Genomic DNA, 143,778 nt, shown 5'->3' with positions numbered 1-143,778 from the left:
AAGCCAGTCTGGTCTAAAGAGTGAGTTCCTGGACAGACTCCAAAACAAAAACAAAACAAATAACAACAAAAAAAAATGGGAAAAAAAAAGAGAGGAAGGAAGAAAAGAAAAGAAATCTGCCCTTCTGAGCTATTCCCTTGGCAATGTTATCTTCCCTTGACTGCTCTCTCCTGGGTCAGAATCCTCAGTGGTCTGGGTAGGAAGGGGGACGTTTAGAAAAGAGGGAGGGGAAATGCAGGAAATACTAGAGGCTGTGCTGCATCTGGGGTGAAGAGTGTGATGAGGGACTGGGCCCCTGAGAAAGTGAAAACTTGGGCCCAAGAAGCTGGGTTGAATGTCACCCAGCCCTGGGGTTTTGAAGTTCTCTTATGTAATAATGGCTCTCTCTCAGCCCCTGGTAAACCAAGTAGGTTCCTTGTCTGGCCCAAGTTTCCTGATGATGCTCTCTAGACAGACCTCTGAGGAGATCTGCCTTACTTCCATGTGGAAATCACATGTAGGGCTCTTGGGGATGACTTCACTCTAAACTCAGCCAAGATGGAACACCTCCTGAAGATAGCTCAGCATCCAAAGCCTATGGCCACTCAGGCATCCTGGTGCAATTGTGATTGTGGATCTTATGTCTGGGTACCTGTGCCCTAATTCCAGTTTCCTGTCTGACCTTGGTTAGGTCTCCAACATCTGAGGCCCCAACTCTAAAGTGAGGAATGCTGTGGACACCCAGGACTGGGGAGAGCGTGAAGTCCCCTTGGAGCAGGCACTGGGACCCATGTGGATGTTGCTCTGCCAATGTGAAGACAAGGCTGTGAGATTCCAGAGTGTGCACGTGTTCTTTGAATGGAGAGGACTCTTCCCGAACGTTAGCTTACGATATTGTCATCTGGGAGGATGATGCAGGAGGATCACAATTTCAGGGTTAGGCTGAGCTACACATTGAGTGAGATCCTGACTTGCAAAGGGAAATATTTACTTCATGGAAAAGATCGTCCTAAGTTGGCCCTACAACTGGAGTGCAGCTATACTCAAACCCTGGGATGTTCCTTAGGGTATCCAGTTGGTGCTCTAGAATACTTAATCTAGTCCCAGACCAAGGGACAAGGGACACACAAGGCTAGAAAGGGAGCAAGTGTGAGATCTCTGGTCCGAACACACTAACTGTATCATGCATAAGATTTCTCACCAGGTCTCCAACCCTTTTCCAATACCCTGTGTTGTGGTGGCCTCTTTCTCTTGCTTTATTACAAAGCCCCTTGAAGTCATTGTCTCTGCATTGACTCCTTTGGCTCATGCATTGAGAAGTTCCTCTCTTTGTTCCTTAAATCTGCCCTACTTGGTCCTCGGGCACAGCTTTCCCTCTTGCCAGAGCCACCAATGGTGCATGTGGCCGATTCTAGACCCACTCCCCACTTACTAGCAACCCAGGGCCCAGTCAGTCTCCCAAGAAAGTTCCTCTGAGTTCTGACCTCACCCCCAGTTTCTCCTACAGTTTCACTGGCTACTCTCTCAAGCCTCCTGTGCAGCTTCTACTTCGTATTCTCAGTCTCTGACTATAAGAGGATGCTAGGGCTTGGGCTTTCTCTTCTCCACCCACACCCACGCTTGAATTGACCTTATCCAGTCCCATGTTTTGCTATGTAGAAACTGATGATCCCAAATGTATGTATAAGTTTAGGCCTTTCTCCTGAATGCCACTCAGAATTCAACTCTTGCTTGAAATGTACCTTTGGATAGCATTTCCAACTAAATTTATCCAAAAAGGGAAAAAAATTATCTCTGTTTGTTTCCTAGTTCTTCCTCTCCTGTAGTTTCCCATTTTATAACCTTTCCAATTACTCGAGCAAAGCCTGTAGTCGTTCTTAATTTCTCCTGTAGTCATCCTTAATGCTTTTACTTCATCCCCCGCCTCGGTAATCCATCAGCAACTCTTGCCAACTCACACAGTCCACTCCCAAATCTCCCAGATTACACTTAGAGTCCAACAGCAGCCTCTCCATGTACTGTTCCATCCAGATCCTCATCCCCCATCCCACCAGCAGCCCTGGTCTTCCCGAAACAAAGTGGATCGTGTTGCCCATTAGTCAAAGCCTACGGACTATTCAGCTCAAAGTGAAAACCCTACTATGAACTATAGACTTCAGTGGATGTCACGGCATGAGAGAGCAATGTCTCCCATAGGCTCCCTTCCTTGGTCCCAGGTGGCAACACTGCTTGAGGAGGTAATTGGACTCATAGGATGTGGAAATGCACTGGAGGAAGTGTGTAGCTGGGGTAGGCTTTGAGAGCTTGTAGCGTGGCCCCACTTCGTTGCTCTCTCTGTTTCCTTTGCGCTATGTGATCTACAAACGTTGTGTGGGGGAAGAGAGTCAAAGGACACACTAAGCTCAAACGAAACTCTTTATCAGACCTATCACCGTGCACAATCTTATATTAGTAACAGCGTCTGTTACACAATAACAGCAAAAGTGTTATCATCACCCCTCTGTTCTAAACTCAGGTGACACTGGTCTCACTTGGGTCCTCATATCCCAGCTCTGTATGTTCCAGCTACATGTCTTTGCTCTTCCTCAACACCACCTAGAACTTTCTATTTCTTCTTCCTGTTGCTTGGAAAGCTCCTTCCTAGTGTGTCCTTGGTTTGCTCCCTGGCCACCCCAGTTCTCACCTGAAGTTCAGTTTGTCCATTGTGCACAATAAAACACGGTGCCACCTGTCACCATGTATCCTAGTTAGGGTCTTTATTGATGTGAAGGACCCCATGACAGTGGCAACTCTTAGAAAGGAAAACATTTCATTGGGACTAGCTTACAGTTTCAGGTTAGTCCATTATCAACATGGCGGGGAGCATGGTGGCATCCGGGCAGATGTGGTGCTGAAGAAGGAGCTGAGAGTCCTACATCTTGCAGGCAGCAGGAAGTAGACTTAGTGTCACACTGGGGGGAGCCTGAGCAAAAGAAAGACCTCAAAGCCTGTCCCCACAGTGACACACTTTCTCCAACGAGGCCACACCTACTCCCACAAAACCACCTCTTAATAGTACTCCCTTTGGGGGCCATTTTCTTTCAAACCACCACAGCCTCTCTCCTTCTCTGATGCTATACTCCTCTCTGGGAAGTTTGAATTGCGCTGTATTTCTTTTCCAATGGGTCATTTTTTTATAGCTGTATTTCTCCTCAAACTTCAGAACAATAACAGCCTGAAGTCTGGAACTGGAGCCCACAGCCTCTGTCTCTCTGTCCCCTCTAGCCCAGAGCGCTTCCATCTTCTCTAGCAGAGTCCTTCTTTTGACATCAACAGGTGGACTCAATAAACTTACAACTCAGCACAGTCTTGGTGATTTGGGCATCTCCTAGAGAACCAGCTTTACCTGGTCCCCATGGCCACGTTGGCCACTGCAGCTCTTTCCTTGGACATGTACAGAGTCCTTGCCTTTCCTATACAGAGTCACCTGCTTGTCTGACTCCCTACAGAAAGCTCCAGTTTTAGGCTCATTGGCCACGTTTGCAGTGTGGACTTCTATGCAGTAAAACTGGGAGGCTTGAATCTGCCCTATTGCCTCTCTGTTCACACCGACCCTCTGACCTATGTGGGGCTTTTGTTGTTGATGGTGTCTTCCTCTGTTAGAGTAGAAACACCCTAATTGCATAATGCGGTGATTCTCAACTTTCCTAATGCTGCAAATTACTTCATTGCTACTTCATAACCATAATTTTGCTACTGTTATGAATCCTAATTTAAATATCTGATATGTATATCTGATATGTGACCCCTGTGAAAGGGTTATCATCTCTAAAACAGTCATGATCCACAGGTCGAGAACCACTGGCCTTGGCCTAATATGTTGTCTTTGGGGCCTAAACAATACCTGGCTAATATTTGTCAATTCAATGAATTAAAAAATCTTAGAACAAATGACCAAAGGTTCAAAAAGCCATAGGAGTAGGTGCAACATGGCGGGAGAAGGGTGGCCCAGACACCCTAATAGCTGAGCTGGTGTCTGTGGCTAACGGAATGAGTAAATACCATGTCACAACAGCTATGCTGTGCCTAAACATAGTGTTTCCTGTTGGTGGCTCAGCCTCCCTGAGATGTGCCCTTCAGTGCATCTGAGGTTGTTTCCTGTTCTTCATGCTTCCATAACCCCCCCCCAAAAAAACTCATTCTGGAGTTAACCCAAACAACTCCTCTTTGGTTTGCAGGCAGAAGGCATCAAACACACAGAGACTTTCATCCTCAGGCCCAAGACTAAAAATTGACCATGTTGCTTGTAATTTTTTGCCTGCTTGTTTTCCTGACCAATCTCAACTTGTTCCAGGTGTCAGAAAATCAAAAGTAATACATAATAATGTTGTCTCCAAATGTTTGAAGTTAGGTATACTATCTGGCCAGGCGGTGTTGGCACACACCTTTAATCCCAGTGCTCAGGAGGCAGAGGCAGGCAGATCTCTGTGAGTTCGAGGCCAGCCTGTCCTACAGAGGGAGTTCCAAGACAGCCACAGCTTTACAGAGAAACCCTGTCTTGAAAAACCAACCAAACAAACAAACAAAGAAACAAATATCATCTCTGCTGGATTCTTCAGTCTGGTTCCTGACCATGGCCCCTGTTTATGCACACGTATAAGACATTTCTATTAAATACTAAATTAGTTGTCAGAATAAAAAAGACTACTTACTGCTAATTGCATCTGGATGTTTTTATTAGTAGCACTCTTTAAATTACACTTAACAAGGGCAAGTAAAGATGGCTCAGTGGATAAAAGGCACCTACTGCCAAGCTTAAGGACTCGAGTTCAATCCCCAGTATGCAGGGAACTGACTTCTTCAAGTTATCCTCTGATTTGTACACACAACATGCATAAGCACTCCCCCTCATACACACACATCAGATTTTTGTTTATTTTGTTTGTTTGTTTTTCCAGACAAGGTCTAGCTCTCTAGCTCCTGGCTGTTCTGAAACCCACTCTAAAGACCAGGCTGGGCTTGAACTCATAGAGATCTGCCTGCCTCTGCCTCCAGAGTGCTGAGATTAAAGGTGTGTGCCACCACTCCTGACTAGCTTAATTACCCTTAACCCCAGAGAGATGATGGGAAGGCAAAATCAGTTCCTCTCAATCCTGGCAGGAATCTTGGGAGTGACATACTAAGAAAATATCTGGTTGAGGGTCAAGCATGCAGATAATTTGGCAGAGTTCTCCTTGCCTAGTGTGTAGGAAGCCCTGAGTTCAAGCCTAGTATGAAACACACTGGGTAGGGTGGTGAACCCTCTATTGTCAGCACTTGAGGAATAGAGGCAGAGGCTCTGATGTTTAAGATCCTCTGTTGCATGGGCAGTCTTGGACTAGCCTGGACTACATAGGAGGCCATTGATATCCAAAACTCTATGGGTGGTGCCGGGCATCCGTCTATTCTGTTGACGCTGCCCAGCTGATTCCAGTGTTCAGCTGGTGTGGTGAGGGTCCCTGCCCGAAAAGATCCCTGAAATGGTCTCTGCTAACCGTGTATACTATTAAAAGTCATTTCCCTTCGAGTCAACATTCAAGAATCTAAAGGAATGATTCTGTCATTCTTGGGAATGTAGTGGCCTCTGTTCTTATCAATCCATTGTCTGCAAAGGGACAGACTTGGCCACACTGAAGTGTAAATGACTGATAACCCTTCCAATGAGACACTCTAGTCCTGAGCAGGAGGGGCCAAGGCCCCCCTCCCTCGCCCCACATCCCATGGTGGCCAGCTGTTTCCTTTAATGTCTGTCAGATTCTTGGGCTTCCAGTCATAAAGACAGAGAGAGCCAGGACCACAGTGAGATTCGGCTTCTGAACAAGGCAGTGTCTCTTTAATTTGGTGCTGGTATTGGGCAGCATCAGAGAGCAGGACCTTTGAAATATTTATCTGCTTGTTATTTATCAGGGCAGGGTGGGGAGGGGGAGGAGGGAGGAGAAGAGGTCCTGGGAACTATGCCCAGAGCCAGAGAGAGTGCAGGGAAAACGAGGCTAAATTTGTTTGAATAACTTTTACTGTACTCTGTTTTTATGATGAAACTAGGAAATGTTTGTTAGAGAAAGCCTGAGCTACACAAAAACAGGGTAAAGAAGAAAATAAATTGTCTGTGCTTCCACCACCTAGGTTTACAGGCTGCCGTGTCAATCTCCTAATTGTGCACACGGGCACCTATGGGATCATATGCTGCTTCCTCTGCCTCTTCCATGAGTGGCGTAGAATAAGCACACCCCCACACCACTCAAAGTTGGTTATTTAGTGTGTTCGCTTTGTTTTTATTTTGAGAGACGGAGACTCACTATGAAGCCCTGGAAGACTGGGAACTCACTGGTCTATCAAGCTGACCTTGAACACACAGAGGTTTGCTTGTGTCTGCTTCGAATGATAATCCTCTGATTTCTGTGACAAATACAGTCCTCACTTCCAGTGATCACAGATGAGGGCTCCTGGATGCAGAGACCAGCAGCAGGTACAGGCACCCAAAGTTCCGGCGTACCTGGTACAGGCGCCCCGAGTTCCGGCGTACCTGGTACAGGCGCCCCGAGTTCCGGCGTACCTGGTACAGGCGCCCCGAGTTCCGGCGTTCCTGGCCTTAAGAACTTAGACAACTGCTTATTTTACTATCATTGCCATTTTTGAATTCCCAGACCACCTACAACGACGCCAAACAAACCAGAAGTGACAGTCTCAAACCATCACTCCAAAGGTTATTTCCTAGGTACAAAGGGAAACGGGGCCACCTGACAGTGGAGCTTGCCCGTGGAAACCACCTTGGCGTGGCCTCGCCCGTCATCGAGTGAACTGGCACACTCGTCTCCGGCAGCACTTCTGTGCAGCTTGTGCTAAAACCATCTTCAGAGAAATGCAGACCCCATCTTCAAAGAGTCAGGACTCTTGTCAACTGTGAGTGCGGTGAGGGACGAAGAAGCTGACCTTGGCTGTGGAGGGACGCTCGAGAGCTTGACAGCTGATTGCACTCCGGGATTGCAGATTCGTTTGTGGGTTAAGGAAAGGAAGTGCACAGACGTGGAGAGGTCGCTCTTTGGCTAAGGGCACCTGCTACTCCGGCAGAGGGCTCAGGTGGTCCCAGTACCCACATGGCTGCTCACAACCCCCTGTGACTCCAGGTCTAGGCAACCCCACGGCCTCCTCTGGCCTCCACGGGCCACCTCATACACTCGAACATGAGCAGGCTCACACGCATACACTTAAATTACATAGGTAAGTTTTGAAAAAAATTTTAGAGAAAAAGTATAATCGAGGAAGGGTGAGTATCGCCTACATATTAAATACCATCCTACCGCGTTCATGATTTTTGTGGTCTTGCACAAGTGCATTCTGATTCTGGGATGATAGGCTGCAAAACTGAGGAACAGAAGAGCGTGGTGTTGGCATTTTCAATCCATTTAACCAAAAAAAAAAAGATGTGTGTGTGTGTGTGTGTGTGTGTGTGTGTGTGTGTGTGTGTGTGTGTAGGGGCAGTTTGTGTAAAACGCCAGTCAAAGGTGGGTGCAGTGAAGGAGGTGGGGACAGTCACCCTAGCTTTTCAGCTTTCCGAGGTTTGAAAATGTTCACACAGTTGGGAAATGAAAGGTAAGTTGCACATAGACTATATAAATGCAGCACACACATTCTACAGTGTTTAAAGTGTTTCTGGGTCAGTATTGAAATGTTGGAAACTTTACACTTAGAAATGTAATTCTTGTTTTTGTTTGTTTGTTTTTGTTTTGTTTTTGTTGTTGTTTTTTGTTTTTAGAGACAGAGTTTTTCTGTAGCTTTGGTGCCTGTCCTGGAACTAGCTCTTGTAGACCAGGCTGGCCTCGAACTCCCAGAGATCTGCTTGCCTCTGCCTCCCGAGTGCTGGGATTAAAGGCGTGCGCCACCACCACCCGGCAGAGTAATTTCTTGACTTTTTGAAGAAAACTACCAGGCCTGACCACGTGACACCCACGCTTTTGGGCACAGTGGCAGCAGGTGCTGCTGTGTGAACTCTACCGACCTTAAAGGAGCCCTGTGCTTCCCCATGCATGCCTAGGTCCTTCCAGGCGTGGATGTGGGAGCAACTAACTAGAAATGCTTAATGCAGGAGGACTTTGTCTACTTCAAACTCCATATTGGGAATAGAAGGTTCTGGATGAAAATCCCTCAGAGACTTACAAAGTAAGCTGGGCTGTCTGCACAGCCAGCAGAGACTTACAGAGTAGGCAGGGCCATCTGCACAGCCAGCAGAGACTTACAGAGTAGGCGGGGCCATCTGCACAGCTGCAGAGACTTAGAGTAGGCGGGGCTATCTGCACAGTCAGCCTGCCATCATGTCCAGGACACATTAGTCCTTCACACAATGAATCAGAATTAGGCTCTGCTGGGCAATGGTGGTGTGTACCTTCAATCCCAGCACTCTGAAGGCAGAGGCAGGTGGATCTCTGTGAGTTCGAGGCCAGCCTGGTCTATAGAACAACAGCCAGGGCTACACAGAGAAACCCTAAGGAAAAAAAAAAAAAAGAACTGGACTTGAGATGCACCTCATCTTAGTCCTGCCTTCACCAGATGGGGGGCTTCCACAGACTACACATACACCTTGTGATCTTGCAGAGAAAGGTGTTTGCCAGAATACACGTCATTGACCAATTGACAATAGGCATTCAAATAGTGTTCTCGTAATCTTAACCACATCAATGTATGACCAACCATAATAACTATGCCTGAAAAGCATTGCCTCAGAAGTCTCCTGTGGCCAGTGGGACACTCTCGTCTTGCCAACCCACTACGCATATTTCTTCATACAAGGTCAAGGGAAACGCTTCATGTCCTTACAGAAAGTCATAACACTTAATTGACCAAAACGAGTCTAATGAGGAGACACATACACGCCTCACATGACTTCGTTGTAAACAGGATAATGTCTTTGTTACTGGTGTAGAAACAAAACCCCAATTCTAGTCTTGTCTTTAACAGTGACTCAATCTCCAAGGCTGGGTGAGGCCCTTATTCCGTCTGAGCCTTCAGTTGTCTCACTGATCAATGGTAGACACTTGTCTGCAGCCACGCCTACTCTATCAGGTTGTGTGGCAGGAGAGTATGGCACACGTAGGGAGGTTGAAAAGATGTTAAGACATACTGGAAGACTGCTGTCTTCTGTCCATTACCACTGTTGATCACCATCACCTTGCCTTCCTTCAGGCTTCTCCTTTTCCCACATTCAATTCCTAGAGCTCTCCAAATGGCTTCCCTAAGAGATTTCTGGCCCACAGCATACACAGCTGAGCCCTTGAACTGTAGACTCCCACAGAAGCAAGGATGTGTGTCTGAGTTTGGCTTCTATCGCTGTGATAAACACCATGAACAAAAGCAACTCTGAACGGGTTTATTTCAGCTCACAGTTTATAGTCCATCATAACAGGAACTCAAGGCAGGGACCTGGAGGCAGGAACTGAAGCGCAGACCATAGAGGAGTGTTGTTTACTGGCTTGCTTCCCATGACTTGCTCTGTCTGCTTCTTTTACCACCCAGAATCGCCTGCCTGGGGGTGGCACTATCCCTAGTGATGTGGACTCTCCCACACCAATTATTAACCAAGAAAATGCCTTACAGACTTGTGTAAGAATTATCAGTTGGAATTCCTCTTCCCAGAGAGCTCTAGCTTCAGTCACACTGACAAGGAACCACCCAGGACAGTGGGTTCCCTCAGTAGCCCTGGAAAGATACTAGGAGTCTCTTCCCCAGATCTGGTGTTGGTGCAGTAAGTGGTGAGTGACTGACTGTGGATGGGTCCCTGCTGAGGAGGCCAAGCGGGAGGGAAGATGGCAGGGCCCCTATGAGCCATGTTACTCTGCAGAGAAAGATGGCACCGGGAGTGGGCAGGAAGGGCCTGGGTCAGGGACCGAAGGGAAGGAGCGCTGACTTGGGCTGCTCTCCCCTCTCTAAGAAAGACTGCAGCAGGAACCCCACACTTCACTTGCCCCCTCATGAGAAGGGCCTCTACAACCACTTCTCTTGGCTTCACCAAGTGAAATGAAAAAAATACACTTCAGCACTTCCTGCTTTCTCTCTTCCGGCCTCTTTGGTGTGGGGATGATATGGGCAGGAGGAGTTCAGTGTTCTGCTTTGGAACAGAATTCCGGCTAACTGGATTCAGCTTGACCAGCGCAGATGGATGGCAATGAAGTGGCCCACCTCTGTGAATGCACCAATCTCTACCCTGAACAGCCAGATATTCTAGACATGGAGAAAAGGCTAGACAACTGAGATAGAAATTAAAAAGGGGGGTGCACAAGACTCCCATACCCCCCAAAACACTTCTAGTAACAAAGAAGCAAGAAAATGATCAGGCAACTGGGAAGCATTGTGGGGGCTGAGGCAGCCCTGCGTGTGGAGGAATGGGGACACCCCTAACTGAAAGGACACTCACAGCAGAGGGAAGGGCACCTGAAAACCAGTCATTTTTGTTAAAAAAAATTTTCACGTGAGTGGCTGTGTGTGCTAAGAGCAGCTAACGTTTCAGAAATTGCCACTGTGATCCTAATCTAAATGCTAAACACGAAAGAGTCTGAAAGAGACAGCGGAAAACAGTACAAGGTGTAGAGGTAACACCCCGAGTGACGAAAAGTGGCTTTCTCACATTGTTGCCGTTCCCTTCAATGCAACCCTGTCTCCCAAGCACCCATTTTGACCTCCAGTTTGTGTCGTGGATTGTGTTCATCTCCTATTACCAAGTTCCTTCACTCAAGAGTGACTTGTCTGTTGTATCCAATGAGTGTTTTCGGTTCTGTTCTAGGGATTACGGACATACAGAGAGCAAAGCAGATCAGCCAATGCCCTACAGGGCTTTTAGCACATAAAGAAATAAAGTACTGTATCTCGAACAAGCATCAGATGTTACAATACACAAACTCCGGAGAAAGCACAGGAGAAGAAACTAGGCAACATGAGCTGAGGAGCGATTGCCTGGGAAGACTGAGTAGGTCAGGCACGTGAAGTTCTGGAGCGAGCGGAAGGGACTGTGGATGCAGAGCCTGACAGCAAGAGATCCCAGCAGAGCTCAGGGGCCATGTGGCCAGGCAGAGGGAGAGGCGGTCAGAATGACATGCTTCAGGACTTCAGGGGCCGTTGAAACTTTCCTGGCTTCTGTTTTAAATGAGAGAGACATAGTTTTCAACAGGGAGAACAATATGATTTGACCTTATTTTCATCAGATTGCTTTCCTTGAGGAGACACTGAATGGGGCAGAGGGAGAAATGGCAGCAGTTGGGCCAGAGTGGCTGAGGTGTACATAGGTGAGACACAAGGGTGACTTCTGCTGTCTCTCAACCCAAAGTCCACAGGTCACGCTAATGAACGGGATGTGGATATAAAAGAAAGAAATTCAGGATGAGCCCAAGGCTTTGGGATAAGTCATCACTGCCGGGGGGGGGGGGGGGGGGGAAACGGGCTAATGGCATTTGGGAAAGAACAGAAAATTGACTTTAGGTGTTTTGAGTTTGGAAATCTCTCAGCCATCCATGTAGAGGTGCGGGGTGGGCAGTTGTGTCTGAGCAAGGAATTTGGGGAAATCACCCAAGCCGTCAATTTGAGAATCATCCAATCTAAACTATTTGCATATAAGTCGCTTCATGTCAACATCATGTCTTACTCATCTTTGAAGTCCCATACAGCTCAGGAGTGGCTTGCTTACACTGGTGGAGACTCATTAACTTTTATAGGGCATGTAGACATAGCTATAAAAAATAAGCTCAGGATTAAGGCTGTTGTGATGACAATAGTGTGCCTTCATCTTCCCCTAGCGCGCGCGCACACACACGCGCACACACACACACACACACACACACGCACACACACACACACAGCAAGGATGATAGCAGAAAGCACAGCTCCAGAAGAAGCGCCCTGGCTCAGAGTCCTCACCCTGCTGCTTACAGTAGCCGGCTTCTCCTGGGTCATCTTGGGTAGATTACTCAACCTCTCCTAGCTGCTTCCCCTATCTGTAAAATGGGAGTGATCGTGACAACCAGTTCAAAGTGCATTCTTGAAGCAGAGTGGTGCTTGTGTGTAAAATGTACAAAACTCCTTTTAAAGGTAACCTTTAGAGGGAATCATTGGGGACAGGAATGACAAGCATCAGCTCCTGAGTTTATCTCTTCGTCCATCGGAAGGACTTCCAGTCCACCATAGATCCCAGCAACTGGGATTCGGTATGCCCCGCCTGGGCCAGTCTCAGCCTGCCTGGATCCTCCCCACTGCTAAACAGTTCTGGTCACCACACCATCCCCACCCTGTGCACATGGCTCAGGCAATCTGCTCAGCTCCAGCCCTGACCAAGTTCCTCCCTGGTCAACCCCTACAGTAATGGCCTCCAATAGTTGGATGGTAATGCAATTAGGCTAGAAATACTTAAGGATCTACTCATATTTATTATTAATTTGAAATATAGAGACAAGATTTTACATCATTAGTCACTGGTAAAATATCAGAACCACAAGGAGATACTACTCGTTAGAACAGCTTAAAGCAATACAAAGCTTGGAGCGGCAAACAACCCTGTGACCATATTACCAGCGAGCTGACATGGGATCAAATGATACTGCAACTTTTGAGTTCTAGTTTTGAAGTTTCATATAAACATGCACTCGGCATATGATGGATGTAGTGATCTCATTCGAGGGTATTTATCTTAGAGAGATGAAGACTTGTATGCACATTAAAGCTTATGTCCGAGGGCTGGAGAGAAGTGTGCTTGCTTTGCTAGACTCCTGAGTTTGGTTCCCAGCACCCATATTTGGTGGTTCACGACCGTCTGTAATTCCAGAGGGTTCATTCCCTTTCCAGGACTCTGGAGGCATGGGAACTCATGTGCACGTACCCATACTACGGGGACACACACAAAACTATATAATTAAAAATAAGGGCCAGGCGGTGGTGGTGCATGCCTTTAATCCTAGCACTCGGGAGGCAGAGGCAGGAGGATCTCTGGGAGTTTGAGGCCAGCCTGGTCTACAAGAGCTAGTTCCAGGACAGGCACCAAAGCTACAGAGAAACCCTGTCTCGAAAAACCAAAAAAAAAAAAAAAAAAAAAAAAAAGGCAAATCTTAAAAGAAAAGAAATAAACTATGTAAAAAGCCTTCTGGTAGCTCTACTCATAATTGCCAAAACTAGAAGAAATTCATGTCTGAGCAGACAAAGATCAGAATCTGTATGACTGATAGAATACATCCAAGCCCTAAGAAAGGACAAAGTATGGAGGGTGACGAAATAGGAGCGTGGGTGAATCCTAAATGTGTTTTATAAATGGGGTAATCTGAAGCCAAGAGGCTCCATATTGCATGGCTCCATTTATTTGACATTCTGCAAGAGGAAAATCTATAGGAGCAGGGAAGAGATCAGTGGGTGTCAGGTGTTGGGAGGAGTTGACGACCAAATGGCGGCATAAGGGCATCTAAAGGTGAACAGACAGCTGCCTATGTCTAGTGACTGACAGATGCCATGTGTTGGCTAAAACCCAAGAACTATATACAAACAGTAAACATGAAAAAGTTGTAAATTAAAAAAATTAGAATGCGGACTGAAACTCAAAACAGGACAAAAACTATAACAAATGAACCTAACTACATTGTAAATAAGCAATGTCATAATACGGAAGAAGGAGCCCCAGTACCCAAGCATGCTCTGATAGTGTGTGATTAAAGGAAATTAAGCTGTGAACAAGTAATGGCATTAATACGTTTGTGTCTTGCAGACCCACGTGTTGGCGATTCTGAAAATGGTTTCTCAGATTGAACAGAAGTTAATGTGGACAAGGAGAGCCAGTCTCTTGTTCTCAGAGGAAGAAGTTCCAGGTGAGGAGACGGGTAGCCAGAACAGGCTCAACTGTGTTGGATCCAGAGTCATCAGCATGAAGTCCTGTTTGTGGTAAAATACAGAGCGTCAGACTGATCATCTTAATCTTTTAAACTGTGCAGTGCAGTAACATCCAGCACATTCAGATGTTATGCAACCATTTCCAGAATCTTTCCTCATCCCTAATACACACTGTAACAAAGGAACAGTAGGCTCCCCATTCCTTGACCCCACTCACCTCTTGTCTACCTTCTGTGTCTGTGCAAGTGTCTTTTTGTAATATTGTAAACTTTTCTGAAATTACAATATAATTACATTATTTCCCTACTTCGTTTTCCTCCCTCCAACCCCACCTACGTGCCCTACCCCTTATTCTCTGAAATTCGTGTCCTCTTTTCTTTAGTTGTTATACAAATGTTGTAGTGATGAGGCGAGCAGGCCTGCTTTTCATCCCGCCTGGCTCCCACACAGCTGGCTTTACACCAGAAATAACAACACACAAGTTGCATTCATTTAAACACTGCCTGGCCCATTATTTCCAATCCCTTATTGGCTAACTATCACATATTCATCTAACCCATTTCTAATATCTGTATTGGCACTTGACTGTGGCTTACCAGCATGAGTCTAACCAGCGTCTGTCATGGAGAGGAGAGTCATGGCGTCTGCCCGACTCTGCTTTCTTTCTCCCAGCATTCTGTTAGGTCTACTCCACCTATCTAAGCTGCTGTCCTATCAAAAGGCCAAGGCAGTTTCTTTATTAACCAATGAAAGTAACACATAGACAGAAGACCGTCCCACATCAAAATGTGTGTATGTGTGTGGTTTTATTCCTAAAAACATAAATACAACTGGTATTGCTGTATAATGTTGTCTGGCTATCTGTATGTATAATCTCAGTGCCAATTACTTGGTATTGGATAATCGCTGTCTTTTATGGGAAAGCTCATTTCTCTCACTCTCGGCATTTTCCAGTTGCCTGCAGTTCTTGTCTAGGGTTAAGGCCTGTGAGCCTCCCCTTCTGTCAGCATTGGTGGTGTCATTGTTTAGGTCTTGTTTAGGCAGTCATGTGGATGAGATTTCAGTGTAACTTCTCTGATGTTTTTAGAGACACAATCATCTAGCAAACTTCCTGTTCCTCTGGCTCTCCAGAATCTCCCCTCCTGGTCTTTTAAAATGACCCCTGAGCCTTGGGTGTAGGATTATATTGTAGATGTAGCAGTTGGGACTGGGCACCATGAAAACTATTGTTCTCTGCATTGCGATCTCTTGTGGGTTTTTGTAGGTCTCCATCTGACTAGACCCCTGGCAATGGGTGTGTACCATCTGACCTGGATGTGGCACGGCGAATGTGTCTTTTCAAAGTATCTCATGTAAAGGGAATTGCAAGATTGTTTCTCTTCTGTGCCTTGCTTACTTCACTCTCTGGGTTCATCCACGTCATCACATGATCAGAATTTGTTCCTTTTTGAGGTTGACTAATATTAAGCTGTGTGTTTATCTTTTTGCTTCTGATGGACACATACAGACAAATAACTGAACAGATAAATGCGGAAGGGCTGGTTCAGTGGGTGAGAGCACTTACTGGACAAACCTAAGGATGCAATTCCCAGAACCCACATAAAAAAAAAAAGCCAGAGTGATCCTGAGCACTTGTAATGTCAGTGCTGTAGGGTGTGGGAGGAGACAGGACTTGCTGATTGCTGTGAACAGACGATGGGAGAGCCCCCCAGCAGCACAAATGTTGTTAACAATGCGAAATTGAGCACTCAAAAATGATTAAGATTGTATATTTCATGTTACAGGCATCTCCCCCCCCCTTTTTTTTTAAGGATTGCAGAATTTGTCACATGGGTCTATCCTCCTTTACTTGGACAAAGTTTCTTGCAGATTAAATTTTTTCCAAGCAAGTGGTCAGGTCTGGGTTGTACCTCATTCTCTACAGCAGCACCAGGCTATGTATCGGGTCAAACGCAATTCATAGATGGAGATCAACACAAGAATAGGAAGGTCAAGGTACCAAACAGGAAAACCTGTATGTGTTCATTAGGAGAAGCTGGCAGTCAGGTTTCACTGAAGATTATCTTAATCTCAAAGAGACCAGACAAGACTTCCTTCAGATCTTTGGAGCTTGGCGACTCAGGATGAGGGGTAACCAGGGAGATGTATGGCCCTTTCCCTTCGCCATCTCTGCCTGCCTAAGGAACCAGCCTGAACATGTGTGTTCCTCGTGACTGTGAGCTCTTCCTGTAGGGTTTAAGGTTAACCTAGCTGCATAGTTAGGGTTACGTGCGCCAGTCTGCATTTTGAAGGCTTAAAACCTCTGAGGCCAAGCTATGTCACATGCCCTAGCACCACTTAAAATACGGAAGAAGTGCACTGGGTTTGCATTCCTGGGTCCTTTTCCAGAATTTCAACCAAATACAGAATGGGAGTACTGCAATGGGCAGGGAGGGGGGGGGCTGCATCTACTCTAAGCTTATGCAGACTTCTTGTCACATGACAAACGGCACAGAGCAACAACTATTGTCATAGTGTTACATTTTAAGAAATCTAGAGATGAGTCAAAGTATAGGGGAAGCAAGGTGACTATATATTATATGTAAATATTGGGATGTTCTATATAAAAGGCTGATTATTCTTGGATTTTTGTATACAAGGTTATCCTGTAGCCAATCCCCCTTGAAAGACAAGAGATGATTGTATGGTTCTCCTGCAGGCAGAGCGCTGTCTGTTACTAACCAATGCTGATAATCTACTTCCTGTCTCTCCCAACCCTCCTCAGCACCCCCACCCCAGCCACACACATGCACTCAGTCCCCAGAAGGCAGGTAAAACTGGAGGCTGGATAAACTAGTCCTAGACACTTCCTCCAACACACACACACACACACACACACACACACACACACACACACACGTGACTCACTGGCTTCCCAGAAGCTAACCAACATCTGGTGGTGAATGATCCCTGACCCATTTCCCCTCTGCCAGTACTCGGAATCAGAATCAGCAGTTACAATCCTGAAAGATGAGAAACACATTATCAATACCAGGCATTTTTAAAATATTGTTGTTTTGTTCGTGGTTGATTGGCTGTTTAGTTTTTTGTTTGTTTGTTTGTTTGAGACAGGGGCTCCTGTAGTCTGGGCTGGCTTTAGTATGTAACTGTGACTGGCCTTGAACCCCTGATCTTTCGGCCACTTCTGAAGCACTGAGTTACAGCTACTTGCTGCTTCCCTTGGCTTTGTTTATTGTATTGGTTTGGTTTGGTTTGCTTTGATTTTGTGATACAGGCTCCCACTGTGTGGTCCAGTGATGTGGAAAATCATTGTATAACCCAAGCTGACCTCGAACTGGCAGCAGTCTTCCTGCCTCAGGCCCAGAGTGAACCACCCTGCCTGAATGGTTTGCATGTTTATAAAAGCAGCAGAGGCTGGGGAGCTGGCCCAGTTGGTGCACCCGCGCTTGTGGTGCCGCTCTGAGGACCTGCCATCGGGTCCTTAGCACCCGCGCCTGTGGTGCCGCTTTGAGGACCCACCATCGGGTCCCCAGCACCTATGTGAACACGCTGGGCACAGTGGTGTGTGACTGCAACCCAAGTGCTCCGGGGTCCAAGCAGGATGAGTTTTTGCTTTTGCCAGTCTAGCCAAATCGATGAGTTCCAGGTTCAGTGAGAGACATTAGGAGAAGACACCCAACATCAGCCTTTGCCTTCCACATATGCATTACATATACAGACTTACTATGTGCACACACGATACACACAGTTGTTTGTTTGTTTGCTTAACAACAGCTGGAGCTGATGAAGCAGGCCTGTAATCCCAGCTAATCAAAGGGTGGAGGCAGGATGATCGAAAGTTCAAGGTTTGCCTGGGTAAATTAGGGAGACCTTGTCCCAAAAAGTAAACTAGGGCTTGGGGATATATGCATTCATGAAGCCCTAGGGTCAATCCTCCATGCTGGGGAGAAGGGGAGAAGCAACAACAGGAGTGAGATTTACTGACTTACTTTTTTTTTTGTTTGTTTGTTTGTTTTATTAAAGATTTCTGTCTCTTCCCCACCACCGCCTCCCCTTTCCCTCCCCCTCCCCCAACCTAGTCCCCCCTCCCTTGTCAGCCCAAAGAGCAATCCAGGGTTCTCTGCCCTGTGGGAAGTCCAAGGACCACCCACCTCCAGCCAGGTCTAGTAAGGTGAGCATCCAAACTGCCTAGGCTCCCACAAAGCCAATAGGTGCAGTAGGACCAAAAACCCATTGCCATTGTTCTTGAGTTCTCAGTAGTCCTCATTGTCTGCTATGTTCAGTGAAGGCGATGAAAGGAGACAGAGACCCACATTGGAGCACTGGACTGAAATCTCAAGGTCCAAATCAGGAGCAGGAGAGAGAGCACGAGCAAGGAACTCAGGACTGTGAGGGGTGCACCCACACACTGAGACAATGGGGATGTTCTATCGGGAACTCACCAAGGCCAGCTGGCCTGGGTCTGAAAAAGCCTGGGTTAAAACCGGTCTCACTGACTTACTTTTTAAATGACATAGTGCAACCTTTATTTAAAGGTGGTTCTTAGCCACAGCTGCAGATTGGTGTGGGAGAAGGCAGTGAGCCTGCTTCCACAAGTGTGTGCAGTCCGGAGATTTGTCTGCATTTGCTTTATGCTAGTTTACCAAACTATTCTCTTTCCACACAAATTCACAGCATTCTTAAAATAGTCCGTTCTCATTGTGCATTTACACTGCTAAATTGTTTGTATAAAAGTCTGACTTACACCCAGATTCTCGGAAGCATTGTTCCTGCATAAAGCCAAGTCTTGCTGTGTGAAGGTTTCTCAGCAAACTCCTAGAACTATAGACAATGTGGAAATGGAGGGTCTTGGATATAACAATCGGAATACTTGTGACTCACCCAAGACTTGCTTCCCTTTGGGGATGGGGAGTTTCTGGCTAGGAGGAAATAGATGAATTCATTCATTTGTTCGACAAATATTTATTTGGCTAAGTAGCTTGTAAGCCCTGGGCACCCTTCTAAATACTGTAGAAGACAAGAGGGAAGTGAAACAGTCATTACACCCTGCCCAGCGCATCCTCCCTGCAGAGACGCCTTCCTACCCCTAGACCTGGTGGGGAACCAGATTCAGAGAAGAGAGATCTCAGGCCCCAGCTTTCACTTTCTTAGGTTCACTGTAGGTTTGCCTACTGCACAAATCCCTGGGCAAAGAGAACTGCCCAGGTTGTCCTAGCCCTGTGAACAACTGCTCTTCTTTTCTCTCACACACACCCTTGAAGTCCCCCTCCATGGGCAAGAGTGACTTCCAACCATAACTTCCCAAGACCCAGCCTTGCCAAAGAATGGCTGTGGCCCCAAATGAGGCAAGTCAGTTCAGCGCACAGAGCGTCCCAGCTCAGATTTCTCTGTTTGTAGAAGTTAATCCCTTGTTATCATTCAACATTACCATATTATTAAATCAGGGCGGACCTTAACTGGCATGTGAGTGCGGGTGGAGAGGATGGATTTTCGGCGTTGGCCATAGTTGTGTTCTGGGGACAGAAGCCAACACCTTGGTTTGCTTGGGTGTGGTGGTAGCAGCAGTAGCCTGGAGCCATTTGTCAGGGCCTGGGAAGTCTGGCCAGTCCCACAGTCAGGCAAATAACCTAGGACACCTGCTGGGAAAAGCTGGCGCCTTCTCTAGAGTTCAAGCACATGTTGGTCCGAAGAGAAAATGATTCTCATATTAATGGGAGAATGCCAATCCAAAACACTACTCTAAACCTGGCGTGCTTGGTTTCAAGGCCTTTTCAGAAGAGCAGTATCACAAACATGTTGTAAAGACCCTGGTTCCTCTGTAAGCTGATCTGAATCCCCCATAGCCACAGCAAGAAAACTTGTGCTGTAGCCACCTGGGGTCCCAGTGAGGAAGCACACACAAGTAGGGTACCAGCATGGCCCAAAGTCTTCAGAGTCCCGGGGCACAGCATAGCAGCTAATAGGGGGACCTGTGTAGACCTGCTGTTCCCTTGGGGAACTACGGCCATAAGCACACACTCACTGACAGCTTGGGATTTGGAAAAGTGATCTACCAAGCGCAGTGGCCTTGGTAGCTCTAATTCTGGTTCACGCACACGACGTCTCTTGTCGGGGCCATAGTATGACGCTCTCCCTTCAGCCGTCTCCCCATAGAAATGTTGCTTCCTCCCCTATGTGTGCTTTATTCATCCCTCAGCTCCGGGCAGCACAGCGTGAGCTTCGGCTTCGGCAGCTGAGAAGGTCAAAGGCAGGGCTCTTGCAGTTCCTGTATTTTCCAGATTAACTTGGCACCAGCACCAAACTGATCCTGAAAAAGTATCATGGAACCGAACTGAAAACTTCCTCCCTGCCTGCCAGAGACCCTTGACAGCTGCCGGAGTCAGGGCTTTGCAGCTCCCTGCAGCCAGTGCCTAACCCAGACTCTCTAGCCCACATTTCAACCAATGTCATTTCCCAAATGTAGGGAGGGGGTGGCCTCTTCACACCCTTTGTCTTTGATGAAGAGACAGACTTCTGTGTCTGCCTGGCTGACCAGCTAGTCCTACCTCACTCCTCTCTCCCAGGTGAATTGTGGGGATCAGCGGACCCCTCAGTTCTGAGTGCAGAACAGGGCCAAATGGATCCGACAAGCTTCATGCATGCTTACTGCTCTGCCAAGCTCAGAAAAGGACCTACCCCGGCTGATGGCGTATTGTTGGCTGTTTGTTGAGGTCACTCTCAGGAGGAGGACCTCAGCAAGATGCCTTTGTTGTCAGGGGCTCTGTCCATAGTAGAGCAGACTTTCACCCCCTTGGCTGATTCTGTATTTCAAAATTCAGATGGGGAAAACATGAACTATATATTGATTTTTGATAAACAGGGGAAAGGTAGAGGGGAAGAAAACAATTGTATGAACTATCTCATGGCCAGAGGCACATGGTAGGATGGGTCCCAGAACCCGCAGCTATGATTCACAGAGCAGCCATGGTAGGTTGGGTCCCAGGACCAGCGGCCATGTTTTACAGAGCAGCCATCCAGGTCTCCCAGTGCCCTTTGCTCTTTCTCCCCAAGGCCTCCTGGTCGTGGAAGGATCTGGAGCTGGGCCCTGGGAGTTGCACAGCCTGGAACCTGCTATGTGAAAGGCCAGAGTAATCCCCCAGGGCCACAATGAGTCAGCAAGGAATCCAGGAGAAAACCTGTTAGTGGCAAAGCTGCTCTTCCTGTGCCCACAGCCTCTAAATGATGATTCCGGCTGAGTGGGAGGTGTGCAAGACCCCCCAGGACATGGGTTTGCTCTGGGTGAGTTACGAAGCACAAACTATCTTAGAAGGAAGCTCGGGACATCCTTCACACTCATTATCTTGCTATTAAAGAACCCCAGCATATCCACAGACAGATGCTGTTTGAGGCCACCCCCTAAAGTGCTTCATAATGGAGGGGCGACTGAATGTAAAGAATATGTATATGAAGGATTTGGGGTCAAATCAAACTTTTAATGTGTATATTTCTTATTTTGTTTTCAGACAGGGTCTCATTTGGTAGCCCAGGATGACCTGGAACTAATTCTATAGCTCAAGCTTGCCTCAAACTCACAGCAATTCTCCTACCTCAGCTTCCTGAGAACTGGGATTATAGGCTTACATGACCATGCCTGGCTTCTTGAGCCAAAGGACTTTTTAGCACTTTGGTGATGGAAATATGAAGATCAAACTTGGGATCTTGCACATGGTAGACAAACTAGGCAAGAATTCTATCACTTAACCATATTCTAGGCTCTTAGCGTTCTAATTCCCTGAAGGGACAACCATGGACAACTTTCAAGAATAGCTATTCCTGTAAAAAAAAATCCTAAGTTTTTTGAACCCAGGGTGAACCTATAACTAAATCGTTCTGGAAGGCCACTCTATTGTCAGCAAACTCTATGGTCCAGTTGACCAGGAAGTACTGAGTTCAGGATAATTTTATGGCTTAGCTGGCCATAAGCTGTCACTGCCCTAGAGAGTAGTTTGATCATTTACCAATCTTTATAGAACAGTCTTTTCAACAAAACAATCCCAACCAATTCTCAGTTCTTTGAGGTAGTAGTAGGATTTACATCAGGCTCTCATATATATATATGGCTTTTACTCTCCTCTCTCATATAGATTTCATCTCTCTCTTTCCTTCTCCTAAATATAACCAAAGTAGCTTCAAACTCACCATGTAGTTAAAACTTGAACTCCTGCTCTCCCCACCAGCTCTCTTAAGTTCTAGGACTAAAGGCATGGACCACCATGTCCGTATTACACCACACTGAGCATCATACCCAGGGCCGTGTGCTTGCTGCCAAACATTCCACCTCTGAGCTACATCCTCATTGTCAATTTCAGATCTCTTTAAGATACAAAAATATACTTAAGGTTTCCATTCTCATTAGATAGACCTGTCCAGTAAGAGACAAGGGGACTTATGGGAAGAGCCTGAGCATTTAGTCTGGAGAAAGGACCTATCAGTATGAGAATGGGCAGAGAAGCTGAATACATCCCAGGGCTCCTGCGAGAACTGTGCAGTGATTTCGAGTGAATGAGGGGAGGTATGGTGAGCAAGTAAACAATCAAAGAAAGACAGCATGTATATAGTCAGGGGACCCAGAGGAGCTGTCTGTGCCACTCTGGAGGGTTGGTTCCCAAGATGAAGCCAACCTATTATAGACTGAAAGTGTGTGTTCCCTCCAAACTTACATACCATAATTTCAGGGTACTAGGGCGCAGGGCTTTGGGGGAGTATAGTATAGTATAGTACAGTGTAGTTTAGTATATCATAGCAAAATATAGTAAAATGAGGTCATGAGGGAACAATACCCATGGTGAGATTCCTGTCCCTCCCTAAAAGAAGAGAAGATTAAATTCTTATGATGATATTTTCAGTCTGTGGCACTTTGTCACAGTAACTTGAGTTGACAAAGACACCATCCAAGTCATCAGTTTCTTAGAGATTAAAGAGATGCCACTCAGTCTACACTGGCCTGACGTCTCGCAGGAGCCCTTGCAGGAGATACTCTGAGTGCTATAGAAAGGAGAGCGAAGGCTGGGTGTGATGGGGCATGCCTGTAATCCGGGTACTTGAGAGGCATAGACTGAAGGACCAGGGTTTAAAGCCAGTATTGTCTACACAGGAAGTTTGGGACCAGCCCTGGCTAAATGAAACACTAGCAAGAAAGACATGAAGTAAGGGAGGGAAGGAGGGGTGCAGGGAGAGAGGGAGGGAAAGGAAAGGAAGGAGAGAGAGAAAACAGACAGGAAAGAGAAGGAAGACAGCAGTGGGGAGTGAGGGGAGTGGAGTGGAGAGGAGAGTGAAAAGGAAGGAAGGGAGGGAGAAGAGGGCAGAGGATGAGAGAAGGCCAGAGAGAGAGAGAGGAAGGCTGCTCTCCTAACTTCTTGAAAGCAGGGGAAAATGGGTGTAGTTTTTATTGGCTATAGAAAAGGAGACATCTAACCAATCTGTGTTTCCCTGAGGCCTGGAAGAAACCAGACAAGCAGGGTGGAGGAGATCCTGGTTTCACTGGATCTTATGAGATTGTTCTTCAAGCCCCCTCCCCCACTGACTGGAGATTGCTGAGGAGAGACTTGGAAATTTTGAGAGGGTGTTGGCTGAGTCCCTATGGTCAGACAGTGCCTCTAGAGTTTGCTCTTTTTCGTTGCTTTGTTTTGGGTTTTTTGTTGGTTTGTTTTTCAAGATAGGCTTTCTCTGAATAACAGCCTTAGCTGTCCTGGAACTAGCTCTGTAGACCAGGCTGGCCTTGAACTCACAGAGATTTGCCTGCCTCTGCCTTCCAAGTGCTGGGATTAAAGGCGTGCGCCACCACCTCCCGGTTTAGGGTTTGTTCTTCACTATCTCCTTCCTGTGCCAACATGAAGATTTGAGACATCAAATAAACTTCGCAGGAAGCCAAGTAGCCGATGCATGGAAAAGCATGCAGTACAATCTGTTGGTGAGGCTCCAGAGACTTTAGAATGCTCCTTCTCAAGGCCAGCGAGACACCTTAGGGGCTTATTGGTTTAGAGCATAGATTGTTCCAATAGAGGAGCCACATTCAGTCCCCAGGACCCAAGTCTGTCACTCTAGGTCCCGGGGATGAAAGGCCTCTGGCCTCTGTGGGTACCTGCACTCGCGTGTGCGTACATACCTCCATACAGACATGCTCTTATGCACTCACGTGTGCGTTCCACACAGACATACTTACATACACTCACGTGTGTGTGTGCATACCTCCACACAGACATGCACACATACATGCACATGTGTGTACATACCCCCACACAGACATGCTCACATACACAGAGTTTAAAATAACACAGATTAATCTTGCTTTTTGTGGTAGTGCATGCCTTTAGTCCAGGTTAAAATAAAACGGGTGGAGGTGGGAGAAAACCCTTTTGCCCTCTCCCCCTCCCAGCAGATACCATGGCACCTTGCTCTCCCAGATGGTTAAAGAACATCGCCAAAGCTCAAATCCAGGACATGAAGTCAGCAAACCTCCAAGTTGCCGTCATGGAAAAAAAAAAAAAAAACTCGAATCTGGCCGCTCTCCTTGTTTACTTCGCTTTTTAAAAGACTGATTCTTTTTAATTATGATTATGTTCCTGTGGGTCTTGTGTGTGAGTGCTGCTATCTGCAGAGGCCAGACACATCTGATTCCTGGAGCTAAAAGGAGGCTGGGAATGGCCCAGTGAATGCTGGGAACTGGACTCAGGTCTGCTACAAGAGCAATATCTGTTCTTAATGGCACAGCCATTCCTCTGGGCTTTTATTTCACTTTTAATCTTTAAGTACTTTTAAAGTCACAGAAAAGTGGAAAAATAATATGAAGAAACACCCAAAATCTCAGCCAAGGTTTCACATTGCCTCTGGTCGTTTTATTTTACCCAAGACCTGAAGGATTAGTGGCTATTGTGCCCCATAACTGTCCCCAACAGAACGGGGTGGCTTTCTTTTTCATCTAGGTATAAATTATATCTAAAACTGTGAATGAATACAGAAACACTGGGATATTTTCAGTGTCAAGAGCCCTATTCAAAGGGTCTTCCGTGTCTGGGGAGACGGGTTGGCAGGGAGTATAAGTAACTGGCAAAAAGCAGCAAAGGCCCCCGATGACCCCAAGCTGGGTCTCCTCAGGCTGGGATAAGAGGAGGCCTGCAAAGGCCGCTTCCTAGAAGGGCCCGCCCATGCTTCCTCCTCAGCTTGGCCCTTCCTGCAAGCCATTGTCACATAGGGAGGACCAAGCCAGCAGGCCTTGCAGGGAGGCATTTCCGGGAGGCACAGGAGCAGGCAGCCTGGCAGGGCGGGGCCCATTGAGGGAGGAAGTGCTTGCCGAGGAGTGGCACGTCGCCCTGGGCTATGCCAAGTGCCCTGCTGGGCAAGGGGAGGGGACTGTGCCACCACTGGGACCCCAAACAGACCATTAAGGCTTAGAGCAGAGCTGCCTTGATTCCCACAGTGAGGACAGTATTTCTTATCTCTTAGCATCTTCCTAGGGCTCTGTGTTGAGGGGGGAAAAAATCACTGTGTTCCCTGCACCCATCCATCCACTCATTCACTCCATCCGCAAATGGTTGCTGAGCTTCATCTGCCTGCTAGGAACAGAACAAGGATCAGGGAGCAGGGAATGAGGATTGCAAATGTCCCTGCTCTGCTGAAGTTGCCACTGTAGCAGATAGACTGACAAAGGCTAGCAGACACAGTAGTAAGAAGCATGCTCACAGTAGGTGGTGGGTGGTGCCAGGGGTAAGAAGGAGAGACATCACCTAGCTTGGGGAGCCTGCCTGGCAGACTGTGAGTCCAGCCTGCCCAGTCATGGGGAATAACTGTAACTATGTTCCAGTGGCTCCCAGGATAAACTGTATCCACTTGGAACCAATTTATCTCTCCAGTCGTGTTCCCCTCTAGGGCCTGCAGCTTACCAGGGCTGGGGAGGAAGGGGGTAGGTAATCTTCCTCTGAGATTCTACACCCCATTACATTCCCTCCCTCCTCTAGCTCTGTCTTCTGTTTACATGACACTTGGTGCAGAAACCCACTGGCCCGTGTCTGGCCATACTACAGTTATAGGTGATGCATTAGAAGGCTCCATTGGCTATGCCTGGCTATGCCTCCCCCTCCTGTACCCAGCACCTGCCTGGTATACAGAGTAGGTCTCAGTAATGGAATGCAGAATGATAGGGCAAGCCCAAAGTGGGCTTTGGAAATCTTCAGTGAGCAGACTCGACGGTGCTTCTAGCTATTTCACAAACTGTATTCCCAGCTGTGGGCTCCTAGGATACAGATTTCCTGTGGCCAAGGGGCTGGTGTTGGGGAAAGAGTCTCGTTTCGTTATAGAAAATGACTGGCTCAAGAGGCATTGTGTCCAAGAGAATAGGAGCAGCCACCCCTCTCCCTGACTCCACCCCTGCCCTGGGTGCCAGTCTGGGCTGGCTACACAACTCCTGGAAACCCTGGTCATCAATGTGCTTCCTCTCCCTCCCCTAGGGACCTGAGCACTCCTGGGGCTGTGGCGCCTCTGCCACAGAGGCTAAGTTCTTATAAGCATAAGCCAGACTGGCTGGTTGGCTACTACTTGGCCCCCAAGATCAGCTGGCCTTCCCTTGAAAGGGTCCTACCACTGTCTTGTCTTCTGGTTCCTGTCCACACAGCCCCGACCCATACCCTTGTCTTGTCACCTGGATGGAATGGAATGTCTGTGACTCACCGCTTAGAGCAACTTTCTGAAGCTCCCTTTCCAGGTCGCCTCTTTACTCAGAGACCTGTAAGGGCTCGCCCAAAGGACAAGAGCACAACACTAAAGCCTGGAATTCTAGGTTTTCTGCGGACTGACCCTAACTCTCTTCCCTGCTCCCCTTTGCCAGTTTCTTTCGAGCAACGGGCCAGTTCTAAGTTTTACCTATCTTGAAGGTTTTCCCACTTTCCTGTAGCTGTCTGGCCCTGACAGTTCTTAGCTCAGACAGTCCTGGCTCAACCATCTCCCACATAAGTGGTCTTTTAAGCTTGTTCCCTGTAGCAGTGATTTAATAACCAGTCACCCCCAGAGTGTTAAAGGTCCCTGCAGTCCTAGAACGCGTTTTGCTTTCCTTTTTGCATCTGTCTCAGCTTTTCATCTATAAAGTTAGAGCCCGAGGTGCAGACTCACCCCGTCTCAGACTGTGCTGTGACACAGTAGCTGGAAATTGGGAGACCGAGAACGGGGTTTACCAGTGGGAAGTCCAGCCCCTCACTGCTGGGTTCCATGTCTTCTCACTTGTTACACGTTTGGCTCCCGTATCCTCGTGTTCCAAACACGCCTATAGAAGGGGAGATGACACAGTGTACAGTGCACAGCGGGAGCTCAGAGCCTCCATCTGCTTGTTCTCCAGAGGGAGGACGTTGTAAAGGCATCCGGAAGGATCACCACCATTGGGCCCTGACAGTCGGATGTCAGTTATCAGCATAGAAAGAATGGCTGGTACAGGAACCATCTCCTTACCTTCCTCTGGGTATGTTCTTGTCAGCTCTAGATTAGGGGACAGACAGAGGAGCCAGAAACCATTTACAAAAATGAAAACAAAAACTTACCGATTCCTCTTCCTAGGCCACGCAAACTTCACGTCCTTCCTATTATCTGGAGAAGAGAACCTGTGTAGGAGTTACCAGGGGGAGGGAAGAAGGCTCCCCAGGGCTGCTGCAGACACTGCACTCTGGTGCAAGGCTGATGGAAGGAGCTTGGGGCGATCAGTCTCCTGGGGCGAGGTGCCTGCTGGGAGGTGAATGTTGCCCCACTGAGAATGAGGGGGAGAAAACTGTCAACGGGATGGGGGTTTCAAGTAAAGAAAGCAGGTGTGGGGGCAGATGGAAATGGGAGGGATAAACCTGCCCTTACTGAGCAGCTGTCATGTGCCAGGCACCAGGCTAGGCACATCTCCATCTATTACATCATCTGACCGTCCCCGCAATCCTGGGAGACAATGTTATTGGCAACATTCCCAAACACGGAAGTTTGTTTCACTTCTTCTTTCCTTTGCAGTTCTAGCCATAAAGTTATTCGTGTTCATTACAGGCATGCTACATGAAAATAATAAAAGTATATGTAAGGAAATAAAGAGCATCTATAGTCCCCATGGTCACGACACAACACCGTAGCCTTCAAGTATGTTGTAAATTTCAGGTTTTGACATTCATTTTAAACATATGTAATGCCACATTGTGTGTGTAATGTACTTCCTTGGTGACCTTTACAACAAAAATATTTTCATGTCATTAAAAATTCTACAAAAAAAAAGCATCTTGTGTGCTTTCCTAGTGTCCCATGCAAATACAACTAGTTTCCCAGCCGTTCCCCAGCTTCTGGGCATCCAAAAGGTGAATAGCATCATTGCCCCGACATCCTTTGCCATATTTCTTTTCTTTTTTTTCTTTTTTAGGAATCGGTTATTTTGATATAACCTTAGAACAAACAATTTGGAAGAAAGAGGAATTATCTTCTTTTTGAAGGCCCCCCAGATCCCATGATTTGGCCAGGGCACAGGTGCAGTCCCCCGCAAGGTGCAGGCCGTCATATCTCTCATGCATTCACCTGCCAGATGGGGCCAGAGAGGAAAATTTATCTTACTTATTCAGATTAAATAGAAAAATCTAGAAGAAACAGTTCTGGACGCCTGAACGAGAAAGACAGGACAAATGTTTGTGGGGCTGTGCGTCCCTGGTTCTGAGCGTTATACAACCTACATAGACTTAAAGTAACACAGGCAAAGCTGTGATGTGGGTAGTTGTGCTAAGTTCTTGCCTCTGGAGTTAGTCTGTCCAGTTCTGATTTTAAATAATTTGGTTTCTAGTTTTAGAAGTAATGTTTACTTTTTGTGGAATATACTAGAAAATATGAATAAGGAAAAAACCCATAGCCTTTCTCAAATGCTTATTATTAATGCTTAGGATTGGAAGTACTTTTCAGTACTGTGTGTGTGTGTGTGTGTCTAAGTATGGTGTATGCACATTTGTGTGTACCCATGCATGCATGAGCAGAAGCCAGAATCGAGTGTTGGATGTCTTGTTTTATCCCTTTCCAGATTATTTCCTTGAGAAAGGGGCTCTCACAGAATCCAGCTGAGCTAGGCTGGCCCTAGCGATGCTCCTGGCTTGGTCCCTCACAGCTTTTGCCATGAGTGCTGGGATTCAAACTGGCGTCTTTCTGCACAGCAAACAGTCTAACCCACGGATCTACCTCCCCAGCCCTGTCTATCTCTTTTCTAATATATCTGGATACCAGTATTAAAAAAATAGCTGCGTAAAATTGGAATTTGTATTATATATACTATCATACCTCATTTGCCTGCAAGCATTGTATTCTAATCATTATACCTTTAATTTTCATTGAAAATATCTTACTAGCTATGTGATTTCAAGTTGAGTATTATTAACATGCTAAGCATGTTTTTACTCATGACCAATTAGATTTCATTTCTAAACATTTCCTATTAATAACTCCATGATGAACGTCTGAACATCTGCGAATATTAATCTTTGACCTCATCTCCGATTACATCCTTCAAACAGATCCTTAAGAGTGAAATTACTAGGTCAAAGTTTATGTGCATTGTTAAAGCTCTTGGTACGTATTGCCAAACTTTGTTCTCAAAAACATTCCTAGGACAGTGGAAGATAAAACCAGACCCTGTCTGATACTGATTATTAAACACTGAAAACTATTCTAACAGTAGGGCAGTGGTGGTACACGCCTTTAATCCCAGCACTCGGGAGACAGAGGCAGGGGGACCTCTGTGTTCCAGGCCAGCCTGGTCTATAGAGTGTTCCAGGACAGCCAGACTACACAGAGAAACCTTGTCTCAAAAAACAATAAACAAAAACAAAAGCAAAAAATCAGCTCTAACATTTCATAGTCAAAGTGTGCTTGTTTTCCTTAGTTTCTGATGCCACCAACTGAACCAGGGCCTCATGTCTGCCAAGCACACATTCCGTCACTAAGCTTCACTTCACCCCTGGTCCCTGAGTTATACTTCCAGATATATATGATATATAATTGTTGCTAAGCACATTTGAAATGTTGCTGTTTCTTTTTAAAGATAACTTATTTATTTATTTATTTATGTGTATGGATGTTTGTGCATATGTGTGTCTGTGCACCATGTACATGCTTGGTGCCCGTGGAGGCAAGAAGTGGGCATTAGATTCCCTGAGACTGGCGTTAAATATGGTCATGACCCACTGTGTGGGTGCTGGGAATTGATCCCAGGTCCTCTGGAAGAAAATCGAGTATTCTTAACTGCTGAGCCATTTCTCCAGCCCCATAGTTATTTGTTTTATTATCTTTGGGGGTTATCTGTTATAGACCCCTAACTGCTTGTTTTTATCTTAGAATATTCTCATTGTTTTAGATGACCTCTTTGTGTATACTTTAAGTGTCTCAGTGCTATCCCAATTATAGTTATTCTTGAAAATTTTTCCAAATGAAGAAGAGCTCTCAAAAGAGGAGGAGGAGGAGGAAGAGGAAGAGGAAGAGGAGGAGGGGGAGGAAGAAGAAATCTCCATTTTTATAGACAAAGAAAGTTGCGAGTCAATGTAAGACATGAGTTACTTAAAGACAGTTAACTGATAAGTGTCTAGCTGCGATTTAAACTTCAGTATGACTTGTTCTAGAGCTCTTAATTAGAAAATGAAGAAGATTGCCAGACAGTGATGGTGCACACATTTAATCCCAGCACTTGGAAGGCAGAGGTAGGCAAATCTCTGTGAGTTCGAGGCCAACCTGATCTACAAGAGCTAGTTCCAGGACAGTTAGGGATGTTACACAGAGAAATCCTGTCTCGAAAAATGAAAGAAAGAAAGAAAGAAAGAAAGAAAGAAAGAAAGAAAGAAAGAAAGAAAGGAAGAAAGAAAGGAAGGAAGAAGACAAAGAAGAAGATGATATGGAGGAGGGAGGTTTAGTAACAGTAGCTGTAGATCATGTTTGGTGGGACCACTAAAGGTCACCGGTCAGAGGGACTGACACTTAGGGAGGAGGAGAAGTTACAGAGGGCTGGAGACTTAGGAGCCAGGAAAGAGTCTGATCTGTGGCCAGCTGTGTATCTTTCTAATCGTTGCCTCTGGGCTCAGGAATGAGTTCCTTGTGCCCTCTCCCTTCAGTGACCTTTCAGAGAGTTGCCTCCAGCCATGTGCCAGAAAGCTCTCCAACTCTGTGGTGCACACAGCAGGACAAGCTTTGGTTTGCCCTCTTCTGTATATTCCCAAAGCCAAGGGGCTCCGTGTTAGTTCTTGTGGGTAGTAATGGGAGGACCTCAGAGGCAAGCAGATTCAGCCAAGTGCAGATTTCTTTTTTGAATCCATTTTCCATGAATTTCTTGTTTGTTTTTGCTTTCTCAAGACAGGGTTTCTCTGTGTAGCCTTGGCTGTCCCAGAACTTGCTACGTAGACCAGGCTGGCCTTGAACTCAGAGATGCGCCTGCCTTTGCCTCCCAAGTGCTGGGATTAAAGATGTGTGCCACCACCACACTGTGGATTTCCTTCATCATCTTGTCTTACCCAATCACACTTATTTCTACCTGAAGTTCTACTGCCCTTTGCTGACTGGTTGTAAAGGAGTCATTCTAGGAGTGAGACACTAGGAAAGAGAGACTGGGCTGCTGACCTTGGGAAGGGTACACAGGGCTTCCTGATGAGTCCCCAAACTCTTTGACCTCTCTGAAGTCCCTCAAACCCCACTTTCTAGAGTCAAAGAGGATGGAAGAGACAGGATCAGGAAGAAGAGGGACCACTTGCCCTCTGCCTTCTCTCTCACTAATGGCTCTACCTGGATTTCGCTGTAGGATGTTTAAACTGGGTGAAGGTACAGACCTGTGGAAGCCAGGATATAGCCCCAGGAGGCTGTAGAGGTTGCAGGAATGAAGAGAAAAGTGAGGTTCTGCAACACAGGAGACCAAAGAGCAAATGGAAATGACTTACCGAAAAGAAGGAAGGAGGCTAGCAAGATGACTCAGCGTTCAAAAGTCCTAGGTCCCACGCTGGGGGAAAAAAAAAAAGAAAGAAAAAAAACACTGATCCTAAAAGTTGTCCTTTGACCTCTGCACATGTACCATGACATACACACTCCTGCACATATACACATCACACACACCCATAATAATAAAAAATAAAAATTTAGAAAGACAGAAAAGAGAAAGAGGCAACAGAAATTTTAAATACATAGGATTTTTTAAAAAAAGTGTCTGCTATTTGTGTATGTTACGTGTGAATACTTTTTATTTGATTGGGTGTTTTGTTCTTGTTGTTGTTGTTGTTTGAAACACGGTTTCTCTGTGTAGCCTTGGCTGTCCAGGAACTAGGTCTTGTAGACCAGGCTGGCCTCAAACTCACAGAGATCTGCCTGCCAAAATGAGGTAATTTATAAAGTCTGGGTCTGTGATTGATCCCCTGAGTAGAGGAGACACTACTTAGGGGTTCAGGTTGGTCATTCAGAGTAGAGTATCAAGTTAAGGGAATGATTGTGCATAGGATTCAAGCCAAAAAAAAAAAAAAAAAGATGTTGGTTCTGGCAGCCCAACCAATGGTGATGTTGAGTTGGAGACAGAATCAGCTTCAGGAGAGATGAGATGACGAGGTTTGACTTGCTAGTCAGGTCTCCAGGGAGGTTAGGAGACTTAGATAGGAAATCGATGGGCTGACCCAGTAACACCACAATCTTCAGCAGAGCCCATCCAGCCCCTAACTTAGGCACAGCACTTCCCTCTGCTAACAGTCTTTTTGCCCCGGATCTCTGGCCGAGGTCAGGCTAATTCCAGGACTTTGTCTCTCCTACTCTGAAGAACGCAGTGCAATCTCCATTTATTCAAAAAGCCCTGACCGCCTACCTTGTCTCTGCAGTTCCTATGCTAGATCCTGTGGCTTAAGCATGAACAAAATAATCTCCGTGCCCGTGAGGAGCTGATGGTCTGCTGGTTAAAGACAGGCAACTGGCAATCAACAAATGAATGGTTCCAGAAAGCAAAAGACAGGCAGTGAGAAGGACTGGCCTGGATGTCTGAGCAATGCAGGCCTGAGAATTGGGCTCGGTATGGAAGGGAATAGGACAGGAGCCAGGTGGTTGAGTCAGGTAAACTCGTGGGATTTGTCTGTCTCAGATGGGAAACCATTGGAGGCCACGAGCAGGGAAGTGACATACACCCGTTGGAGGTCATGAGACTCTGACAACTCTGACAGCACTGTGGAGAATAGCCTGTAGTGCTGACAAGAGGGAGAAGCAAATAGAAGAAAACAATGTCTCAGAGATAAGAGCCTTGGATTCCTCAATATGCTTTGTGAGCCGAGATGTTTAGGTGTGTCAGTCACTTAGTCCAATCTATCTGTATGGTTATCTGGTTGTAAATGGCCATTGGAAATATCTATACCATTTATGTCATAGGGGCACGGCGGGAATCACTGATAGAATGTTTAAAAAGTTACTTTTGCAGAACAAAGGGCCACACAAGAGCAAAGGCTGTGCTTATCTGCCCTCCTCCTCCCCACACTGGATACTTGCTAATCCAATTGGCTAACTGGGGCCCATAAGATAATGTGAGTTCATTTCCACTGCGAATATTGTGGCTTCTAAGGCCTCACTCACTGTGGTTGGATAACTGATTTGGCTAATGAGGCCAAACTCAACGATGGGACCCCAGGGCCAGCCAGATTCTTCCCCTCAGTTCCCAAACCAGTGGTGGCTTTGAACGGGGTGTTGTTGATCATCGGTGACCTCACTGAAAGAATGGAGGTAATTCCACTTAGTCCCTCACCATGGAGGCCACCCACCTCTAGGACAAGAAACAAGGGCTATGTGTGACAGCAGAGATTTGCTTCAGGTAGCCCACTGCCTCTCTTCTCGGAAGCAATTAGTGGGGGGCAGGGGGTGGGGTGGGTTATGGAGTCACCAGAAACCCCTCAGGAAGTGTCCAAGTATTACTTGTGCCATTGTTTTTGCCCAAGGACAACTATTCCTGTTGTCAGAGGATTGAGAAATAAAGCCTGCAGCATGTCAAGAAAGACCACAGTAATTAGTGGTGTTCCTCTAGAAGATGTCACCTGTGCCCAACCTCAGCCCCGAAGGCAGATCTCAGTAAAGAGATTTTGTTTAAATACATATACATGTATCTACACTTACAAAACAACCAAGCATAAAGAATTAAAAAAAAGAAGAAGACAGACAGACACTGGTGTGAGGACATGGGTCAATGGTAGAAGACTCGTCTTGTGTGCAACAAAGGAAAAATTGAAAAGCCAGATCCCACCTTTCAGTGTGCTTCAGCTAGGGGTGTAGCTTACTTTGAACCACGTCACTGCAGAGCCTTACAGTAGACTGCGGAACTGGGCAGTTTTATCTCAGTTACAGCCAAGGAAATTGGTACCAAGAGAAGCTGATGGAGTCAACCACAGTCAGTGTCATTCTAAGATGGCTCCCAGTCTTCAGATTACCATTCTGAAGCATCTGCTAGTCTTTTCTCTTGTTTCATAAAGGCTGGTGCTCCCCACATCCTGGGACCCTCTCAGGCCAGAAATAATTGAAGAAAAACTCAGCTCTCGGGACTAATTTTCCACTCTATCCTTAGAAGACAAAAGAGCAACCAGCCAATAAATATTGAAGGCCTATGTGTGAGAGAGCTGGCGGAGCAAGGAAGACATGCTTGTCTATGGGTAATTCAAGAGTAAGATCCAGTAATGTCTACCCAAATGAAAGACAGTGATAGTCACAGAGGAAGAAGAAGACGAGACTGGGTGAGTAAGAGTCAAGAGCTGTAGGGTACGGTGGGGAGAGGGATGGTACCATTGATTCCGTCTCCATTTCCTGGAAGCCAGGTGGCCTGATTTCCTTGTTTCCTGGTTCTTGATCCCCCTGGACCATGGTAGATGGAGGCCAGGGCCACTGGATGTGCCCAACAGAGCCTGCATGGAGGCCAGATCTGTTCAAGCCAGATCTGTTCAGGCCAGATCTGTTCAGGTGATTCAGGTCCAAGCCCAAAGCCCCCAGATCATTTCTTCTCCAGAACTGATGTTTGCTGCTAGGGCCTGGGTGGGAACAGCCCAGGCAGCAGAAGAGGTTTCTTCCAAGCTGAGGGGAGGTCCTTCCAGCAGAGAGAAGACCAGAGGAGGTAGCTAGTGGACATCTTGCACAGCACACTCTAACTGGGCCCACAGTTCCACTGGAGTGACAAAATGACGCAGGGTGGGACAGGCAGGGAGGGAGAGACAGCAGAAAAACCTGCTGTTCCTGTCAGGTTGGCCATCCTCCCTGCATCTCCGTCAACTCTGCTTTAAAAATATAACCAGAGGCTTACCATGGAAGAGCAGGGAGAGAGGCCCTTCCCAACACTTAGAAAATCCTTTTAAATGCTCATAAAAACTGATTTTTTAAAATAAAAAAACAAAACCTAAGTTTGGGGTTAATTTTTCTGAGACATGGTTTCTTGCATCCCAGGTAGGCCTTGAACTTGCTAAATAATTGACGGCCTTGTTCTTCTGATCCCACCACCTTCACCTCCCTCATGCAGGGTTTGGAGGTATGCACCACCACTCCAGACTTTACGCTGGAGATCGCACCGAAGGCCTCATGCAGTATAGGTCAGAACTCTACCACCCAACCTATGTGCTGTTTACTTCTCTCGGGTGTTTTTGATTGTTTGTTTTCAGATAGGGTCTCATTATGTAGCCTTTGCTGCCCAGGAAATCACCGTGTAGATCAGGCTGGCCTGGAACTCACCGACATTTATCTGCCTTGACCTCCCAAGTGCTGGGATTAAAGGCATGCCCAACCATGCCTGCCTGCAGACTAAGTCTTTAAATGTATTGAATATGCATTACTTCGGTATATAAGGCTCACTAATTTTTCAGTTCCTTTATCTTCTTCATACTCTGTCTTTGAAAACTCATTATGGGAGCTTAAGATGCAATCTCCCCTGGAGAAGAGAGGGAGACTTGAACCAGGAGGATTGCCATGAAAGCAGCCTACGCTGCAGCAAATTATGACGTAAGAAACACCAGAATGTGGGATCATCATAACCACATCTGAGTTATGCTTTAAACTGCCTTTGGGCTATTACCCATGACCTTGTCTCTAAGTCCACGAGGAGGATGCTTTCCTTCAGGTGAGGGAGCTGGGCTTAGAAATGTTTGTGAAAACTTGAACTTGAGCTACCCGAAGAAGTGGAGGCCACAAGAGCAAGCTTCCACCTGAACTTCTTGGCCAAAGGAAGGTGATGGGTGTCGAAGCTGCCTTTGGCTGCGTGGCCAGCCCAGCACAGGGGGCCGTGGCCTTCACGGACTTGAATCCGTCCAGTTGAAGCACTTAGACTTGTACTCTTCACTTTTTCCAGGCCCTGTCATTTCCTCCTCCACCGTGCAAGGAAGAGTGACTTCCTTCTCTTTAGCAGAAAAAACTGATTTCTGAACAATAGGAAAAGGGGGCTCTGTCTCCTAGCTCCTTCTCTGTCACATTTTTCCAGCAGCCTCTGACATCACACCTACCCTAGTGCCCACCCTAAGGTCCAACACAGAGCCGAGTGATGGGTAAGTAGCCTAGTGACTTAAGACCACAGAAGCTGGCTTAGACCATCACACCTGGCTGCCTTTCCCTCCTGTTCTTCATACACAAGAGCCTCGTGAACTCTGCTGGCCCCCAACAGGGAAATAACGCTGGACAATGGCTGCTTATCTAAATGATCAGCAGGGCTGTAACCAGTGCGCTCACTGACACCTTTAAACTCAGCAGAAACTTCTGGAGATAAAGAGATCTTCACTAGGGAGGAGGAACAGGGAAAGGAATAAAAAGGGGAGGGGAGGAAAGGGGAGAAGTACACAGAGAAGTCAGGGTGTGTCTACGCCAGGGGGTGTTCAATCAGAACTTAAAAGGTCCCAGGATTCCCCTGATAGCTCCTCTCCCAGTCCTTGGCTTCCTCTGCCATGCATACCTACAAATAATCTCTTGGAGACACTTTGATTTGCCTTTTACCTATTTAACAGCCCTAAGATGGTATAGCCAAGTGCCTAGACCTCAGCACCACATGATCTCTGGGTAGCAAGAAGTGGTGCTTTGCTGATAGTACTTGGCTCTCATAGGGTCTAGAAGTTCCCTCTGGCATGAATACCTGCTATGCAAAATGTCAGTGGAAAAAGACTAGAAGGGGCTTTGTAAAATAGAGCTGAGAAGCAACACAAAAAGGAAGCTTTGCTCTGGAAGGACATGGAGTAGGTTCCTGGCTCACTGAGTAAGTAGCTGCGTGGGCCAAGGACACCTGCAGAAAAGCAAATTATCAGGAACAAAACCGGAAGTGGGAAAGTTGGGATGCTCGAGGTTCATGCCCAACTCACACTGAGCACAAGAACAACCACAGCCCACTTTACACATCCGGTAGCCACTGGCCTCGATGGCCCAAGGACTGTGGAAACGAGCAAAAGCTGGAGATCGAAGATGGACGAGAGCCAGAACTCTGCCAAAGGTTTGAGTAGCTTCTGTAGGGCTGGTTCTTGGCTTTGAGTGTGGAAGAAACGACACAGTTGCCTTTTTCTACCCAGAATGCTCTGCTTCAGCTTCTCTTATTAGGAAACTCCTGGTCATCCTTCAAGATCTAGCCAAAATGTCACCTTTTCTAAAGGCCTTTCCTAACTTCTCTCTCCTCTTCTATTTCTTTTCTTCTTCTTTTTTCTCTCTCCCCCTCTTTTTTGTTTTGTTTTGTTTTGTTTTTTCAAGACAGGGTTTCTCTGTATATCCCTGGATGTCGTGGAACTTATTCTGTAGACCAGGCTGGCCTCGCTGAGTGCCAGGATTAAAGGCATGTGCCACCACCACTTGTCTCCCTTCTCCTATTTCTAACTAGTCATTTCCCATCCTGAGCTCTTAAAAAAGCAGGCCTTGGTATTTTACCTATATGGACGTCCATCTCCAATAGCAAACTGTGAGGTTTAATAGGAGGGCCACATGTGGCTCACATCTCAAGGGTGAGTATGAGCATGTAATGAGCATGGGTTCAATGCTTAGGTGCTAAGCTACAGAATGGATGGATGAGATGAATGACGGAAGCCAAGAGTCCCAGAACTGCAGTCAAATGGGATATTGCCTCAACAGAATTTGAAGAGGGCTGTTGGGAATATTATGTTATGTCAGCGCTACCATTTTATTAGTTTTTAAATGAAGTGTTGGCTCTTAGTAGGTATAATTAGCATGAATCATTCATGGGTTATTTTCCCAGGACTTTTGTAATTATGGATCTAATTAGTCTTTAAACCTTGCCATATAAGTTTCACTCTGTAAGATAGAGATTACCATGAACTCTGAACTGTCTATCCTGGAACTGTCTGCTTTGAGCGTTACCTCTACCGTGTTTTTAGGCCAAAAAGCAGCTTGCGTCCATAAATGACTATCTGAGTAGGACCCACATTAATTTGGCCAAAATAGAAGTAACTAGAGGAACCTAACCTATTATGCAAAATCAGCATTGAACACAGAACATGCCCTGTTATCTAAAGGCTTTGGAATACCCTCATCTCTCCGCTTTCCCATTTAGATAGGACGGTGAGCACTTCGGGCACAGCTGGCCTTGGATCCCCAGAATTCATAATCCAGAACCTTCAACCCTCTGAGGAGACAAAGAGAGCATTCTCGGGGGTTAAAATCTTAAGTATTTACAAGACACACTCTCCGCATTGTGTTCCTGTTTTTCTTCAAAGGGCAAAGACAGAGGTATGCACTCAATTCGTGCGGGCGCTTATTTCTTGGTGTGACAGCTGCAGAGGTACACGAGCATGAGTGAGCATGCGCACAGGTGCTTTCAGGAGTGTGCTGGGTGCGCTTCAGTAGTTGCCCCTTTTCTTCTTCCTCAGACACCTACACCTCAGAAAGGCCCGCTTTCTGCACCCATTGTGATGCAGACGCCATGGCTCTTATGCAAACCAGAACAGCCATAAAGGGGCAAACATTTTCCACTCTGTATGTCATTTATCACGTGTGCTGATATTTACCGTTTTGTGCTGAATACCCTGCTGCCCGTTGAGGATGCCAACATACATTGCCACCTAGTGTCTTTGTCCCTTTTCAGCCAGGGGGAGGCAGTGCAAGGAGGTTAGATCTCCCTCCCTCTTTCCCTCCCTCCCTCCCTCCCTCCCTCCCTCCTTTACAATCTCTCTTTGGTTTTTCTGGCCACAGCAGACATGTCTCTCTTTAATACCCTTGTGCTATCCTTGCAATCACCGACTTCTCCCTTCCAGCTTGAAGTCTTGTGGTTCTAGAAAGGCTTCTCCCTCAGCTGCCCCTTGTGACCATCCTTCAGCTTCTGCCTCCAGTGACATGGTTGCCCTTTTTCTGAGGACTTCTTGAGGACAGGCATGCAGACCGTCTCTCATGAAATATTCCAGGCAAAGTTCATCCTGTGGATTTTATATCTGGTCCTGAATATCATGATTCACATTAGACTTTCCCATCGCTCCGCTGACCTTATCTTCCAGAACAAAAGGCACACTTACCCACCTACCTGGATGTTATCGCCAAAGACCACGCACTTCAAATCCATCACTAAAGACTGTTCGATGCAAGGGTAACAATACCTACTCGCCCTGCCGTGGGACAACTCAGTTAGACTAGTCCAGTTTCAGATCTTTCTGGAGCATTGGATGAGGCCTTTACTGACACTGCCTAAGGACTCCCCTTCTCCATCTGTCTGGTCTTATTTCCTCACCAAAGTGTCCCCCAAGAGCATGTCCTAAATGGGGCTCCCATGAACTCTCATCTTGCCCCTTGGTCAGATTCCAGGAACTCCAACCTTTTCCCTTGCTGTGATGAAATCAACCTTTTCTGAACCCCGTGCATCCCCCAAGCTCCAGGAATATCCACGAGCTCCCTGTGTCATCTCCCAGAGCCTCAGGCTCTGGCCTTGGAGAGAGCAGTGCCTGTTCTCCCTTAGGTGGACCATGATGCTGACAAATGCACCCTGGCAATCTAGTTGTGAGTCTTCCTTACGGAAAATCATGTGCTCCCTTGAGGTGGACAGTGGCTCGGGAAAACACTCGAAACCATTCTCCAAAGATTTCTTGTGTTCTGCATTTTGGAAAAGGGGGCAGAGGGCATCCGCCGTTTGGGACCTTGGTTTCACTTTGACACCCTGTTATATAGGTCATGGCCACTTTAACTAGCTGAGGGTCATTCTAACCCTTACTCTGCCATTTTTGGTCATCCAGGCTCCAGGGCAGGGATGGCTGGCTGGGCCCAGCGTCATCATTTTTAGTGACAAGAGAAGTTGCATTTCTGTGCATGCTTTTGCCAAGGCGGGGCTAGCGTTTCTTTCCTACTGGCCATTCTTCTCACATGAGTGCTACTCTGTCACCTCAGATGTCACACCCACCATCTGCTGCCTGGCCAATCCCAGCTGAGCTTCTCTGGGTCCCAGGAGTGGACAGTTAGGATTCCAGATTTCTTTACCTTTCATTCTCTTTCACCCCAACCCCCAACCAAATTGTCACTTATCTATTGTTCAGAGAGTTAGCGTATGGTTTTGTGCTCACTTTTCATATTTAAGAGACTCTTGGGAGTATATCCATTATTGGTCTAATTTGCTGTCTTTTGCCATGATAAACGCCATAACCAAAAGCAGCTTTAGAGGCAAGGGTTTATTTGGGTTATACAAGCCGGATTACAAAGCATCACTGAAGGAGGTCAAAGCAAGCATTCAATCAGGGCAGGAACCTGGAGGGAGAAAATGAAGCAGAGACCACGGAGGAATGCTGATTACTAGCTCACTGTCCACAGACTGCTTGTCTCACTTTCTTATACAACGCAGGACCACCTGCCCAGGGATGGTGCCGCCCACAGTGGGCGAGGCCCTCTCACCATCATTAACTAAGAAAATCCCCAAGGACTTGCCTAAAGAGCACTTTGATGGAAGTATTTTCTCAATAGAGCTTCCCCCTTTGACTCTAGCTTGTGTCAAGTTGACAACAAACCAACTAACCAGCACAATTATATTCATTTACCAATTTAAAAGCTATTTGGAGAAAATGGAAAGTATCAGTATAACTTAAAAGTTGTTGCTGGTTTCAATTTTTTTTATTTTTTTATTTTTTTTATTTTTTATTTATTTATTTTTTTGAGACAGGGTTTATTTGTAGCTTTGGAGCCTGTCCTGGAACTAGCTCTTGTAGACCAGGCTGGCCTCAAACTCACAAAGATCCGCCTGCATCTGCACCCGAGTGCTGAAATTAAAGGTGTGCACCACCACCACCTACGACTCAAAAATCTTGAAAGGGGAGCAAATGTATACTTATAATGTAAGGCAGGTAGTGTCGTGCAAATGGGGGCCCTCCAGGAGGGAGGGAACTAGACTGATGCGTTGTTTTCCATCGAGTAGCACAGCAGAATGGCTGTGGCTAAATGACCCAGGGAGAAACACATACAACTTTCCTGCTACAACCTGATTCCTAGACCGGCCAACAGAAGCCACTGGTCTCTAAATCACTAGCAGTCCAGGTGTGAAGGAGCGGGGGCCAACAGAAGCCACTGGTCTCTAAATCACTAGCAGTCCAGGTGTGAAGGAGCGGCAGTGGGATAGGGTGTAGCCAGATAACTCTATCGGGAGTCACTTAAACAGCCAAGAAGAAAAATAACCTGTTTGACCCCGTTCCTCCAAATAAAATGACAGAACCTCTTTAAAAAGACAACAGATCCTGAGTGTATGGCCCCCAAATCATAATGTTTAATAGCATATATAGCATGTGTCTATGTAATGACCTTAGGATGTTGGCCAGGAGCCAGGCACAGGATGACTTTCTGGTACCAGAATTCAGGGTTAGATGTGAATATAGAAAATAGGTTTCATAAAGTTATAGAATGGGCTGAATGAAGGTGTGTGTGTGTGTGTGTGTGTGTGTGTGCGCGCGCGCGCGCGCAGTGGTGCCTCTATGAATAAGAGTAAACACTTCTTATTGTGACAAGACAACTGACCAAAGCAGTTTAAGAAAGGGTGGGTTTTCTTTGACCCAGGCTTCAAGGGGACCAGGCATCATGTGGGGATGGTGTAGTGGTGAGAATGCCTGTAGGTGCAACACCATATTGTGTCTGTTTGCAGTGAGGAGGAAGAGGAGGAGGAGGAGAAGGAGGAGGAGGAGGAGGAGGAGGAGGAGGAGGAGGAGGAGGAGGAGGAGGAGGAGGAGAGAGGAGAAGCCGGTATTCAGCACTCCTCCCTTCATTCAGTCTGGAATCCCGTGGCTCAGAGTTGTGTTTCCAAAGGAATTCTAAACCTGGTGAGTTGATGAATGCAGATTAACTCTTGGGGGGTGAGTCAGAAAGGTTTCTCAAGGAGGAGGAGCAACAGCTTCTCCCAGATAGGCCATCCTCTCCTCTCTGTGTTCTTGACAATTCCAAACCAACTAAATGGCCAGTCTGAGATCAGAGGGCTGTCACATGAGACAGTATACACATAGAACAGTGGCAAACGTGGGCTTTTGTGACTTTGAGTGTCTCCTCCAGTTTCTGATTCCTAGGGGCCACTCTTGTTTCTTCTTGATCCCATTGTACAAGGAACTGAAAGTCTGTCAAACGCTAAAGCAACAGCTCAGCCTTCCAAGGTCTCTTCTGCTAAGTCCCACCCACTCCAACCTGATCACAAACCGTATCCTGGGTCATGGCTGTCACTTTGACAGGATTACTGAGTCATCCTCACACCTTCCTGCTACATCCCCAGTGGCTGCTCTCTGAAGGTTTGTAGGTTAGCCCTTATCAACAGCTCATTCTTCTAATGGATTACTCTCCAAAGACTGGAGGGAACCAAAGACCTAAGCTCATCCGTGGATGCTGAAACAGCAAAAACCGCCATGTCTGGCTTATACTCTCAGTTCCTTACAAAGGTTGTTGACTGAATTCTGGCAGACCTATAAAGAGGCTTTAGGTAGGTCAGATGGTTTTGCCTTATGCAAGGTTGGGTCCTTCTGGGAATCTTATAGACACATTTCACTTATTGGTTAAAATCCCAGTTAGGAAGGGGATGCTAGTATGGGGAAGGAGCTATGCTGATATGGTTGCTGTGTTCTTGAGTGACTTTTGCAGTGTCCGCCTTCTAGGGGTTGAATCCAGGGCCCCACACAAACTTGCACCTCCAGGCCCTACCTTTCCTCTTAAAAACAAAAATCTCCCAGACAAATTTCATAACCTCAGCCCTACTGAAATGTCCCCTGCGGGTTAGAGGTATTGCTTAGTCACTTGTCAAGAGCAGCTTAGGATTCAGGAGCTCTGGTGGAAAACAACGTTAGGGCCCTGATGTTGCCAAAGTGCTTGAGGTTTTTGTTATCTGACTCTTTTCCCCCTCCCTCCATCCCAGTTTTAAGTGAAGTAGATATGCTTATAGTTTATTATAACCATACCTACTAATTTGGATTTCTCATTAAGAAAGACAAACAAATGGGTCCAATAGGGTTGTCTGGCTGGAGAAGTGTCGTGAGAAGTCATCCGCTGGCTTCTTTGAACTCACAGTCATGTGTGTAAATTCATTTCCAAGTTCTCAAGGAAAGGGTCTCTCGTTTCTGATTTTTCCACCTTTTCCCCACTCTCCCCATTCTTTCAAGAAACCTTCCCAAGTCTCCTGAAAAGCGCCCATCTTCCTGTGTGCCTACACAAACCTAAGATACACCCTCGGCCCCAATACACACCCCGCTTCTGCTTATACTTTTACTAGGAAATGTTGGTGCGAGAATAATCCAGTAAGTACGGGTCCTAGGATGGCTCAGTTTGCAGGAGCTTGCTCTCTTGGCAGTTCACACACTTGGAGCCCACGGCCTTTCTCCCAGTCTTCAAAAATCAGAGACTTCCCTGGTTTCTTTTGGAGATTTCCCTCTGATCACCACGTAGGAAATGGAAAACTGGCAGGGCAGGAACATCTCACAGGCAGAAAAGACCAAAGAGTTCTCTGCTTGCCTGTGTGGGACTTTAGAACCACCACTTCCCGCAGCTGTTGTTATCGTCCTATAACTCTGGAGCCTTAGAAGGCTGGCAAATCCAGTGACTTGGGGTCTGCTTGTCAACTCTCACTCCTAAGATCACACCAGGGAACCCACAGTGATGTTGGGTTATTTATAGAGAGCTGGCAGAGCAGGCCAGAGGACTCCAAGGCCCTACTCTCTAGCATGCGCGGCACCTCAACCGTAAACCCGGTTGAGGAAAAGACACCGGCAGAACAACCCAAGATCATTTTTGTCACGTTTTCTCCCACAATTTTCTCCCCCTGTCTTTCAGGACTCAGAAGTCAAGTTCAGCCACGCTTCGCCAAAATGAGCACACTGCCAAGGCAGGCAAACAGCACTGCGGTCGGAGTCCTGGGAATTATTCTCACCGACCGGAGGGAGCCACGCACCTGGGGCAGGGACTCATAGCAATACCCGGGAGCTGCGCCGCACGTCCCGGATCCCCGCTATGCGCTGGACCCCGGACCCCGCGCTTTGCCCTGGCTCTCAGGGAAAAGTGCAGATGAGAGGTCGCTCGCGCGAAGGCACACTCTGGGCTCAATTAGCTGACCCCGGCCACTATTCAATTCCGCGCTAACTGAGCCTTTCCGCCCGGAGTCCCACTTAGCTACTCGCCACCAGGCATACACAAAAACAAGTCTCTGACCTGCGGAAAGAGGAGGCAGGGCTGGGCGAGCGCTGGAGGAGCGCAGCCCGGGAGAAAGGGGCGGGCCGGGGTCAAGGCAGAGGCTGTGGTTGCGCCTCCCCATTGGCTAGGATGCGGTGGGCCGGCAGCCCGAGGGCGGGGGCGGAGCTTGCGTGGCGCCCCGCCCAGGATCCGCCCCGGCCCCACCCCCGGCCCACTGTGGGACTCCCGCGCCCCTCGCTCCCTCCCGCGGGCGGGCCGTCCGAGTTTTTAAAGTGGGCTGGCAGCTGAGGAAGCCGGACATTCGAGAGCGGCCGGTGCACAGCTTCGGAGTCCCCAGCGTTCCGCTCCAGGTCTCCTGAGGCGGCCGTACAATCCTCGGCAGTGTCCTGAGACTGTATGGTCATCTCAGCGGCCGCACTCGCTTGGCCCCGGATTTCTTCTAACTCGCTCTTTTCGAACCACTATTTTTTTGTTTGTTGGTTGGTTGGTTTTGTTTTGTGAAATCCCAGAAAACTGACTCCTGTTCGCGGATAAACGGAACTTCAGGTCCCTTGTCGCTACTCCCTTTTGGCGTCTTACAACCTCCTCCCACTCCTTTCCCTGGCCCCGCCTCCTCCTGCAGGTTCCTCCCTGTCACCCCTCTCCTCCCTCCTCCTCCTCCGCACCTAGCCAGCCGTCCGCAAACTTCCACCTGATTGTGCGGGACACTCGGACCTGTGAGCACTAAAGACCTTTCACACCTGCTGGGGCGACAGAGAGCCGCCGAGGGCCACCGCAAAGGCAGCGGCTGCAGCCCCTACGGGCCTAAGGAACCCAGGTGCTCCGGGTCTCGGAGGAACAAGGCGACAATGACAGCTGACAAGGAGAAGAAAAGGTAAGCGGGCGTCGGAGCCGGCGACCAACTCGGTCCCGGACAGTGGTGGAACTGCGCGAGGCGGGCGCGACCCGGGGCACTTTTGCAAGAGGGACGCGAGAGGTCTGGGAAGAAGGAGGACCGCTCTTGGGGTGCGGGGGGCGGGTGAGAGAGTGAGCAGGTGCGGGCTTTAGGTACGCGGAGCTGTGGCTTGGCAAAATTGAGTCGCGAATCCAATAGTTCAAGACCTTGAGACACAGAGAGATGACCCTGGAGGTCAGGGGTGCTTCCGTGGCGCCTTCCAAAGTCTGTAGTCCCCAGGGCACCAAGTTTCCCCCAGCCAGTGGTTTGAAATGTTTCTGGACTGATACCCTCGTCTTTCTGTTGGATTTATCTGTTGGAGCAGCAGACACGCTTTTCTTTTCTAACTAAGACCCTCCAGGTCTTTCGAGAGCGCTTCTATGCGGGCTGTATGCCCCCAAACCAGCAAGGGACAGAGTGCAAAGCGCAACTCGGGGGCGCGCCCTGGCCCGAGGAGCCGGAACATGGCCAACTGTCCTGCTCCAGAAGGCACTCAAGTTTTAGGATACACCCCCCCTTTCGCTCTCCCTATATCTAAACTCCAGCAGAGAGTGGGTAGTGACCTGGATTGCCCTGCGGGGGCAGGTGTTTTAATGTGCAGAGAGGACTGCGACACCGGGCCTCTCCGAGTGTCTGAAGAAGACAGAGAAGGGCAGCCACGAAGGCTTGCCCTTGCGAACCCTTCCGCACTGGGTGAGAGGCAACTCTGGCCAACTCGCGCTGCCCTGAGTCTCCTTCAATCCGCCCCGGATCTGTCGACACCGGGCCCTCTCAGAGCCTGGGTGGGAGCGCACTATGCGGCCACGCAGACCTGAGTACACGCTCGCCTCCTGCAAAAGTTTGTGGCAGATCACCTGTCCCTTTGCTCCTGTTTCGACCGGTGCGAGCCTTGTGCTAGAGCGTCCAGCTCTGTGCTCCGAAACTTGGCTAGGGTGACCGGAATCGAACGCGTGACGGCGGAGTGGCGCGAGCCATGAGACACCCACAGCCAGGCTGGTAAAGGACTGCGCTGAGGGCTCAGACCCCGAGCAGATTGGCTTTTGTTTGGACTTGCACGTAGGGACCCAAGCCAGGAACAGTGTATCCTCTGGCCGAAAGTGACGGCTCCCACCTCAGTGCACCGATAAGGATTTGATAAACGCGAGCGAATCGCACCCGTCCTGGCGGGGCGCCCGCACCCTTCACTGGTGGATCTCTGGGTGACGGGAGTGGGGGTGGTGCAGAGTCCGGTTCTATATTTCCCATTGTCACCCACCATACAACTCTGGGGTGCTGTGTCCTTTGAAGGTAGAGAAGTAAGGGAAAAGATTCAAGCTGTAAAGCCAATCAGAATGCAATCATAAACTATCAAAACCGCGAAGTTAGACAGCCCAGAGCCACCGGGGGAATTTGCTAAACATTTTATTACTCCCGTGCCAATGGGTGATTGTCGAATTTGCAGAGAAGAGACCTGGTGGTGATCAGTGCGAAGTGTCATCTTGCTCTTGGCTCTACCAATCACTGGGAGAAACGGGGTTTAGTGGGCAAAGCTATTTCCATACCCGCTTTCACAGCCTCCTTTACAGAGAGTTGTGGAAGAGCATGAGTCTCAGTAGGAGCAAAGTTGCATAATGACACAAAAATTATCCATGAGTGTGGCCACTTTAAGAACCAGTGAACTGCAGCCTGTGAACCCCCTAGGAGGTCGCCATAGTTAGTGCAGTGCCCTAGTGGTAGCTGGCAGGGTGTGTGTGTGTGTGTGTGTGTGTGTGTGTGTGTGTGTGTGTGTGTGTGAAGGAAAGGCAGGGCAAGCCTGTGGAAGTCCCTCGAGGCCCAATTCCTGTTAGGATAATAGTTTGAAGACTCCGGTCGTGTTGGCTAGCTTCTTGGAGCACTGAGATTAAAAACTGTGAAGCAGGACCATGAAAGCTGGTATGCCTTAAGTGGCTGCCCGAAACTTCCCAAGCACCTCATGAAAACGTGAGCTGCAGGGTTTCCTGAACTGGTAATTCCATCCACTGGTGCTTCTGAACGATTTGTATTTTTATTGGTTTAAGAGCTGTTTCTTCTCTAGAACATACTCGAACACTTGCATGTTTTTCGTTCTAGAAACAGCCCCTCAAGAATCCAGAAGGATTGTTTTATTCCCAGACATCCCTGTGTGGGTGGATATGTTTATCCATAATAATTAAGAGCCAAGTTTTTAATTGTTGACTGATCAGGTTTTGGGGGAAGCATGATCAGCTCTCTTGAGTTTAGATGAAGCAGAGGCGCATCAACCCCCCCAAGGTTCCTGACTCTAGGAAGGGCTAAGTGTGGATGTTCTCAAGTGGAGGTTTGTAGAGCACAACGATTAAGATAAATGGAAGTGAGGTCCTCGGATGTTTAGGACTCCAAGTCCAGGCCTAAGCCAGACTCTGGTCCAGGGACTTTTCATGAGTGCTCTTTTGCTAGGGGCAAGGGTACACAAGGAATTGGAGACACTTGGACCTTCACATTTTCCAACTGTGGCTCACTTCTCAGGCCTGCTGGAAAATGAAACCAAAGTCCGCCATTTGTCCAAGTCGAGGAAACATAAATCTGGATGGGTTTCTCAGGCTGAAACTTATTTTCTAATAAGAATTCCTTCAACACCTGTCAGCATTTTTCACTGATTTACAGGAACTAGAGAATGCTCCAGAACTGGTCTACAACACTGTCAGTCCAGGCACTTAAACTGTGCTTCATACAGCTTTCATGGAAATTTAGAAGGTGTCATGACAGCAGGCTTTTTTGCTTGTTTGTTTGTTTATTTGGTTTTACAAATTAAAGATTAATTTGTAAACAAGCGTGGAAGCCATAAAAAATATTTTCTCTTTCTGGGTAAGGCCCAGGAATGGTAAAACATCTCCCTCCTCCCAAGGAAAATTGGTGCTGATAAGAAGCAGAATGTCAGTGCTTTACAGCCGGTAGTTAGTATGTGGCCAGCAGAGCCCCCAGCCCTGATGCGCTTCTAGCCACTGAGGATTTCCAAGGAGCTAGTGGAGATCCCCCATCACCACAGCCAGACCCTGGACCTTCAAAACAGGGGATTTACTTTTCTAGATAATTGCAAGAGCAATTGCCTACCCATCAGTCAGCGCTGCTTTCTGTGTCTACTAACTCTAGGAAATGTAACTCCAAGGCTTGATAGTTTTCCTTTATTTCAGGGAGAAACAAAACAAAACAACAACAACAACAAAAACTATTACTCTGGTAGACGTCACTGAGCAAAACCATGGCAGGGCCCTCCTTAGTTCCTGCATGTAGCAAGTTGCTTTGTGAAGTAGAGAACATTCCACAGCTACCAGACTGTTGTGTGGCCCCGTTAGGCATTTTCACAGGGTGAAAGCCGTGAGATGAAAACAGCCTGCTTTATTTACCCCGTAAATCAGTTTCTATGTCACTGCTTCTGTGTGTGCGTGCACGCGGGCATGGTGATTTCCAGTATTCTAGGAATCTATGGTGTAAAGTGTTTAGAGATGGAAGGAACAAGCAAGCAATTCTTTTTTTTCTCTATGACTATAAAACTTTATTTTTTATTTTATTTTATTATTTTTTTAAATTCTTAATGCCCCCAGACGTGGACCTAATAATACCTTTGAAAGTCCTTGTGATTCTTTCAACGTTTAGGCTTTTCCTCTTTGAGGCAGTCTTTCCTGTTCAGCACTTCTCACTTATTTGCTTTGTAATTTTTTAGGATCTCCCCCAGTTCTGTCCTATATCAATATGATAGCTCCCTTTCCATTTTACCCCGAGGGAGCTTTCTTCATTTTATGTCCTGACCAAACTAAGGAAACTTTGGTAGTGCACAAACTACTGAACCTTTGCCCTGTTGCTGAGTCAGCAGCGCTGCCTCCCAGGACCTCCGTATTCTTTACCTGTAGTTCCCAATGCAGCCCCGTGCTGTCGACCCTTGTGATGACATTCATGCACGATATGGATCAGCAAGGGGCAGAGCGAGCACTCCCAGTCTGAAACGAGATGCTGAAAGCTAAGGAACGGGGAATAGGTTCCACACTGCCAATTGCTTGGTCTGTACTGGGAAGCAGAGAGAACCACACAAGAAGCCGTAGGTATCATCACCCATAATGGCTTTTCTCTTGTAGGGTTCAAATGTTTGAAACTAAAGAAAAGAAACTCCTGAGTGACATTTCACTTGCTAACAACACACGTCGTTATCTAGACGCATTGGCGTTAAGTGGGGGAATCTGGCTCACAGTGTCCCTGAAAGACATATAAAAAGATATAGATACTGATACTGGACACCAGCCTATACTGGATCCCGGAGACAGCCCAGCAGTGGTAGAAGTTTAGCACTTGGGGGTAGAATAAGGAAACACACGGTGACGACGATGGAGGGAGGACTTGCAGGCCTCCACAGTGACAGCTAGAGGTTTCTGCTTTCAGTGAGGACAGCTGTAGAGTTGACTGTGAAAAGTCCACGAAGGCTGAAAAGGGACTGGGCTCTTCCCCTGAGCTCTGTTAAACTGGCCTCCTGTGGTATTCAGTGTCCAAAATTCTACCAAGTGCATGTTTGCTTCTTTTGACTTTTTTTATGTTCTTTTTAAGTTATTGTCGCTCTCCCTTGAGGACTGAACCCAGAACTTTGTACATGCTGGGCAAGCATCCTCTGCCCCCATCCCTTGCTCAGCTCCTAGCAGCTTTTCAGAGGTGCTGTCATCTGGAAGAGGCAAGCTTCCTGGTTGGCTTGTTTAGCAGCCTAGAGCTGCCCTGAGTTTCAGGATCTTTCTGTGGAGGCTGCAGGCTGCCTGGGCCTACGTTTCAGAGCTAGTGTCTTTCTTATCTTGGGGAAAGCATGAAAAGAAATTGACACTCACATTTCCCATTATTACCCACCATTTGGAGATTCTTTTGTGTTCCAGAAATGGATGAGTTCTAGGGGAAGTGAACCTGCTGTGTGAGGAAGGACAAGACCAAAAGCTGTGCACTCAGTCTCCGGTGCCAGTCAGCCCTGTCCTCAGAACTTTACATGGATTAACTTTCTTAATCCCTGTACCAGCCCAGTGAGATAAGCCCTGTCATTATCCCCGCTCCGCTGATGGGAACTCAAGTACAGCAAGGTTGCTGCCCCGCGTCCCAGGCAGTACAGCAGAGAGCTGAGCCTCCACTTGGGCAAAGTATCTCCAGAGTCCACAGTCTTACCAACTGTTCCGTGCCTCCTGGCCTTCCCTAAGAGGCCCATAAAGCACTTAATACCATGTGTGAATGTGGTAAGCACTCTATAAATGATAACTTCTTTTGTTGTTGTGTTTATAATTATTATAATGACTTTCTCTCCTATGACTCATCCCTTGTATCAAACCCCACACAGGCAGGAACTAAAGAGCCAAAGGGTATTTCTAAAACTCCCGGAATCTCTTCTTATTTTTTTATAGATCTTTTCCCCCTCACCTTGAACAGGAGACAGTTCTCTATTGCCCCTAAAAGTTCAAAGCTTTCCACCCACCCTTTGCTGGTGGCAAGACTTCAATAACTGCTCAGTCTTCAGACTCCATTGTACAGGGACCTGTTAGGTGCTCTTCCTCTGTGGCTTCTGAAGAATCATCTACAAATCAAGATGCACAGGACTTCCTCTGACTCTTTGATCTTTTGAAATTGCCAGCACAGGAAGGAAAGAATGAATGGGGGGGATAAAAATGGTTATGATTGTTGTGATCATATTTTGTATTTTTATAGAGCCCTATCTGGTGAGCAGCACCAGTCCCTGTACTAAGAACCTTGAGGTCTTTTGGAGTTTCCTTGCCACAAACCATGATTACCCTGAAACATATCATAGCAGAGGGAGAAGCCAGCATAGCAACAGTTGTGTGTCACAGTGTGTGTGTGTGTGTGTGCAGTGGTTGTGGTGGGGCACCTGTGGATATATACAGCTAGCAAGACTTGTAGTTTCCAAGTAGAGTTTGCATTTGTCTGGTCTTGTTAGTTAAAAGGCACAGAAACTGATCTGAAAGTATACAATTGAGAAAAATGTCGAAGTCCTTTGAGATCCCCGAAACCAAAGAGATACGTGTGACAATGACCCAAGTGTTAGGAACTTCTGAGTGGCTTTTTTTTCCCTAATTGCTCAAGTAATTCTGGTTTGCTTATGACCTCCAATACATCCTTAAGGCTCCTTTAATATAGTGTCGCCTACCAGAAAGCACAAAATTCTTTAAGGTTATGAGTAATCTGTATGCCAGATCCTGGGAAGTAGGTGCATTCTCAAACAGAATGGGGTTTCAGAAAGAATGGCTTGCCAGTGAGTAAAACAACCACATTAAGATGTGTGTATGTGTGTACGTGCACACGTGCGTGCACACTAGAGAACTAATTCAACACTAGGAACACTTACTGATCTTTCAAAGATGTGGGTTTGACTCCCAGCACCTACATGCCCATAACTGCCTCTAAATCCAGCTCCTAGGGGATCTGACACCCTGCCTTCACAGGCACTGCAGCCACCCACACATGCCCCCTATAGTTAGTCCCACAGAGTCATGGAGATGGACCTTTGAAACTTCCCTACATTCCCCTAGTGACTCACTGCCCTCTTCACCCACTGTCACTCTTCTAGTGACAACTTCCAATTGAAAAAAAATGTAAATGTCATAGGTAAATGCTAGGAATCCGAAGATCCTTGGCTTCCACCTGGTTAGACTGCGTGGCCAACCATGTAGATGCAAACATGGATCTCCTGTGCTGCCCTGTTGACCAGGAGAGTCATGGAGTAGTCGTTCTCAACCTGTGGATCTCAGCACCTCTGGGGATCAAATGGCCTTTTCACAGGGATCACCTAAGACCATCAGAAGACAAATTTGCATTATGATTCTTAACAGTAGCACAATTACAGTTATGAAGCAGCAGCGAAGTAGTTTTCTGGTTGGGGTCCCCACAACGTGAGGAACTGTACTAAAGGTCTGCAGCATCAGGAAGGTGAGCACCACTGGTTTGGAGGCTGAGTCCCGCTGCCATCGTGACTACTCCCAAATGCCAGGGGCGGCCACTGTTGCTCTTACATGTAAGTCAGGATTTTCGTGGCCTCCTTTGGTCTCTTGTTGGTTTGAAGTGCATAGTTAGTTGGCCTCTATCTAACTGTGGGAAGTCGGTAGTTTGCTAAGAATAAAAGGATACATAGGATCCATCTAAGAAAGTTCATTAGTCCTTTAAAATATGTCAACTATAGTATATGATTTGGGACTGGTAATAATTTAAACCACGATACTGCGTGTCTAGCTATGTAGTGTTCTGTCTTCTGAAGGTATTGCGAATGAATACACATTCACTCCTGGTTAGAAACTCTGGCTGTCCTCACTGTGTGAGATTCGTCCTGACTGCCTCTTGTAGGAGATGGGGAAACAAGAACAGTATGTTATCGTCTTTTTGCATTTGGGAACTAGAGCTGCTGAAAGAACCAAACCGCGTCATCTGAAGCCAAACCTAGAGGTGGATCTAGGTGTGGCAGGGCTGGGCCCCAGGACACCGCCTCAGGCTCCTGGTTTGGTTTGGTTTGGTTTTGTGGGGGGGGGGGGGCGTGAGCATGGTCAGGGAAGCAACTCAAACTGCAGCTCTAGCTCCTCTCATTACTAATGAGTAATTACAGTAAATATTTACTGGCCTCCTTCCTACCTTTACGACTTCCTGTTGCTGAAGCACTTTGGAGTGTTGAGAAAGATTGTTCTGGAAAATACGTCATACACGGTTGCAGGAAAAGAGTGCCTTTAAGCATACACACACACACACACACAGAGTCACTTGGCTTTGCTTATAAATTCTGTGTGGGAATAACAGAAAATTATACCTTCAAGGGCCTGAAAAGCTTACCTTTTCAGAACAAAGTTTTAAAAATAATTCTCAGCTCCTAGGTGAATGGGAGAAGCAGACATGATGTTTGTAACAAAACTATAACCTTCTAGTGCTTTCTGAATGAAAACAGTAGTGCTTGATAGAGTAAATCAAGATATATAAAATATGCCATGTGGGCAGTTCCCCAAGTTCCAGAACTTGTAATATTGCTTTTTTCCTATATATTTAGTGGTTTTTTTTTTTTGTTAAATCAGCCCAGTGCAATAGCATTTTCAGTAAGTTTCTGTGAGCCATTGTACCCTTGTGTTTCTCTCTGATGTGTCCAAGAGTTCTCAGATGCTATTTTAGAATGACAGCCTTCACTCCAGGCCTGGCTGAGGTCGATGGAGCTAATTTTGGTGCCTAGGGTAAAGGGAGAGAGAGAGCATGTGCAGAGCCAAAAGGCTTTCTTGTCCCAGGCTTAGAGCAGTGTGGTGTTACCAAACACACCACATTTCACCTTTAAAGCCTTTATTTGTATGCTTGCACAACAAATGTTTACCTAGGTATTCAGATAAGGAAAATATGAAGGTCACATTTCACTGGTGACAAGGGAGTGTCTATAATTGTAGCCGTATCACCGTGTAGCAGAAGTCTCTTCTATTCTATACCCAGGACTTAAGGGAATTAATGGTGGGTGGGGCATAGAAGTCAAGGCCCGTCTCAGCTTCTCTTTCTGGCTTTATTACTGACACTAGGCTGTTTTGGCTCAGCCAATGTGCCCCACCCATTTGGTGAAGCCAGAGGGAATTCTAGTGGCCTCTGTGGGCATCTGTGGCCCCACTCTAGTCGTCTGGCATTAGATGGAAATGGATTACCCATACATTTGCTTAGGAAAAGCCCTGGCACTGGCATGGTTTTCCTAGGCTAATAAAGACGTTTACATGGTACCAATACTTCCCTGTTGTCCTGGGAGCACAGCCAATCTCCCTTGTGGCAAGGGGGTTCTGTGCAGACTAGGCTGTTTCTCTGAAGATATTCAAGGATTAGCTAGATGCCCAGCGCCTAAATGAAAAGGTAGCAGCTTGACCCAAAGTCCTTTCCAAGGGGAGTTTATGTGATAGTTGACTTTGCTGGCAAGGAGGAGCCCACCCAGATCTCCCGCTTGCTCCGCTCACTATTACCCATGATGCCTCCTGAGTTCCAGTCACAAGTTTCTCTCCTCTGCCACAAAGGCATTGCCGTCGTACTCATTCCTACCTGTTTCTTTACCTTAGCCCATGCCTGGTTGGCTTTCCTCTAGACCCAAATGGCTCACACTTTTCCTCCCATAGGCCTAAGCGCTCTTCCTTTAATAGAATCCCATGGTCATTTCCACTCTGTCACCTCCCCCTCCATTTGTTATAGCTTTTGCTTATGTTTGCCAAAGAGACGGTTATATTTCCTTGTTATCTAGTGACATTTTATTTGTTCTTGCCTTTCCAAGAAGATTGCACATTGCCCAAGAGCAGGAATGTCTGATTTTCGATGTGGCCTATAAAACCTTGATCCTTTCTGTTCCTCTCTGAAATCATGTTTCATTAAAAAAAAAAAAAAGTTCCTGACTTGCTTTGTTGATGCGCCCTGGGTTAGTTAGAAAGCCCATTTCTTGGACTCAGCTCTCTCCATCCACACAACTTCCCTTCATGGGTTTCTGCTTAGTAAGAACAAAAAAGAAAATAACGGGGGAGGTCATGGACCAGATGAACATTACCTGCTATCAAATGCAGGATCAGGCAGGTTAGGATGTCAGTGCCTCACATCCAAGAAGTACAATATTCTCAGGCAAACGCCAGCTAAACGACAAAGTCCCCCGGCTTAACTCAGAAGTTAACCCATTGCCTGGTGGGAAGTTGTGCAGCTAGACACCAGCTCTCAGAGGGCTTCTTCCCTGGAAAGCCTTCTCTGGTCAGCAGCACACTGCAGCCCTGTATCAAGCTGGTCTTCAGTCTGAATTTTTTTTAATTGAATAATTATTTTAAAACCTGCTTTCTTATCTCCATTTTAGGTGCTCTGTAGTCGTTTCTAGAAGGAATTCGGGAATATGGGCACCGTAGTGCAGAGAGATGGAAAACACAGGCTCAGATCAGTTTAACGCATCTGTATGTGATAATCATCACGCAAGTGATGAGGTTTGTGGTAACGGCGGCCTTGCACTGAGCATGTGTGTTTGCAGGGCTGTCTACTGATCTGGGGACTTTGCTGCACAGAAGCATCACAGTGAGGCATTTGACCTGCTCTGGCCTCTTCAAATGACTCGTGTGTGGTGGTTGACATTGATGGATATCCTAGCTGCATCTTTAGGATGCTGCCATCTTCTTATGGAGAAAAACAAAAACAGAAGATGGTAGGAACTGAGGGCTCTTGTTATGCAGAGTTAAAAAAGACATGATGATTTGAGAGAAGAGCATTACTTAAGACTCAGTCTTGAATATTAGAATCTGGTTTGCACAGGCAGCAGCCATAGGCTGCTCCAATGGGGACGGACTAGGAATGAGCAGATGGCAAGGCATAAGTGTACAGGCCAGGGCTGGCAAGTGCCTCTTCCACAGCGCCGAATCAGTAGCTCTTATAATAGAAGAGATGGGGCCCGGGCCTGAGCCTGTCCTAGGAAATTTGGGGACAGGTTTTCTCAAGTGCGGTGATGACATCTTTAGCGTTCCTCTTTGGGGACAATAGAAGTTGTTCAGGGCACTGTTGTTATCCTTCTCCCATGAGCCAAGCTGGAGTGTGAACACCTAGGACTGACCGAAGGAAGCCCTGGTGGTCCTCCGTAACAGCAACCTCAAGCACAGCGCCCACAGGTCTTACGAAACTGGCTCTCATTTAGGTACACGTTCCTGTTTTGCTTGCACAATGACTTGGGAGTAATAGGTGCTAGAGTTCAGAATGAGACCAGAAAGGGAATGAGCTGCTAGTACCCTAAAACAGTGATGCCCCGCATCCTCATCTTCTTGCTCTGATGGCAAAGCCTTTGTCTCCTGAGGGATTTGGTGAGGTCATGCATTCTATCCCTTCTTGCCATTTCTCATTAAAGATAAGGCACCCACCATGTGAGGGAGTTCCACAGCCAAGGCCGCGTCAGACCATTGCTTGTCAGTCTCTCCTGGTAGCTCTTCATCACACATCCTGCCCAGATGCTCTGGCCAAGTGGCTCTGTGACCTTCTCCTTTTCTGCTATGTAGCCACACCACTCCTTAAAACCCAGCTCTGATGTTCTGAGTCTGGCGGTGCCAGTAGAGTGAGGAGAAAAAAGGAGTCATCTTTCGGAGTCACCTGGGTGGACAGTCGGAGCCCTTTTCTCTCCGCCAGCAGGTGTGACCTTCTCCCTGGAGGAATTCAGAAGCACTTAAGGTCACAGCTGAACATTTGTGGACCAGGAGTCAGTCAAAGATCCCAAATCCCTGGACAAGATCCCACTCCAGGGACAGCAGAGGCCAGCAATCTCATCATAGTTACGCTAGCTTACCCTGCCTGTGGCTCTTCAAGGGAGGATATTGCTCTCGACTGCTTTGTGCTTAAAATTTAACCTCCCGACGACAATTGTACGTCTTGGTTCTTTTCTGTCCCCTTTTCTGTGGTTGGTAACTGGTTGCAGAATGGAGAAGCTGCTGCTCAGTCCTGGCAGGTTGGTTAGGCCAATGGTTTGCTTTGATGTGCTTGCTGTGTGAGCATCATGCCTGAGCCCAGAGATGAGTTTTCTGGATCAGGGGGCTTTAATCACCTTGCCAGAACCAGAAAGGGACAGAAGGCAGCAGAACCTTGCAGCACAACGCAAACCGGTCCTTATCCATGGGCCAACTAAGACCTTGGGCGTTCCTCTGGAAGCCTCGAGAAAACTCTAAGAAACCCTAAGACCACAGGTTGCCATGTTCTAGATCTTGCCACACTATGCGAGTCTAGCATCTACATTCCCATCGCTCCTTACAGGCATCAGAAAAGAAAAAGGAAGTCACCTTAACCAGGTTCACCTGTGACTAGACATCTGCCAACCTGTGAGTCATTTCATGTCTATACAATTGTGTTTATTTCCTGAATATAAGGTTTTCTTAATGTTCCAAAAAAAAGAATGTGTAAGCACATGTGTTTTTATGCATGCAAAGGTATCTGCAGAGACCAGAAGAGGGAGTTGGATTCCCTGGAGCTGGAATTACAAGTGGTTGCAAGCCACCAGGCATGGGTGCTTGGAACTGGGCCTGGCTCCTCAGCTAGAGGCTACATGCTCTTAACTGATGAGTAGTCTCACTAGCTTCCATGTTCACTTTCTTTTCCAAAGTAAAAGGTCCTTTTTAAAAAATCCACTTTGCTTCTCTGAAACTCACAGCAGGTTCTGTCTGGTCTTGGTCAGTGAGATGCTAGGGTCTAGGTCTATCTCAAGCTAGTGTGGTCCCCATGTGCTCTAGCTAGGTCAAGGCTGTGGGGAGAGTCAGAGGACTAGAAGCAGGCAGCTGTCTGAGTGGCTGAGCCTGCTCTTAAGCACATTAGAAACTGGTTTTCGTCTAAATCAACAGGTGCCTTGTGGCTCTAGCCACCTATACGTAGTTCCTTGTATGGGGACAAACATCACTACAAGGGTGGCGACTTCACCTTAATTCTCCTTGAGTTAGGTCTCTAGAGCCCTTGTTTATTTTGGGGAGTGACAAGCTTTCACCCACTTGAATTCCTTGGCCTCCAAATAGCGTCAGAATGACCACAAGCATTTTGTGTTTCTTTGCTTTTGTTTTTGCCAAGCAGATTCTAAACGCTCTTGGTGCCGCCTTCTCTTGTTTTGTGTCCTTGGCGTAGCCTGTCTCCCCATGAAGCTCAAAGACACTTTCGGCAGTCCTTAGGAGCCGGAAAGACTGTCCTGTGTTTCTCTCTGGGTTGTGTGGCCCAGGATGGAGATTCCACCCTGTGTGTGTTTCCCATGAGTGCTAGATGCATGCGCGGCTCTCTCCAAATATCATTATGGGATTAAAACCAGGTAATGTTTTAATAAGACCACGTATTTGAAAAGTCTACTTAAAAGCTCACTTTGTCAGCATTATCTCAATGGAAAGAACTTTGAAACGTATAAAGTACAAACCTTCAAGGCATTGTAATTAAAATGCCCTGCAATATAATCATTAGGCGTATTATTACCTCTTACAGGGAACCGACTGCAGTTGGAAGCCTTGGCAGAGTCTAAAGGAGACTCTGGTTCCAGGCCCCTCGGTGGCCCTCTCCTCTGTCTGGGCTTTTTGGGCCTGTGGGCTCTTGCCAATCGTGACATTGAGTTGAGTGATATTTTTGTCCATACCCTGAGAGTGAGGAAATCTGATTAGCACCAAGGGACTGAAGAAAGTCCTAGTAAGTATCAGATCATACGCCCTCCATGCTTGCTTTGTTTCCCCTCAGCTGCAGAGGAGGAGAGGTCACAGGTCAGTGTTCATGTCAAGGATGAGATCCCTTGACGCAGCATACCTAATCTGTAGACTCCAGGACTGCTGGGGCCGCAGCTGCGCGGGTTCTTCTTGTCGCTCTATGCCCAAGAAAATGAACCACAGTGTAGAAACAGTTGAGTATGGACAGCTGAAAGTGACCTTGGTCTCCTGAGTTGCTGGAAGTGAGAAAGAAGCTGCGGATGGAGAGGCCTGCTGGGCTACACACTGACCATGGGACTTGGTAGGTCACTCGGCTCTGGCCTCAGAGCATCAGTAACATGTCTGAACCACATACCTCCGTGCCTGCTTTTCCTTCAGCCACGCCCGGGAGACTGACCAGCTGACCTCAGGTCTCCTCAGGGGAGTCTTTCGTGACTCCTTCACCTGACCTCTAGCCCTGTCCCATGTCTCTGCTGTGGTTTACATATTTGCTTCTGGCCGTCGTGACCCCCCTGCTGGGGTGAAACTGTGGAGGTGCAGGCTCCACACAGGCCTTGCTTGCCCTCTCGTGCTTGGCGGTTAGAACAGAGCCTGCGCATATTGGTGTTTCTTAAATATTCATTCTGTGAAATAACTGCGCTGTTATTGTGGGGTGTCGCCCTCAGCATTACCACTACTTAAATAATTGCCTAGTGTTTAATGTTTTCCTAAAGCTGATTTTGTTTTTATTTTCTGAGGGAGGGTCTTGCTATGTAGCCCATGCTGGTTTCCCATGTGCTAGGATTACATGGATGCCAACATACTTGACCCTTTCCAAAGCTCTTGACGGAAACGTAAGGAATTGTCTTTTTTAGCTTATAGATGATGTAATTCAGACAAAAGAGGGTAATGACCATGGCATGGATCGGCTGCGCCTGTATTAATAGATTCCTAGCCCCAGACTATTCATAAAGACCCGTGCTGCCTCTCTTGGCACCTTAGTTTTCTGTTGTGGCGATGTTATTATTGTTTGTCATATTTGGCAATGTTTACACCGGACAAGTAGGGACCATTGTGTGCCGGTAGCGTCTGGGAATGCACAACCAAGTCTCAGGGGAATGGCCATTGCTGTTCTTACCACAATTAGAAATGGTCAGGCCAGGAGCAACATTGGGGTAGGTGCTGCCCCTGCACAGCGGGTTCTGTGTCTCCATGGGGTGGGGATCCTAGCACTACAACCCCACGAATGCCCACCCTGACCCTCCCACTTACATTCAAGTATGGACTTTTTGCAGGGGACGATGTTCTATGTTTAGTGAGTTTTCTCAGAAGAGGTGGGTACTGGCCAGCTAGATGACCATCCCTGGCCTCAGTTTCCCTTCCTTTAAAATGAACCATCTCTTAGAGCTCTTCCTCTCCAAAAATATATTCCATCCATCAGGAGTTCCTGCTGGCCTGACTCAGCTCACCTCTGTGCGTGCAGAAGGACTAACAGCCTACTCCCAAAATTAAAACAAAACAAAACTGAGTGAGGCGTGATACGTGGTGTGATAGAGGGTCCCCAAAAGGAGACAACTGAATGTCCAGGAGGAGCCACGTCTCCATCTCCTGGGGATCCAGGCTTCTGGGACGAGAGAGAGCACCTAGATCGGAACATGGATGTTCCGACGCCGTCACTCTACAGTGGTGGGGCGCGGCCTCTGTGTCTCTGTTTTCATATCCCTACTGTACATAAACTACTGCAGAGGAAGGGCCACCGCTACTGTGACTCCTATATGTGAATATATGTGTTGTGCTCAGGCCTAGTGCTGACACGAATTGATTGGCAAAAGCAGCCTGAAAATGCCGTGTCCTTCAGCCTGAAACATGGAGGCAGAAGTGAGCTAGAAAGTCTGTAAGGCCTTGAGAGAAAGGCTTAAGTTATTGAATGAAGTCATGCTGCCCCGGGGGAGGGGCCAATCATGCTGTAGGACCGAGGTGAGTCACAGTGCAAGAGTGTTGGGGAGTCACCTTGAACTTGGGCCAAAAAAGTAGAAATATTGGGACTCGCGTTTATCAGCCTCCTATCAGGTACATCAAGTTCTGGACGGCCACCCACTGGCCAGAGACATGATGTGGCCGGCTCTGCTCTGCCGCCCGCCCTCCCAACTGCCCTGGGAAGGCTTTCTGCTGGCTTCAGCCCCGCTGAGCAAAGTCCGCTTGTTCGCTGGAGTTCACACAGAATCCTTGCCAGGCCTGCCCAGAATCCTGTCTCCTCTGACTTCCTGTGTTCTTGCATAATATTTCCTTGCCTCTTGAATGGCTGGCCCCAGTGCGGGGGCAGTTCCCCGGCCCTGCTGGATAGCGAGTAGGATGTGGAGGGAGGATGGGTGGCATTTGCATCTGACCCATGGGTGCCCTGGGTCTTCATGGTTGAGGGCCATGGAGGCAGAGCCTCTCGAACTGCTTGATGTAAGATTTTAGCAAGAAGGGATTTAGGGGACACTGCAGACCTATGCACACACTCGCTTGCACATGGCAGTACCCCTGTCTTGTATTCATAAGTCATCGCTCCTGTAAAATTGTTAAAGTGGCTAAATTGTTTTCTTCTGATCATAAAAAATATGAATTATTCCCATAAAGTCACCATATAAGAAAATCACCAAAATTCTGTCACCTCACGATAACAAGTTGCATTAACTTCCTCTGTGTCAGAATCCCTGATAGGTGGCTGTGGGACGTCAGTATTATCAGCTGCATTCAGGTCTGCTCAGAGGCACGGCTTCATGAAACTCCTGTTCGGTGCATTCGAGGCTCAACAAGCAGTGGTAACCAGCGCACCAATTGTTCTCAAGCCTGGAAAGCAATGTCCCTCTTGAAGTTCTGACTGATATGCTGGTATCCCTGAAATAACTGCAAAATAAAAGGTTATGTGCCCGTGTAGGCCTTTCTGTAGGCTTAGAATGATTCACATGGTTACATGGGAGGAGGCGGTGCCAGCGACAGCTCCAAGGGCTGGGCTAGGTCTCGCTTTGGGGAAAATGATCTCTCAGGAGGACTGTGTGTGCCTTAAGCTAGGAACCCACTAGCAGGTAGAGCAAGTGTTGCTTTAGTGGCTTTCCCATCCCAAGATTTCAAAGAAATTCCAATTAATTTTACTTGGCGACAATCCTCCTGAAAATGTGTGACACAATCCATATCTTTAAAGAAGGGACCTCTCCTTGTCCTGTGTTGTTATTATATGAGAACTTGGAATCATCAGTAGTGTTGTTCAGATTTGCTTCTAATGTGATTATTGAAAACAGAAGCATACTATAGATTCAGGGTGTCCACCTTGCCTCTGAAAGCAGTACTTTCTTGAGGGCAGTGATGAGCATTTGCACCCCGCGTGCTGAAAGGGTGGCAAATCCACGGTCTGCATCAACACAATGGATGCTCCTGTACTGGATTTGGGTGTCTGTCTATAGCATTTGTCTGTTTCAACTACCCCTTAACCTGGATTAACTGTCTCCAAAATTGATTCTGCCAGGGCCTCACAAATTGCTAGGAGAGTGTTCTACCACGGAACTACATCCTTGGCCATATGTATATCTCCAAAAGTTGCAGTTTGAGACTGGGCTTAATTACTTTGCCATTTGGAATTGTTTGTAAGGTTTGCTTTTGAGTCAAGACACGTTGTTTCCTAGACTCCCTGGCTTCAACCTTTTACCTAAATCAAAAAGCAGGAGAACACTCTCAGCTTAAGCACGTTTACTTTAAACTTCTCAGGCATCTTGTAAAACAAAAACTTGCTACAAAATTTGGCACCAGTAGACTATAAGGATTTACCTCATTTTGTTGATAGTTGCCCGCAAATGATCTATTGTAACAATTTGCATAATTACAGTCTCTCTTTCAACTTATTCACCCTGCATGCCCTATTTAAGATTTACTGGCCAGTCTGTTATTACATCAAATTCCTTGAAACTGTATTCCTGAGGAATGATGGAGCTAAGAGTTAGAGAGAAGAATTAATGATCTTTTCTTCTGCTTTTCAAAATCTTCTCTATGGACTAATTTAGCGAGTGATTTTTGAGACTGCTCTCTTTACTCGGTCAGTACCTGATTTTGCTGGGTTCCGGGACACTCATGCGCATTTGGGAAGCAGGAAGGGACAAGAAGCCTGAATCGGCAGTCAGAATTATGAAACAGGACTTTGTTAAAATTGATAGGTCTGTACAATGAACGTGCGGCAGCTGTTGGCATGGCAACTCCTACGTGGCAAAGTGCACAGAGCTCACAGATGACTTTAGCAGTACTCCGTGTTAATTTGATAAATGGCTTTTTTAATAGTAGTTTGTGGGCTAATGGAAAGGTTGAAGCAAAGCCTCATTAATGGAAGGGAGGATGGGGACTTTGAAGCTACTGGGTGAAGCTGGAGAGCCACAGCCAAGTCTCCATTTCCAGCTAAGTGTCTCTTTTTACAGGAGAGGACCTTGAAGTGTGGCAAAGTGAAGTACAGGAGGAAGCTGCCTTAAAAGTAGGCATCGGCCCTAATTTTTAGTTTTAGGCATGGAGTTCAGGGTCCTTCTTATTCAGTACGTTTACTTTGTGTGGAGTTTATCCTAGGACACCGTAAGAGCTTTGCGCTGTGTTTTCATTTCCTTATTGGTGGTAGAGCAGGGGGTGTTATGGTGGCTGACGCGTCTGGTATAGTTTAGCTATGGTTTTGGGTTGTTTGTTTGTGTTCTGATAGGAGTTATTTGTTTACTTTTGTTTTTTGTTTGTTTATTGATCCAGGGTCTCAAGTAACTCAGGCTAGCCTCAAACACCCAATACAGCTGAGTATGACCTTGAACTTCTGATCCTTCTGCCTCTAACTCCAGAGTTCTGGGATGGTAGTCATGAACCTCTGTACCTAGCTTATGTGGTGCAGGGGACCGAACCCAGAGTTTCCTGCATACTAGGTTCTCTACCAGTTAGCTTCGTCCTTTCCTGCATGCTAGGTACTCTATCAGTTAGCTTCGTCCTTTCCTGGTTCAGCGTTTTTAATCGTACAATTCGGTGGTATTAACCACACACACTTTGCTGTGCTGACATCACCACTGTCCATCTCGAGGACTCTTTCCTCATCCCACTGAAACTCTGCATCTGCTAAACAGTAGTTCTCTACTCCTGCCCAGACCCCTGGAAACCACCATTCTACTTTCTCTATGAATACGACAATTCAAAGGTACCTCACATAAGTGAAAACATAAAGTATTCTTTTGTGTCTGATTTTTTTGCAACTTAGCATCTTTTCATTTCATCCATGTTATAGCAATGATCAAAACTTCATTTCTTTTTAAAATTGAAGAATCTATTTTACGTACATACTACATGATATTTATCTACTGATCATCAATGGACATTTTGATTGTCTCCTTCTTCGGTAGTTGGGAGCATTGCTTTATGTGTGTGGGTTTATAAACATCTCCTTGAGTCCCTGTTTTTGATTTTTTTTTTAGGGTATAGTACCTAGAAGTGAAACTCCTGGGACATACAGCAACTTTATATTTAGTCTTTGAGGAGCTGCCATGGTGTTCCATAGCAACTGTATGGCCTTGCATTCTGAGCAGTGCTCAAGGGTACCAGCTTCTTTGTATCCTTGCCAGCGAGGAGCATCAGTTTTCCTAATGATTACTGATTCTATTGTGGTTATAGACATGTTGCCCTGGCACCTCGTACATATGTGGCATGGGTGCGACTGGACATCACCGACCCATTGTTTATACCTATGAGGCAGATGAGGCTTTCCATGGTAAAGGTGGGGGCATGAAAAGAATCAGGAGGGAAGGAGAGACCATGTGGTCAGCATCTCTGGGGGAGGGAAATGTATCAGGAGGGAAGGAGAGACCATGTGGTCAGTATCTCTGGTCCAGGCACCTCAGAGGACCTACAGGGGAGCAGATGAAACTTTAAATAGAGGCCTTTGAGACTTTTGACAGAAACTTAGAATGAGTTTTAACTACAGCAAGCATGCTGAAGGCTGGCTTTACCTTGGTAATCCTTCCTGGTTAGCACTGCAGGTAGGTGTTAGCATCCCTCTTCCAGAGAACAAGCGTTGTTGCCCTCTGCTCTAGGAGCCTGGGCCCATTTTCCTTCCTCTTCTTGGGGAAACAAATCATACAGACGTCTTGCCAAGTGCTTGATTAGGGCTTTGGACCATTCTGCTGTCTAGTTTTTCTACTTGAAGCAGTATGTAAATCTCTCCTCTTCCCAATGTTAAATTGGCAGCCTAGATTTAGAACTTACAGGACACCTTCTAGCCATTTGCAGTGGATGGAAAGCTAGCTTTTGTCCTTACAAGGAAGTAGTACAGGTCTTACAGCTAACTGTCTCTTCCTTATAACAGGCTTCGAAACTGGTGCACATATTCAAGCTGTACAGGGGTCATCTAAACTCAAGAGTGCAGGCTGGGGACATGGCTTAGTGGTTAAGAACACTTCTGAAAGCAAGACGACCCGAGTTTGAGTCACCAGCACCGATGCGAAAGCATGGCCCTGCATGTCTGTGACCCCCAGGCACTGGAAGGCAGACTAGCAGATTCTGGGAGTTCATTGGCTAGTTGGCCTAGCCAAAAATGGCCAGCTTCAGATTCACTGAGAGATACTATCTCAAAACAAAAAGTGAAGAGTGATAAAGATCAGAGTCCATGTGCATGCGCACGCGCGTGTGCACACACACACAAAGACACACGCACACTCACACACACACCCCCAAACTCCTCTGGGTGCTGAATGTTCTCAGAGTATCTTATTGAGTTTTTTCCCTTCCTGTCAAGTTCCCAGGAGACACTGACAGTGCTGGCACTCAGTCCAGACTTTGAGAACTGATGCTTTACATTGAGACTGAGAAATGGGCAACAAGACATAGAAAGACCAAATGACTTCCATCTTAAATACTACGGGTGACAGAATTTGAGCTTGAATATGGGTGGACGCTCTAAAGCCCCTGCTGCTTCTGTCATATCAAAAGGGGCAGAAGCACAGTCCCGGAGCATTCTGCTTCTGCTATTCCAAGGAGACACAGCATTAACCTGTCGTAGCCCAAAGGTGGTCTCAGAGGCCTGCTGCTCCCGGCTGTCCCTTCTCATCATTGGAGCTGACATTGGTTAAAATCAACTAATGATGGCTAAAACAAAAACCTTCATCCAGGCTCATCTCTGGGTTGCCTAGGAGGGGAGCAGTTGGTAGCTCAGAAATGGGAGAGACATGGCATCCCCAAATTGGGCTAGGCCTGGACAGAACACAGCCAGAGTCTGGGACTCAGGCAACACAGGGCTTAAAAAGTTCAAAACGCCGATAAAGTTACTAAAGAGGGTTTTGTTGTTGTTTGTTTTGCTTTGTTTTTTACATTTCCATTTTTTTCTTAATGCACATCTCCTATGTTCCAAACATTCCACTATTTGGCACGAAGTATGGTGACAGATATTAAAATCGTGCTCAATAAACACTTGCCAAGAAAGGCAAACACAGTAGGTGCCAGAGGCAACTGTGTGCAAACATGATGAAAGCTTCCACCCGAGCAGGAGGGATAAACAAGATGGAACAAGAGGATAAAACCTTGAATTGACGACACATTTGATCCCAAAGTCATCTTCAGATCTGTGTCTTTTCTATGGTCATAACAAATTAAATGAATGTGCTTACATAGATGTGCAGATGTGTATGCATAGACCTGAGAGAAAGCTTCAAAATACTTCTTAAAAATGTGTGCGTTGTAGTGGCTGTTGCCAGTGTTCTGTCCCTAGGATGCTTGTTCCATGTTTTTCACAAGGAGAAAAATGAAGCCAAAGTGGGGCTTTGGGTACCTCAGGAGACTGCTAACCAATAGCTGTGATTCTTCTTTGGAAATAACCTACCACCATCTTTCAGATGCTTGTGGCAAGCCACACGCTGCCTATTCCTCATTACCACCAATAACAAATATTTAGTCTGTGACCATTGTGTATACAGGGCGATCTCTTGTCTCAGGAGCTGTTTATAAGCGGATTAACAGCAAGGGTAGGGCAGGGGGCGTAGCTCAGTGGTAGAGTGTTTGCTTAGCATGCACAAGGCCCTGAGTTTGATTTTTGCATCGGCTCAGGGTGAAAGGAGCCAGGCAGAGCAAGATAAACTATGCTTTTGATGGTGGGGGTTCTGTGTATGTGTGTGTGTTTCTCTCCCTGCATCACTTACTTAGTAAGCCATGTATATAATAAATATTATATGTAAATATTCACTATCGTAAATATTATCTCTAAGTGCAAATTTAATTCATGAGAAGATAAAGTATCCATGTGTATTGAGGAGCAGAGGTGACTGTAACTTGGTTGTTGAAGGCGACCAGAATGCATTCAGGAGCACAGATACCCTACTTTGGCTGTGATACTCCCTGTGGTGGAGAATGAGGTAGACTAGTTAGAATGAAAACTGGACTTCCTTGGGCAACACCCAGATGCCATGGGTTTTCTACATCACATTTTATTTTGTATTTAAAAAATTGTTTTCAGTGCTGGGGATCCAACATAGGGCCTCACATATATTATAAACAAGTCTTCTTCCACTGACGTCCACCTATAATGATATTTTTTTAGTCACATACTAAAAACAGTTGCATAAGTGGGAATCTGACTGCAGCTTGTAAAAAACTTCACAAGAGTGGCAGAGTCCGTCATTTCGAGCTATTTTGTTAAATGTCAAGGCTACAGAAACTGCTTAATATTTCTGCTTTATGCTGCAAATGGGTTGGGTTGGAACCAGGCTCACAACTTTCCCTGGCCTTACTTTGCTTTCTCTAGGGTACCTTTGGGTAGAGGCCCTTGCTATAGTCTTGGATTAAACCGAGAGGGTCCTTAGTAGGAAAGCATGTTCCGGGGTTCACTTAAAGAGGAGGGAACAGAGTATAGTTTGGGATGGGCAGAACTTTCCTGATAAAACATAGAGATTTCCTAAGGCCAGGTTTTTGTCAGAGCCCCCCTATTACTTAAAAGCCCACCAAGGAGACTTCCTAAGAGCCACTGGCCCCAGTGCTCTCTGCGGGGCCGTGGTTCTGTATGCACAGGTTGGAAACTTAGAAACAGAGTTGTGGAAACCATGACGGAGTTACATCAGAATATTAATGTCTTGTGGAAGTTTTTAGGTCATTACCTTTGGAGGGAAAGCTATTTTGTTGTCCACTGGAAATGGGAGGAGAGCAAAATTCTGCTGACGTGGGTGTTTGCTTGGGGCCAAGGTACTGGGAGGGGTAGCAAGGGTGTGCTTCCTTTATGGTAAAAGCTCCACTGGCCTCCGTTTAAGAATATCCTGTAGGCAGGTGAAGGGTGGCATGATTCACTTTGTGCTGATTTCCTCTTGGTTCAGCTGAGCCTAGCAAGTCAGATCGGTAGAGGTAGGACTCTCTGGGACTGCTCAGCCTTTCTATTGGTCAGCAGCAAGACTCTGATCTGGTGCCAGGCGTGTGTTGGAGGATGAGTTCCATAAGCCGTTTTCTCGATACTTTTCAAGTTGTATAAAACTCCATTGTGTTGTGGAATATTTATGTGCACTGTAAAAATGTGTCTCTTCCTAGGGTGCCTTCTGATTGGCTTAATAAAGAGCTTAATGATCAATAGTTAGGCAGAAGAGGGTAGGCAGGATTTCTGGGAAGAGAGAGGAAGAGGAGGAGAAACCTCAGCATGTGTATTTTGCCAGCAGACTTGGAGCAAGTCGCAGGTGCTGCCCTGAGCAGGTAACCAAGCCACATGACAGAACGTAGATTTAAAAATGTGGGTTAGTTAAGTTATAGAGCTGGTTATATTCCATAAGTCTCCGGGTCACTATTTGCAGGCTGATGGTCAAAGATAGTTCGACAAGAAAGCTTGCTGCACCGTTGGGCCATGCACTCTCATTTGAAATGGACTTTATGTCCACCATTGGTTGGTGCATTCATGAAAATTTCAGTGAAAAAAAAATTGAAATTCTATCACCATGATTTTTTTTTCAGAATTCACACCAGATCTTTTTGTTTTTAAAGCTAAGACCAAAAACAGTAGAAGCAGAAACTCACAAAGCTATCCCCTGCACAACATTTAAATCCTAAAGAGATACCCCCCCCCCCACACACACACACTATGATTAGTCCCTACAGAGAAAATTGTAACTATTCTTCCCTAGGGAGAGTCTGGCTTAACATAGGTGCTGTTTTGCATATCTGACAACAGAGAGACATGATCGAGATGAAAAGAAAATGATCCCGTGCAGGGCTAGTTCCTCCAGGCATCCCCAGCCCACCCCTGGGAGAGCAGTCTCCTTTCCTTGGTGGATTTGGGAACCACTTGAATCTTGTCATTGTGGTCCACCAATGGGGAATCGACTCTTACTCCAGGGAGTATCTGGGGAAGTACGTTGTTGCCTTCCAGTCCCAGGTATGTATTATCAAGAGTCACTGCTTCCTGGAGCGGCTCCTCTTGTGTGTGAGGGCTGAGATGAGTCTGCAGAAAGAAAGGCCGTGAACGGGTGCAGAAAGGAGTGGCTGCATCACCTGCCTGGGGGATGAGCCACCCGTGTGACTTCATGGTTGTGCAAGAATTGGGCAACATTTGGCCAGGGTGGAGAGGTCTTGGCAAAGGCGTTTTCACTCCTAATAGATCCCTATCTCCTCCTTGAGGGAAAAACAAGTGTTAGGAGATCAGTACGGCATCTTGGAGGACATTGATTGCCTCCTCAGAAATCAGTGGAGTTAAACTGAAGACCTCAGAAGATTAAAGATGCCATCCCCTTTCCTTCCTGCAGCAGTTGTGGGGAAGCAGAGGGTGGGTAGAATGGGACAATGTGGGAGGCAGTCAATGCTAACGTGTGGGCATGGGATAGAACTTTTTTTCAGAACTTCTGGAGAGAAGTCACAGGGCAGAGTGGCATCAGACCTGCATATTTTAGAGACATTGTACCTGGGCTCAGGTCTTGGGTCTACCTCTTAACTGAGGTATCTTGGGAAAGTGAGCACTCTGTGCCTATGTGTTTAAACTGCAACATGGAGGCCATCATTGTACTAGAACCAGAGGGTAGTGGTGTAGCCTTCATAGAGGCTGGTCCTAGCTCCAGAGGAGGACACTAGAGGAAGGGCTGCAGTCACCTTGAGTTTTTGACTCAACAAGTCTTCAGGTCTGTTTCCTCATCTGTACAGTAGAAGGATGAGGTCAGATAAATGCTAGCGTTTCCCTTATTCTGAGATGATTCCATGGCTGAATAAATATTAAGTGTCTGTTGTATGTTCCAGTGCTGTACTGGGCATGCTTGGATAGTAAACTGTAGAGAATAGGGCTCCCTGTGCTTAAGATCTTGTTGGCGTGAGGAAAGGACACTAACATATGGGAGAACATTAATAACTAAAGTTTGGAGACATAGCTGGATAGATGACCCATCTGTCAAGAGCGCAGGCTGTTCTTTCAGAGGACCCACATGGTCGGTCCCAGTTGTCTGTGTCTCCAGTTTCGAGGATCTGAAGCCATCTTCTGGCCTCCACGAGTACCTGGCATGCGTGTGATACACATACAGACATGCAAGCAAAAGATAAAACAAAAGTAAATATGAATCTGAAGAATATTAGGATAAGAAAGCTCAGAGTGGACCAGAGAGAGGAGACTCGACGGCAGCTCTCCAACTTGTTTGTCCTACCATATAATTCTGGCTCCTGAAACATTGGCATTAATATTGGAACTGTAGAAAAACAGCCACCTATTTGGGACCTAGAAAGACCAAATTTTGTAATAGCAGTATAAACAGAATGTATGAAGTGGTCCAAACTGGTTTCATAAATATTCTTGGATTCCCTTTCTATCAGAATAATGTATCTGGCACAAAATAGGCACTTTCCAATGGCTGGGAAAATCTAGGGCTCTACATCTTTAAGATTTAATAGCAGGTAGTGTTCTCAGCCCCGCCTCTAGAGGGCAGTGCACAGATAATACCTGTCTCACCATAGCTTGGAGAAGAGCTTCCTAAGGCCCCATGCTTCCTGGGCCAGGTTTTTCTAAGACAATTCTTCCAGTGCCTAAGCTTTTCCTATCTTGGGGCAGAGGAATATAGACATTCCCACCCCTGCAGTATCTATATCTACATTTTGAGGAAACCTACAGGAATTTGTTTCATAATGAACCAAACCATAACTCCTCAGTTTTCATATGCAAATTGGCTGACCCAGGCCACCTGGGAATAGTCCACAGATCCCTAATGGCCAGAATAGTGAACAGGCAGTAGTTAGGGTCATTTCAGTTAGAGAATTGGGACGGGTGAGCAAGAAACTTCAGCTGGTCTTAAAGAATGAGAAGAAGCCATGTCAGAGATAGATGGGCCTCCGGAAGTCTCAGCTACCTCCCAGTTTCCATGCCACCCCCCAACTACTCCCCACCAGCCAAACATAGCAGGTAGTCTATGCGTTTGAATCTGGTGTTTTATTCTCAGAGAGGAAATGAGACAGAACCGGCAGATGGGGTGGGTGAACTCCCTGGCCTTGCCCGAGAGGTCGGACAGAGATGGTCTGACTTGACACATCAGATCAGCAGACCACAGCTCTCTGCTGAGCCTCCTTCCTGCTACAGACCCCAGAGATCCTGGTGAGATGTGGCACGTCACACCATCTGTAAAAACACAAGCATATGCCACGCTTGCTGTGAGAACATGCCGTCACACGGGCACCCAAAGCAGTAGGCAGAACGGATGGAGGCCTGGCGGTCAGAGGGAAACAGTGTTTTGCTGCTGAAGCCCTGTGTTCAGGACAGAAATCTGTCTTCCAGAAGGCCTCCTTAAGTTCTCCTCTCCCAAATGTCACCCCCGTCGTCTAATTCCTGTTCCCTCCCCTTTTTGTTCATAAAAAGTTATTTTCTTCCAAATAAGCAACCTCCAAATATATGAAATAAACATTATTTCTAATGAGCCTCTGGGAAAGTGCTCACCTTTGAACTTAGCTGAGGATTATGGAAGAAAGAAAAAGTCGGAGGAACTTGATAGAGCATTAGAACTTCCTGGGGTTTAAGCTGGGTTGTGTGTGACATTTCTTTTCCTTAATAAGGGCCGTTCCAGAGCGCTCCGTCCGGGATAATTAGGCCATGTCCGAAAGCAGAGACCTAGGATTGGTTACTGACCCTAGTTTTGGGATTATTATCTGGGTGCTAGGCAACAATAGGGTAGGAGGCCCTGTTTCTAGAACGTTCTTTCTTTCCAAGGACTCAGAATCTTTTCTGAGGGTCCCTGTGGAGAGTCTGAGATGGGGAGACCTCGGAAGGAGCTCGGTGATACTTATGGAAGGCTGGCGGCTAAAGGGAAGTGAGACTGCGGAACTGTCCCTCCGAGACAAGCTTATTCTCCCAGAGACCTTGCCCCTTCACATAACAGCAGTCACTTTCTGAAAGACAGTGACTCTCGGCCTGGGCTGCCTTTGCTTGTTTGTCTGGAGTACCGCACACCTGAGTTTCCCCCAACATCCCCCTTGCAGACAAGAAGTTCCCTTGCAGCCATTGGCATAAATCCTTCCTCGAATGACTTGAAGCTGCCTAAGGATGTGTAACTACAGCTCTGCAAATCCCCATTCAGGTCTCTGAATGTTTGTGCCCTGTGGTGGGAACTGTCCTTTCTCTTCACTCTCTTCCTTATGCGTTCCTCAGAATGCTTTTCTCATGCCCAGACCATAAGCTGTTCACATCCCTGCTGTCCTCTCGGACTGGAGCATACTGGTGCTCACATCTGCTGATGAGAGCAGAGACCAGAGATCAAGGCTTTCCAAAATCTAGGAACGTGGATGACCTTTGCTGAGCTGAAGTTGCCACTTCATGGCATGAGCTGTCTTCTTTAAGTTTTTCCTTCCTGTGATGCTTGCACACAAAGTAAGGCCTGCACAGATTTCTTCCCTGGATAGGAGTGATCCCGTGCACGCCTATCTTCTTCCTGCCAAGCACCTGTTCAGGAGAGCATAGCCTTTATAGCGATGAGCGGTTTCTCTGACGGCTCTGAGGTCTGCCGGGGCTTCTCAAGAATTGGCAACTTAGCTGTGACCTCAGAAATCTTGGCTCTGGTAAGGCTAGGTCTTTGCAGTAAAATGGGCTCAGTGCCCATGGAGATAATCTCCTCTTGTAATATCCACACAATCATCTCATTGTCGAAGCGCAAGGAATGCAAAAACAGAAGAAATTCCACAATAGGGCTTCCCGTGGCTCAGTGAGCCAGTCTGTTCCCCACTGAGGGCACCTTGGGACACCTCAGAGCTTCAGTCCCATCACCCGAACTTCTTCTGACTCATAAGGTGTGGGCTTATGTAGGAGCCCACACCTACAACCTGAGCCTCAGGTCTGACAGTGCCCTATGTCCTGGCCCGCTCCTATTCGTCACTCGGAACTCAGAAGAGAAAGCCCCTTCAGCAGCTTCCCCTGGTTATGTGCCCCCTCTTGTCCCCAGAACACTTACCCTGACTTCTGCAATAGCTGCAAGTGAGCTCCAGCCCCTTGGAGTGCTCCGTAGGCATTAGACACTGTTCTGAGAGGGTACAGTGGGTGCCGTTCCTTCCTCTCAAGTGCTCAGTGGGACAGAGGCCTGCATTGAAAGCTGAAGTCACCAGTTCAGAGCTAGCACCCAGGCCTGCAGGCCCAGGCTGCCCAACTGTCTGCCTTTCTGGCTCCTCACTAGGCTTTTGTCCTCTTAAATGCAGAGACCTAAGTTACCCCCCGGTGGGTAGGCACCTGTAGGTGTTCAGTATGCCAAAGCTTACCACTGACAAATACCTGGTGGGGTTTAAATTACAAAGGGCCATGCAGCTTACAAAGCTGCATAAACACAAAGGAGCACTTATTTTTCATTGTGGCAAAGTGAGGGTGATGTTTATCTGTCATTGTTGTTGCTTTTTTTTAAATTACATTGAGAAAGAGAGAACACACCACTACACATCTGTGCAACCTCTGGGAGTCAGTTTTCTCCTTTCACCCTGTGGGTCCGTTGAATCAAACTCCTAAAGTCTTCACATTGGTAGCAAGTGACTTGACCTGCAGAGCGGGAGCCGTCTCACTGGTCCAGGGACGGTGCTTTAGGACTCACTCTGGTTTAGGACTTGCTCTAGGCAGTGTACACAGAGCTGTAGGATTTGGCAGACTGCCATGGTGGAAAGGACAGTGTTTTTGTCAGCATTTTGGTGGCCATTAGAAGTTATTTCAGTGAAGCCAAAGCTCCATCAGGTATCTAAGAATAATTGGGGGAGCAGGAAAGAGCATTTCATTAGCAGTTCCAGAGAGGCGGGCCTTGCCTTCCGCCAATGAGCATGTCTCGGGGTGTCCAAGTGACACTTAGACAAACCTCTGGGGTCCCACAGCCCCACTCCACTTAGGACGCCCCACACACAAAGTCATGGAGGCTGCAGGTTCTTAGTGACTTTCATAGCTTCTCTCTGCTGCTTTCCACAGAGTTAGCAGAGCAAGTGAGGCAGGTCACTGTGTCATTACAGTCTCTTCCTGATGCAGGGACTATTACAGGCCTAGACACTGGCCCCTGCTTCGGTAGCTCTGGGAGGTGGTCAACGGCGTGCTGTTGGGACAGACAGAGTATTGCCTCCTTTTCACCAGCATCTCATGGGAAGCCAGTTCCCATCACCTGTCAGCATTAATAGGCGCAAACAGTGTTGCACAGAAAAATACCAACTTGTTTTCTTTCTGACTGCTGGGCTAGATAATGATGTCCAAATGACATTATCCCTAATAAACGTGATTTGCAGAGATCGCTGCCCACCCCAGTAGCAGGGAGTTTCATTAGCAGGTAGACAGATAAGGGAAACAGCTGGCTCCGCCAACTCCTCTCGGTGGCACGAGTGTCTGGTATGAGTTGAAGGCTGGGGGTGGAGTGTAAACTTTTTAAAGAGAAAATCAGGTTAACGGAGGGAATTTATTTTAAGTGTTGGCTATTCCTTAAAACTACTTAATGATTGTGGGGTTGTCACTAAGTTTTATACGTGCTTGTTTTGGTGTTGTAAGTTTAGGCACTTGTGGGGTGTTGGTTTGTCCTATTTTCTCATCTCCATGTTACATCACCAAAAAAGGTGGGAACCCTGGCCAAGCTCTAGCATCCTCCCCGCCAGAAAGAACTCTGCAGAGGGTACCTACACATGTAGCAAAAGCTCTGGGCGATGGACAGGGCCGAGGGATAGACTGTTCCATTTTTCAAGGAGTTGGCTTCTTGGGGAGAGGGTGGCCCCTGTCTGGGCTTGTTTCCTGTACCAGTGGGCTCTGACTGGCAGCTGGCTCACCGAAACACCTCTATGTGAAGATATCCTCGGGATATGTGGACCAGTTACTTTCCTGCGGACAGTAGAGTCCTTGGGTGCTAAATAACCTGGCTATGAATACAGCCACAATTATTTCTTTTTACCCTTTGTTTTTGGCCAGAGAGAACCAAAGCGTTAGATCTCTGCCTTACTGTTCCCGTGGCTGGAGGCGTGTGGCTTGCCTAAACCCTCACACTAGCTGACCATATCTGAAAGATCTGCCTGATGCTAATTGTTGTCAGGGGAAGGCATATGATTCATAAGCTTGCTGTCCCTCGGAGGGAACCCCAAGATAAGGAGTAACAAAGGGGCCAGTACCTCACAGTTAACTGACACAATCGAGCCTCAGTGCTCAGGCCAGCGCTAGGGAGGAAGCATCCCCCTGGACAGGTGGAGGGTCAAGAGAGCTTCTGCAGGGCAGCAGGCTATGTCGGACCTTAAAGCAGAGAACTTGGGAGGGTAGAAGGAAGGAGACCCTTTCAGCTAAAGCCAAACAACAGGGACTTAACTGGGTGGCAGAAGGGTGTGGCATTTGGGAAGGCACCGCAGTCTGGCTGGAACAGGCACTGGGGTTCAGAGCAGGGGATATAAGTCTAGAGAACAAGGCTGGGGCTAGGAGGCCTCAAAGGGCATGCTGAGTATATTCCCCACGAGGGAGGTGTGACCCACTTCCTGTCCTATGAGGGAAACGGTACTTGAGGAGTGACTTGGGAGAAAGAGTACTCAGCTCCTGAGCTGTTCTCTCTGAGGTCTAATGGCAATTATATTCTTCTTGATTCATAATAAACAGGTGAGGGGCAAAGGGCCGTGGCTGGAAGACAGGGGCAAACGTCTGTGGAAGTAAAGAAAACACCCATGCAGCCCTAGAAGGGGTATAGCCTGGGGAAGGTCTTGTGCTCGATCCCACGGGTAATGTATGTATGTGATGTGTTCTTCAGCAAGAATGCCTGGCCAGGGTCTCTGTCTACCCATCCAGAAGCCAGCCTGTGGCAGCCCAGCCATTATTGCTTCGAAAAAAGACTTTTAAAAGCTTCTAACAAAGATTCATTTCTCCTGGCTTTGGTGTCGAAAGAAACTCTCCTGTGTACTGTCCTGTGTGGCAAAAGCATGGCCAACGGAATGAACAAGGACCCAGGCTGGCTGTTGCACAGCCCACCACGGCATTCTCTTATTGCTCGCTTGGTAGTGTACATACAACTCACTCTAACTTGCCGCCTTCCCACTGCCGGTTTGCTGTCCCCTGGCTCCGGGCAGCTAGTCTTTCCTCGGCAGCATCTGCGTCCTTTCTTCTGTCTGCCTTCCCTCCATCAGCTCCACTGTCCAGTTATGGCTCCGGCCTTTTGGACGTTCTCCTCCCACACCCCTCTGGTGTTGACTGAGGAGTAAACCTGCCCTCTGCAAGCTCCCCGATGTCACAGGCGTCATCTCCACATGTCACTCTGTTGCTCAGAGACCCCGCTTGTGACGAGGGAACCGTGTTTGTGGAATGAGTGGAGGGACAAACTATGGCTGGGGAAGACAGCCTGGTTTCCCAGGTTGCTCAGGGTTACCACTTTTGAGGGAAAGTCTTTTGGCATTTCCCGTGGCTTCGGATGACTTCTTTGCAAAGGAATGGAGTAAAGCTTCCTAAATATGCACAGATAGCCAATTCTCATAGGAACAAGAAGGGACAAATTTGGGAGAAAACAAGTGCCTGCCCTGTGGCCATGAATCAGACCCAGAATGCCAGACATGTGACCACGTAAATAGGCCACAAACCAGAACTCTCTACAACAGAACCAGATCCTAGACCCACTCTTTTTAGACTTTCTTTTCTTTTCCTTTTTAAGCAGGCTCTCATGTAGCCCAGGTTAGCCTTGAATTTGCGGTATAATTGAGGATGGTCTTGAACTCCTGCTCCTCCTGTCTCCACCTGCTGAGTGCTGAGTTACAGACTTGCATTGCCATGCCCAGTTTACGCGGTGCTGGAGCTCCAGTTCAGGGTTCCTTGGATATTAGGCAAGCATCCTACCGAGCGAGCTACATCCTCAGCCCTTTAAATATTTTCAACAGGGAACAGAGAAGTGGCGGTTTAGATGGGAGAACAGACACCCTGCAGGGGTTGTCCCTTTATCTTGTTTCCAAACACATAAAGTCCCTCAAGCTCTGGCCTTGAACTGGATGAGCATGTGGCCATGCATTGGTCCTGATGGAAAGGCCAAACACTTATTTTCTTCTTTTTAAAATTAAAGTGTCTGAAGTAAAGAGAGGATTGACCCTTATAATCCATATTTGAGAGGCGTTGCGGTCAGCAGCTGTCCATCCTACTTGTGGCCCCTCCCCCTCCTCGTCTCCATTTTCTACATTCTAATGTCTAGCCCTTCCAGGGGTCTTTCTGCCCCCTCCTTCCTGCATATACCAACTGCTGGCCCCAGAGGCAGCCCTGCTCTGTTTTCTCATGACACAGTGATTATTTTTGGCTTTGCACATATTTTTCTCTAATGTTATTATTACCTCCTCCACCCTTCTGGTTGCCTTTTGAGGAGCACTCCAGTTTTTTGGCAATTCTATGTAAAAATCAGAGGGTTAATTTTAGTTCAGTGGTGAAGACGGGGCAGGGAGAGAGGGGTATGCCTCCTTTTGTGCCTTTCCAGCACCCTGCCCCCACCCTAGAAAGAGATGAGGTTCTCCATGCTTGCTCATGAAAGAGCTCTCTGCTTTCTCTGGCTCGGTGCTCTCCATTCATCCTCTGCTGGGTCTGGGCTCGAGGATACCGCTCTCCAGAGGTGACGCTGGGGGCTGCTCCTCGGGGCTGGCATCTGAACAACTTGACTTGGCGGCCTTAGAACAGCCTCATTCAGAGTGAGTTCACTCCCTGAGCAGTTGGCCTGCTCAGCCTCTGTCCATAGAGTTCTCTTGTTCCAGCTACAGAAGGAAATGGAGATCTCCAAGTAAGAAGCGGCCTTCCCAAGGCTTTAACTCTTCCCTGCAGGAAAGAAGAGCTACAGAGAGCGGAATAAAACCCTAGCTGGCCCAGCTGCAATTCCCTGGGAGAGAGGAAAGAGTGTGGCTGGGGGCTGAGGCTGGAGGCCAGCACAGCTGGGATCACTTTCTCTTTCCGTGGGGAGGGGGAGAGGGAGAGGGTAAAGGGCACATCTGAGCTGTCCTTACATCAATTAGCGACATTTACCCAGTTTGCCCAGAGCGCAAGTTCTATGGAGAACATTGGAAAGGGGAAGGTGGTATGTCTCTGCCTCCACAGTCCTTAATAGCAGCAGGGCCTTCGCACAGACAGGGCATCCTCTAATGTGGGCAAGTGCCCAGGGGAGCTGGCACCTAGGATGCTGCCAGGGGAGACGGGTGTGGGATTTTAAGGGGAGATGAAGTGATAATCAGAGGAGAGTGGCATCCACCAAGCTTAGAGAGGTTTCCTAAAGAAGTGTGCGGAGTGAGTGGAGTTCTCTCTGGCAGAGGAGACGATCCAGTCCCTTAGACCTAAGTACCCTTGGCCAAGGGTGGCATCAGGGTAGCAGACACACTCCACTGTGTCTTTGGCCTCGAGATCTTGAGGGCCCTGGAATTCTGTCTGTTAGAAGTGTGTGAGGTCAGACTAGCAACATCCACATCAGCTAGGATAGTACTAGAAATGTAGGCCTTCACACACTGGGCCCAGATTGGCTGACAATAATAGTGTGCTAGACCCGGGTCCTAGTGCTCTGTGTGTGCAGTGACATCACAGACCCATGTCAGCGTGTCCAGTTCACACCCCAATGTTTATTCAAAGAGGATAGATCACATGCATGTGTGTGCATGTGTGCACACACACTCAGACACACATGCACACAAACACACACATGCATGCACAACAAACACATGCACACATACATACACACACATGAACACACAAATGCACACGTGTGTGTTCCCACAAATGCTCACACAAAGAGACACACGTACACACACAGTGCACACAAATACACACACACACACACACACTTTTACCTTTGACATCTTCGCACTAATAACTATTCCCTGGGTGGAAACATCTTGCTCTCATCACGTGCTAGATTAGAGTTCTACAGAAGGATTTAGAACAGTGAGCAACTTTGAGGAATTTATACAGCAGAAATCACTGAGGTGGTTTTTATGTCTTTGTTTAGTACTGCTTGTGCTTTGGAGGAACCCAGAGTGCGGGCCCTTCCCAGAAGAACATGTCTACATGGGGTAAAATAAAAAGGAGAACAGCCCAGGGCTGACTGTGCAGTGTGGAATCTCTAGAGCAAGATGGGTGGAGAGGTCAGACTAGGCGGGGCCTTCCTGGACAAAATGGACTCCTTGTGGAGGCGACCAGAGGACCAGCACAGGAGGGATAGGCTGAGACGGTGGAAAGGACACATTGCAGAAGGCTGTGGGGAGCATCAGTGGCTAGGGCTCAATCTTCGGGCCCATAGGGAGTGGATCAGCTGCCCTCCACACTGCAGAGTCTTGCTTCCTGCTAGGGAGTCCATCTTACATCGGGGCCATCTCTATTGCTGTTTAGATTTTGTCAGCCCTTTAGTTCTCAGTTGAAAGCCGCACTGTAGGAATAGGCTGTCAGTGTGGAGCCAAACCACAGATTGTGATGTTGGGTGTTTGTGGGATTCTAAAGAAAAGGCTGTGAGAACACAGAAGGCCAGAGGACACAGAGGGACACAGAGGACACAGAGGGACACAGAGGACACAGAAGGACACAGAAGACACAGAAGGTACAGAGGACCCAGAAGACCAGAAGGAAAGCCTCAGGGCTCATCTGGCAACAACTTTGGCGTGGGGCTTGGCCAAGCCTAGGGAAGAGGCCTGAAAGTCGTCCAGAGAGAAAGCAATGCTCTCTATGATGTCCAGAGCACCTGCCAAGCACAGCCAGCTCTGTCCCTGCAGCTCAGTCTCCACTCAGTCTTCACTCGTGCCCTCTCCTCCTGCCCTCCTTCCATCCACTTTTTCTTTTATCTCTTTGTCTTTTGACAGAGATCTCCAAACAAAGGAGAACTTTCCCTCCAGGGCATGTTTGCCCTTGCAGTGACAACCTAGAGCCGGAGGTGATCCTGCCCTCCTTTTTTGCTCCTTCCTACATTAAGAGGGTGTGTTTACAATGGCTCATCAAATTCAGTATTCTTAGCAGCTATACTGTACCCACCTCAGTGAAGCCTTCTGGGCTACAAGAAAGGCCTGGCTATTGGCATTTGGGGAAGACAGCTCAATTACAAACCAGTGTGGTATGTGGGCTCCACTGACACAGGGTGAGTGCTGATCATGCTAGTCTCCATCTCTGGGGGCTGCCTCTCCATGCCATGTGATCTGAGGCCACACTCACATTGTGTGACCTGAGGATTAAATCAGAGGCGGTGGGCTGAGTGATCTTCATTAAGTGGGAAGTATTGCCTGTGGATACTTGCTGGTGTGGCTACAACAGCATCTCAGCTTTGTGGATACCAGTTAACCCCGTAGCTGAAGTCTGCACAGTGGTGGTGCCAGACAGCAATGGGTATTGGCGGCCAATAAAGAACAGCGCCTAGACAGACAAGTGTCCCACAAGGTGGCCATCGTCTCAGGACCTGGTTAAAGGCAGCCTCCCATTTCTGTGTCAGTGGTCGTATCTCTTCAGACCTAGATCTAAGGAAAAGAGGAAGCCAAGAGATCACGGACCCAGACAGAGAAAGCAAGCACGGTTGGTTGTCTTTCCTTTTGCTGTCTCTCTCTGCAACCATTTAGGAATGATGGCTATAGTCCTTGTAGAGTCAACACGAAGTGCTTAGAAGCTGTCACGTGCCTCAGATGTAAAGTGACATTATTCACGAACATGTTAGTGGACACCTAGTGTCATAGGCTGTTCAGACAGCTAAAACAAAAGCCGTAGACTGGGAGCTTTCAAACAGCAGAGGTTACAGCTTGGGAGCTGGACAGCCAAGATCAAGGGGTGAGCTCGAGCACCTGCCTTCTGCTTCGCACCCTGGCACCTTCTTTGTGGCCACACGATGGGAAGGTTGAGGCTGCCATTTGGGCCTGCTTTATAAGGGTATTAATCTCACCCTGAGGCTCCACCCCCACATTGGAGGCAAGGATTTAAACATGAATGTCGGAGACATGAAATTCACATCAGGGCACTTGGTGCAGCGAGACTAGCCCACCAACAGCCTGTCACGGTCACTCCAGTCCATGGCCAGCTTTCCCAGCAGGGCTGGGGACTCCACATGTCCTAGGTGATGGGAGAAGTTGGGTATCTGGTTCCCCAGATGGGCTGCTCGGTAATTGAATCTGCTACTGTCTTCTGCAAGGCTGCCTGAGGCAGGGAAGGCCAGGGTGATAATCATCTCCAGTCAGCCCTGTGTAGAATTGACCATTAGAGGGCCAAGTGGGGTGAGCCCCAGACATTACTGTCAGCCCTGAATGCAGTCCAGGCCTGCTGCTCCAGGGACACTGACCCTCAGAGAGGGTCAGGCAGCTGGGAGCTAAACTCCTCACGAGAGAGGAGGTTGGGCTGGAAGACAATTATCTGGACTTTTCCTTCAGAGACAGGGCTGTGAAAACTGCACCCTCCTTTTAGCCCTGCGCAGCGGCTCCTCACTCCTCCGTGCCACTCTCTGTTGCTAGTCCTCTTCACAAAAGGTCTGTCGTCTGAGTGCACCAATGTCTCTTCTGTTTGCTCGAGTCTCGGTTCTTCCTGAGTTCATAGCTTGGTATTCTCCTTTTTGACTGATGGCTTTTCCCTCCCTTTGGAAGAGATGCCCCTGACTGACCTCTGGACAAATGTCAGAATGCTCCCAGGAAGTGAACCATCAAAACACGGTCTCCACAGGACACATTCTTGCTAGCCTTAAAATGACTCTGAGAAATTCTTGTGAGTCGTTGTGTTCTTTTGAGTACCTCCAGTTGGGCAAAACCTTATCAGTTGAGAGCACATTTTATTCTTTCCAAGAATTATGAGCTTTTCACAGCCTGGTCTGGTGACTAAAAGGGTGGATAAGTAGGGGAAGATAGCCAGGGATTGAGAATGACGTCAACACTATTAAATGTTGTAACTGATATTCTGTGTGGCTCCAACATTAATTCCAAGATGACCTTCCAAAATACTTAGAGCAGTGGCCACCTCACCAGAATAAGCCCTAGCCTTCTCCTGAAGTGACTCTTGCAGTGGTCACCACCTTTCATGTGACAGTCCCAATCTCTATGTCATTATTTTGATCTCTTTCTATAGCTATAATACCTAGTAGATCGATGGCCTCATCAGCCACCGGATAATATCTGTTTAGCTTATGATAGTGTCTTCAAATTTATTAGACGTGATGATTATGAACACCATGTAAGATAGAGGAAGCATGTGGCTAGGTCTCAGATGTAGACTCCTGTGATGTATGATAATGGGCCCGGATATCTGTATCAACAAGAACTCCAGGTGATTCTGATAACAAGGTAACATTGAAAATGACTGTTTTGCCAAACTGACATCAATAACAATAATCTCAATGTAATATAAATCAAATGGAATCATTTAGAAAATGCACTGGATTCCAGAACTCCATAAAAAAAAAAAACCAGTTTTTCCTCCAAAATGTTTGAAAAAAGAGTAAAGCGTTTATATTTTCAAGACATCCATAACTCCAGATTGCATATATAATATGCACAAAAGTCAACAAAAGGGGCCTTTAAAATTGTCAGCTTTGTAAAAGTGGTCCTTGGTCCTAGCTACATAAGAACTGCAGAGGCAGGGGCATGATAACATGCTTGTACCACAGACACATCAAATCCAAATCCCTGGAGCCAGGGCCCCAGGATCCATTTTTAAAGTTCTTCCAGTGAAGAGCCAAGACAAAGAACCCAAAAGCTTTATTTCTGCTCTGACTTCATCCATGAAGCAATTAACTGCTAAACTCAAGGCCCAGTGACTCTTGATCCTCTCTGGGACCTGAACTTGGTATTTTCTTTTTTTTAAAAAAAAATTTTTTACTTCTTTCTTTCTATGTATATGGATGTTTTGCCTTCCGGTATGGCTGTGTATGACGTCCGTGCAGTGCCCACACTGCAGGGTGCCGGGTCCTCGAGGGCCCGTGTTTCTCCCTCATGCAAGTGTCCACCTCCTTCCCAATTTCATCTGCCCCTATTTCTTGTGTTCACATCCCCTGTGATTCAGCTTTAGTTTGGAACTTTGGGTCAGAACAATAGATTGATCCTAGCTGTTTTAATGAGCCTCCGTCCATCTTCCTCCCTGACCTACACTTGACTCCTCGGCTACTTGACCTTATAGGGTAATAGACATATGGCTTAGATACCTGATGACTGTAGTCACGGCAAAGCTAACTGAGCAACCAACTTCCTTGGTGGCGCTGGAAATGGCTAGACTTCCCCTCAGGCTTTGGTCACTTGGAGGTCAGAAATAAGGCTCATCTGGGCCAGGAGTAGGCCACTGTGGATAAATGTCACACTTACAACATCGAGTGCTCTGGCCAAAGGTTGTTTTGCTTGGTTGAATGGCAGTGTCTAAGATCATCACTTTATATTCCATGGTTCCATATCCTTTGATTCAACTAACCACATCTAGAATATTCAGAAAGAAATTATGTATGTGCTGAATATGTGCAGTCTTTTTTTCTTATCACCCCCCCCCCGTCAATAATACAGTATAGTAACTACTTATATAGTGCTCACATTGTAGGAAACATTATAACTGGTTTAAAGTATGTAAGATGATTGTGTAGGTTCCTTGCAAACACTACACTCCTTAAGGACTTTAGCATCTGAGGACTTTGATGGCTGTGAGGTCCTAAAGCCAGCCGACCACTAGCAAAGGAATGGTTGTACCTGTACCTAGCGATTGATGAATCAATGCTTCGATACACTCAATTTTGTTTTGCTTCCAGTCCACTGCTTAGTCCTGAAGTTGCTTCATTGATGTGAAATTAACATTTTCAGAATCATGTGTGCTTCCCCCAGGGAGAGCGACTACCTGTACATGGATGTGGAAGGGGCAGAAAAGCCCCAGCAAATCAGAAGCGGCTCCTAGCAGGTAGCTCTCTGTGTGTGTAAGGACAGGAGGCAGAGTGTCTTTCATATAAAACATGTGCCACAAGGCCTCTTTGTGGGAACAGGAGAGCCACCTAGGATGGGGAGGAGAGACTTTGCCCCCCCCCCAAAAAAACCAATGTGGTATGAGACACTAAGTCTCACTTGTAATTATCTAAACATTTAGGATCTGAGAACTTTTTAAGAGAGGCCAGTGAATTCAAACATGTCTGTTTTAGGATTTGACACAATAAAGAAAAACAAAACGTGATCACTGCAGGGCCCATCTTGGAAGAAATGTGATTTAGGAAGAAACCCTTTGTCAGCCTAACAAGATGCCCCAAATGTGACATGCAGAACTGGCCAGGATCAGCTTGTGTGGCACAGCCCTGTACCCCCAGACAGCTTGCTAGGTGTTATGGCAGAGTCCAAATGCAGCCGATGCTCCTGGTAGCCAGACAATGGATCTTCATTTCGCCATGACAGTTTTCACCGCCAGAGAGCCTTCTAGAGCGTGCTGACTTACCCTATTTTATCCTGACAAGACGTGGAGTCTTCTTCCTGTTTTGAAGGGAGCAGAGCCCAGAGAATGTATTTTCTTCTCCAAAGTCAGATGGGTAGTCGGCATTGTGGCCAATGCACAAGCTCGGGCTTCTGTTACTTGTACCTTCATGTTGATTATTCTGTTCTTCAGGGTTGCTAATTAAATGATTTGAGTCTTGCAGATTTTTGTCCATTTTCCTGAGAGCCAGCATTAGACATCTCTGGACTATGTTAACCAGGGAATCTAATTAAAACCAAGCTAGTTCTAGAGGGCACGACCGTAGAAACAAGATAGCTAAAATGGAGTGCACACCTCTCTAAACCAGGGGTCTGCTGCAGGTTCTCAGGCTTTCTTCTGAATGGTTAATATGTGGAAGTTTCTTCCTTCCTGCTTAGGAGAGGTACTGGCCCCTACAGATGAACACTGAAAAGAGTGCTAGGGGCCTGGGGGTTAAGGATTTATTCCTGGCTCTGCCACTAATTAGATAATAGCTCTAGGCAAGTCACATAACCTGGTTGGTTCTCAGTTTCCAGGTCTCTAAAATGGGGACATGGGTCCCACCTGCATGCTCTCCTCACACGGCTACAAGGATAACTGGAAACCCTCCTAGGGTTTATGTAGGTTCTGGCTTCAAGGCCTTGGAAAAATGGCATAATATATTCTGAGCCTCAGTTTCTTTATCTGTAAACTGCACAGTGTTTGCTGAGCTGCGTCAGGAAGAAGGGTGTAATGGGGTGGTATGGACAGTTCGCGGTGCAGTGGCCGAACAGTGTTCGTGTGGTTGAAGGAATGTGGCCCAGCTCAAATCTCAGATGCCAAATAGAATCTGCCTCTAGGTAGCCTCCCCCTTTCCCCATGGCTGTTCCTCCACCATGGAGACTCTCCTTCTCTAACGCAGGGGTCCTGACATGCCAGGGGCTTTGCCCATGAAGGTGCTGCTGTAATAGACAGCCTGTGATGATTGCTCCACCTAGCATGGCTGCTTTAGATGTTCCCAATGACTAGGTCGTGTGTTGACCCTGCAGTCATCAGGAAGTGTGAGGGCCTAGTGCTGGGGCAGAATTCAGCATCTCCTACCTGGTTCTCATGACCCAGAGCTGTACCCTCCTGCCTTTCCCACGCCTAAAAGCTTGTGCGCCCTCAACACGTCCCACCCCGATGAATTCAGAATGAAGATGCATAATCTCCCCAAGGACAGGTTGCTGGAGGGTGAGATGGATGGGTACGGTGGTGGGATTCCTAAGAGCTGAAAGTCAGGGAGAGTGGAGGAAGAAAGGATAGACGAGGAAAACGAGGGCAGAGAGGACAAGGAAGCCCAGTTCCCTCGCTTCACAATTTCGCACAGGGTTCTGCTTGACCCTCAGAGTGTTGTATGGTTCTTCCTGCAGTCTGGAATCCAGTGGGTAATCCATCCATCCAGGGATCTGTGTCTGCCAACGGAGTATGCTGTAAAGTCAAAGCAGGGCTTCTGCCTCAAATCTGCAAAGGGGTGAAAGACATGCCAACATTCCAGGAATCCCCAAATAGTGATTTTCTGTTCAGATAACAAGAGGCTCAAAGCCAAAAAAAAAAAAAAAAAAAAAAAGGAAAGCAGCCCCTGGGTTTGGCAACCTCAAAAGGTAAGGTAGAAGGAGCCAGCGGAGCCAGCCTAGAGCTGATTAGATCAAGCCTTGAGAGCTACAAAACACATTGAACATCTTCTACAGAAATAAAAACAAACTTATCTCTTTATTATACAAGTAATATATGTTATTTATAGAAACACAAGAAAACACAGATAATTACTCAGTAGGCCAGGGCTGGGGGAGGGGAGCTCCCTAACTCTATTACTAGGCAGCTCTTCACAATCCCTAATGACTAAGTGCTTGGATTCTGGGGTTGCCCTGCCTAGGGCAGAGTTCAGTTCTCTATTTATCAGCTGGCAGCCACAGGTGAATTATTTAGCCTCTGTGAGCCTGTTTCTCTTCTGAAAATCTGGGATGCTAGTAATGTCTACTCTTGCAGCAAGCTGTGAAGTTTAAAGATGCTAACACGGCACTGTCTAAAATCACAGAGGAAATCTAGCAAACAGTGTAACTGTGATGCTGTGACCATTGTAAGGATGTTTATTATTTACCGTATTTCTAGCTGTTTTGCTGCATAAGAAAACAGAAAGTGTTCCGTGTGATGCACGCATTTTTCTGAGGACACAGTTGTCCTTTGCTGCTGATAGGTTGTCTTTTCATAGAGGGATTGTCCTTATTTTTTGTTTTTAACTATTAAGCTAATGTTGATTGCTTATGGTGGGATGTGCCTGGTGCTAAAGGTTTCACATAAATGACCACATTAATTCCTCATAATAACTGTGAAGTGGGTACCAATGAGGGGATGCTAAGCACCTTCGTAGCTAAAGTGTGGAGTTAGCAGGCAGAGAATTAAGAATTCTGGCCCAGTTGTTCTGACTTGCCTGTGTTAGTACTTGGCATGGACTCTGTATCTTCAGAACCTCCTGAAAGTGGCGGGTTTGAGTGAGAGCGTGTCTTCCTTCTCCCATCCTGCAACAGAGAGGAAAATGAGCAAGAGTCAGTTTGGTAGCACAAGCCAGCAGGGTTTGTACACACTGCACTGCCACACGTTGGCAGTGTGAACTGAGGTGTCTCCACCCCGTGATCTCCTGGTAGGCACCCACGTTGGCAGTGTGAACTGACGTGTGTCCACCCCGTGATCTCCTGGTAGGCACCCACGTTGGCAGTGTAACCAAGGTGTGTCTGCCTCCTGCTCTCCTTGGGATTCACTGGCTTTTTCAATTTCTGCTATAACATCCCTCTCAGATCTGAAACAGGATTGAGTCCTAGGACCGGGCTTTATTTTTACTGACCGCATCCGGGGCTTTGTCAGCACCGTATGTGCTGCTGACCACCGTTTCTTCATCCCTTCCCTTTCCACTATTGGATTTTGACCCCGTCCCCAAGGTCTGTTCATTAATTTAATCAAAAAGTCTTCGCTGAAACCCTATCAACGTGAAGCCCAGTTCTGGTCCTCACAGGAATGTAGGAGAAGGAAGCTGTTTGAGAAGATACCAGCACACACCAGTGCAGAGCCAATAGCAAAAAGCAGCGTGTTTGCCGTTTCAGAATGGGTCAAGGGGAGCACTGACTTTACAGTGGACGGGGCATAAGTGTGACTCTGCCAGGAGTGTGAATAGGGGCATAAGTGTGACTCTGCCAGGAGTGTGAATAGGGGCATAAGTCTGACTCTGCCAGGAGTGTGATGGGCTGGCAGGGATGTTCCGGGGACTAACCCCTTGTTTCTTCATCTAGGAGCAGCTCAGAGCTGAGGAAGGAGAAATCCCGAGATGCTGCAAGGTGCCGGCGCAGCAAGGAGACGGAGGTCTTCTATGAGCTGGCCCATGAGCTGCCCCTGCCTCACAGTGTGAGCTCCCACCTGGACAAAGCCTCCATCATGCGGCTAGCCATCAGCTTCCTGCGAACACACAAGCTCCTGTCCTCAGGTGAGGCTGGCAGGTCCTGCCCGAGGCTGCCACATCCCTAGACCTTACTCACAGGCATATTGCTCTGCCAATGTGCCCCCATAAAGGCCAATGATGGGCCTTTAGTTTACATCAGTTTATCTGGGTGTGAGTTCGTGTGTGTTGGTGTACATGGGGTCAAAGGAGAACTTCTGGGAGCCCATTCTGTTCTGCTCTTCCATCTCTGGGTGCTGGGACTTACACTCAGATCGTCAGGCTTGGCAGCAAGTGCCTCTACCTACTAAGCCGTCTGGTAGCCCTGTTTCTTCATGTCAGCCATCCGCTCTCTGTCAGTGGTGGTATCCTGAGTACACCCACAGAAAGAGGTCAGGGAGAGGCCCAAGCAGGAGTATGAGAGCAGACAACAAACAGCTTAGAGGCCCAGCTCTGCTCCGTCTGGCTGTGAGCCCTGTGCCCTCTGTGGGAAGCCTTTCACTCTCGTCTTCCAGCCACATCTGCGAGGATGTACCATGCGGTCTCTTGGAACCTTGGTTTCTTTGCTTCTAACCTGGAATTATCCATGCCTACTGCGGGATGTATAGGGGGGGTGTATAGGAACTAATGGAGACAGTGGCTTAGCTTCACTCCTTCCTGCTAGGATAGCCCCTTGGTTGATGACAGTGTCAGGCCTCAGTTATCCTCAGCCAGCTGATATAGTCTCCTTTCCCTAGAATCTCTCCGACAACAGTCCATAAAAAATATTTTTTTCCCTTTCCCAGAGTCACATTCTTCAAAAACCATTTCCTGTTAGGCCCCACCAGGAAGAGGCAGCCTGGGATTTCCACTTTCAGATCCTATGTGCAATCTTGTTGAGTTTATCAGTCCTGTAAGGAAATTGGGCAGCATGTAGCGGTGTCTGTGGGCATGAATAAGCAAAGGAGGCAGTCAAGGAGGAACAGAGAATCTCTGGTTCATCTTCGGTTTTCCGAAGTGAGTGTGGCACACTGGAGACGGACTCCTTCTGCCATCCTGTAACGACAAAGCTATTTTAGGAAAGAGCCCCCTGCACAGAGAGGATCCCGTGTAAAGCAGGGAAGTCAGACTGGTCGGTGCTATTCTGGGCCCTGTGTACAGGAAGGATATGTGGGAAAGATCTTTGGAGGATGGAGGAGAGAATGAGGACTCAGAGGACCCAGAGGCTGGAGGCTAAACCTGTGCTGCAAGGTCAGGGCGACTGTGCTGTCGCAGAAGCAAGCGGATCCTGGGGGGGGAAAGCAAGGGCAGACCGCAGGGCAGGAGTGAGCACACAGTTGCTGGTGCAAACGGCAGAGGGGAGCGCGGGTTAAGACCCTGTAAAGCCTGGACTGCCAAATAAAAGGCAGACTGCTGGAGAATCCATCCCAGGCCATGAACGTGCCCTTCTTATACAGAGGTTTGTCCTGTTGGAGACGTGAGAGAGACAGAGGTGATTTGTAGGATTCGCCAGGCAAAGATGTTGATGAGGGCCAGGGAGCCAGTGTCCAAGGGAAGCAGCTGGAGACTGGCCAGGACTAGCCACGAGCAGCGGGTGGACAGGAGGTTCTCAGAGCTGTCTGTGCCTTGCTCTTGTAGCAGGAACACATTGTCTATGCTCGCCCACACAGAAGCCTGGGTGTCTTCCTCACCGGTTGTGGGGTTGACTTGCTGAGGTCTCGGGTAGCATTGGATCTTCTGAGCAGATCTGTCTTCACATGGCCTGGTGCAACCCCTCCTACACTTCGTGTGCTCCATGAAGCCACAGATGCAACGCCAGATACCGCACATCCCAGCTCAGGAGCTCTGAGTGTTGACAAGGACTGCCTACCCTCTAGACAGTCCGAGCATGGACAGACCAGAGCTCTCGGCACATCAGTTCCAAGACTCTCTGTCCCGAAGAAAGAGAAGTTAGAAAATGATTTTTAAAAAAGTTTCTACTTTTGGTCATCTGGTCCTGGTGACCTTGAAGGAGACGTTCTCATAATGAGCACACTCAGGGAAGGAAGTGATGACTTAGCTCTCCTTTTCCTCTTCCATTTCTCAAAGGTTCCTACCGGGCATTCTCTGGACCAGTTGCAGAAACTGTTTTCAGAAGTAGAATGCAAAACAACCTTTTTCCTCCCCTGCCCTCCCATTTGTTTTAGTGTGTACAAGCGCAATTTCGCAGAGGACGGAGGAGGATGCTAGGGTCTGGCTCTATGGCTTCCACCTCCTCACTCTGAGTCAGCATCGCTCATTCAACCCAAAGCTCACTCTTTTGGCTCAGCTGGCTGGCCAGCACACTCCCAGGTCTCCCTACATCTGCCCCTCAGCTCTGGGGTTGTAGGCACACAGCCAAGCTCAGCTTTTGCATGAACACTGGGGATTCAAACGCCAACCTTCATGCTTGTGAGCAAGTGTCTTTATATGTTTCACCACTTCCCCGGGGCCTTCTTTGTCTTGTCATTTGAAAGTATTGTTTTGTTTGGGTTTTTGTTTTTCCTGTGTAGTTCTGGTTACTCTGGAACTCACTTTGTGGACTGGCCTGGCCTTGAACTGTCTCTGCCTCCTGAGTGCTGGAATCAAAGGCATGCACTGCCATGCCCAGCTAAATGATTGTTTTAAAATTTAACTTATTTGTGTGTGTGTGTGTGTGTGTGTGTGAAGATAACTTTTGGAAGTTGGCTCTCTCTCCCCACCATGGATTCTAGGGATCTAACTCACACTGCTGAACCATTTTGTCAGAGATTTTATATTTCGCTTTGTTTTTTCTACATGACTAAAAGATTGCAGGATGTTCGAGCAGATATCCTTTTGCATTTGGAGTGTGGCTGTCATCTCTGGGCCTTAGTTTCTTTAGAACTTGGAGGGAATGATATTCACTTGCACCACTGTTAGATGATATGAAAGACCCTCATCTCTCGCCTGCTATACATGTTATAGCTTAGAAATAATTGCAAGAAAAGAAAGTGTTGATCTTTTGGAGAAAGGTAAAAGAAAAACCAGGGTGAAGCTAATGTCCTTGGACATTACATATACTTTCCCAAGTCAAACTGCAAACTCATTATCTCAGTAAGTTGAGGTTGTAGACCTCAGAGTTCAAATGGCTAAAAACTACCAGGTTTGGCATTAGCATTTCTTCTTTACTTAGTAACACACTTCCCTTTGATTTTCACAGTAGGCTGTTGTGTGTGGGAATGTTGGAGAGGAAGCCTTGACACTGAGAGATCCAGGCTGTGAGTCGGGGCCGCAGTTGAGATCCGTATCGCAGGAAGCAAACTGGAACAATAGCTTTATGATGCTCTCTCCCATGCTGGCTGAGGACAGAGCACATTCTGGCGGGAACATGAGTGGAAACATTACTTGATTGTCTTAAATGCTCTTTCAAGACAAGCCCTGCACTCTGGGCCTGAAGGAGAGCTTTAGACCTCAGTAAATGTGCAATGGGCTTTTACTCTTAAAACCGCTGTGAGCCCTTAACCCAGATTCACGCCTGGTGAAATTCAAATTCTCTTTATAATAGAGTTCGAGATCAACTCAAAGCTGGGTTTCTAGAGAGAAATATCAGGCTTATTTTGGATTCCTGGCGTTTGCCTAGTGAAGGCACATAGTCTTCGCAGGAGGTGATGTCGGGAAAGACGTTAAAACTCAGGAGATGTGATTTTAAAGTTTTCAGCATGACCTTTCCGCAGGAAACATAAGACAAGGGGGACAAAACTATGGCAGTAGAAATGGTTTCCGTGTCCTCTATGTCTCATGGTCAGACCTAGTTCCCTGGTTTTCATCCCAATTGTTTTACTGTCCCCCTCCCTTGCTCCACCTATACTCCAAAGCAAGGCCTTTTCTGTCCTGTATGGAAGAGAGCCAGAAAGCTGATTCTTGCCAGGTTGTTACTGACGGAGACAGCCAGCAGCTCCTTCAAGAAATGCCAATCCTGTTCACAACATTCTCTAAAACAAACAGCCTGATTAATCAGTGGGTATCAACTGATGGAGCCCCGTATAGCATTTTGTGGAGGCTCACACAGAGAGGGAAGATGGGACGAGCAGATATGGAAAGAACAAGATAAAAATCTCCAATGCTGGACTTCTGGGAGTCCAGCAAGATCGGGTGAGATCTATTCCCCTGCCAAAAGTCTGAGATAGCCCAAGCCTGCCCAGTTGGGTATAAGATACCATGTAGTAAGCGGCTCACACTCAGTTCCTGTGGCTTGTGGGGACTGGATTTGCTGTCAGTGTACCTGGGAGGCGTGGGCTCTGTGGCAGTGCTGGGAGGGGAGTAGCTCCTAGGCAAAGCTTTTGAAAGGAACGACCCTGCAGAGAGGACTGAGCTCCAAGCCCTCCTGGAGCAGGAAGCCTGTAGCTGACCTTGTTAGGAACAGGTCAAGCTGTCCCGGAGTTTATGGAAGAAGGAAGTGCTGAGACAAATAACCCTGGTAAGTAAGACCGTAGCCAGCATCCTGGCCAGCATCACTGCTGGCACAGTTGAGCTTCGGAGACCCAGTCAGAAGCTGCCTGCTCTGCCACCTGCCAGTTTCCCTGAGACAGCCAGCTCCTGGTGTGCCACCCACCAACATGGGTGGTGCTGCCTTGAAGGAAATGAGCGGTGCTCCGGAAAAGGTGCTCCAGAGCCTCCTCAGCGGCGCATATCCTGGCTGGGGGAGTCATCAAAGCCTGTTTACCAGGGCTATTTTTAGCATTAAAGAATCTTGTTGTGCTCCCTAGATGACCGTGCTCCTTCTCCGCGGAGGTGGCTGGTCTGTATACCACCGTCCTTCTTTGAGGTTTGAACCCTGGCAGGTCTTGGGAAGCAAGTGACCAGGAGGTGGAACCCAAGATAATGAAAGTGAGCACCTACTTTATTTTGTACCAATGGCTTACTCTCCATCAATGTCCCCAAGAGGGGTTTAGACTCCTTTCAGCAGACGGCTTCCCTGGAAGTCTGTTGATCCTGAAGGGGTGGGATTACCCGCATCCTTTCGGTACCCCCAGTGCTCTGCAGAACAGCACGGAGTGTGTAAAGGGAGGCATTTCCTCGGGCCCAGAACAGACAGAATAAACTCGCAGTAACTGCGCCACGAGCACCTCTTTCCCTGTGCCCAGCACATGCCCAGTGGTATCTAGGGAGGCTTGATGTGTTTGGTGGTAAGGACAGCAGTTTTCGGCCAGGATCTGACATGAGGCTCAGGGCGCGAGAGCAGGGACGTCTGCCTTCCTTGTCCAGGCTGGGAGTGACTTGGCTAAGTTCCTTCAGAGACTCTCGAGAGGATAAGCGGGTGCTGCAAGTGCAAATAGTTCCATTGAAGGAAGAGGCCACGCCCAGGCCTGGCCGCCCCTGGGTTCCGGGGAAGGGGGGGGCTGCTGGTGTCCTTGACCCTGCAGCCCTAGTGACTTCAGTCTCAAGACTGTTTCCGGGGGGCCCCAGAGTACCTCCTTCCCTCCAAAGACAGTCAACCCGCCACTGTGGCCAAGCTCGCCACCTCCTGGGAGAAGGCAGACTGGATGCCATGGAAAGCCGCTTGGCTGTGCTCGCTAGGCCTGTTAAAGACAGGAAACTTTAAGCAGAGTTGTTTTCTCTGGGCCTAGTTAACCCAAATAGGGTGTCTTGGGATTACTCCGGATTTTGAAGTCAGTGCTACCACTAGGATAAGAGAAACAGAAGAGCAAATCGCTTGTTACTGGGCTTCAGGGCTGTCTCTGCTTGTCTGGAGAAAGTGGTCATCGAGTTAGTGTAACCCAAATGCAGCTTGCCCATCTCTGTGCCCACTTCCTAGGTCAGGTACCCTGCCCAGAGTGGCTGGTTTTCTCTACACACGGGCTAGTAATTAACCTGGAGTCCAGACAGTCTGCAGCATGTGCTTCCTGGAGCAACAACTTTGATTGACACCTTCTGAAAAAAAAAAAAAAAGAGGAAGAAGAGAAAAGCACATTCCCAGCTCCCCTGGATTATGAAGGAAGCCGCGGGTAGACCCCTCTAGCTCCATCCTGGGTGGGGTGTAGTCTCTTTCAATTATTCTGCGTGCTGTTCACTGAGATGCCACCTCTGTGCCCCTTGGGCGGGAAGAGGGGGGGGTCCCTTCAGAATGCCGGCTTTCTTTACTTGCACAGTCTGTAATACTGGGAGATGCACCTTCTGCCTCCAGGTGGGCTCTCTCAGTACTGGGAGGAAGCCTGACTCATGCATTTTGGAACAGCAGCCCAATCTCATCCAGACTGACAAGCCTCTCTTTCCATCCTAATGTGAACTCTGTCTCCTGAGCCTTCTCAACCCTGCTTCTTTGGAAGGCACACCTCTGACCACCGCAAACTAACTCTCCTCCACTGAGCCCCACAGCACTTGCTCTCTGTACCCCGACTTGGGTGCCCCACTGTATCACGTGCAAGTGTATATTTAGCATTGTGAGATATGTACTGTGAATTCTCCACCTTGGCTCTGAACAATTTGAGGGTCGTGGCAATGTCTTAGAGGGAGTCGTTGGGGTAAAGAGTTCACAATTGTTGATACCAAGAAGATGGAAGCCACTATTCCAGTTTTGCTGATGAGGACACTGGAGTTCAAACAGTTGTTACCCAGAGTCATCACCTATTGGGAGACAGATCTAGGAATAGAAGCAATATTTGACTCCAAAGCCTACAAGAGGGTTGAACATAGCCACTGCCTAGAGCCCCTGGGGCTTGCTAACTTCCTAGACTTCACAACCTTTGGCAAACAGCTTAACTCTTGCTAGTCTAGCTCTGTAAAATGAGAATAGGAATGGTTCCTATGTCATGAATCATTGTGATGCCTATGTTCAGTGCAGGGTCTGTCTGCAGTTATTGCTCCACATATATTAGCAGCTAAAATATCTCTAGTCTTTAGTACCACCATTGCTACTGATACCGCAAGTACCGTTATGACAATAACCACGCTACCCCCAAATCACTATCAGCGTGTTCTGCGTGTTTCATCTAGTGCCCACTCATTGGGCATGTGACAGACACTTAGTTGGCAGTATGCATTTCCCAAGAAGTCCACCCTGTACCCCGGAGCCACGCCTGGCGGGCCTCTACCCCTTCAGTTGTGTCTGTTTGAACACCACACTCATGCACGTTGTCTGTCCCTCTCTTTCCAGTCTGTTCTGAGAATGAGTCTGAAGCTGAGGCTGACCAGCAGATGGATAACTTGTACCTGAAGGCCTTGGAGGGTTTCATTGCTGTGGTGACCCAAGACGGTGATATGATCTTCCTGTCGGAAAATATCAGCAAGTTCATGGGACTTACCCAGGTGACACCCTCCTCTGCCCCATTCAAAAGGGATCAATGTCTTCATGTGGGGGATAGAAGCTAATGGGTGGTCCTGGCCACCATCTCTCTTGAGTTCTCCTTTCACGTGCCCGTCCTGTTGATTACAGTTCTTGGGCCACAAGCCTTAGGAGCATGTTCCCAGTGGCATGGGGCTTGACATTGCTTGTGGCCATCCTAGCTGATCTATTATAGCTAGACTAACATGGCGACCCTTATGAATCAAGTCCCTGTCACCAGCAATAGTGATCTGGTATCTGTAAGTCCACGGACCTAACATTGGCCAGAGACTGTCAGTGACCATTCAATTCAGTTTTCTCCCTGCCTCCAAATCTAGAAGTTATCCCAGCTTCCTTCTTGGAATCTGACCTCATTGTTAGGAGTGACTAATTCTGACCTTGCTTTTAAAACAGGTAGAACTAACAGGACACAGTATCTTTGACTTCACTCATCCTTGTGACCACGAGGAGATCCGTGAGAACCTGACTCTCAAAAATGGTAACGTGTTCTTCTATGTTTATGTTCTTCTTGTGATCCCCACCCCCAAACCTACACGTATAGGCCAGATGGATTATGCTCTGGTACCAGGAAAACTGACATCCGTAAGTTCCAGTTGGACTAGCTCTTGGGTGGATATGCAGAGTTGAGATTATATGACCCAGGACTCAGAAAAGCTCTTGGTGGCCATACATGACACCTGATGTCATACTACCAGGGTACTCCTTCAGGTCAGGGTGCCATCGCTAGGAGATTTCATCACCTGAGATCAATTATCTCTGCCATGTGACGCCACCCAAACCAGTAACTTCATCTGTGCCAGGTTATTTATGGGAAATGCTACACATGTCTTTTGTTATGTATCAAACCAACCGAAGCACAGGCTTGAGCAATCTCCCAAGTTCCTGTGGGTTCTGTGGGTGGGTCTCTTGCTTTATATGACATCAGCTGGGTTGCAGTCATGAGAGGCTGGACTAGGCTGGAGTGATCAAAATGGCTCACCTGCGGCTTGTAGCTAGGGCACAAGTGACCACAGCTTACTCTGGAGTGTCACAGTAGCCTGCTTCGTAAGGGGGCTCTAGAATAGCTGTCTTCCATGGCAGCTCAGGACCGTGCACTCCTCTTTCCCCTGCAAACTGCGATAGGAGAAGCGGACAGACCTTCCCAGGACTAAGTCCAGAAACCGGGCCATCATCACCTCTGCCCCTATTTTGCTGGTGAATGCAAGGTTCAGGCCTATCTTGGCTGGGTGAGTGTCAGGAGACATGGCCCTTAGGATCACCACTAAAGACTACTATTATAGGAGTCATGAAGTGAATGGACCTGTGGCAATGAGATTGGGCCAGCAAAGTTTGGTGGAGAAGATTTTAAAGCTCCATTATTATACTAGCCAGGGCCAGTGGGTATGAGGATCATACAGACAGAAGGCACTTGGTTCATCCCTAGTAAAATTCCAAAAAAAAAAGGCATGAATGGGGATCTTCAGAAGAATTAAATTTGGGGGGCTGGAGAGATGACCCAGTGGTTAAGAGCACAGGCTGCTCCCCTAGAGAACCTGAGTGTGCCTCCCAGCTCCCATGTCCAGTGGCTCACAGCTGCCTGTAGCTCCAGCTCCAGGAGATCAAGTGGCCTCTTCTGGCCTCTGTGGGCATTTGCACAAATGTGCACACAAACACACAGGTAAAAGTACAGTAAAATCTTTAAAAACCAAACAGAGTCATAGCTGTAGGTAGCAGTGGCGCCCAGTGACTGCCAAGATCCTCTCCAAACTCGAGCACCTATCGCTGGTCTGGACAGACTGCCCATCAAGACATCCTCCTTCTCACCTCTCGCCTGTCACTACCATGGGGCGTGTGCTCATCCAACCTGAATAACAAAGGCAGGGATACCACACCTGCAAGGTTTTCTCATCACCATGCGTGCTGCAAAAGCCAGTGTTTGTTGGCTTACCTCTGCTGTTGGTACAGAGTGCTGTAATCTTCACTTGGGCTTACAGAGCTTTGTAGAATTATAGCCTCCTCCCTTTGCAGTGATGCCCAACCTCTCACCTGGATCACTGCTTGCTTGCTTTCTTGGGTTTTCTGTTTGTTTGTTTTGTTTTGTTTTGTTTTTGTTTTGAGACAGGGTTTCTCTGTGTATCTTGTATCTTTCGTGCCTGTCCTGGAACTAACTCTTGTAGACCAGGCTGGCCTTGAACTCACATCTCACTCTGCATCCCTGAGTGCTGGGATTCAAGGCCCGGCTTGGATCACTGCTTTCTATCCAAAGGCCTAGCCCAGCTGGCTCCCAGAGTGCACAGGCTAGGGACCAACCATGAGTTTATTTAATGTCTTGTCTGTGCTGGTGAGAAATTCTAGGCTGTATAGAATGATTGGTTCTTTATGATGAAGGGGCTGTCAATATAGCCTTTTCTTTCTCTTCCTCCTTCCCTGAGATAGGATCTTACAGAGTAGCCCAGGCTGGCCTCAAACCGGTAATACTCCCTCTCAAATCCTGAGATTACCCAACATACCTGGGATTCAGAATTACTTTCTTTTTAAACTTTTATTGATTCTTTGTGGATTTCACATCCCACTTATCTCCCCACGACTCTCCCAATCAAAACCAAATTTAAAAGAAAAACCAAACAAAGAAACAAAACAAAACAAAAACAAAAATCTTGTCATAGAAGCTGTAGTGTGGCCCTTTGAGACACACAGTTTCTGCTCTGGTCTGCTCATCTTTGCTCATAGGTGCTCAGAAGCACTTTCTAAGGGGCTGGCTCTCTCTGCTTTCCTGGAGAACTCCTGGCCCTGGGCTCTTGATCTCAGTTCAGTACTAACCGGAGTCTCGGTTTGATTCTGTGAGCTGTACTAAGTGGCTCACTCCTAGGCTGTTGGGTTTCTTTCTTTTTAAATCAATGGCAGATACGAGGCTGAGGCCGGAACTTTCTAGCTTTCATAGGTGCTGGCTCACAGCTAAGCGCCTTTCTGCTCATTGATTCATGAATGGGATTTGGAATCAGTCAAACTCAGAGAATCAGCAAGTCCTCACTGAAGGTTTCAGTCTGCATAGACTCCATTCGTGATCTAAAAACAAAGGGTCAGGGTAGATTCCTGGAGGAAGAAAAGATCAGGAGACGGGCTATGGAATGTTCACTGGGGAGGTGTAAGGCCTTAAACATTGTCCAGCAGACAGTTGGGAGCTAGTTCCTTCATTCCTAAGTCCTGGGGCTCCCCCAGTACAGTTACATTCATCATATACAAACCCTCCTAAAACTAAAATTATAAGAAACATAATTTTGGGAGAAACAGTTTATCAGAACAACTTTCAATCTGTCACTTAGTGAGTTCCCAAAAGATATTTAAGGCCAGTTCAAGGATCTTGATTCTTTGGATACACAGGTCTTCCAAACTATGTCAGTCAAATAAATCAGGTTTCTCCGAGGTCTGGGTGCGGAAGTTGGCAGCTTCTCTTGGAAAGAGCAGTGTGGCTATCTGAAGGAAGGCTCTAGATTACTCTGTGATGCTGGGCCCGGGAAGGCCCAGAATGGAGATGGCAGTCTTTAGACACACCTGGCCTTGTGTTTACCACTCTGCGTAACAAGAAGCAGAAAAACTGGGCAGGCATTAGGGACTTGTACAAAGAAAGACTCTGTACGTTCTTTGTCTTAGTGATTTATTTAATCCTGGATGAAAGGTGATCTAATTGATCTTTGTCAAGAACATCTTTAAGATAGACTTGTCTACCCAGTTCCAGTTAAAAGAAGGGGTGTGTGTGTGAGTGTGTGTGTGTGTGTGTGTGAGAGAGAGAGAGAGACAGAGACAGAGACAGAGAGAGAGAGAGACAGAGAGAGAGTATGTGTGAGAAAGAGAGTATATGTGTGTGTGCATGTGAGTGTGTATTTGTGAATGTGTGAGTGTATGTATATGTATGTGTTCATTTTCCTCCCCTCCTTGACACATGTCACCTTAAGGAGAAAACTGATTCAGAACACAGTGGTCCTAGGATACAGATTGTTCACGTTCCTGAGAGACGGGTTAGGAAGAGCAGACAGGAATGTCCACAAAGGGAGTAGCCATGGTCTCCCTTAACTAGAGGACCAGGCCTGCCTCATGCTGAGACTGGTCAGAGCCTCGCTACTCTCAGGTGACAAACCCGAGTGCACTAAATGACTGCATGCTGTGTGCTGTAGGTACCAAATGATGGGGCAGTGCCCGCCTCGGATGTTCGTGTTCCCAGTGATACAGTAACACAGGAGCTTCTACTCAGCCTTCCTCAGGCCCAGCACCTCTCTCTCCAACACGAACATCAAAGGCATCTGGTTTCTGCAGGAGAGCAGCTCTGCCTTCCAGCAGGCCCTCCATTCTGAGTCTCCACGGACCTGGTGTTAGCCATCGAGCCCTGAGTGGCCATAACTAGAAGTTTTGTAAAACGCTTCCTTGACATATTTCTGTCCTCTAGTTCTGACCATAATCCAGCCAGGATTTAGGGTGCAGCCACTGAGGTACCATTAGTCTTTAGGCATGAAGGACTTTGTGTCCATGGCAGTCGGCAACACTAACCTACAAGCTTCTAGGAAGCATGGCTACAAGTAGTCTGAAAACATTGTGATTTGAACTAACGCGACTGGTTCCCACACCCTTCCCCACTCAGGTTCTGGCTTTGGGAAGAAAAGCAAAGATATGTCTACCGAGCGCGACTTCTTCATGAGGATGAAGTGCACAGTGACCAACAGAGGCCGGACTGTCAACCTCAAGTCGGCCACCTGGAAGGTGGGTCGTTAGCTGTGGGTTGGAGACTTTGGTATTCTGTAGCCTGGGAGCTGGGGGTGCCTAAAGCCCTAGCCCGTCTTCAGCACGCTCAGACATTTCTGCCTCCCGTTGCTTGTCCCCAGGTCTTGCACTGCACTGGACAAGTGAGAGTCTACAACAACTGCCCCCCTCACAGTAGCCTCTGTGGCTACAAGGAGCCCCTGCTGTCATGCCTCATCATCATGTGTGAGCCGATCCAGCACCCATCCCACATGGACATCCCCTTGGACAGTAAGACTTTCTTGAGCCGCCACAGCATGGACATGAAGTTCACCTACTGTGATGACAGGTGCGGCCTTGAGAATGTGTGGCGTGAGCAGGGAGAGGGTGGGTCTTAACCTGAGTGTCTCCGTGTGTGAGAGTGAACCTACAGGGCACGGAAATTGGACCTGAGTGTCTTATCGCTGGATGCAAGTTTCTAGACTTATGTCGTTTTACCAGTCCTACTCAGAGGTCCCTAGCATCATAGTGTGAAGTCTCCCATTGACATAGCCTGAGGGTCTGTCTTTAGAGCTGTTCTGGTGTGTTTGATGTTATTATCATGGTATGTGCATATTTGTTCACTTATGTATCTAGTTCCAGGAGAAATTTTCAAGGGCAGTTTCTTGTCCCATATGACAAGAGTCTAGAAGAAATTATCTAAGTATTCTGATTCAAAGGCTAACCAGAAGTGTAGGGTTCTGGCCAGAATACTGACCCACTTTAGTTGACTTTCTCCAGTTCTTTTCCGTGACTGACAGGTTTCACTCAGCCTTTACCCCTGCTATGTACAGACTCATTCTATGCAGCTAGCTATCTTGTGAAGACTTTAAGTAAAGTGAGATGGGCTGAACTCTAGTCCCTTATTTGAAGACAACTGGACATTCTTTTGGGGGGACCCAGAAGTGATAAAGAGTGTGGATTTGGACTAGACAGCCTAGGCCCTGATGTATTTATATATCATCAGTGTAAGCTCTTGTTCTCACCTTTATTAAAGTTGGGATACACTGAAGGCTGCGCAAGGAAGGCAGTTTCTTACCCCATCCTGTCCTGCTACTGGGATCTAGATGTGAAGGCAAAAGACAGAACAGATTGCAGTGAGCAGTGGCTTGCACCAAGGGAAGGAAAGCCCAGTGAGGAACTGGGCTTGGTTATACCTAGCCTGAGTAAATGGCACCACCATGCCCGACTACCTTACCCAGCAAGACCTCAACTCTGTAGTGCCCCAAGTCAACTTTGTGTTACCTGAAACTCTAGGTCACTCCTTCTGAAGTGAACGGTTTGTTCTTGGTGTATTTCATGGGGTCATTGTGAGAACTGGGTCACTCCTACTGAAGTGAACGATTTGTTCTTGATATATTTCATAGGGTCACTGTGAGAAGAGGTCAAGAGAAGCACAGTGCTATTCCATAGCATGAGGAGGCTGAGTCTCAGCTCATACCCATCCCTGGCCTCCCCAAAGCAAAGATTTTTTTCCTGAGCTCAAGGCAATGAGTTTGCTTCTGAAAGCCTGTGGCCCACACAAGCAAACCTGGTATTCTTATCAGGAGGCCTCCATGGCCCAAGACAGAAAAGGGGGAAGTGTTGTGGGAATTCATTCCAGCCTTAAGGTGTGGCTTCTTGTCTGAGGACGAGTGATGTCTTTAAAGGAGAGAGAGAAGTGGCGTGCTCTCTTGGGTTGTGGAGCTGGAGTAAGGCTGAGTAAAGCGACATATTCTCCAGCTATGGCTGAATGGATTCCCACAACACCGGAAGTTTCTACCAGTCTCAGGCCCAGTTCCTCTCTTTCCCAGCTAGACATCTAAGGGCGTCTGAGTCTTACAGGGGAACATTTCTGCTTTCTAGATTAAGCGTATATTCTTCACTCTGAATCTAGATGGGCCTGCTCTTCATCTCGTGATTGGCTATCGCTTACAGCCCCATTTCAGAAGTGATGTAAAAGAATTCTTGCATATTCCTGGGTCCTCGGTCTGACTACAACGGAGTTAGAACTCAAGGCAGTGGGAGGCAGTGTTTATTAAGTAAGTTTATTGTTAAGTGATTAGGAGAGGGAGGGAAAGCTGAACTCCGTCCGTCAGTACAGATGGTCATTTGAGTGTTGCCACTGCTGTTAGGGTGGTGGTCCCTGGACCCTGTTCAGGAGACGGTTGTGCATCACAAGTATCCTAGCATCCACATGAGCATTCTGAGCAGAAGACAGCTCTCAGCAGTCTTCTCAGATACCCTGAGAAGTCCCAATGCCTGATGCGTGTCACCAGCTTTGAAATGACATGGGACCCTTATCCAGCCACCTGGAAGTGGCCAGGGCTGTGGGTAATGAACATTGAAGTCATCTCTGAATAGATCTCAGCCATCACCAAGCTCATGAGCAGGGAAAGCCCTGCTGGCCTCAAATCACTTGCCACCTATAGATAACAGAAAAGATTTTAAAAAGGGAACCCTCAGACACTGATTCTTTATTTATTTATTTATTTATTGGTTTTTCGAGACAGGGTTTCTCTGTGGCTTTGGTGCCTGTCCCGGAACTAGCTCTTGTAGACCAGGCTGGCCTCGAACTCCCAGAGATCCGCCTGCCTCTGCCTCCCGAATGCTGGGATTAAAGGTGTGTGCCACCACCACCCAGTGATGTTGATATTTTTAAGATGAGGGAAATATTCCATGGAAAGTTAGTTCGATGCTAATCTGTTCATTCACTATTGTGGTTTGAATGGGTTTCAGGTAAAAAACACTTGCCCTGGGTTAAAGGAAGGAGAGAATGTCACAGAAAATGGGCACCTAACGGCACTGAAGATACCATGTACAAAGAAAGGAGAGGGGCACAGTGGTAACTTCTTCAGTCTGGCTTAGGACTGACAGGCAGAGTAGACACTCGCTTGAAGGATCCTATGATTTAGGGCCTTATGACTCATCGTGGAGAGAGAGATGCTGCTTATGATGTCTAAGGACACACTCTATTTCCGGCATAACCTTGCCTTTCAAGGAACCTGATGGCAAGGCCCTGGCCCAAAACACACAGTTCTGCTGTGCTGGAGAGATGATGGCAGGATGCAAACACAGAGTGCTGTGCCACATGGAGCGTTAACTGATTAGCGGATTAGGTAACCAGGGTACAGGCATGACAGTTGACGAAGGGACTATTTTAAGTGTTTAATCCCTCAGTGTTATTTCTCCATTGCTTTGGGTTGGAGGAGGGGCTAGTTCTGTTCTCACTATGTTGAGAGATGGTGAGCAGTGTGTGTGTGTGAGAGAGAGCTGCTCCAAACCCAGCAGCTACACATGATGACCAGTGCAGGGCAGGGCTCCCCCCCCCCTTTACCCAGAGACAAGAAAGTCAGGCAGCTTGAATCCACAGTCACATTTGAGGCAGTTTGGTACTTTCCTTTGATGGTGTCTGTGGTCTTCAAACATTTAATAAGAGAAAAGGGGGGGGTCATAGAAAGGGAAGAGAGACAGCACAGGAGTCTCTAATCACTTGTTGAGCTCTCTGGTTTCCACAATCAGTCAATTTAAAACAACCAATTCTGATGCCCCTGTGGTTCAAGACACATTTATGCTCCCCTGGGGGGGTGCGCTTGATATTCTCTATTAATTATTTGAGACAGTAAATACTTTAAAACCGTCCAATAACTTCTGTCAGTTATGTACAGACAAGTCATGACTGAGACATTATTGCTTATCTGAAAAGCTTGGAACCAAACATGTTTCAGCTTTGAGAGTTTGGGGAAATTATTGTGTAGACTTTCCTAACTCAACCTGGAAATTCAAAATCCAAAGTGGTCTAGAACCTAAAACTTTTCAGATGTCATGTTGCGAGATGGGTACATCCGCTTTGACAGGTGAAGGGTGTGCAATCTGTTTATGACTGACTGTTGGCACCCAGACAATAAGATGTAAAGTTGCTTAGCCAGGTCCTTCCCTCCAGCACCCACCCTCCCAAGGATGGCCTGCAGTTTGCAGCAATCCTCCTGCTCCAGGATCCTGAGTGCTAGGGATGTCTTTATTGTCAGCATAATTGATGTTCTTCTCCTCTGTGCACTCAAATATAAGTTATTCATCTGCTTCTTGAAATACTAGGGAACTAATTCATGTGTCTAAATACTAGGGAACATCTGCCATGTGTCTAAACTATTATATCAAAGAAGGAAGAAATGATCCCTGGTAACTAAGAGTTCTGAGCCTGAGATACAAGAAGCCTAATGAAACCACAGTGAGTTCCACTCTTCCAAGGAAGATTTTCAAATCCTTTAAAGGGGTCAGGTTTTTTTAATTCATGTGGAGATGCCATCTAGTGGCCAAGTAAAATAACTGTGAAGAAAGCCAATTCATCAAGACTAGAGGTTTTCTTGGAAAAATCACATGTAGACCTGTGTGATTTTTTTGTGAGTCTTCCCGTGTACTGGGTAGTTTTGTGTGTCAACTTGACATGAGCTAGAATCGTCAGAGAGGAAGGAGCCTCCGTTGAGGAAATACCTCCATGAGATCCGACTGTAAGGCATTTTCTCAATTAGTGATTGATCACCATGGTGGGTGGTGCCATCCCTGAGCTGCTGGTCCTCAGTTCTCTAAGAAAGCAGGCTGAGCAAGCCATGGGAAGCAAACCAGTAAGCAGCACCCCTCATGGCCTCTGCATCAGCTCCTGCCTCTGGGATCTTGCCCTGTTTGAGTTCCTGTCCTGACTTTCTTCAGCAATGCTAGAGCATAAGCCAAATAAACCCTTTCCTCCCCAACTTGCTTTTCAGTCATAGTGTTTTTCACAGCAATAGAAACACCAGACAGATATATGAAACCTTGGAAAGGTATATGAAAATTATAGTAAACATTTGAAACTAATGAATACAACCATTTGGTCTTTACAGGCAAGGAATTTGAGAGCAACCCTGTTTTGTGAAAACAATATAGGACATAACCAGGCGTTAGCTTAGCAAATTAGGAAGACTTTATGGTAAGGGGCTGAAGTGATGGCTCAGTAGTTAAGGGTGCCTACTGCTCTTGCAGAGAACCTGAATGTTAGGTCTGTCTGTCTGTCCCCATCCCACACTGCCCCACCCAGACACACATATAATTACAGCTACTTGTAACTCCACTTACAAGGGAATCCAACCTCTGGCACCTGTACTCACTTGTATACATACATGCATACACACACAGTTAAAATAAACCTTTGCGGGAAAGATTTATGGTGAATTCATTTTATTCAAAGACCTTAGGAGCAATAAGAATGAAGTAGAAAAGAGATGAGGCTCAGGGAGAGAAGCTGGTGAGATGGCTCAGCCAAGAGGCATCTGTTGCCAAGCCTGAGAGCCTGAGTTTGATCCCCCGAACCCACATGATGGAAGGACAAATTCGACTTTCACAAGTGGTCTTCTGACTGCCGCATGCACACCCACACACGTACACACAAATGCAGTTGTAAGGAGGAAATTATAAAGAGTAAAAAGGTGCGAGACATACATGTGTGACATCTACGTTTAAATCCAAGAATAATGCTGGGTGGTGGTGGTGCACACCTTTAATCCCAGAACTTGGGAGGCAGAGGCAGGCAAATCTCTGTGAGTTCAAAGCCAGCCTGGTCTACATAATGAGTTCCAGGACTGGCTCCAAAAACTACAGAGAAACCGTGTCTCAAAAAGAAAAAAAGAAAAGAATAAAACAGACTGACTTCAAGCTAATTAATTGTAAAATATTGTCTTCTTTATTGAACGTTGGAGATACTTCATAAACTTTTTGCTGCTTTTTCTAGCAGATGGTAAGTGTCTTAAGCACAAGGTTATCTTTTGCAAGGACAGTGCACATATTCTGGTTGTATGTAAAATTGATTCTGAGAACTTTCGCAGACCCATACACTAACCCTTTCTATACCTCTCAGTGGTTACCGTGTGCTTCTTTAGATCTGAAAGTTACACTCTAATGGTTTCTGCGCCCTTGTTTCTGCTCAGCTGACAGTGTTCTGGAATCAGCCCCTAACCATGCTGGAGTGGGTAAAATACTCATGTGTTGTCCTGCCTCATCTAGACTGCTAGAGATGCTCAAGAGTTTCTCTCTGGAGTTTATCTCCAAGTTTCCTAGGTCTCAGGGTTCGAACCATTCCATGATCTGCTCCTCACGTTTCTCTCGTGCTGTTCGTGGGGTTTTGTCAGCTGAAAGCTGGCTGGTGGCATGCGGGGTAGGGCTGGTCTAGAATGGAGACCCAGCTACCTTCTGGTGCGTCACTTCACCCTACAGACAGACAGTGCATCTCACACAGAGAGTAGAAATTGGTTTTCCATCAACCATAGAGCTGGTTGTACAGATTTCATATAACTGGGCAATATTTTGAGGGTTGTTCAAGGTTTAAGGACTATTACTTAACCAAATTATACACTACAGTATACAAATACAATCTCTATAAAAATGTATTAAAATGAATAGGTCTTGAGATCTGAGCAGGGAGTAGTCTATCATTAAAGAAATGCATTGCCAATGCTTATGAGCATGCAGAATAAACATGAGTGTCTCAAGGGCCGTGAAGCCATGGAAGGGAAGAACAGACTTCAGTGCCCGCGTTTCCTCATGAAAGCGTTCTTCGGGAAACAAGTAGGGGCTTTAAAAGTGCTCAGAACTTTCATCTTCATAAAGAGTTCAGATACTCGGTAGCTTTCTTGTTTAAACCCTTTGCCTCTGGAGGGAACGGGGTAGAAATGGCACCCAGGCCTTCCTGGTCTCCAGGCAGCGGCATCTGAAGTCTGTGAGCTCTGTCCTGCTTACGAACAGCCTGTGGGGGTTAATGGCTGGGAGGAATAAAGTGAGCCCCATGAGGCATGTCACTCTTGAGGGGACAACACTCAGAAAATAATTCCCTTCCTGCCTTGTTCTGCTAGGCTATTCTACGCAGCACTTAACAAACACGTATTTTAACATACCACACTTTATTTTGTATGCATCTATGTGTACATGTATATATGGATTCGCTTGCCTGCAGTCGTGCTTCTGAAGGTCAGAGGTCAGCACTGGGTGTCTCCTTCTGTCCTTCTCCACCTCAGTTTTTTAAACAGGTTCTCTCAAGAGTCTGGGACTTACTATTTTGGCTAGACTGGCTGGCCAGTAAGCTCCCAGGGTCTGCCCGTTATACCACCCCCACCTCTGGCAGCAGAGTTACAGACATGTTCTGCCATATAACGGCATCTTACATAGAAGCTGGGGATCCGAACTCAGCTCTTCAAGCCTGCACAGTGATCACTTAACCCATGAAGCCATCTCCACAGTCACGCTTGCACAGCGTTTTAAGAATAGAGTCACTGTGGGCGGTGAGTAAGTCATCTCACTTCGAAGGCCGGCGCCAGAGTCTGGTCCACCAAATACCTTCTTGGGGTAACACTGGCCTCAGAACCGAGTAACCCTTTGACTATGCATCATCTATGTTCTCTCTTTCTTCCTCTCCTGCCTCCTTGTAGCTGCCTGGCCTTGTCTCTGCTGCCTCCATCTTTTTCTGCTTGTTATTCAAAAATATGCTCTGTCCTCAACTTTGAGACCTGATAGTCTTTTCACATTGCCCTCTCCTCTCAGATCGGCCCTTAGTTGGCTTTCAAGTTTCTGGGTGACCGCAGCTAACCTTCCCCCAGTGGGTCAAGGATCTCTAATTAGGAGAAAGAAGTGGCTCCTCTCCTGGTGGAGAGAGCAGCTGCCACTCCTATCAGAGCCTGTTCTGGTGCAGCCAGGGAAACGAGCAGGGACGGCCGCAGGGGCCGGAGCAGCAGACCCCATAAACAAGTTCAGTTCTTTAACCTCCCTGTGGCGTCGGTGTGCCTGTGGTTAGGGGCGAATGGCCATTAGCTTTACGTTGGGGCTTCCTGGCTTTGTGAAGTCTGATGACCCAAACGTTCTGTGATTGTGTTTGGGCTCTGTGCGTTTCCCAGTTTTTACAGGGGTCTGTTTAAAGGAACGAAGAGGGATATTAAATATTTATTTTGGCTGACAAGATAAAGGAGAGCTGCTAGTGGGAAGATAACTGGCAAGTCTGAAATCTAGGCTTGTTTGTCTTCCAGAACTTGCCCATTGTCTGCCTTTGAATGGACGATGCAGTAATTAGATAAAAACATCTTATTATGAGGCTAGTTATAATATTTACTTGGAGCATTTTGATGGAAAGATCCTAATCGTGAAAGGAAATGGGATTCCTCCAGGAAAGAGAATTATCTCTTTCTTAGAAGGCCAGTGGATTCAGTATTAAGGGTTTCTAGAGAATTCTACCTCTGCCCAGTCAGACTGGCCATCAATGACCCTGTAAGGCGGGCATCCTGTTGTCACTACAGTTCTGGCTCCCAGACAAAGTTTGAAATGTACCTGACTTACCAAGAATGCTGTATGTGTGGGGGTACAACCACACATTGCTCCTATCCTCATTCTCCCCAACTTCATCTCAGCTCAAGTGTCTTCGGGTGCCTGCTCCAGGGTCAAGGCTACAGTAACATGTCAATGGCCAGTGAGCCTAGAGACCAAGTGGGGGCGAATCCTCACACTATGGAGATGGCAGTTGGCACAAGTACTCAGCCAGCCTCTCACTAGGGAAATACAGGGCTGAATCAGCTGCACTTCAGCCTTTTGCTCAGTGGCACTAACCTTTGTGTGACAAAGACTTGGACCTCCTTCATCGTATCTAGTCAGAAAGCTTACCTCTTCTCTGCTCACATAATAGCAGGCACCATGCAAAACGGAAGGATAGGCTGCAGATTATGGTGGGCTGCTAGAGGTACTCACGTGTGCACATGCATGTGCGCATACATGTAAACATGCATTCAATGTGGTGGTCAACCATGCCCGAGGAAGGAAAGGAGATGGTTAGGGGTAAGGTGGCACTGGATTGGCAGATCTCGGTTGTGCCTTAGATGCAAAGAGGACATGAGATCAGTGCTTGCTCAGCCCGCACTGTGGCGGGGACGATAGGAGAAAGCGCAGGATGTGAGAGACAAGTGCTTCCTTCCTAGGGCCATTGCGTATGGTCTTCAGGACTCCTAGGGCTAAAGGAGTGGGAGGGGACTCTGGAGAAAGAGAGGCCACAGGCTGATCCTGCAAGAGTTAAGGCTTGCAGACAGGTGGAGAAGAGGCCAGGACCGAGGGTACATGGCACACTGCCAGTGAGCCGAAAAGTTGCTCGGGAGCAAAGACTGGACTCTGGCACACCCAGAACCTGGGCAGTTTCCTCCAGCCCAGAGAATAGCAGGTCTAAAATGACCTTTTAGAAGGATGGAGTCTGAGAGCCACATGCATGATTCCCATGTGGACAGAAGGAATGTGGAACAGCAACTTGTGCACATGGGGCTTTAGTTTTCCTCTCCTTGTCCTTAGCCTCTGCCCAGGGACACAGGACACAACCATGTCCAAAGGAATGTGCTTCCAAGTAGGATTATCTTAATGAGCCCATATCGTCAGCTCCGACTTGTGAGAGGCAGAACAAACTGGACGATGCACTCAAGAGAGAAAATGTGTGACATATCGAGATGGAGAAATAGTCGCAGGAATGACATGTGATACAGAAGGTGGCCACTACAGTGCTTCCGGAGCAGGCTTTCCTCACGCACATGTCTCCACACAGAGGCTTCAGTGCTTCTCCATGGCTCCCCTAGCCGGTTCCTACCCAAACCAGACACCACACAGAATGAACATCATCCATGCTCGGCACAGCCGTGCCCTGTTCCGGCCTTGCTGCTTGTTTATATGTGAGGATTGGTTTCCTGTTTCTCCCCCTTAGGAATTTCTGTCCTCCTTTCCTAGAGATGGGGAGAGGGGATCAAAGGAGCTGTTGGAGACATACCTAGGGTCACAGATGGCACCTGAGAAGCAAGGAGTGACGCCACAGCACAGGTGGCTCTCCCTGCCTGGCTCTTCCTTACCAAGCCATCTCCCCGCCTGGGCCACAGGAGTTCACTTAAACGTTCTTCAGCGTCTACTAGAATGTGCTCTAGCTGGGAGTCAGGAGGCCTCAGCTCTTGTTCCTCTCCTGACCTGGGCAGTTGCCTGAACATCAAACCACCCCTCTGCCCTCCTGGATTTCCACAAATTCTTCTGCATGAGCCGGGAAGTGGAGCTAGGTGAACCCTTCCTGGCCCCAGGACTTCTTAGATAGTAGGCTGTGTGTGCAGTGGAGTCCTCTGAGACAGGACTTCAGGAACACAGGAGGTGTGTGGTGGGAGGACGATCCACAGTTGCAGGCCCAGTGTGACGGGGTCTTGCTTGACCAGGGTATGAACTTGATGCTTTCTCGGTTGAGCTTCCGGAAGTCCCGCTTGCACGCTCTGTCAAGCTCATCTGGCCTTTCCTCCTCACCTGTTGGTTTCTTTTTCATCAGAATCATGGAACTGATTGGTTACCACCCCGAGGAACTCCTTGGCCGCTCTGCCTACGAATTCTACCATGCCCTGGACTCAGAGAACATGACCAAAAGTCACCAGAACTGTAAGTTTCCTGAGTACCTGTGTCCTTGTCGTCTGCCCATGAGGAGTATGATTAACAAGACACAGCCTTGGCCTCCCACGGTCACCGTCTTAGGTGGCACATGAAGTAGATGCCATCAGGATGGTCAGAGAGTCATAGCTGCCAGCAGCCTGTAGATGATTTCATGCAAATTAAGAAAAAGACTCTGATGTCCTCGTAGGCAGTCAAGTACCTCAGCATAGGGAGGGGTCTGGGAGAGTTCAGAAGGGAGTGGGCTAGCTCTGGATCGGTTGTAAGGGCAAAGGAGGGTGGAGCTAAACAGAGAGAGTGTAAAGGGGTGGGGCTGTCCAGGTAGCACAGTGTAAGCATGGGGCAAAGGCCTGGACCAAAAGTGTCCAGCCCAACCTCTCTCGTAGAACCATTGTGTCCTCACAGGCCACACATGACCTAGGTGGTACTTGACATGTGGCTGATGTAATGAGGCACTTATTTCTAAGTTGAATTTTTAAAGAATTTAGTGGCTTTTCTTGGCATGTGGTCACCTTCTTGGCCAGCTTGCCAAAGTAGTCTTCCCATGTGTAGATGCTCCGGGGTAATTTCTTGCCCTCTGAAGACTAGGAATTGACACACTTAATCTCTTCCCTAAGGGGTCTTGTTTCAGAGGGGAAAAGAGGCTGGGCTCCCTGAAGCTGGCTGGCCTCTGACCTCAGCATCTCTCACAGTGTCTGGGGCACCAAGTGAACGTTGACCTCACAGACAAAAATATATTTGGGAGAGAGAGCATCCGAGCATGACACTGGTACAGACAGGGTTGATGAGAGTGTGGGATAGGAGATTCAAATGGGTAAAACCCCGAGATGCTTCCCAGGAGCCATAATGACAACATAGGAAACAGGTCCTAGTCCCGAGTCTGTCTCCCTTTCCTCTGCCTCCCAGTCAGGACAGCTGGAGCTCAGATCCTCTAAGCAGCAACTCCACAAGCTGCGTACGGCATGGAGAGAGAGGTGGGGGGAGTTTGTCCCTGTTCTCCCTGTGACATTTGGGTTTCATCTGATCTAATAATACAGCAGGAAGCATTATGGTATCTCAGACAAGTCTCCCACTGTGATCTCTGGCAAAAATCCCCAAATACCCAAACACAAAAAGCCTCTATCCAACCCTACTCAGTGGCCCAGGAATGGCAGAAAGAGACCAGGGTGCTCCTGGAAGCCATGACTGTGGCCCAACTAGATTGTAGCCTTCTCTTGGAGGGTCCAATGCTTTTGTGCTTCCTAGGGGTTCCCCACTCCCATGGCTGGTTGGATGAGACACACAGCTCTACTCTGCCCAGCTCTGGCCTCGCTCACCAGCTCCTGTCTCAGAGTCTGCCTTCCTTCCTTCCTTCCTTAGCCTTCTAAGCCAAGGGATCTGTCAAAACAGGGAGGCAAGGACTTTTTTTTTAAGTATCTGGGATTGAATTGAATCTGAATTGAATTCTTGGAGGACAGTATTGTACTTGATCTTCTGGGGAGGGGTGAACAGACGGACACAGTAGAATGTGCCGATAGCTGCTAATATACTTCTCACCAGGCAGGCGTAGGAAAAGGCTCCTCCCTCTTTAGAATGCTCTGTTCTATAAAAAAGAGCTAGCCAAAAAGAAAAAAAGAAAAGAAAAAAAGTTGGTCCTATTGGTTTTGAGGATGACTCCTGGGGGAAATATGTTGGAAAAACTTTCTGGTTAGATGTTGTTTTTACTTAATCCGTATATTTAATCTCCCAGCACACATAAGATAACTCACGGTCTAACTAGGAAGCACAGACTCCGGGTTTTGTTTTTTGTTTCTTGTTCTGTGGTTGTTCCCCGGTGGAGTTAGGTAAAGCTGCCCTGAGCACAGAGGCCTCTGCTTGAGAGCACTGCAGCACGCTGAGTGCTGGAAACAGTGTCAGTTGAGACAGGAGTGTCCCCATCCCACCTCCCCCTGCAATACAGCTACACTCATCCCCGCCAAGGCAGAGGCTCAGGTTCGAAGCAGGTCTAAGTTACATGTCTCCAATCCATCCCCATGTGTCTCTCAGCCTGTACGTGTTTCCCACCAAAATGCCTGGAGAAGCTCAGTCCTCACGCAGATTTAGATAATTGAAAGTCATCATTTCCAAATGGATTAATAATTTATACATCTTTACTCTCAAAGGAGGGGCTGGAGTGGCTTCTCTTTGTTGTGCTCTTAGGAAAACAAGATTAAAGGCCATAAAAAGCCTATCTCCCTACCAAGTAGCAGGCCCCTCACCAAGGCTGGCATTAATGAGATGATTAGGATGCTGGTGTGAATTAGATTCTACTGATAGAGCAGGCCTTCGCCTGCAATTACTAGAAATGCAGTTACAACCTCTGCTTGGTGAACTGTTTCATCAAAAAGACTAAGAGCCTCGAATGTGGTTTGCATTAAGAACTGTCTAAATGAGTTAACTTCGGACTTGAAATTGTGCAAGAATTGTTTCCCTTGCAGCTAAGAGGGTCTCCATAGCACCAAAAAAAAAAAAAAAAAAAAAAAAAAAAAAAAAAAAAAAAAAAAAAAAAAGGTCAGTGGAAAAGACCAGAGTTCTTTTTGTTGTGCATGTCTTTCTGTTGGTTTAACCAAGTGGCCATAGCAGACTTTGCTTTCTCGCTGGTTTCTGGGCTCAGACATAATGTATTCAGGGAGGACTGATTGCCCTGGGAATCTGAAGACCCACTACCTGTCTCAACGCTGTCACTATTGTCTCGTGCATCGTGAAGTGAGTCAAGCCTTCCTACCCTGAGTCCTGAGTCTCCTCACGTTAAGAGGTGATTTCGTTCCTCCCTACAGCACAATATTCCATTGGAAAGATTAGATTAGGATGACTCAACCACTCTGAAAAATAATTTGGCTGTTGCTGATAATAAAAGCATGATCTTAGCATATAATCTAGCTAAACTTCTTGCTAAACTCTTGTGAGAAATGAGACGACATTCAAACAAAGATTTGGGCACAGATGTCTACTGCAGTGGTATTCACAACAACTGAGAACTCAAACGCCCAGATGGAGGGATGACCTAGTTATGGTTTATCCATAGAATGAGGTACTATTCCCCCATGAAAAGGGAGGACACAGAAGAAACCGCCATCCAGTCAGAGGGACAACTAACTATGGTTTATCTATAGAATGAGGTACTACTCCCCCCATGAAAAGGGAGGAAGCAGAAGAAACATCTGCAATAACATGGACCTCAAAATCAGGCTGATCAAGTACAATGACATCATGCCCTTGAAATTAGTTTGAATGACCCTATAAAAAGTCTAGGAAGGGTAAGAGATGGTGACAGAAAAGTCAGGGATCAGAGGTTGGAACTAAGATTCGTTAGGAACATGAGCATTGGCTCTGAGGGAGATGGAGGGTTTGTGCCTTCGCTGAGGTGATGGCTACATAGGTGTCTACATTTGTCAACTCATTGCACTGTATGCTTAAAATGGGTACATTTCCATGAAGGCAAATGAAAACCCACTAAAGCTCGTTACAGAAAGGCAAAGAAAGGTGAAAATGGGAATCTAATTTTGACTCCTAAATCTGAGACTTTCGTGCAAGTCAGCAATAACGCTTAGCAAAGGGAAATTTGTGAGGGCTGCAGTCACTGCAGATGTGAAACAGGTGTTCACATGCTAATGATAACCCACACTGTCACTTGTCTTCACACTGGTTTCCAGAGGCACACTCTTTACCGGGCCCTGAGCTTGAATTCATCTCCCAAGGCAGCTTTGGACTCTGTGGAGCAATGCATATATGTAATTCTCAGTCATTCCTGCCCCCTTGCTGGTGCTGGTTAAGGTTTTCAAGAGGTTAAGAAGTGCCAAGACACAGGGATTATGATGAACATGAATAGTCTGTGTCTCTCTACCATGTGGGACCAATGAACAGGAAGATGGCCCACGAGCTGACCAGGAAACATGGGGAGATGCCTGGATGTTTTCCCACAGAGCCCCCTGAGACAGGGCCTGTAAACAGTTCTGAGCACTGTAACCCAAGCACTGGACAGTAGTAGCTTGGGAAAGAGGAGACTTCTAAACAACATCTGTGCGGCTGACGGGGCAGGCCAGTCCATCTGATGCTCAGCAGGAACCACGGTAGCATCCTGGACGGTTGATAACGACAGTGATGAACAGTACTATTATTCTTAATACCACAGTTTGCAGAGGAGGAAACCACACCAGGACTGTTCCTTCCCCCAAAGTCCCCCAGCCAGCAAGACTTCCTGATCCTCCCACCATACCTCTACCCAGTTCTCTGTGACCTGGGCTCTTTCTGGGCTCGAGCTCCAAACAATAAACTCCCAGGGGATGAAAGTCAAGTGGACAGTTTAAAAAGGCGAGCAGACGTTTCTAAGGGCAGCAGACACTAGCGAAAAGGAGCTCTTGAGCTCGCGTGAACAAAACTGGAAAATACATCTGGAGATGGGGAAGAGGACCCCTCCCCTGGGGTTTTTAGACAGTGATAACACATGAGAAAATGAACTCTTAGAACAATCTAGAAAAAGAACGAACTCCAAGCAGGTAGTCTCAGTGGGCAGTTGGGAGGCAAGTGTGAAGAACTCCCAGTGGCCGAGGAGGAGGAGGCTGTGAGAAGTGCTGGTCCTGGTTATAGGCCTTTCTTGACCCCAGCTGAAGGGTGCAGTAGTTTATCTAACGCTGTCCGCATCCCCTAAGCTGACAGACCTAACAAGTGCAAAGGTCATGATTTTTAAAATCCAGACCTCAGCTGGTCTCATGGCACAACCCCGAGTCCCAGTTAGTCTGGTGACTAAGGCAGAGGAATCATTAAGCTTAAGGCTTGCCTGGGCTACGAAGTGAGTTCAAGGCCAGCCTGACCAATTACAGAGACCTTGTGTTAAAATGAAAGCAGACGGTTTGGTTTGCAAGTCCATGGTAGAGCACTTGTCCAGCATGTGGGTGGCCCTCTGTCTGTCCTTCAGTCAGGGAATGGTGATGGGCCCGCATCCATGCAGCTGACCTTTCTCCAAGATGCATTCTAGCCCCCGCTGCCTGCAGAGGATGAAGCCCGTGAAGAAAGCAGGGTGCTGTTCTTGGCTATAGTTTCCACCGAGCTGCCTGGGAGTCTGACAGCAGAGAGTGGGTCATTCCCGCACTGGGCGGGCAGTGCTCTGCTTTCCTTTGCTAAAACAAAGGTCATGCTGACATGACCTCTAGCCTCGCTCCTAGCTCAGTCTTTCCAGTCCCCAGTGTCTATCTGGCAGCCCTGCCCACCCCACCCCACCCCTCCCCTGGCAGGTGATACTTCCTGTGGGACCTGAGTGTGTGTTGTGCACTGCTCCCCCACATCCCTTACCTCTGCCTCCTTTCTTCCCTAGTGTGCACCAAGGGGCAGGTGGTGTCTGGCCAGTACCGGATGCTAGCAAAACACGGAGGCTATGTGTGGCTGGAGACCCAGGGGACAGTCATCTACAACCCCCGCAACCTGCAACCCCAATGTATCATGTGTGTCAACTACGTCCTGAGGTGAGTGGCGGGGGGGGGGGGCACCAGCCTCCTCCGCTCTGGGCGCTACCTCTAAAAGCTGTTTGCTAGAGGGATCCTTCTGAGATCTTAGGAGGAGAGCTCTTGAGATTTCTAATCCACCTTCCGCCTTGTCTGTTATGGTGTCGTGTCTCTGACTGTGTTGTGGGGAGAAGATTGTACACAGTAGTTGCTTAATATTGTGTGAATGGGAAAGAGGAGAGCTGCTCATGCTTTTGGGGGAGACTCAGATGGTGTGCCTTCCCCCCACCATGCCTGGGAAGACACCAGAGGCAGCCATTGCTCGTATGAAGGAAACTGACATAGCATCCAGGCGCCTTGTGCACCAGCCGCGCAGCCATCTGAAGCAGCCCATGGGCAGAGGTTATTCTCATTGTCTCTGCCTCTGTGCCTAACAGACTTCGACTCTTTCCAAATTGCCAACAGTATCTCTGCCCATCTCTTTTGTCCGGGAGGGTTAGCTATCAGGCTTTCTACATATCTGGGGAAGCTGAAGGCTTTGGCTAGAAATCTGCAGAAACTCTGACCAGCTCTCTCATGCCGGTAGTGAGATTGAGAAGAACGATGTGGTGTTCTCCATGGACCAGACCGAGTCCCTATTCCGGCCCCACCTGATGGCCATGAACGGCATCTTCGACAGCAGTGGTGACGTGGCTGTATCCGAGAAGAGTAACTACCTGTTCACCAAGCTGAAGGAGGAGCCCGAGGAGCTAGCTCAGCTGGCCCCCACCCCGGGAGATGCCATTATTTCTCTGGATTTTGGTGGGTACTTCCTAGCCCTAGTTGAACTCTGGGCACAGTTCTTCTTATGACAAACCTCTGCAGCCGTACATTCGCTAGACCAGAGCCACACCCTGCCCTTGTGCCAATCACTTGTTCATGGTCAGGCTCTGCTGGGCACAAAAGAACCACAAACTCCCTGGCCACCGAGTTATATGTCCTCGTGAAGTGGTGGTGGGCTACGAGAAGGGTCCATTCTCCACCTGGCTGTGGGAGTCTGAGCTGAGGGAGAGAGGATTTTCTGGGTATATCCAGAGAGACGGTAGGGCCCCTCATGTATCATCTCAAAGAGGATGCCCTTATTTAAGTGGAAGGCTAAGGAAGGAATAAGGCCAAGAACACCCAGTGGGGAGAAAATCCAGGCCCAGGATGAAGTCCCCAAGATTGTCCACATTAGAATGGTCACCTGTCTCACTAGAAGCAAAGTTACTGTGGTCCAGGCAGAGTTCTCAGGTATTTCAACTTCTTGTTGTATATACCCAAAGACCTCTTCCAGTTCATACCCTCCCCCTAGCCCGATCCGGACTGTAGGTCTTTGCATTCACTCACCCCTTGATAACATGCATTTGAGAGGAAAATTGATACCTCACCGAATTCCAAAGGGCACTGAGCCCTTGCATGAGATACCTTGCAGCCCCAGCTTGGTGGTGACACTAAGGCAAATGGCCGCATTCTTTTCTGGTAACTTCCTCATCTACATTCTGGAGTGCTCTGCAGGGAGCAACTGCTTCCAGTAAGTTTAGTTGGTTCTGAAAGCCAAACGCTGTTAGAAATGGCTCTCGTTGTAAGGAGTCCCCATATTGAACCACAGCTCTGGTCAGCGGCTCTTGGGTCCTAGCTAGGCTCCAGGGTACAGAGGGTGTCAACCCCAGGTCCACTTTCAGGACTGTTTTAGGACTTTGTGAATCTTCTGGGCTTCTTCCTCCCTGGGCTGAGCCTCAACCTCACGAATGTCCACCATGCATGTCTTGTCTTTACAGGAAGCCAGAACTTTGATGAGTCATCAGTCTATGGCAAGGCCGTGCTGCCCCCAGGTCAGCCATGGGCTGCAGAGCTGAGCCACAGTGCCCAGAGTGAGTCCGGGAGCCTGCCTGCCTTCACTGTGCCCCAGGCGGGTACCCCAGGGAACACCACACCCAGTGCTACAAGCAGCAGCAGCTGCTCCACGGTGAGCCCCACCCTCCGGGGAGTAGGCAGAGTGGGAGGCTCTGCTCTGCTGCCAGATGACAGAAAAGACACCCTGAGAAGTACTGTCCCTCTCCCGTTATTGCAGTACTCCCTAAGAATGGCTGTGACACTCGTCCACCAGGGACTGTAGAGCTAACTGCTGCCTCCACTCCTAGCGAAGCAGTGACACCCGAGTTTGGTCTCTGCAGACAGAAGGCTTCAGTCACAGAGCCCTGTTGGCCACAGCCTCTATCCAATGTGCAGCTCCGGACACCCTAGGACAGCGGTTCTCAACCTGTGGGTTGTGATGCCGGGGGTTGAACAACCCTTTCACAGGGGTCACCTAAGACCACCAGAAAACACAAATATTTACATTACAATTCAGAACAGTAGCAATATTTACAGTTATGAAGTAGCAACAAAAATAGTTTTGTGGTTGGGGGTCACCACAACAGGAGGAACTGTGTTAAAGGGTCACAGCATTAGGAAGGTTGAGGATTCCTGCTCTAGGAAGTGATGCAAACATCTTATGAGGAGACCAAGGTTCAGAGCAGGTGATGAAGGGATCCACTTCATACCACTTGTAAATAGTAGAGCCCCCCTTCATAGATACGTGGTGGAATGGGGCAGAATGAGCCAGGAACCATGCTTATCTGTTTACACTGGACTTCTGGGGAGACAAACACCTTGTTCTTGACTTGGTCTGCTCCTCGGTTTCTAGCCCAGCAGCCCTGCGGACTACTACTCTTCTCTGGAGGATCACTTGAAGATGGAAGTGATTGAGAAGCTCTTTGCCATGGACACGGAGGCAAAGGACCAGTGCAACACCCAGGTAGGCTCTGCGTGGGCGATGAAGGCTCCTGCATCCCCTTGCAGAGGTCCCGGGGATACTGAGCAAAGCCTTGGGGACAGAGAGCTTGTCATCACCCTTCCTCTTGCCATCACCCTTCCTCCCACCTTTTCACTGCTCAGTCCTGCGCTTCTGTTTCTAACTCTCAACTTCGTCTCCTCCTTTCTTAGACAGCTGCCTTCACACACATGCCAAACTGAAACCACGCTATCAGACCTGTAGAGAGGCGTGTCCAGATTCTTCAACCAATGCATTTTTTAAAAAACCATTTCACTTTAAATACTTTAAAAAAAATGACAGACAAAGGTGCTCCTGAGTTGTATATTCAATGACAGTTTACTGCACAAGGTCACATGCTCTTGCACAAACATAAGTGGAGGAGGTGGGAGAACGTGGTGATGGCCAGCACGCTAGGGGCAATCCCTACCTCAGTCTGTCTCAGGCCCAGTTCTCCATCCAGGCTTGTAACTTGCTCCTCAGCGCGTGTCTCTTTTCCTGGGTGCGAACAGGCAGCATTGCTGCAGTAACAGTCTCTGGGTGCTAGTTACAGAGGTCTGTCTGTCTGCAGGGAGGGGTCCGTCCCCACAGCTCATGTCTCTGTTTATGAGTGTTCCACTGTGACAAGGGGAACACGATGCAGGGTCTCTGGGTACCTGCTGGTGAGGATGGCAGGCCCTTTACAGGACACGAGGGAGGGGAAGGTAAGCTGTCCTTCATCTCAGGAGCTCACATGTAGCCAGAATAGTATGAAGGGGCAGCCCATGCTGTGGAGGCAGGGGGCTTGCCTGACTGAAAGAGAATGGAACAAGAAGGCTTTGCAGGTCAGGGGTGGAAGCTCACAATACTGAGTGAGGGGATACATACGTGGGAAGCTTAATATCATGACAGAAACTCTTGCACCCTAGACGGCAAACCTGAGAGTTTCCAACAGAAGAATTTGGATGGGGGACTGACCCATTTTAAAAGGCCATGGAATGGACATGGGATGGGCAGTCACCGCAATTCGTCTCTGCTCTTTTCTTCTCAGACCGATTTCAATGAGCTGGACCTGGAGACTCTGGCACCCTACATCCCAATGGATGGGGAAGACTTCCAGCTAAGCCCAATCTGCCCAGAGGAGCCACACATGCCAGAGAGCCCCCAGCCCAATGCCCAGCACTGCTTCAGTACCATGACAAGCATCTTCCAGCCACTAGCCCCGGGGGCCGCCCACAGCCCCTTCTTCCCGGACAAGTACCCACAGCAGCTAGAGAGCAGGAAGACGGAGCCTGAGCACTGGCCTATGTCTTCCATCTTCTTTGACCCTGGGGACAAAGGGTCCCTGCCACCATGTTGTGGCCAGGCCAGCACTCCTCTCTCTTCTATGGGAGGCAGATCCAACACTCAGTGGCCTCCAGACCCACCATTACAGTTTGGGCCCTCCAAGTGGCCTGCTGACGATCAGAACGCCGAGGCCCTGGGGGCTCTGCCATTGGGGCCATCACAGCTGGAGCCTCCCAACACTTCACCCCACGTCTCCATGTTCAAGATGAGGTCAGTGACAGATGCCTTACTGGGCAGGGAGAAGACATAGGTACAGTCCCCTAGTGGGTGCTCTGGAGCCGCCCATGGGCTTCCTACCCCACCGTATCCCCTCACTCTGCAGCAGCCGTCGCTCTGTCTACCTAGTTAGGGGACTGGCATTGAAGGGCAAAACCCCAGGAGAAAGGAGGAAGGGCTTCCAACCTGGTGTCTATCTTTACATCACCCCAAGGGAACTTTACTTACCTAGGGTTCATCTTTGGGCACAAACAGGTATTTGAGTGACAGTTTCTCCATTCTCTCCACACTCCTGTGCTTTCTACCCAAGAGCCTCTACGGGGTACATGCAGGTGCTGCGGGGTACATGCAGGTTCCCTATCTCACCACACCAGGTGCTCACTGGACTAAGTCCCAGAAGCCAAGGTGTGTTATCTGTAGTGTGTGCCCTTTGTAATTAAGTGCCCCAAACAGTCCTCTGGGTGGGAGGCACTGGGCAGAAATCCTTGTAGAGACTGATGTCACCCAGCAGGACAGACACCCAGAAGGGCAGAACTGCCTGAGAGTAGCTGAGGTAAAATAAGTGCGTGGAAGGAGGTACGGGTGACTGCAGGCTTTGGCATCTCACCAGGTAGAGGAGCAGAAGGCAGGCACGGCTGGTCAGGTCCTCTGGCACTCTGCATTCTGGGTCCACAAAGCACCTTTATCATAAGTGTTGGGTCCAGGTGAAGACAGCAGGTGGGAGACCATGACCCTCTCACACCTACTCCTACTCCTACTCCCTCTTCTTGGCAGATCTGCAAAGGACTTCGGGGCTCGCGGCCCCTACATGATGAGCCCAGCCATGATAGCCCTCTCCAACAAGCTGAAGCTGAAGCGCCAGTTGGAGTATGAGGAGCAAGGCTTCCAAGACACAAGTGGGGTAAGCCACCTCTTCACTGTGAATACCGTGGGCACCTCAGCCCGCTGGGCAGGAGGTGAGGCTAAGACAAAGATGCAGACAGCTCCTTCCGGTGGTGAGCACCCTCCTGTGTCTGCACCAACTGGGTCTGTGTGGTGCCCCCACCCCACTCCACCCCTGCCCCTCTTCCTCCAGCTACACTTCACATCCACAGGGGGACCCTCCGGGCGCCAGCAGCAGTTCCCATCTGATGTGGAAACGTATGAAGAGCCTCATGGGGAGGACCTGTCCTCTGATGCCTGACAAGACCATCAGTACAAATGTGGCCCCTGGTAAGCAGGCCTGAACCAGGGGTCTGGTGGAGGGTTGGAGGCTCAGGGCCCGTTCCCTGAGTCTTGTTAGATGGGCTATGCTCATGCCATGAGCGGGACTCCAGGTTCTAAGGTCTCTCCGTGATCTCTGAGAAGAAAAAGAAGGCCACTCTCACTCTCTGCTTGGATCTTCCAGATGAATTCACCCAAAACTCCATGAGAGGTCTGGGCCAGCCACTGAGACACCTGCCACCCCCACAACCACCATCTGCCATGAGCCCAGGAGAAAATCCCAAGAGTGGGTTCCCGCCACAGTGCTATGCCTCGCAGTTCCAGGACTTCCGTCCTCCAGGAGCCCCAAAGGTGTCAGGTGAGTGTTTGAGACTCACACCACACCCAGGGGCTGATGCACTCAGGTGGCCCAGATGGACAGGAAGCTGGGAAGCAGCCACTCACGTAGCAGCTCGGCATTTGGACGACAGGCCGTGTTCAAGTCTCAGACAACTGGTTACAGTACTCAGGGCTTTTCACCCAGTCAGGCTGCATGAGCTTGGGTTAGCCAGGACCTGCATGGTATCAGGCCAGGGTCTGACGGTGACTTGTTCAAAGAGCCCCTTGCAGACACCCTCAGTGAGGACCTGAACTGAGGGACGGGAGAAGGAGAAAGGGCTCTCTGGCCCCAGAGAGAGGGCAGAGCTACAGCCACTTCTGACTAATTCAGGCCGGGGAGGCTTTGGAAAGGAGGTGGTGAAGGGCCCAGGGCTGGGATGGACTTCTGAGAAGACAGCTGGTGTGGGATGGGCCATGCAGACAAGCTGGCTGCTTTGGGAAGGTGGGATGGGTCATGCAGACAAGCTGGCTGCCGTGGGAAGTGGGTAGCAAGGCTCTGTGTCTACGAATCCTCCAGTAATTCAGTCACTTGCAGGCTCTGGGCACCGTAAGACCAGAAGTCTCTGTCTTTCCTTAGCTCCTCCTGGCCTGAAGTGCGCACACACAGCACTCTGGGGCATCTCTCTAGAAGCATGCGCAGGTCCCACTGACAAGAGGGTGGCTTGGGAATAATCTGGAAAGTTCAGCTGTTGCCACCAAACAGATATGTTCCCACAGAAGCCTCTGTTTGTCACAGTTTGTGGTCTTGGGGGAGGGGGTGAAAATCCCAGAGTCTTGTCTACAGTAGTATAGTTGGGGGACATTTATAGGTGTGTTCTCAGTCTGTGGAACCCCAAAAGCCCTGGGCAGCAGGTGGGCTGGCAAACCCGAAGGTTTAAAGGAGAGAACCATGCGTCGCTCACCCCCTGGTATACATCTGGTCAGCAGCAGCCAGCAAATGACCAGTTTCCCCAGTGGTTAAAACCGAAGCCAAAATCATTTCAATTTAGAGCATTTTCTGACCATGACTGAAAGAAGAGGTGAAATTAACAAGGGGTGGGGTATCTGTTCATAGGTGTGCAGGCAAGAAGGGGAAGCAGGTGGACCCCAGGAGGGAGAGGTCCCCAGGATATGGCTCTGTACCTAAGCTATGAGACCCCTGTTGCCGCTTCTACCTGCCTTGGATCTCAGCACTGCTGAGACATGCTCTCTTCTCTGAATGGGAAGTGGAGCCCAGGGCAAGAGGGCTGTGGCACCTGAAGTTCCTGGCCTGGCAGCCGGAGATGTCAGTCTTTCCACGAGTGCCCTTGTCCTGATTGTCTACAGTGGAGTAGGAACTGTGTCAGGGCTTGGGTCAGGCTTTTAAAACTGCCTCCCCTCCCCTTCTCATAGGCATGGCGAGCCGACTGCTGGGGCCATCGCTCGAGCCTTACCTGTTGCCGGAACTGACCAGATATGACTGTGAGGTGAACGTCCCTGTGCCGGGAAGTTCCACACTCCTGCAGGGGAGAGACCTTCTCAGAGCCCTGGATCAAGCCACCTGAGCCAGGGCCTTCGGCCGGGCATGCTCCTGCCCGGCCATCCTGTCCTGCCAGCTTTACCTTCCGTCTGTGTTGCAACTAGGTATATCTAACACCAGCACACTTCTTAAGAGATGTACTGACCGGGCCGGTCTGCCCAGGTCACCAAGCAGTGGCCTTTATCTGACATGCTCACTTGATTATCTGTGTTTTAAAAATACATAGTTGTTTTACCGTCGATGAAAATGTTCTGAAATTTTATATGATTTCCCCCTCCCTCCCTTGAGTTATTTCTAATTTATATTCCCCAAAGGTTTCTCTCTCACACTCAGTATCCCTACTAACAGTCATGGTGGATGTTGGCTCTCCTGCTAGGGAAAGCTTTGGCTCCGTTCAGCGGAAGTGTGTTTGTCATTGTTGCCAAAGAGAAGAGTTTTCCTTTCCGAGCCCCACTATGGATTCTCTCTGTCTCCTCTTGTTCTATCTCTCTCTCTCTCTCTCTCTCTCTCTCTCTCTCTCTCTCTCTCTCTCTCTCTCTCACACACACACACACACACACACACACACAAAATCACCATATTGTAAAAAGTCAGTTCTTTGCTCTGATTTTGATCTGACTTGCGGGGCAGGAAAGCAATGTGAAGGGTAAACTCCAGGGTTACCTGTGAAGCTACACGGTGGCCTTCCTGAACCATGGTGTCTCCCATCTCACCCCAGGTTCAGTGGATTTTTACTATTATTATTACTCAAAAGCAAAACTGAGGTTTTTTTTTTTAAGGAAAATTTATATCTGGGTTTAGTGTTTATCATATATATGGGTACTTTTAATATCTAAAAACTTAGAAATGGATTCCTGCTCACAAAATCACTTTTAAGATCTCATTAGGGCTGTTCTTATTATTCTTCTCAGTGTTCTGCACACTGTAGAACTGTATAGTACTCCCACAGGCCTGTACTAACACTGCTACGGATCCCCTGCCCCACCTCTCTCTCTAGTGACCTTTTGCTTTGGCCTGTTGCTATGCCATAGATGTGGCAAACAATCCCGGGAGTGGAGTCACTAAGGGGGAGCAGGCAAGCCCTCTTCTCTCCTCTTGTTCGCTGTGCATTATGTACGTATGCATTGTCATTGCTGCCACGGGGGCTCTGATGGCACATGGGGGATGGGCAGGAAGTGCTTTCACTTTTTTCAGGTGGTGTTGCTAGCCCTTCAAGTGCACTGAGCTACGCGCTACGCGACTCTACCTGTCTCTCTCATGCGGCACATTTGGGTATTTCCACCGCTACCATGAAATGGTTTGAATGGGAATTCACAAAGCAAGTAGGGATTCACAAATAATATAGTGACCCAGTCCCTGGAGAGCTAAACTGGGAGATGGTGCCAGGTCTGACCAGCCCTGCACAGCGCCACAGCCCACAGCTTGCAGGGCAGCCGGTCCTGCAAAGCCAAGGTGCAGCGCCCCCTGCTGGTGAACAGCAGGCAGACCTCCAGGGATAGCCTCTAGCTGAGGTCTCAGTCACATGAAGTGACATGAATAGGTAGGAAGCACTGAAAATACTGGTCCCAGAGCACTTTGTAACTCACTGGGGAGGAGGTAGGCCACCTTTTGGGTGTGTGATACCAATTGACTTACAATGTTGTTGACTTGGGTACAATAAAACTTTAAATACATACAAAGTCTATCAGGCCAAAATGCAGTAAGCCTAAAGGGGCTTACTGCTCCAACCAAAAATTAACTTTCAAAGTCAGCCTAGCTAAAAGTATCTAGGCACGGTGTTGTCCAAGTCACACATTGGTCTACGGTGTGGCCTGACACGCGGTGAGAGAACGTAAAGGGTTATTGACATGTAAATGCTGGTATTTGATTTCCTGTGTTGTTGCCTCAGCATTAAGGGCATTTTCCCTTTGCAGTTTTACTAAAAAACAAAAACAAAAAACACTGAGAAATATTCCAAGCTTCACATTAACCTTTCTTGTCAATGTAACAACTTCGAACATTACTGCATTGTCAAATTCCTACTGACGGCATTGTAACTGTCCGGGAGCTTAACTTTATAAGGAAATGTATTTTGACACTGATATCTTATTAAAGTATTCTGATCCTATTCCTGCTGGTGCCTCTCATTTCCTCTGCATTTATCATGGCCTGTGCCAACGGAAAATAAAGTCCTTACCCAATGGCATACAGAAAATGAGCCCTGGAACCAAACTGGACCAGATGGTTAAGACCAAACTGACAAGAAGTCTGAAGAAGGAATGAAGACGTCTGTACCTGGCTAGTGCCTAAGTTCAGAGGTCGTTCTCTGTCGTCTGTATGTCTGCAGATACGGTGTACCATATGACTACCTAAGAGCCCTTTTCTCTGTAAGCTGGAAAAGAAGGGAAGAAACCATGGTTTCTGCCTTCCGAAATCCACATGAGATACTCAGGAGCTTGCTGGTCCTTGTGTCCTCATGCTGTCCATGCAGAAGTTCCCAGGAGGAGGGCCAAGGTCAAGGAGGAGTTTAGTGTAATAGTTTAAGTAAAATGCCACGAATGCGTGAGTGGCTGCAGAGGGCAGCAGGTCCTGCGACTATGACAGGCCACGAAGGCAGCCAGTCCTGGGCAGGAGCCCACTAGGGGCAGTAAGGCCCCAGCAGGGAGTCACGTGGCTGGTGAGAGACCGAGAGCAAGCAAGTGCCAGGCAGGGAGCCGCATGGTGGGTGATGGTGCTGTTCCCCAAGTGGGTCCTGAGACCATGCCTCAGGTCCCTGAAGGCAGTTAGTCCTGGGCAGGGAGCCATGCGGTGGGTGAGAGACAGAGACATGGATAGACATGCCATGCCGAATGAGGTTGGATATTAATTTAGTGGGTTATGGAAGGGAAGAGGAGGGGGGGGGAAGGGGAGAGGGGGGATGGGGAGAAGTGGGAGAGAATGGAGTTGTCTCTTCTAGACAGGGAGGGGGTGGGCGTGGCTTGTCTCTTAAAGGGACAGGACAGACCATTACTTTTAAGGTGGGGTCAAGGTCTTCCTAGGTAGATTGCAGGTTGAGAAAAAGACTTCAACCAGAGACAGAACACAGCAGAAGGCCAGCACTAGGCATGGACCTGATGGGCTCCCTATTCTCTGTCAAAGTCCCTCTTCTGGGGATCAAACAGGCATCTTTCTAGGGTGATACAGGGAGGAGAGGAGGCCAGCAGCATCCCTATTTGTATAGACAGCCCCATGACCAGCCATCCCAACATTCCCTGTACACCTGATATTTGGATTCATTGTTACCTTGTTAGCTTCCATCCGCCTAGAAGATGCTGTGTGTACACATCTGCCAGATGAGACCAGAACTCAGTGACTTTCACACGTCCCAGGTCATTTCTAAGAGACATACAGCTCATATCTAGTGTTGCCCTCCTTTGGCCCCAAAGCTAGCCATGAGATAGATCTTCTGCAAAAAGTCCTGTCTGAGCTGGAGAGCCGGCTCCGTGACTAAGAGCACTCACATTTGCAGGAAACACCTGTGTGACAGCTCACAACTATCTGTGATTCCAGTCCCAGGGGACCTGATGCCCACTTCTGACCTCCACAGGTACCCGATATGCACATGGTGCACATACATAAATGCAAGCAATACACATGCCACACTCCAGTCAGTCTTACTTTAATGCTGAGGCTTCTGGAGATTTTGCTTCTGGTCCCTGTCAGCTGATCGCACCACATTGGGCTGCCATTTGTCGGGGACCAGCCTCAACAAAAATACCTTTCTCCAGGGTAAAGGTGATTTAGAAATATAGTAAAGAATATGAAGACACAAATGAACATAATAAAATGGAAAAACATATAGGATAGTATCAGGAGGGAATTCCAGTGAGTACTAAAAATTCACCTGTGTTTAATTTCCAGCTGCTTAAAATACCCTGACCCCAAAAGGTAGGAGTAAGATAAAAGACTGCATTAACATGATACAAGGAAATGAACATACCAATTGAAGGTAGTGGCAGAAGCACAATAACCTTGAAGAAACTAGAGGAAAGTTCCAACTCTCTGACCTCTGGTCAACGTGAAAACAGGCTCACATTTTCTGGCCTCCACAAGTCCCCTTGGTGTCTGGACATTGAGGGAACCAAGCAGAGAGGGCCATTGTCAGAAGAAAGGCGATTTCACACATATTAACCGCAGGATATTTATTCTAAAGAAGTGGAAATACTAAGTCCATGCGAATTCTGCACACAGATGTCTAAGCACCATTCTTCATAATCACCAAGTAAAACAACCTGACACTTTGACAGAGCACATGCAGGTCTAGGACACAGCCGCACGCTGGAATGGATGCACTGGGAACTAAGGAGGCACATGCAAGACTCAAGCAGCAGCATGGGGAACCCCAAAGGTTAAGCACAGGGAATGGAGACGGTCAGAACAGGGCATTTCACTGCATTCCATGTGTGTCTCACTCTGATGGGCAAAAAAGAAAAAAAAAGAAAAAGAAATGGAAAACAGGTCTTTGCCAGCAAATGGGTGAAGGAACAGTTTGAATTTAAAGGGACACTGTGAGAAAGTTCATTGATATGTTGGAATTATTCTATGTACTCTCTATAATGATTGTGATGATTTATGTACACACACACCCCAGAAGGGGATTTTATAATGCGTGAACCTGTTATAAGCCACCTTTGTAGGGGTGACTTCTGTCGGGCTCCTAGCTGTGGCAGGTTTGAGTGTTCCAGTGTAGGAGTGTGAGGATTAGAATTATTAGGCAAAAGGAACACAGATATAGGAGAAACAAGAGACAAAGACATAGGATAGTATTGGGAGGGACATCCAGAGAATACTGAAGATCACCCACATTTAATTTCCATTTGCTTAGCTACCCCGACCCCAAAAGGATTAAGACCACATGATTCAAGGAATGAACGGACCCACTGAAGGATTACGGGTTACATTCTTAGTTAAATATTCTGTTGCCAGAACAAGGTAAGTAACACTCACATCCTAGACCACAACATTCTGTAGGCAAACCACTCCCTGGGTGGAATCCATTGTTATCTCCCTAAGAGAGTAGGAACCTAGTTGGATCCTTAGACTTTTGTTTGAGGTAAAAACAGATCTACTTCTTCAATACCTGAAATACCAGGTCTGGCTATTAGCCACACCTGTTGACAATAACCTTGAGAGAGCTTTTTGAACTGTTGACAATAACCTTGAAGGAAAGGAGTAAGTTCCAATTCTCTGACCTTTAGTCAAGGTAGGAAGGACCCATACCTGTGGACCCTGTCATGAACTTAAAAACAAGATCAAGATTTGAAGTTTCAGAAGTGGCTGAAATAAATGGAGGAGAAGGGTCTGAGGGAGGCTTGAGGGTGCAGGAGACAGTAGAGGTCTGGGGCAGGAGGGGGAGGGGAGAAGAACCAGGGAGGGAGGGTAGAGATCCTAACTGGAGGCCAGGGTCAACAGCTCTGAGAAGAAACCAGTGGGAAGGAGGAGGAGAAGGGATTCGGAAGCAGATGGAGCTTCTGAGACTACAGTGCAAAAACCTGGAGAGTGGAGGGGATGGGGAGGGGTAGCAACTGTGGACATGGGGACGAGGACCAAGTGGTGACTGGTGGCCTGGAAGGCTTGGTCTGTACTGACTTCTGAGATAAAGAGATGTGAGGAACATTGTGAATCACTGTGATCCCACAGAGGCTCAAGTCCGGGGCAGACCTCTCCTGAAGCCTGAAAGGGCCAGCATGGCAGAGAGCTTCAGAGGCTTCCTGTGACTCTGCGGAAATTTCTGTGGGGCTCAGCCATGGTAAGCTAAGTATGGGCAGGTCACCCAAAGGAAGTTCTTTACTTACAACCATTATTATCTGCCAGAGTAAAACTCTGGCCATCAATGAATTTAAATGGAGGCCTGAGTCTCAGTAGTTTACCCTGAGGCAATGCCTGGTTGCAGGAGGAACCACAAACTGAGATTACCTGACCTCCACCCAAGAACAGACCATTCAAAGGAAATGCCTGGCATTCCAACCACTGTAGATAGGAACGTGTGCCAGAACACACTCAACAGGACACCCCTAGACATGTCAGCCAATCAGGGGTCTTAAAAACCTCAGAAACCCCCACCTTTACTACTATAAAACCCTATTCTCATTGAGCTCGGGGTTCTCTGTCTATTCCAATATGTTGAACATGCAGAGAGACCAAGTTTGCAAACTTGATTAAAATAAAGGCTCTTTGTTTTTACCTACGGGACTTGTTCTCCTTGTTGGCTTTCGTGGGGACTTTGCAGATTTGGGCATAACAATTTCCATGCCTTCTTCATGTCCTATAGTATGTAGGAGCCATCACACATGTGCACTGTGAACACATGGTGTTTGTGTTTACCCTGTTTTCTAGAAGCAAAGGGAAGAGTTGCCAAGGTAACTGGCTCCCTGTCTGTCTGATCTGGGCTTTGACCCCTATGAGGCGGCCCAGTGTGTGAACAAAGAGAAAGAGAACACAGTTGCAGCTTGGAGCCCCATCTGACTCCAGACAAAGGACACTTCCCCAAGCCTCATTAGCCCGGGTGAGGCCAGGGCAGCTGAGCGTGAGCATTGATGGTGATGCAGGAGCCTCACGAAGCGCTGAGGCAGGACTCCAGCATTCAACTCTAGGTGGTGAGGATGATTCAGATTGGGGCGGGTTGGCAGAAGCCAGTTTGGGAATGCCAAAACCCTATGTTCATTCCTGCCATTTAAATCCCGGAGCACCGACTGCAGCAGCCAAGGTGGCTTCTGGCTGAGGGTGACTCCAATGGAGCACTCAGAACCACTCTGGGCTGAGCCCAGGTCCTGAACTAGTTCTGGGCACCTTCTATCTAAGTGGGAGGAAATTACAGTGCTGGCAAGAGACCAGGGCTTGTTTATTTAATAATAATAACGTGACCCTGTCCTCCACTAATGAAAAAATAGGGCTAAACCAAAAGGAATTGGCAATCCTACAGTAGCCACCTCTACATACTCTCTCTCTCTCTCTCTCTCTCTCTCTCTCTCTCTCTCTCCCTCTCTCTCTCTTCTGTACTTCAACAGAGATATAGAAAAAACAAGAATGACCAAAATGGCAAAGGGGTCTCAACTATGTCACTAAAATTAATTAAAATCAATGAGAAAGTTTTTTTTTCCAGGGAAATTAAGATTCAAGGAAGCTCAAAATCCCATCTTCAGATACTGGAGCAAGACAGAAAATGGGATTTCTATGAGGTGCTCCCCAGAATGGACACAGGCCTCCAGGTGAGAGCCAGGGTCCTGCCCGTGCACGTGTGTCCAGAACCTTGCTTGTGTGCTTTCTCAGTACAACAAAGAAAGCAGAGCACTGACAGGAGGAACATGATGCTCTACAGAGATGTGGGAAGGTCCCACCCATGCTCTTCGTGCAGGCTGTGCTGACCATCAGAGGTGGCTGTCTCTGGAGATCCAGACTGGTCCTGTCCCTGAAGAGGAAGAAGAAACACTGAAAACTATGTTCACTGCAGACTTTTTTCCTTTTTCAATTTTTTTTATTTTTTATTTATTTATTTATTTTGGTTTTTCAAGATAGGGTTTCTCTGTAGCTTTGGAGCCTGTCCTGGAACCACTCTGTAGACCAGGCTGGCCTCGAACTCACAGAGATCCGCCTGTTTCTGCCTCCAGAGTGGAGGGATTAAAGGTGTGCACCACCACCGCCTGACTCACTAGAGATTTTTAAAAAAAATGTTTTCTTTGTTTCTATGAGTTCTGACTGTGTTGTCTGTAAGAGGCACTTTTTTTCTTTTTTCTTTTTTTTTTTAAAGATTTATTTATTTATTATGTATACAACATTCTCCCTCCATGTATGCCCACACATCAGAGGAGGGCGCCAGATCTCAGTACAGATGGTTGTGAGCCACCATGTGGTTGCTGGGAATTGAACTCAGGACCTCTGGAAGAGCAGCCAGTGCTCTTAACCTCTGAGCCACCGCTCCAGCCCCCATGAGGCACTTTTTAAAAAGGCCATGGGGATACTGTGGAATCACACTCCAAGTCAGTGACATCACCTAAGTCAGAACTACTCTGCGAGCCTGAGGAGACCCGCCTCACACCTGAAGGGGTCTCTTGTGACTGAAAAGTTTCTGCAGCCTGATAAACCTCTCCACTAATGCAATAATCCAAATCGGACCAAATCAAACCAAATTAGAAAAAGCCCAGGTTTAATGGATGCCAGCGCTCCTTGGTGGCCTTCCAGTACCTCAGAGAGGAGACAGGAAAGAAGACCAGAAACCATGTGTTTGTTCTCTGGGGTACCATTTAAATACCCTTTGGGAGTGATCTTGAGCATCTCTGAGGAGGGATCATTGTTTGGCGGGATTTCTCAGAGGCGGAGTCTGGACTGAGGCAACTCCGAAGGGAGGGGGCTTGGGATGGAACTTCCACCCAAACATTCCAGACTCCTGTGACATATGGATGCCAAGGGCTGGGATGAAGCCTTAACCCAAACAGCAATGTCAGCAGACTAGCTCCCTGGGACGAGCACTTGATGCAATGTTTAATTTACATCAAGAGGTAGTGTGCCATTAGCAGACATACAGGTAATACAGCCAGATGCCTCCTGAAGACAGGTGACAGAGTCATGAGAGAAATCTGATTTGTCTCATTATTTCCTCCTCACCACCCTTGGGCTGCGACTCATTTCTACATTCAAGGGTAGGCCTGGATCTAGAGGAGCCAGTAAATAGCACGTATCTCCAGGACAACAAAAAGGACACCATGCCTCAATGGCTTTTCCATCCAAAGGTCTCTAGCTGGGTCTAATTATGGGAGAAACCTGAAGCAAATCCCCAAAGAGGGAAAGTCTTCAGACTAACCTCACCACTATTCCTCAAAGTGCCAACCTCTCCCATAGCACATATGTTGAAAAGGGTCTCTATCAGGGACAGCCAGAGGACAATTACATACTGTGTTGCTTCTTAAGATGCAACACCAGAAACGAAGACACTTGTGAAAGCCAAGGAAACCTCAATAAAGTGAGGGCTTTGGTTACAAATAATGTGTCATTTTGTTCCAAACAATGGGTTCATTGGTTTTCAGAAAAAAAAGCTGGGGGTGAGTCCAATCATTATCTTTGTAAAAAAAAAAAAAAAAAAAAAAACTAGCCCAAAAATAAAATTTGCTTAAAAAATGATCCCTGATAAATATATAAACAAAATTATACTAATAAATATAAGAAGGAATGCAAAGCAAAAGGTATGCAAATTCTAGTGAGTACTAACTGTTAAAATAACAATATTGATTCAAAGGAAAGAGCTATAAGTGCACACATCTAATTGGAAGTAAACTGTGGGGAAGATGGTTCAGCAGTTAGTAGCACTGGCTGTTCTTATAGAGGACCTGGGCTCAATTCCCAGCATCCACTTGTTGATTCATAACCATGTGTAATTCCAGGTCCTGGGAATCTGAAGCCTTCTTTTTATTTCTGCAGGAACTAGGCACACAATTGGTGCATATACATACATGTGGGCACAATACACACACACATAAATAAAGAAATCTTAAAAGGCAATAACCCTGCAGTTTAAAATAAATGTAAGATTGATATATAGTAATTAATAGCAGAAAGGTGGAAAGAGTAAGTGGGATAAAGTGGGGTACAGTCTTTGGGTTATCTATTATGTAATAAATAGACCAACGCTATGAGGTCTTCAAAAGAGACGGGTGTGGATTGCAGTCACTTGGGTTGTGATCGTAAAAGATTCTAAAGTAATAGATGACAGGATAGCTGGGGAAAATTAAATTATGTTTTTAAACATATCTGATTTTCTTTTCAGAAGAACAAAAAGACACTAGCTACCTGAGAGTCGGTAGGACAAACAGAAACTAACTGCTAAGACGACAGATTCTATTGGATCTATTAGCAGTTACATAAAGTATAATCAAGCTAACTATCGCCATTAAGTGGCACATATCACACCAAGGTAAGAAAAAAAAAGAGGTTACACCATAGGCATGCCCTGCAAATAAGGATGCGGACGAGAGAAGAGACAGGAACAAGAAAGATGGAGAGCAGATGCTACCTGATACCTAGAACAAAACACCAGTGCCTGGGACACACACACCAATGCCTTGGGACACACACACCAGTGCCTGGCACCCACACTTCGGTGCCTGGGACACACACACCAGTGCCTTGGGACACACACACCAGTGCCTGGGACCCACATCAGTGCCTGGGACCCACACACCAGTGCCTGGGACTCACACACCAGTGCCTGGGACCCACACACCAGTGCCTGGGACCCACACACCAGTGCCTGGGACCCACACTCCAGTGTCTGGGACCCACACACCAGTCCCTGGGACCCACACAAGCACTTGGGACTCACACTTAGTTCCTGGCAGGAAGACCATAAAGTAAAAACACCAAAAGTTATGTGCATGAGCCAACGGTTCACAGCAATGAAAGGGTCCACAACTATAGTAAGGCAATACACACTTGTTCATTTTTCTTCTATTTGCAGTGGTGTGGGATCAAACTCAAGGCCTTGCCCTTACTACACATGTTTTCTGTTACTAGAACTATACTTATATACACCTGATAAGCCTACTAAGAAAAATAGAAAACCTTACGATCCTAATAGAAGATTTTACGGCTGTCATTCCGTGACTGGTAGAGCAGGTAGGAAAGAAACGAGGGTCCAGAAAGTGCAGACATCCATACAAATGGAGGGGCTGATTCAGAACCAGTATCCCATAGACACTGCTCCGGAATGTATAAAGGATACTTATATGCCATCAGCTAGAAAGAGAAGAATCCAGTTCAAAAACAGTCAAAAGACTTGCATAGACACTTTTTCTAAAGAAGATAGACAAATAACCAACAAACTTAGTCACTAGCCACTGTCATTGTCAGGAAATACAAGTTAAAACCACAATGAGATACCATTCACATACCACTAGGATGAGTGGACAACTCTGTTGATGGGTATGAAATGGTACAGGCCTCTGGAAACCTCTAGAAACTCGCGACCACACAATCCTGCAGCTCTGCTCCAAAGCACAAATCCAAGAGAAGGAAAACACGGTTTCGCTTAGAAATTCATACTCAAATATTTGTAGCTGTGATTTTCGTAAGTGTCCAAGGTCAAAATGGCTCAAATAGTCACCATGATGAATAAATAAGCCGCATGGGGTATATCCACAATAATGATCAATTATTGAAAGCAGCCAAGTTCTGAAGCAGGCAAGAACCTAAACGAACCTCAAAATATGCCGGGTGGGAGATGCTGAGCAGAAGCTGCGCACTGCATGACTGTGCTCAGATGAAATGTTCAGGGAACAAGTAACCGCAGAGACAAGAAGTAAACCATGCTTCCCAAGGGCTAAAGGAAGGGGAACTGGTGATGGTATCCCCTTGGAAATGTGGAAATGTGGCATTAGCCCCGGTCTCATAAGTCTGTTAATACACTAAAAACCACTGGACTGTGCATTTTAAAGGATAACTATTGTGGCATGTGGATGTTTATCCCTATGAAAATAAAACAAAGTGCATAACTAAGAAACTAGAGCTACTTAAAATATTCTCTGCCCAACAACTACAAAATAGGCACTTTGAGGGCTACATGGTAGTTTCCTAAGGCCATAATACCAGCACTAAGAAGGCTGTAACACTTTCTGAAGTTCAAAGTTACTCAGAACGTATTTCCTGACCACAGCAAAATTATCATACAAATCGATAACCACATGTAAGTTTAAAAATCACTAAGTATTGAGTTGAAGTAAGCCATGGATCTTAGAAAGAAGAGGGGTGGGGAGGGGAAGAAGGAGATGGGGAGCCACTGAGGGCTTGAGATGTAGCTGAATAATGGAGCACTTGCCCACTATGCTCAAGTACCCAGAGGCTCAGTCCTCAGCACCATAGAAAATAAAAACAGGTGAGCAAGCAGAGTGACTCACATCTGTAATCCCAGCACTCTGGAGGCTGAGGCAGGAAAACTGCACGAGTCCCAGGTCAGCCTGGCCTGTGGAGTAAGGCTATCTCAAGAAAAGCAAAATAAAACAAAGAGTGTTGGAATGCATCTTCAGCATTATCAGAAACCATGAACTGAAGCTCCTAGGACCCAGGGACAGCTGCACTTCTAGAGAAACAGAGCCAGAGCCTTAAATGTGACTCAGATCAAGAGTAGCCCGAAAACCAATCATAGGCATACCAACAACAAAGATGGAAAGTCAAGCCTAGCAAGGTGCCACATTGTAATCTCAGCATTCAGGAGGCTGGGGCAGGAGGCTCACTCTGAATGACCAGGCCAGCCAGGGCTTTTCAGCAAGGCCCTGCCTCAAAACAGAAACAAAAGTTAAAAAGTCAATAGCACTTAAACATAACAGGAAGAAAATAAGAAAATCTACAAAGCCATGGTGACTTCTTTGAAGATAGCAGTAAGATTAGTAAGCTGCTAGCAAGATTTATCAGGAAGAGTCAGCACAAATTAAGAACAGAAATTAAAGTGTAAAGTTAATATAATCAATATTGTGTCAGTACACTATGTAAAATATACTCACTGAAAAATCAAATTAACCAAGAATAAGAAGAATATACATGGATTGTTCTCTATTTATTAGTGCATGTGTGCGTGTGTGTGTGTGTGAGAGAGAGTTTATATGCATCACATGTGTGCAGGTGCCCACTGTGGCCACAGAGAATGTCAGATCCTCTGAAACTGAATTATCAGGTGATCACAAATTACTTGATATGGGTGCAGGGGCCTGAGTTCTGGCCCTCTGTGAGAGCACTCTAGGCTCTTAGCCGCTGAGCCATCTCTCCAGTCCCAGCAAATTTAATTTAAATGGAAGTTTCCCACAAGGAAAGCTTCGGTTCCAAATGTCCTCAGCCTTTTTTTTTTTTTTTTTTTTTTTTTTGGTTTTTCGAGACAGGGTTTCTCTGTGGTTTTGGAGCCTGTCCTGGAACTAGCTCTTGTAGACCAGGCTGGTCTCGAACTCACAGAGATCCACCTGCCTCTGCCTCCTGAGTGCTGGGATTAAAGGCGTGTGCCACCACCGCCCGGCCAAATCACGGTAATTCTGACAGTATAGTATTTTGTAAGGGAAAAAGTGAGCCAATAGAACAGAATGGAGCAAAGCAGACCAAAAATGATCTATTCGTAAATAGACATTCTCTATAACAAAGGTGATGCCATATAGGAAAAACCAGCCTTGGCTCCTCATTCTATATAGAAAATATTCATATTCACGGAGCTAAAAAATGAAAGTATGATATATCCATGGTCAGCAGGCAGACGAGGTTCCTTGAATACGAAATGACCATGCACAGAATGGGCAGTGACATGTATTTACACACAACAAAAGCATCACTCGGGATATGTAATTCCTCAATTCAGTCCATCAAAAAGTCCAACAGGAAAATAAGCACAAGACTTAAATGTGTCACAAAAGTTTTTTATAGCTGCCAGGAGTAGTAGTAGCATAAGCCTTTAATCCCAGCACTTAGGAGGGCAGAGACAGGAAGATCTCTGTGAGTTCAAGGCCAGCCTGGTCTACATAGTTCCAGGACAGTCAGAACTATATAGCTAGACCCTGACTTGAAAAAGAAAGCAACAAGCATCCATGACCACTCTTTTGCATGGATGCTTGGGGTCTGAACCCAGTTCTCTGTTTGTGCAGCAAGAGCTTTCCCCACTGAGTCAGCTTACCAGCCCCTAAGCACCTTCTCTCCCATCTAAGCACTAACCAGGCCCAGCCCTGCCTCCTCCAGAGACCAGACAAAATCAGGCACGTTCTGGGTGCTATGGCTGTAGGCCCAAGCAAACCTTCTTCCCTGGCTATTGTACTTCTAGATATAGCCAAGACAAATGGGCACATTGTTCATAGGGGAAAAAGGCTTAAGAACATATATGGCAGGAGAACAAAGGGGAACACATCAAGATGGCGGTGACTAGGGCTCCAATAGCAAAGGAAATTGGTGAAGAACTGACAAAGGCAGGTGGGTCTCTGTGACTTCAAGGCCAGACTGGACTACACACAACAAGTTCCAGGGCAGCCTTGTCTACACAGTAAGACTCCATCAGAAAGAAAGAAAGAAAGAAAGAAAGAAAGAAAGAAAGAAAGAAAGAAAGAAAGAAAGAAAGAAAGAAAGAAAGAAAAGAAAAGACAGACAGAAAAAGAAAGGAAGAAAGAAAGAAAGAAAGAAAGAAAGAAAGAAAGAAAGAAAGAAAGAAAGAGAAAAGACAGTCCACAGGATGGATGAAAATCTTTGACAACTGAGACCTGAAAGAGGTTAATACCTAGAAGCTAAAAAGAACTCAAAAACAAACACCAAAGAAACTCATTCAATCAATATATAGGCAAATGAATTTCATGGACAGTTCTTCAAAGAAAAAACATAAATATCCAATAAATATATGATGAAGGTTCAATATCCTTGGCTATCAGGAAAAATTCAAATTAAACAACACCCAGATTCTATTCAGTCAGTGCCTTAGGGTCGCTATTGCTGTGAGGAACCGCCATGAGCAAAGACATTTGGAGAGGAGAAGGTTTGTTTGCCTTACACTCCCACAGCACTGCTCATCACTGGAGGGAGTCAGGACAGGAACTCACCAGGGCAGGATCCTGGAGGCAGGAGCTGAGGGAGAGGCCATGGAGGGGAGCTGCTTGATTCCCATGGTTTGATCACCCTGCTTTCATATAGAACCCAGGACCACCAGCCCAGGTATGGCACCACCCACGTTCTGGGCCCTCCACTATCAACCACTAACTAAGCAAAAACCTTACATCTTACACAGTCAGAATGTCTGTCAAGAGAAAAGTGACAATAAATGATGGAAATTTCTTATTGATGGAAATTACTGCTGATGGGGGTGTGCATTGGCTCAAATACTATAGAAACCAGTATGGCAAAAAAGAAAGAAAGAAAGAAAGAAAGAAAGAAAGAAAGAAAGAAAGAAAGAAAGGAAGGAAGGAAGGAAGGAAGGAAGGAAGGAAGGAAGGAAGGAAGGAAGGAGAAGTATGGTTGTTCCTCAAAAGCAAAAAATACCTGTGAGCCAGCTCTACTGTTCCTGAATACATAGATATAGATATAGATATGGAAACATATTATCCATATATATAGATATATATGGATATGAATCTAAATCAGCATACCACAGAGATATATGCACAGCCATATATACAATACACAATAGGCGGCTTTGGGAACCGTCGATTACCGTCCAGCCATGGCCAAGTCCAAGAACCACACCACACACAACCAGTCCCTGAAATGGCACAGATATGGCGTCAAGAAACCCCGGTCACAAAGATACGAATCTCTCAAAGGGGTCGACCCCAAGTTCCTGAGGAACATGCGCTTTGCCAAGAACTACAACAAGAAAGGCCTGAAGAAGATGCAGGCAAATAATGCAAAGGCCATAAGCGCACATGCGGAGGCCACCAAGGCCCTGGTGAAGCCCCAGATGGTGAAGCCCAAGGTGCCAAAGGGCCCTAGCCGCAAACTCACCCGCCTGGCTTTAATTGCTCGCCCCAAGCTTGGGAAGTGGATTAGAAGCTACATGGCCAGGGGTTGTAGGCTCCAAAACACAAATCCCAAGGTTTAAGCCAAGGCAGAGGCCTGTGCTGCAGCTCAGGCTACCAAATGTGCCCAGGCCCCTGTGAAGGCCCCATAAGAAAGGTCTCAGTCTGCCAATGTGAAGACAGATGGACTGGTGTGAACACCTACACAGTATTTGCAGATGTTCAGGACCTTATGCTGTTTTTACAAATAAGCTTGAGGCAAGTTCTGTTAAAAAAAAAAACAATACACAATAGGCAAGATAGACAACTGTCAACAGAGGAATGATCAAAATCTCTCTCTCTCTCTTTCTCTCTCTCTCTCTCTCTCTCTCTCTCTCTCTCTCTCTCACACACACACACACACACACACACACACACACACACTGGAGTATTATTCTACCATAAAGAAGAATAAAATTATGTCATTTGAAGGGAATTGGTTGAAAGGATATAATTTTGTCAAGCAAAATAAACCAGACTGAAGAAAATAAATTCTACATTTTCTCTAATGCCATACAACACGGAATATTATATACATGAGCATACGTGTATAACACGAAATCAGAAGGGAGCATTTAGGACAATAAAGGCTATGAAGAGGCAGGGGAAAGAGAGAAAGGGAAGACAAAGGTGAGCAGAAAGACAAACACTAAGTCTTTTCCTCACATGTGGCCTCTAGGTGCATGCAGAGGTGACAGGAAGGCAGGGGAGTGACTCGAGGGGGCGACAGGGATCAGAGGAGGGCAAAGGGGGTACAAGAAAGGTCAGTGGAGGGGCAAATATGAGAAAGTGCAATAATGCACCTGCATGAAAACATAACAATGAAACCCATTATTTTAGATCCTAACTTAAATGTGTTAATAAAAACAGCGTTCATGGCAGCACTATTTCCAGCGACCCCAAACTGGAAACAACCTGCACGGTCATCGCTGGAGCGAGGAGGTGAGCTGCCGTGTATGGATACAGCAGGCTGGGCTACAGCAGCTCAGAGGAGCAGCAGGCCATCGGCAAGAACACCAATGATTTCCAAACCGCTCAGTGCTACAGGCCCTATGAATTAAACCTAAAAGTTCAGTGCAGACGAAACTAGCCAGCGGTATTAAAACTCAGCGCGTAGTTATCTTTGGTACTAACAGGTGGATACTAACAGAGAGGAAGGGCTTCTGAAATGCCAGTCATCCTCTGTAACTTGAACTAGCAGGTTTGTGTTGCACACTGGGAAAATCCAGCTAGCCAAAATCTTCTGCTTTGTGTTCTTTTCTGCAAGAATTTTATACCTCAATAAAATTTTATCAGCCGGGAAATGAGCCCTTTGGCCGGGTAGGCATTTTCTTGCCTCCTTATAAGTTCCCTGGAAAATCCTCAAACATCCCGAGCACCTGTTCTGTGCCTTGCCCCAGAAGGCTAAGAAATTTAGATGATAAATTTCTCCAAATTCACCTCTCTGCCAAGCACCAGGAAGAACAGCCCTAAGATGCCAGGGCAAACAAACCCGGGTGCTCCCTGATTCCCGATTTAAAACAGTGAGTGAGAGAAACAAGCTCATGGTACAATTAACCAACAGACCAACGCTTACTCTCTAGCCAAATATTGGCTTTTCCTTTTAAACTTCAGCTAAAATACTTATTCTCGGGTGGAAAAGACTTGTGGATATTTATCCAAAAGCTGTTCTAAGTCATATACTGCCATTAAAATGCTGAGTTTTCAAACAAAATTCACAAAATTGGAATGGCTTTCTGAGACAAAAAGTTATTTTATTTTGACATTCCATAAAATAAATTAATTAGGTCAGCACCTCACTTCATTGTGTTTGAGAGTTGTGTTGGTGTTTTCATAGACCTATATGTAATTATAATTGACAGAAGTTATGTATGCTTAGGTCTTATAAAATAACTGGCAGAAATAGACAAGGCCATGATATAGCCAAATAAATTCAGATAATATGGATGACATATTTTCCTGGCATTCTACAAAACATTGACTGGACTCATCTCCTAAGAAGTAATCTAAAGTTAGGCATAGTTTAAAAACTGTCATCTAAATAATTAGAGTTTTGTCTTTTTTTTTTTAATAAGATCTCACTGTGTGGCACTGGCTGTTCTGGAACTTAATTTGTAGATAGACTATGCTGGTCTTGAACTCTCAGAGATCCATCTGCCTGTACCTCCCAGTGCTGGGATTAAAGGTGTGTGCCGCCACGCCTGACCCTCAGCTGACTAATTTAGATAGCCTTTTCTGTGGTTGTGGCCATCCTTGTGTGGTCTTTCCAGTTCACAGCTGATCCTGGCTCAGAATCCAATATCAAGGACTTCATGTGTAGAAGCCATTTGTACTGGCTTCTGCTTGGGTGTGGCTGCAGTCTAGGGTGGACAAAACTCGGCCTCCTGCCTGGACCTCCTATAAAAAGTTAGACCAAGGAAGAACTACCTGTAGGTAGAAGATTCTGCCCCACCAGCAGCTTCCAAATAAACTCACAGTGCTTATATTTATTACAAATGCTCATACAGGTAGTGGTGATGCACACCTTTAATCCCAGCACTCAGGATGCAGAGATAGGTGGATTTCTGTGAGTTTGAGGCCAGCCTGATCTACAGGGCTAGTTCCAGGACACCCAGGGCTGTTACAAAGAAAAACTCTGTCCCAGAAAACCAAACCAAACAAACAAACAAACAAAAAATGGTCAGTCAATAGCTCAGGCTTATTACTAACTTTTTTCTTTCAATTTATTTACTTTTATTTTATGTGCATTGGGGATTTGCCTGCAGTTAAGTCTGTGTAAGAGTGACAGATCTTGGAGTTACCTACAATTGTTACCTGCCTGAGTGCTGGGCTTTGAATCCACATCCTTTGGAAGACCAGCCAGTGTGCCCTTAATCGTTGAGCCATCCTTCCAGCCCAGTTACTAACTCTTAGATTTTCAATTAAGCCATATTTTTATCTATACTCTACCATGTGTCTTGGTACCTTTTCTCAAAATGACATGCCCATCATGTTTCTCTCTGTATCTCTGGGGACACCAGACTCCACCCTTCTTCTTCCCATCATTTTCCGTTTGGCTTTCCTGCCTAACTTTATCCTGTTCAGCTATTGGCTAGTCAGCTTCTTTATTAACCAATGAGAGTAATATATATTCACAGTGTACAGAAAGGTTATTCAACTGCAGCTGCCTTACATTAAAAAAAAAAAAACTCCTATTTTAGAGGCAACACTCAAAGGGTTAAATTTGTTGATGACTCAAGAGAGTTTCAAAAGGGCATAAGGCAGTGAGGTTGGACCCTGCGTGCAAAGAGGATAAGGGTAAGAAGAGATTAAAGTCTGAGCATTACTGTGGCTCTCACAGGCAAAACATCTTCCCAAGGAGAAACCCTCTTTGCTGTCAAAATCTAGGGGGTGATTAAAGAATAGACTGAGTTCTGTGTAATTTGCGGCAGTTCACCTCCATTTGGAAAACTGCAGGTTAACGAGGAACAGAGCTTTCAGAAGCTTGTTCACAAAAAGCATACGACACAATCCATCTGAGTGACCTACAACAAGGTGGTTAACTCAGACCCGGGAAAGTCGGGATTCACATCCCAGCTCCATCACCTGCTGACTGGGCTGTGCTGCGTACATCACTGGTCTCCCCTTTTGTAATATATGGATATTAGCACTATCAACTTCAAAGATGCTTAAGAGACAGACTAGACACTGCACCATGTGAAGGTCCCCTGAATCTTTAGATATGGGCAAAGCAGTGAGGAAATTAGATGATTTTATAGAAAAGACCCCAGAAGACAGAGAAATTTGTTACCAGAATCCACACAGGGGCAGGGCTACCCTGTAGCCCCATCTTTTGGGACAGAAAGCCTCCAAATTTGCATGTCAGGACAGCATGAATCCATCACACACACCTGGGGCAGAAACTGAGTCTTCAACAACAAGACGCCATGCTCCCGGCTCACGGAAGGAAGCCTTGATAGGGTTGAACTGTTTTAAAGTCATTTAATTACATCTGAGGATAAAATTCCAGAACAATTGTAGGAATCCAAAAGTAGCTGGGTGGTTATACCAGGCTTTTGCTTTCTGGGGGCCACCAACCAGCTCCCAAATCATGACACAAACTTCTTATTAGTGATGAATGCTTGCCTAGTTTAGGCTCATTTCTGGCTAGCTCTCAAATTAACTGTCTGTTTCTGTGTATCTGCGTTTTGCCTCAGGGTTTTTACCTTTCTTTCCTTCTGTCTATCTTACTTTCACTGCTTCTCATGTCTGGCTGGCTGGCGGCTGCCTGGCTTCTTGCCCCAAGCATGTCCCTCTCTTTCTCCTCATTCTCTTCTCTCTCTTCTTTTTCCCCTCTTCTCCTACCTAGTCTCTCTGCCTGCCAACCCCACCTCTCCTTTCTCTGCCTTGCTATTGTCCAGTCAGCTCTTTATTAGAACACTCAGGTGCCTTAGTCAGGCAAGGTGAAACAAATGCAACACACCTTTACATAATTAAACACATGTTTTTACCTTAAGGGATGCAGAATAAACAATTGTGACATACCTTTACATAGTTAAAGTAATAATCTGTAGCAAAAGCAAATAAAACACATCTTTACATAGTTAATATTCTACAATAGGTGGTGTTGGTGCATGCCTTTAATCCCAGCACTTGCAAGTCAAAGGCAGATGGATCTCTGAGTTCAAGGCCAGCCTGGTCACAGAGTGAGCTCCAGGGCAGCAAGGCTATACAGAAAGACCCTGTCCTGAAAAAAACAAAAATATACAGTACCTAAAAAAGATAAAGCTCATAATGTCTGGAGTTTGAAGTTTTTAAAAATTGTGTGCAAAGGAAACGAAAAATACAAAATGGGGAACAAACTAAATAGAAACGTACATAAAATGCAAATAAAACTATTAAAATAACGAACATAACCATATACACCTAAGAAGGCGAAAGGAAGACGAATGTGTTAAGTAGAGATAGCAAAGTGAAGAAAAGACTCCAGTCCGGCTCTAAAAATAAAAAAAAACCCAAATCCAAAAGCAAACATCAGACACGATAAATAGGCACGGTGTGACTTCTCCTGGGGAGACTAATTCCATTTATCCCAGAGAGTACATTGGCAGACTAAACAAACAACTCCATCCA

At 47.3% G+C, this 143,778-nt stretch overlaps 2 protein-coding genes across 2 annotated transcripts; both read left to right on the top strand.

The window, feature by feature from the left end:
• The first annotated feature begins 44,752 nt into the window (after window positions 1-44,752).
• Epas1 (endothelial PAS domain protein 1) lies at window positions 44,753-125,264 on the top strand. The gene is made up of 16 exons (XM_050145969.1): window positions 44,753-45,307; window positions 87,619-87,809; window positions 94,873-95,024; window positions 95,455-95,539; window positions 99,674-99,792; window positions 99,915-100,120; window positions 110,132-110,238; window positions 115,577-115,724; window positions 116,290-116,504; window positions 117,503-117,690; window positions 118,411-118,521; window positions 119,567-120,072; window positions 120,853-120,979; window positions 121,173-121,290; window positions 121,466-121,639; window positions 123,031-125,264. Exons 1-16 carry the CDS (start codon window positions 45,282-45,284, stop codon window positions 123,180-123,182), a joined length of 2,625 nt encoding a protein of 874 aa, XP_050001926.1. The 5' UTR covers window positions 44,753-45,281; the 3' UTR covers window positions 123,183-125,264.
• A 13,068-nt stretch (window positions 125,265-138,332) lies between these two features.
• On the top strand, window positions 138,333-138,710 carry LOC126504144 (60S ribosomal protein L29-like). Its single transcript, XM_050146198.1, has one exon. The coding sequence runs from the start codon at window positions 138,333-138,335 to the stop codon at window positions 138,708-138,710; it is 378 nt and encodes a 125-aa protein (XP_050002155.1).
• The last annotated feature ends 5,068 nt before the right edge of the window (window positions 138,711-143,778 follow it).

This window comes from Alexandromys fortis, unplaced genomic scaffold (genome assembly GCF_014885135.2).
Source record: "Alexandromys fortis isolate MF-2015 unplaced genomic scaffold, M_Fortis_MF-2015_v1.1 scaffold_42, whole genome shotgun sequence".
NCBI lineage: Eukaryota > Metazoa > Chordata > Mammalia > Rodentia > Cricetidae > Alexandromys > Alexandromys fortis.
The sequence above is the reverse complement of the archived record's forward strand: the minus strand, read 5'-3'. Positions and strand labels throughout refer to the sequence as shown.

Bases quoted from the DNA above. Each gene is read 5' to 3' on its own strand.
- Epas1 (XM_050145969.1), top strand. From the start codon at position 45,282: ATGACAGCTGACAAGGAGAAGAAAAG. The intron at 118,522-119,566 runs GTAGGCTCTGCG...TTTTCTTCTCAG, and splicing joins AGGACCAGTGCAACACCCAG to ACCGATTTCAATGAGCTGGA. The intron at 121,291-121,465 runs GTAAGCAGGCCT...TGGATCTTCCAG, and splicing joins CAGTACAAATGTGGCCCCTG to ATGAATTCACCCAAAACTCC.
- LOC126504144 (XM_050146198.1), top strand. From the start codon at position 138,333: ATGGCCAAGTCCAAGAACCACACCACACACAACCAGTCCCTGAAATGG.